Source organism: Thermothelomyces thermophilus, chromosome 5 (genome assembly GCF_000226095.1).
Source record: "Thermothelomyces thermophilus ATCC 42464 chromosome 5, complete sequence".
In the NCBI taxonomy this organism is placed as follows: domain Eukaryota; kingdom Fungi; phylum Ascomycota; class Sordariomycetes; order Sordariales; family Chaetomiaceae; genus Thermothelomyces; species Thermothelomyces thermophilus.
In genome coordinates this window covers 2,148,167-2,279,341 of record NC_016476.1, presented here as the reverse complement: position 1 = coordinate 2,279,341, position 131,175 = coordinate 2,148,167, and the positions used below count along the sequence as shown (strand labels likewise).

At 50.4% G+C, this 131,175-nt stretch overlaps 26 protein-coding genes across 26 annotated transcripts in view; 11 read left to right on the top strand and 15 right to left on the bottom strand.

The window, feature by feature from the left end:
* Positions 1-271, bottom strand: part of MYCTH_2315910 (uncharacterized protein) — a 2,091-nt gene extending 1,820 nt beyond the window's left edge. The window contains exons 1-2 of the mRNA XM_003665111.1: positions 164-271; positions 74-91 (exon numbers count right to left, since the gene is read on the bottom strand). The gene's annotated coding sequence lies outside the window, so the exon portion shown is untranslated. The remainder of the gene's footprint in view (positions 1-73; positions 92-163) is intronic.
* A 2,757-nt stretch (positions 272-3,028) lies between these two features.
* MYCTH_2308582 (uncharacterized protein) lies at positions 3,029-4,547 on the bottom strand. The gene is made up of 2 exons (XM_003665110.1): positions 3,992-4,547; positions 3,029-3,934 (listed from the first exon to the last, which is right to left on the bottom strand). The coding sequence occupies exons 1-2, from the start codon at positions 4,342-4,344 to the stop codon at positions 3,403-3,405; spliced, it is 885 nt and encodes a 294-aa protein (XP_003665158.1). The 5' UTR covers positions 4,345-4,547; the 3' UTR covers positions 3,029-3,402.
* Positions 4,548-4,746: 199 nt separating this feature from the next.
* Positions 4,747-5,423, bottom strand: MYCTH_2308580 (uncharacterized protein). The gene has a single exon (XM_003665109.1). The coding sequence runs from the start codon at positions 5,323-5,325 to the stop codon at positions 4,975-4,977; it is 351 nt and encodes a 116-aa protein (XP_003665157.1). The 5' UTR covers positions 5,326-5,423; the 3' UTR covers positions 4,747-4,974.
* A 559-nt stretch (positions 5,424-5,982) lies between these two features.
* Positions 5,983-7,565, bottom strand: MYCTH_2095162 (uncharacterized protein). The gene is made up of 4 exons (XM_003665108.1): positions 7,364-7,565; positions 7,226-7,313; positions 7,016-7,149; positions 5,983-6,959 (listed from the first exon to the last, which is right to left on the bottom strand). Exons 1-4 carry the CDS (start codon positions 7,533-7,535, stop codon positions 6,814-6,816), a joined length of 540 nt encoding a protein of 179 aa, XP_003665156.1. The 5' UTR covers positions 7,536-7,565; the 3' UTR covers positions 5,983-6,813.
* Positions 7,566-8,233: 668 nt separating this feature from the next.
* MYCTH_2308577 (uncharacterized protein) lies at positions 8,234-10,834 on the top strand. Its single transcript, XM_003665107.1, has 3 exons — positions 8,234-8,429; positions 8,490-8,637; positions 8,690-10,834. Exons 1-3 carry the CDS (start codon positions 8,417-8,419, stop codon positions 10,809-10,811), a joined length of 2,283 nt encoding a protein of 760 aa, XP_003665155.1. The 5' UTR covers positions 8,234-8,416; the 3' UTR covers positions 10,812-10,834.
* Positions 10,835-11,412: 578 nt separating this feature from the next.
* Positions 11,413-13,668, top strand: MYCTH_2135152 (uncharacterized protein). Its single transcript, XM_003665106.1, has 3 exons — positions 11,413-11,543; positions 11,615-11,698; positions 11,829-13,668. The coding sequence occupies exons 1-3, from the start codon at positions 11,523-11,525 to the stop codon at positions 13,410-13,412; spliced, it is 1,689 nt and encodes a 562-aa protein (XP_003665154.1). The 5' UTR covers positions 11,413-11,522; the 3' UTR covers positions 13,413-13,668.
* Positions 13,669-14,431: 763 nt separating this feature from the next.
* Positions 14,432-16,243, bottom strand: MYCTH_2308569 (uncharacterized protein). The gene is made up of 4 exons (XM_003665105.1): positions 15,779-16,243; positions 15,372-15,618; positions 14,850-15,301; positions 14,432-14,785 (listed from the first exon to the last, which is right to left on the bottom strand). Exons 1-4 carry the CDS (start codon positions 16,058-16,060, stop codon positions 14,696-14,698), a joined length of 1,071 nt encoding a protein of 356 aa, XP_003665153.1. The 5' UTR covers positions 16,061-16,243; the 3' UTR covers positions 14,432-14,695.
* An 846-nt stretch (positions 16,244-17,089) lies between these two features.
* Positions 17,090-19,321, bottom strand: MYCTH_2308567 (uncharacterized protein). Its single transcript, XM_003665104.1, has 4 exons — positions 19,000-19,321; positions 18,606-18,852; positions 17,815-18,513; positions 17,090-17,750 (listed from the first exon to the last, which is right to left on the bottom strand). Exons 1-4 carry the CDS (start codon positions 19,119-19,121, stop codon positions 17,394-17,396), a joined length of 1,425 nt encoding a protein of 474 aa, XP_003665152.1. The 5' UTR covers positions 19,122-19,321; the 3' UTR covers positions 17,090-17,393.
* A 6,867-nt stretch (positions 19,322-26,188) lies between these two features.
* Positions 26,189-29,750, top strand: MYCTH_2082522 (uncharacterized protein). Its single transcript, XM_003665103.1, has 3 exons — positions 26,189-26,535; positions 26,638-26,796; positions 26,965-29,750. Exons 1-3 carry the CDS (start codon positions 26,522-26,524, stop codon positions 29,279-29,281), a joined length of 2,490 nt encoding a protein of 829 aa, XP_003665151.1. The 5' UTR covers positions 26,189-26,521; the 3' UTR covers positions 29,282-29,750.
* Positions 29,751-51,976: 22,226 nt separating this feature from the next.
* On the bottom strand, positions 51,977-53,214 carry MYCTH_2308559 (uncharacterized protein; the record flags this gene model as incomplete). Its single annotated transcript, XM_003665102.1, has 1 exon — positions 51,977-53,214. Exon 1 carries the CDS (start codon positions 53,185-53,187, stop codon positions 51,979-51,981), a length of 1,209 nt encoding a protein of 402 aa, XP_003665150.1. The 5' UTR covers positions 53,188-53,214.
* Positions 53,215-57,690: 4,476 nt separating this feature from the next.
* Positions 57,691-60,024, top strand: MYCTH_2308558 (uncharacterized protein). Its single transcript, XM_003665101.1, has 2 exons — positions 57,691-58,386; positions 58,454-60,024. The coding sequence occupies exons 1-2, from the start codon at positions 57,802-57,804 to the stop codon at positions 59,954-59,956; spliced, it is 2,088 nt and encodes a 695-aa protein (XP_003665149.1). The 5' UTR covers positions 57,691-57,801; the 3' UTR covers positions 59,957-60,024.
* A 694-nt stretch (positions 60,025-60,718) lies between these two features.
* Positions 60,719-62,960, top strand: MYCTH_2308554 (uncharacterized protein). Its single transcript, XM_003665100.1, has 3 exons — positions 60,719-60,895; positions 60,982-61,300; positions 61,404-62,960. The coding sequence occupies exons 2-3, from the start codon at positions 61,038-61,040 to the stop codon at positions 62,851-62,853; spliced, it is 1,713 nt and encodes a 570-aa protein (XP_003665148.1). The 5' UTR covers positions 60,719-60,895; positions 60,982-61,037; the 3' UTR covers positions 62,854-62,960.
* Positions 62,961-64,602: 1,642 nt separating this feature from the next.
* On the bottom strand, positions 64,603-66,278 carry MYCTH_2308551 (uncharacterized protein). The gene has a single exon (XM_003665099.1). The coding sequence runs from the start codon at positions 66,006-66,008 to the stop codon at positions 64,908-64,910; it is 1,101 nt and encodes a 366-aa protein (XP_003665147.1). The 5' UTR covers positions 66,009-66,278; the 3' UTR covers positions 64,603-64,907.
* A 397-nt stretch (positions 66,279-66,675) lies between these two features.
* Positions 66,676-70,857, top strand: MYCTH_2308549 (uncharacterized protein). Its single transcript, XM_003665098.1, has 3 exons — positions 66,676-66,768; positions 66,830-70,508; positions 70,577-70,857. Exons 1-3 carry the CDS (start codon positions 66,742-66,744, stop codon positions 70,726-70,728), a joined length of 3,858 nt encoding a protein of 1,285 aa, XP_003665146.1. The 5' UTR covers positions 66,676-66,741; the 3' UTR covers positions 70,729-70,857.
* Positions 70,801-72,466, bottom strand: MYCTH_2308548 (uncharacterized protein). Its single transcript, XM_003665097.1, has one exon. The coding sequence runs from the start codon at positions 72,267-72,269 to the stop codon at positions 70,986-70,988; it is 1,284 nt and encodes a 427-aa protein (XP_003665145.1). The 5' UTR covers positions 72,270-72,466; the 3' UTR covers positions 70,801-70,985.
* Positions 72,467-72,643: 177 nt separating this feature from the next.
* On the top strand, positions 72,644-75,082 carry MYCTH_2308546 (uncharacterized protein). The gene is made up of 4 exons (XM_003665096.1): positions 72,644-73,473; positions 73,527-74,193; positions 74,260-74,747; positions 74,812-75,082. The coding sequence occupies exons 1-4, from the start codon at positions 72,925-72,927 to the stop codon at positions 75,016-75,018; spliced, it is 1,911 nt and encodes a 636-aa protein (XP_003665144.1). The 5' UTR covers positions 72,644-72,924; the 3' UTR covers positions 75,019-75,082.
* A 302-nt stretch (positions 75,083-75,384) lies between these two features.
* Positions 75,385-81,228, bottom strand: MYCTH_2308541 (uncharacterized protein). The gene is made up of 6 exons (XM_003665095.1): positions 80,981-81,228; positions 80,116-80,816; positions 79,781-80,030; positions 79,675-79,717; positions 78,417-79,481; positions 75,385-78,315 (listed from the first exon to the last, which is right to left on the bottom strand). Exons 1-6 carry the CDS (start codon positions 80,981-80,983, stop codon positions 75,644-75,646), a joined length of 4,734 nt encoding a protein of 1,577 aa, XP_003665143.1. The 5' UTR covers positions 80,984-81,228; the 3' UTR covers positions 75,385-75,643.
* Positions 81,229-82,573: 1,345 nt separating this feature from the next.
* On the bottom strand, positions 82,574-83,922 carry MYCTH_2308539 (uncharacterized protein). Its single transcript, XM_003665094.1, has one exon. It carries the CDS (start codon positions 83,762-83,764, stop codon positions 82,784-82,786), a length of 981 nt encoding a protein of 326 aa, XP_003665142.1. The 5' UTR covers positions 83,765-83,922; the 3' UTR covers positions 82,574-82,783.
* Positions 83,923-84,114: 192 nt separating this feature from the next.
* Positions 84,115-86,715, top strand: MYCTH_2308537 (uncharacterized protein). The gene is made up of 3 exons (XM_003665093.1): positions 84,115-84,806; positions 84,993-86,420; positions 86,478-86,715. The coding sequence occupies exons 1-3, from the start codon at positions 84,716-84,718 to the stop codon at positions 86,543-86,545; spliced, it is 1,587 nt and encodes a 528-aa protein (XP_003665141.1). The 5' UTR covers positions 84,115-84,715; the 3' UTR covers positions 86,546-86,715.
* A 903-nt stretch (positions 86,716-87,618) lies between these two features.
* MYCTH_2308533 (uncharacterized protein) lies at positions 87,619-89,842 on the top strand. The gene is made up of 2 exons (XM_003665092.1): positions 87,619-89,350; positions 89,478-89,842. Exons 1-2 carry the CDS (start codon positions 88,067-88,069, stop codon positions 89,607-89,609), a joined length of 1,416 nt encoding a protein of 471 aa, XP_003665140.1. The 5' UTR covers positions 87,619-88,066; the 3' UTR covers positions 89,610-89,842.
* Positions 89,843-90,114: 272 nt separating this feature from the next.
* MYCTH_2095122 (uncharacterized protein) lies at positions 90,115-92,460 on the bottom strand. The gene is made up of 5 exons (XM_003665091.1): positions 91,986-92,460; positions 91,800-91,900; positions 91,230-91,740; positions 90,644-91,135; positions 90,115-90,565 (listed from the first exon to the last, which is right to left on the bottom strand). The coding sequence occupies exons 1-5, from the start codon at positions 92,214-92,216 to the stop codon at positions 90,341-90,343; spliced, it is 1,560 nt and encodes a 519-aa protein (XP_003665139.1). The 5' UTR covers positions 92,217-92,460; the 3' UTR covers positions 90,115-90,340.
* Positions 92,461-92,791: 331 nt separating this feature from the next.
* On the bottom strand, positions 92,792-100,007 carry MYCTH_140260 (glycosyltransferase family 48 protein). The gene is made up of 4 exons (XM_003665090.1): positions 99,312-100,007; positions 99,002-99,194; positions 93,666-98,948; positions 92,792-93,602 (listed from the first exon to the last, which is right to left on the bottom strand). The coding sequence occupies exons 2-4, from the start codon at positions 99,178-99,180 to the stop codon at positions 93,263-93,265; spliced, it is 5,802 nt and encodes a 1,933-aa protein (XP_003665138.1). The 5' UTR covers positions 99,181-99,194; positions 99,312-100,007; the 3' UTR covers positions 92,792-93,262.
* Positions 100,008-102,595: 2,588 nt separating this feature from the next.
* On the top strand, positions 102,596-105,294 carry MYCTH_2308522 (uncharacterized protein). Its single transcript, XM_003665089.1, has 2 exons — positions 102,596-103,926; positions 103,992-105,294. The coding sequence occupies exons 1-2, from the start codon at positions 103,139-103,141 to the stop codon at positions 105,127-105,129; spliced, it is 1,926 nt and encodes a 641-aa protein (XP_003665137.1). The 5' UTR covers positions 102,596-103,138; the 3' UTR covers positions 105,130-105,294.
* Positions 105,295-105,324: 30 nt separating this feature from the next.
* MYCTH_2315892 (uncharacterized protein) lies at positions 105,325-106,329 on the bottom strand. The gene is made up of 3 exons (XM_003665088.1): positions 106,194-106,329; positions 105,878-106,093; positions 105,325-105,769 (listed from the first exon to the last, which is right to left on the bottom strand). Exons 1-3 carry the CDS (start codon positions 106,271-106,273, stop codon positions 105,460-105,462), a joined length of 606 nt encoding a protein of 201 aa, XP_003665136.1. The 5' UTR covers positions 106,274-106,329; the 3' UTR covers positions 105,325-105,459.
* Positions 106,330-106,845: 516 nt separating this feature from the next.
* Positions 106,846-107,849, top strand: MYCTH_2095112 (uncharacterized protein). Its single transcript, XM_003665087.1, has 6 exons — positions 106,846-106,983; positions 107,056-107,138; positions 107,212-107,280; positions 107,364-107,456; positions 107,516-107,530; positions 107,590-107,849. The coding sequence occupies exons 1-6, from the start codon at positions 106,938-106,940 to the stop codon at positions 107,695-107,697; spliced, it is 414 nt and encodes a 137-aa protein (XP_003665135.1). The 5' UTR covers positions 106,846-106,937; the 3' UTR covers positions 107,698-107,849.
* Positions 107,850-107,931: 82 nt separating this feature from the next.
* Positions 107,932-110,183, bottom strand: MYCTH_2308517 (uncharacterized protein). The gene is made up of 4 exons (XM_003665086.1): positions 108,878-110,183; positions 108,772-108,813; positions 108,618-108,717; positions 107,932-108,517 (listed from the first exon to the last, which is right to left on the bottom strand). The coding sequence occupies exons 1-4, from the start codon at positions 109,649-109,651 to the stop codon at positions 108,000-108,002; spliced, it is 1,434 nt and encodes a 477-aa protein (XP_003665134.1). The 5' UTR covers positions 109,652-110,183; the 3' UTR covers positions 107,932-107,999.
* Positions 110,184-131,175: the final 20,992 nt, after the last annotated feature.

Here is a 131,175-nt window from a genome sequence, read left to right as displayed (position 1 = left end):
GGATAAAACACCATTGAAAGGCCGCCATGGCTTCTTTGTCTCTGGAGCAGAACGGCATCATGTATGTATGTACCGGACGGGGTAGGTCAGACTGTGTTGTGGTTAGACAGTGATTCAGGGGGGAAGGGAGGGATGGAATAGGGGAGGAGGAGTGTGAGCGCACGCCACTTGTGAGCTGATTCCTTGCGGAGCTGGTGATAGAAGACGGTCTCGAGTCGCGGAATGGCGGCAGTTTTACAACGCTTTGAAGAGGAGAGGAGAGGAGAGGAGGGCACAGAGTGAACGTTGGTGGAGCAGCTCCTCTTAAACCCTCTCATATCGCGGTTCCAAGCGGCTAAAAGAAAGGCAGACGGTGAACCCCACGGCCCCCTCTCACTTGCGTCCAGATTGCTTCTATTGGATGATCAACCCCTCACGGAAGCCAAGAGATCGCTGCCAACGATGGCTTTAAACGAGGGAAAAGGAGGGGCTGACCACAACCCAATGACGACACCCAATTCTCACAGGCCGCTTATCTTCTTGATGCCACCACCCCAAGCAACGCGCTATTGCAATCTACTATAGCGACCACCCGTCTAGACTGCTCGTCGACTCAGAGCGCATCCGTGCTGTAGTACATACGTAGTAGACGGGAAGATTCGTGCGCCCCGGCTAATTACGGGTCTGTGTGATGTCACCTCGGCCAATGCGAAGCTGGTGTTTGTGGAAAACCGCTCACTCTGCTCCGGCATCCGCAACCCGCGTCCGGGACCCGACCTCGTCCACGCGAGCCCGAGATCGGAGCGAGATACAAGGTAAGCGAACTTGGCCCATGAGATCGCCCTAAGCAAACTTTTCGAGACCGACAAGAATCTTGTCGATAGAATCAAGAAGGGTCGTTCAGGTTCCGTGCTTTCCAGTCATCGAAATCGAACGGAGCACCCCCAAGACACTACGACAGAAGGAGATGTTGCAGCTGTGATTACATGCTCGGGCAGAGCACCAATCAAGGCCCACACCACTGCCAGAGCCGCACCATTACAGGAGGTGCTCCTGTTGGCTGCAGCAGCATGTTCAGCGCCGTTGACGTTTACGCAATCGACGAAAGCAAGCCGGGGTTCCTGGGAGGTGTGCCCGCCAGGCTCGGAACACTTCGAGGTACTGAAGTCGTAGAATTTAATGGTGTCGTGGTCGTGATGTTCGTCGTGGTTATGGCCAATACCAATGAGTTGCCCCTCTCTCAAGCACTGCTCCGTCAGCACACTACCGCCGTACAGACGCACCCCCCGACAAGCCTGACAGGGTGTAGCTGGGAACGTTGCCGATGTAGATGGTCATGGCGATTGTCTCCTTTTTTTGCGGTTAAGTAGGAGATTTCTCGATGGTGCGTTTGCCAGGCAAAAAAGATTGGCGAATCCATGATCAGCATGGCTGTCGCCGTTTTGACAGTGACAGTGTGGCCATTGCACAGGGGATAGAAGGGACGGTGCATCACGATTGCGCAGATAGAGCGAGTGAGCGTGTCGACACACTTCGTGAGGGTCTCGGTCACTGTAGGATTAATACTCGCTTCTTACCGGCAACAGTGTTCTCCAAGTGTTCCCTTTTATCCAGGCCTCCGGTCATTGTCGGAATCCCGAAGTAAACTCTTGCTCGATACGGTGGCCAGCACACTGACCTGCGCCAGTGGAGAGTCGAGGTGGCGCATACGTTGGAGCTGGAGATTTTAATAATTTGCCAGTGGCAAGTGGGTGCAATGTTTCAAATGCGAGAGGAATACATCGTCGTTACTCCTTCCTTGTTGCTTCGCAGAGTCTACGAGATGAGAAAGGACGACCGGGGTAGGGGGCTCCTGCTTGTGTTGGAGTAGGCTGCAGCTGTCACCAATTGTTCGCTGAAATGCTGTGGTAGCTGCAGGTATGTGTGTACATGTACAGTACAGCCAGATGCTCAGTTGAGAGGCTAAGTGCCTTGGCAGGACATCTTGTCCAGCTCAACAAAGAGATATGCAGAGTACTCCTCGTGATATAAGGGTTGGTGGCAGGAGAACAGCCCAGAGGACCATACTTTCTTTTTTCTCCATGCTTGGGCCCCATATATGCAGAGAACACTTGGCTCTGTAATGGCTGGACGAGAACCAAGAACAATACTTGACGGTCTGCTAGCAAAATCACACGTTCAACATGCCTTGGTCCAGTCCGACGGTCAATACAACGAACTTCCTTTTGTACGTGTGTGACGAACCAAACACTGCCCGACCGAACTAACACCTTCGGGTATCGGCCGAGCCTTGACTCTCCTCGCCGACGGCGTCGAGCTGCGGTCAGCCATCCTGGTAATGGAGTCTCTGACGCTTTCCGCCGTTGACCGGATGGAACTGAACCCATGAACGAGCTCTTGACGCACCCTCAGCTGGCTCTTCCGCCGGACAGTTACCTGTCTCCGGAGGACATCGCCACGATAGGGGCTCCCAGCACCGCCGCCAATGACCAGGGGGGCGGAAGTTGACGTCCTGGTTCCCGACGTGGCGCGGATTGAGCAGGCGGACGCTGGCGCAGTCGGCCGGGCAGCGAAGGGCGAACGAGGTGTTGGAGAAGGGCCGGCAGTCGACGCCGTCGAGGCCGCACTCATTGTCGCGCTTCCACAGGGTATCGATGCAGTCGACATGGCGGATGGCAGTTCCCGAGGCGTCGGTGGCAGCGCCTTTGCTGAGCGTCAGGAGGACGGCGAACGAGGCGACCCATGCGGGAATGAACGGGACCAGCAAAGCCAACCGCTGCCATAACCGCGGCAGAGCCCTTTCGAGCCATCTGACCGGCACTTCCTGCACCGAAGGGAGGAGGGGGGCGGGATAGCAAGGCTCCGTGCTGATCAGATGTGCATATTCCAGGTCATATAAAAGCTCAATGTATGTATACTTGCAGTACAAGGAAATTTTAAATAAACTGAGGCGTTAATAAGGATACCGTGCTTGAGAGTATCTTATCAACAGCGCTGGCAGCTGGAAAGAGTAATCCTGTAATCCGTAACTTGGTGGCCAATGGTGGTTCTCGACGAAGATGCAGTGGCATTAAGGCTGAGAGCCTATACACTAGACACACATCGGCTGGTCGAATCCGGCCATTATTACTGCAGTATGTATTTGTATTGATCCGTCCTCCGTTCAAGGCCCTGCCCGACCAATGACAGAGGGGCCCCCAAACACGAACTCTCCTGTCCCGTACTAAGTAATCCGAGTCTGCGTTCATTAAACTGTTTTCATACTTTTTCATTCGGACAAGAAATGCATGCAAACAGGAAGGAACCTTGTCCCTTTATATGTATCGTACATCAAGACATCCAGTAGAGTGGCAAAGCAGTAGTAATACAAATCATGTCGCACAGCGCTCCCCAGCTGCGTCCCCGTCCCCGTCTTCTCCGCGTTCAAGCATCAATGAAGTTCTTGACGTTCTTGAGCCAGGCGACGTACTCCCTCTGCTCCTTGTAGTCCATGTAGTCCGGCGCAAAGAGAGCCAGCGATTGCGTGATGCCGCGCTCTTCGAGGTAGCGCTCCATCAGAATCTGCAGATCCTCGTCCAGGCTGCCGAAGGGCGGGCCCGGGTAGGTGTCCTGGGCGGCGTGGACGGCGGCGGGGTCGGTGCTGTGGGCCAGCTTGGGGTCCGAGTAGTAGTACAGGTTCTCAACGATGATGGCGCCGTCCTGGGCGAGGGCCTCCACGTTGAGAGCGCCCTTGTTCGGCTTCTCGATGACGATGTTGAGGCGGCAGGGAACAGCAGCCTCGTCCGAGCCGGCCTCGAGGTCTTCGTTGGCTTCCTGGTCGAGGTCGGCGGCGCCACCGCGCTCCTGCGGGCTGCGGCCAGCCTCGATATCGTCCAACTCGTCCTCCATGGCCGGGTCCTCCATCATGTCGGGCTCGTAGTTGTGCAGGTCGGCAATGGAGAAGGAGACGGTGATCCTGAACGGTCAGCAACAACAGAACGCAACCCCATGTCAGAACTTAAGGGACGCCTACTTCTCATCACCAAACGTCCGAGTCAAAATGACATCCTCCTTTCCGGGAACGTCCTCAACCTTGAACGGGCTGTTGTCCAGGAAGTCCTTGATGCTGGCCGGCAGCGGCTCGTTCTGCTTCACATCCTGCTCGAACTCGATCTCGCTGGCCAGCTTGGCCGACACCTCCTCGTCCACCTCGCCGGCCATCGCCCTGCGGAAGAGTGATGTCGAGAAGGCAGAGACTTGCTGCGGGCGGATGAACGACGCCGGGCGCGCTCTGAACAAGCTGCTGGCTGTGCGGCTGGAGTAGGTGCTAGAAGCGCGAGCCAACGCCCTGGGCGCAGAGCGCGCAATGGTCCTGAGGGACATCATCTTGGCTGTATGTCTGTTGGACGGAGTGCCGTGACGGTGGAAGAGGGGAAGGGGGGAAGGAAATAATGAAGCAAGGGTTCTGCTTCGGCTACCGAAAATTGAATGCGATGATGGGGGAGTATGAGAGGACGGGACCCAAGTTCACAAGCGACTTCCAATGCTGCAGAAAAAAATCAGGTGCACGGACCATGCACCAACCTGCGGCCCAATCGAGCGTGTTGACTCCTGCGGCAGATAACGATAACGTTGGATACACTACTGTAATAAGCAGCCAATGCTCGTTGCTGGTAGCGAACGTATTAAGAAGAACCTTAGCGAGATACTAATAAGGTACTCCTGACTTAGCACGCTTGAAGAACAACCAACACTGACAACATTCTCGTAGACGATGCAAGTTGACCAAGAGAACTAGTCAGCCAGGGAGAACATGCTTAAAGTGATCGCACACGGGGTATTTCATTCATAACTTCGTCACGTTCGTAAGTGGTCCCCGGGGGGGGGGGGGATGCAAACACACAACTCAGAACGCCAAAACCACCAACACACAATCCTCCACTCTCTCATCTCCTTCCACCAACGTCCGAGCCAGCCAGAACAACACGATAATATATACATCCTCAACTCCATTTTCTACTGAAGCCAACCGGACCGGGCCTGGCCGGCATGCACCCCTTCGGCAACAGCTCCGCCTACCATTCTCCCAATCCTCCCCGTCGCCCTCCGCTTCCTTTCTCCCGCCACCCGTCCGCCCGCGACGGTGACCCCAGAGCGAACCACAGCCGCGGCGACGGCGACAGTCGCAGTATCTCTGCACTGCCAGCACCGGTACCCCGCGGTGTCGCGCTGGCAGAGCACGCCCTCGAGGCAGCTGCCGAAGATGCCCGACGCCTTGGCTGTTTGACAGAGCTGCTCCGAGATGAGAACCGTGTCCTCTCGAGCGCAGCGGGCGCACACGCGAATGTGTGTCGTGTAGGTGCACATGTTTTCCGAGACCTCTTCCTTTTTGCCCCAGGTCCTCTCCCTCTCTCTTGAGGGTTCTAGTTGATGCGCAGTGTATCCTAGAGTTGAAGCACGACTTTGTCGTGCTATGGTCGGGTGGCAGTGACCCTAACGAGGTCTGAGCTTCAACGTAAAATCTCCGTGATCTTCAATTGGCGGGCTGGGGGGTTTGTGCTGGTATTTGAGTGTGTGATAAGTGCACAATCTGGTGGCAACCTTCTCGGGAGTGTCAAGACCAAGTTGGATAACAATGACCACAAACCCCTGAAAGCCGAGAGATGGAAAGCGCGGGATGAAGAATGAAGACAGAATATATGCCGCAGAACTCGGCCTCGAGTCCATGGTGGTGAGCACAACCGCTGGACTCGATGCTCGATCCGACCCATTGCTATCTTGCAATCCGGATTCCGTCCAGTTGCGGAGGTCGAGTTCACCGCGGAACGTGACCCATCGTCCCGGCCGCGCGGATAGGTCCTCGGTGCGCTAGGTCCGTGAGGGGTTGCACCGCGGTGTTCGAGTACTGGGCGTAGAAAAGCATCTTCGAACGATGTCGCAGTCAACATGGAGGCTGTCTGTGGAGCACAGTGTCTCCTGGTGCACGTATCCGAGCATCGAGAGCAACGAGTGAACAGCGGAAGACGGAAAGGGGCACGAATACATATGTAACATGTCATACCCGGCCAAAGAGGCAAGGCAGGAAGGAGCAAACTGCTGACATAGTCTCTTCTCGTCTTATTGATGTGACGCCACTAAACTTCGCTGGTCGGACTCTGGAGGACTCGGGCGCACGCCTAGATTGATGCCGACGTTACCACGGCTCCGGTCTTAGAGAGGTGAAGATGGGCTCGGGCCGTGGCTGACGTCCGGATACCTGCCGCTGCCCCGTGTGTGTAACCGGCACCCGGGCCAATTGCGGTGCCGGAGCGCCCCGGCTTTAACTATCTGTCGAACCTTCCGCGGCGCCTGAGGCTGCGGAGGCCGCGTCATACGACAGCAGTTGACAGTCACTGTTGGCCGCCGAGGCAGACGCAAGCGCACTTAACCCGAGAACCCGAGTATGCCCCCCCCCCCCCCCTCCCGCGGATGGCGCTTTCCGGGAAGCCGCATGTCTGATCCACGCTTCTGCTCCGAGGTTGGTCGTGCGACGGGCCGAAGCGGGGGTTGTTCCAAGTGAGCTTCTGCTCCAGCTTGAGACGGCCGGCCGCAGTGAGGGGCGCATCGCGACCAAGAACGTGTTGCCGGGGCGCCGGGAGGAGGAAAGACGCCGGAAGTACGACAGAGAGGCGCGAATACCCGCCGTCGCAACGGTGGACGTCCGACTGTGCCTCAGAATGTCTCAGACAGTTTGCTCGCAGCGACATATCCGATCTGCACGTCAGAAAGACCAGCGGTCACCACAGGAGCATATTCGTGTCGTTCGTGTGGCGAGCACATGGACTGCATGGCTCCCTCCTAGTTGGCCCGGTCACCTCACAGACTTTGAGGGGGAAACTTTGAAGGCTTGATGGATCCTGCAGCCGAGATCTTCACCCAAGCAATACTAGTCAAGTACGACCAGGATCCTTCGAACTTGCTAAGCAGCTGTACGTTTGATTCCGAGGTGAGGTCCGGGAGATCTGAAGATTGTCAGATTAGGTTGGGCAATTCGGAAGAAGAAAACAGAGCAACTTACAGAATCCGTCGCGTTGTTCTTTCTGGAGCGCCGTTATTTTCATCTTTAACAGATCTTCTTTCGTACTTGGTGGCCGTCCGGGGCGGCGGACCTTCTTGACCTCCTCGTACTCCTCGTCATGTTGGTGGACAAACCTGGATCCTCGTTAACACACGATCCTGTGAAGCAGCGACAACCTGGAAGGTATCAATCAAAGTAAGTGACACTTACTCGTTGATTTTGGCCTGGATAGCCTCGAGCTCGAGAGGCTTGTTGCCGTTTTGTCGGACAGCCTCCTGGAAGAAGGCGGCGCGCGCAACTTCTGCAGTCAGAAATATATTCGAACGGAATGAGAACGGGGGCACCAACGAATCGGCTGGTCCTTCTTGCGCCTCGCCTCGGCAAGCTTTTCGAGGCGGTCATCGCGGACTTGAGCTCGGTGAAGCCGTTTCGAGTCCCGGCTCTTTTCATGAAGCGCCTCAATCTTCCCATGTCTCTTTTTCGCAATCTGCTTTCGCGTTTTCTCTAGCGTCCTCGCCATTGTCGGGAATCTGAACCGTGGTTGACCTGCTATCCTCCGTTTGTTGTCTGCTGGGCTCCGGATGACTGGCTGTGACTGGCTTGAGGCAGAGCCGTGGAATATTTTTTGATGGAGCAAAGTGATAACAGCAGGCTTGGCGGCTGATAAGCTTAAAGTGTGGGCAGGGGTTCGGAGGCTGTATGTATGTACGCAGTAAATTGGATGTCTTCGAACTCTCAAAAGTAAAGAAACTGGTGCGGTCTAAGTAAAGTGTCTAGCATCTATTACCAATTTAAGCGCAAAACCGCATAGTAACTCACATATTTGAACTTTGCAAACCAGAATTGCGGGTTTCGAGAACCTACTTGAGTAAGGTACTACGCAGACACCCCGCACAACCCCCGGGCAATCCAGTGTTGGTGGGGCCGTCGCGGGGGAAACGAAGCTTGGAACGACGCGGTCGCGCTTGCATACCAGTCGGTCGTGAATTTGGTGACTGTCCACCAGCACAGCTAAGATTGGCAATTGCCAACATCCACACCAGGCGACCGACTACCCGGCCCCAGCATCCAACTCTCTTGCCTTTCGCCAATTCGACTTGCTGTCTGCTTGTTCGGCCGGCTTTCCGTCAAGCATTGCTGTCTCGTATCATTCCGCCGCCCAGATCGTTTCGGCACGCGTCCCAAGCTCTGTCAAACACGTCGCGCACGGCCACGCGTCCCGAGATTTTCTCCAATCGCCCGGGTTGCAGGTCCACCTGGAAAGACATTAAACAACCTCTAGAAGTGATAATCCATGGTCTTCACATCCGCCTAGCAGCCATTCGCTGTCCTCGTGCCGAAGCCTTCTCCGACGGAAAAGTACGGTAGCATACTTCGCCGTCGTTTTCTCGGGTGCCCAGGATGGGCATCTCAGGTATTAATTACCCTTCCCATCGTCTTCGTCCGCTGACCCACCCGCTAAATCTCCCCAAAGGACTTCTCCCGCTCCTCAAATCCATCCATCGTCCCACCGAGCTCAAGAAGTACGCCGGTGAAACTTTGGGCGTTGACGGCTATGGCTGGCTCCACCGCGGCGCTGTGGCCTGCGCCATTGAGCTTGCCCAGGGCAAGCCAACTCGCAAGTGAGTCTGGTCCCCATTCCTCTCTCGTGTCACGGTTCTGACTCCCGTCCAGATATGTGGACTTCGCTATGCATCGTGTCAGAATGTTCAAGTATTTTGGCGTCACCCCGTATGTAGTTTTTGACGGCGACTTCCTCCCCAGCAAGGCCAAAACAGAGGCTGCCCGATCCAAGCGCCGAGAAGAGAGCAAGAGGATCGGTCTCGAGCTTCTCAGGGCTGGCAAGCCCTCACAGGCTTATTCTGAGCTTCAGAAGGCCATCGACGTCACCCCGGAAATGGCACGCCACCTGATTGAGGAGCTCAAGAAGGCTGACGTTCCGTATGTGGTCGCCCCATACGAAGCGGATGCTCAGCTTGTCTACCTCGAACGCCAAGGCCTAATCAGCGGCATCGTTTCCGAAGATTCCGACTTGCTGGTGTTTGGTGCCAAGCGCCTCTTGACGAAATTGGACCAGCACGGGCAGTGCGTTGAGATCAACCGGAGAGACTTCTGTGCTGTCCGCGAGATCTCCCTTACCGGTTGGACAGACCGCGAGTTTCGGCATATGGCCATCCTCAGCGGCTGTGACTACCTGGACGGCGTCAGCAACATCGGTTTGAAGACGGCATATCGTCTGGTTCGGAAGCACAAAACCCCGGAACGCATCATAAAAATGCTGCGCTTCGATGGAAAACACCAGATCCCCGACTCCTACCTCGAAGATTTCAAGCAAGCCGAGCTCACATTTCTCCACCAACGGGTATTCTGTCCCAAGAAACAAGACATTGTTTTCTTGACCGAGTTGGACCCTTCATCCAACCCAGACGAGATGCGCTTCATTGGTGCACCAGTCGAGACGGAGCTTGCTAGGTCCATTGCCATTGGCGATGTTAACCCCATTACCAAAGAGCGCATCGTTGTTCCGCGCTCGCCTGGTAAACGGAGGATCAGCCAAGCTCTCGCCCCAGCCAGTGGACCGCCGAGAACTCTTGGGAAGCCGATCAGCGAATACTTCAAAGACAGGAGTGACCGCCGGATTCCTCTCGGTGAAATGGATCCCAATTGCTTCGCCGTTGATCCCAACCACAACAGCAGTACAACCGCGGAGGAAAGGCCTCGCCCGATCGTGTTCCCGCTCCCTAGACCGTACGTTGAGGGGGCAGAGGAAGCCTTGGAGAGCACACCTCGGCCGTACACTAGCAATGCTCGGCCTCTTCGTCGCAAGACTGAACCCATCTCGAAGCTCCTCGGCCTGGACGTGTTCGAGTCTTCGGAAAATCGCCGTCGAACGACCGGCCCGGTCATTCAAGTCTACCAGGACCCAACCGCTTCGAGTCGGCCGCCAAAGAAAGCCCGTCTATGTGACGAACAGACGTTCGATGAAAGCGCCGATGGGACCCCGGAGAAGAGCAAATTCTTCTCCTCAACGAAGCCGAACAAATCGGCCAAGAAGAAGGCGGACAAATTGCTGATGTCGGACGACTCAATCGAGGAGGCCTTCCGAAGTCTTCCGGATCATTCTTGGCGGTCTGAGAAGCCGCCCAAACCCACCGACGACATTGTTATATTCCACGAGCCCTCCCCCAAGAAGCAGACGGACGAGGTTCCCGCCGCTGAATCGCCAATCGAGGGCTGCGAGGATCATGCCGAGCATGAAGTCGAAGTACCCGCTTCCTCTCCCACTCAACAAGGACCGGCGAAGGAGTGTAACGATGACAGCCGCTCGGCATCAATGACGCCTCTGGGGGAGCTTCTCAAAGAATTTTCGTATGGCACAGGACACGCGCGCACCCGGGTCATTCACGGGCTTCCTACGCCGGCGTCCAGCATACAACAGACAGCGACTCCGAAGTGTACCGGCCCGAGGAACACGCAAACCCCCATGCCGACCCCCTTGCAGCGTATCGGGGCCAGGGCGTTGCAGCGCGACAGATTCCAGTCGACGCCCCCAACCCCGGGGATTGTTTCGTCCGGCGACAGGTCGAACAAATTCGACTCGTTGCCTGTAAACCCAGCATTCGTCCCGTTGCCGAGAGTCGATGTTGAGGAGGTGGAGGCGCTAAACAAGCCCTTGGGCAGCGAGGACCAAATCATCCCTGATAGTGACGGCGAGGATGATGATGATGTGGGGGATGAACCAATGTCCTCGAGCGCTGTCAGACGGCTAAACTTGACGAAGTTTTTATATTCTTGATCCCTCTGTTATCTTGCTGGGGTAGTGGGATGGTTGAGCCGGGGTTTCACAACTGGTTGACAAGCGTGGGAACAGTGCATAGCGTTGGCGTTTTGGCCCGTTCTTTTACATACGGAGGGCGGCGGCGTTTTGGGGTCTGGAGGCTGTGTATCTTTAGTGTGCCGTTATATGTGCTGTCATGTCCGATCAGCTCGGTCTTCTTGGTCATGGCTGTTGTCGGTTGTTTAGTGGAGGCGCTCAGTCAGGTCGCTGGTATCGCGGAATCGATATATCCTTCAAACCCGGCCGAGGTGTGAGCAAGTCCTTGCCTCCTAGGCCACAGGCCTAAGCATTGAACAATAGGAATCATGAATATCATTGAGTCCATTGTCCGAATGGGTCGCTTTCAGATTTCAACCTTTTGTCTCGTTGCTGTTTGTCCTGTCATCCTCCCTCTCTACCCAATTGTGCTTAGTTATTGTCGCCTGCGCCTCAATCAAGCTCACCGCCCGGCAGTACCCCGAGCTGCAGCAATGAGTGGGGCAGCGCCAGAACTCCACATCAGCCCAAAATTTCGCCGGCGATAAAATCCAGCCGCCGTCGTCCCGCCTCGTTAAATCTCTTCGAGGCCAGCGCGCGTGTTCGACAAGGCTACCCACTGCATGGGAAGCTTATCGACACAACAATCTTGGAGGGCATCATTCTTGTCAATCCAAGCAAAAAAGGCACAGTATGGCGGACACAGCGCTGCAGGTAAGCGCCCAGTGCATCGCATTGTCGAAGCCCAAAGGGTTCGCAGACTGACCCTTGTCTACCCGCATCAGGAACGCCTGCGCGACCATGCAAAGGCCTTTGACGGCCTCCTCTCTCTGATTCCGGCCAAGATGTACTACGGGGAGGACACAAGTGTACGTTGTTTCGCTGTCTAGCTTCCCTCGTGCCCGCAGTGCTTCGGCTCTCCTCCATGTTCCCACCGGCCTTGTAATTGCAATGTTCCCGCGCAAGACGATTGCTGATATGCCCAATCCGTCATGACAGGATCAATGGAGGAAAAAAAAGCAGACTAAGGACCAAGCCAGGGCCGCAAAGAGGGGAAAGCTTGACCCAGACAGCGAACTCAACCGCAACGCGAAGGAGGTTCTGGATGAACGAGCACGGAACAAGCGCAAACTGCGCGAGATGGAATCTGAGGACGAGAGCGGATCTGGATCTGATCAAGACGATGATGACGACAGCGACATCCCTGGCATTGAAAAGGAGAAGCCCGGAGAGGGGCTGAAGAAGAAGAAGCTGAAATTAGACGAAGAGGAGAAAGATGATGAGAGTGTTAAAAAGGCAAATGGCGAGGTGCCAAACAGGGAGAAGGCTGTCGAGGAACCGGAGCAGCAAGCTGGCGAGTCGACTCTCAGTAAACGACAGAAGGCCAAGGAGGAGAAGAAGGTGGCAAAGAAGCAGAAACAGGAGGAAGCCAAGAGGGTGAAAGAGGAGGAAGCCAAAAAGATGAAAGAGGAGAACTCCAAGAAGGGAGCCAAGCCCGAGAAGGCGGAGAAAACCAGAAAAGCCGAGACCGAGCCTGCCGAAGAGGTCGAGCACAGCGAAAAGCCCGCAGGCGACCAAGACGAAGAACCCGCGCAAGACTCCGCTGAAGCCGCCAGCGATGACGTGGACATGGCACCCATCGACATATCTGGTCTCGGAAACGAGAATGAAGACACTTCGGCAGATTCTGCGCCGGATTCTCCTGTCTTTGATACACCCAAGAACGCTTCCGCCGAACCTGCCAGCACCACGACCTCAATATCCTCAGCAGTTCCGCCGTCAGAAAAACCCAAATACCTCAAGATCCCCGCCGACACCACGGCGCTTCGCGCTCGCCTAGAGGCCAAGTTGATCGCCCTGCGTGCTGCCCGCAAGGCCGCCGACTCCGAAGGCAAACCAATCCGGACAAGGCAAGACTTGATTGAAGCCCGGCGGCAGAAGCAGGCACAACGCAAGGCGCACAAGCAGGAGATGCGCCGGTTGGCCAAGGAGGAGGAAGAGCGGAAACGGGAGCAAGCCCTGAACAGCGCACGCAACTCCCCCGGCCTCAGCCCGCTCTTCGAACAAGAAGATGACCGCAACGCAAACCACTTTGCCTTCGGCCGCCTTGCTTTCTCCGATGGGACGCAGCTATCGCACGACTTGAGCTACGAGAAGACTCCTGGCAGCGCTAAGAAGAAGGGACCCTCCGACCCTAAGACGGCGCTGCTCAAGCTGGAGGCGCAGAAGAAGCGCATCGCGAACATGGACGAGAATAAGCGCAAGGAGGTGCTCGAGAAAGAGACGTGGCTGGCGGCGCGAAGGCGGGCCGAGGGCGAGAAGGTGCATGACAACGAGTCGCTGCTCAAGAAGGCGCTCAAGCGCAAGGAAAAGGCCAAGAAGAAGTCGGAGCGCGAGTGGAAGGAGCGCACCGAGAGCGTCAAGGCGGCCATCCAAGAGCGCCAGCGCAAGCGCGAGGAGAACATCCGCAAGCGCCGTGAAGAGAAACTTGCCCGCAAGGCTGGCAAGAAGAACAAAGGCGTGCAGACCAGGAAGAAGAATCGTCCTGGGTTCGAGGGTGGTTTTGGCGGGGGCAGGAAGTGAAGAGAGGAGTACTGAAAGGTAGCAGTTCGGGCGGTGGGTCTCTGCTTCGTATGTTACGGTGTTGTGGCGTTCTTTGTGCACGGGATGCATCGTAAGTAACTGTGCTTGGGCTTGATTCATGTACCTAGGTTTGTTGGGCGGCATATGCTATCCTTGGAGTCAAGGTAGTTAGGAAAATATCCCTCTGTGGGCTGATTATGAGCAGTAGTAGTCATTCACACAGAGATGCAGCATCCATATCACCATGTTTATTGAGGCCATCAGCACGTGGAAACATAAGGTGATCATCCAAGTATCGAGTCTATTTCCCGGTCAGTAAGTGACGACCTCTACGAATGAGCTACACATTGGAGTCATAACACACCATCAATTATTTTGTACGAAATGAAAATGAATCAAGGTAGAAGAAATCTGGAAATCATAGTAAAAGAGAAAACAAGAAACAGACTCCCTTTTGCTCCGTTTCCCAAGAAACACGCAAGAGCGGCCCCCTCCCAAAAGATAGAGAAAGTGAAAAACCAAAGAAAGATATCTGGGCATCTCAAGGATCCCTGCCAGATACACTCGCGGGGAAGAGTCCGGCATATAGCGGACTCGACCTCCCCTCCCTCCGCCCCCATCGTCGTGTCCCCTTCTTCCCAAAAATACGCGAGGCCATGGAGAACGCATTGCACAGACGCAAGCCGGACAAGTTTGTCCGATCTGATCAGGCATCCCGAGTCCCTTGTTCCCACCACCCACCCCTCTATACGCCATTGACTGCTTGATCAAGCCGAGCCGTCAGCGGCCCAAAGAAACAGTGATCCTTCCCCCTGCTGCACGAAAATTGGACCGACCCTTCGTCCGCTCAGTCCCTCCCCAGTCGCTCGCATCCGGTACCGCGTGCCGAGACCCAACTCCCTCTATTGCAAACCCTTGAATTCTCTCTGCCCCCGTTGTCCTCGCACCAATTTGATCCACGTACACCGTTGCCGTTTCCTCCGTCCCTGTTTTAGTCTTGCGCCCTGGTTTTCCTTGTAATATAGATCACCTTCCATCCGTCGCTCTGTCCCTGGACCAAGGATGTTGATTTGGAATGATCGGTACCGTTCGTTGACTAGATCCGTATTTTTTGCCAAAGGGGGGTTGCGAACGTCAAGAGGGACGGGTAGAGCGGGCTTTCCGGTGAAATGAAAAAAAGAAAGGAACGGCGGTACGTCTATCGCGTCCTGGAGTATAGTCGCGCAACAGGGAGACTCGTATCGACGGTGGAGGAGGCACCGGCAGCGGCAACCCGCGCAGTATTAGAGAAGAGAATCCAGTTGGGTGAAGACGCACAGACAGGCGGCGACGACTTCGAGCTGAAGCTCCTTGTCATGCGCCTTGCTGACTTCCTACCGAGGTGTTAGTAATTTGGAATGGCCCGGGCAGGCGGGGAAGTGGGTTGGGTCGTCGCACCTCGCCAATAACCTGGGGGAGGTTTTCCCCGATGTCATTACCGGTTGCCTTGCGCCCAAAAGGCCACTGGCTGTAGTCGGCAAGCAGCTCGTCGGTCTGGTTGAAGGCCTTCTCGCGGGCCTCGTGGCCGAGGGTCGATAGCGCGTTTTCGAGGACGTTAGCCGCGTAGGCGGCGCAGACCATGGCCACGGTGCGCAGATAGCGGAACTCGAGGCCTTCTGGGAGCCACTGCGAGCTGTTAAGCACGACGGTGCGCTGCGTCAGCACGTTGCGGACGCGCCGGCGGATCTCCTCTTTGGCGCCGCTATCGACCACTGGGTGCGTCGCCATGTCGAAGAGGAGGAAGTTGCGCTTCTCGGTCCGCAAGATGCCCTTGTCTACCAAGCCCTTGGCCAACCGCTCGCGCACCTGTTTGAGCTGGTAGCCGATCTTCATGAGGTTCCATGTCTCGCCTGTGCGTCCCAAGAAGCCGCATGTCAGTCACCTCCTAGCTCGTGGGATCACAGTTTGCACACGGCGTACCGCTCATCAGGTCGATCCAGCTGCTGACGCTCATCTTCTCGCTCGTCTTCATCATCTTGAGGGCCTCGTCCAGCAAGACCTCGCCAGTCAGGGTGTCGTCGATGACCTCGATGATGCGGTCGGGCAGCGGGAAGCTCCGCCTTGAGGGCGTCTTCTGCATGGCTATGCGGCCGCGGAAGGCGAGTTCAAGGACGATGCACCCGCGCAGTGCGTACGAGATGTTATCGTTCCAGAAGGACAGATAGCCCTGTTTGCGCGCACCGCCCCGTCAGTCATGCACATGTGCCTTTTCCTCTCCCCAACTGCTACCAATACCAACAAGACCCTGCTTTGAGGGCGGGGAGCGGGCCGAGACAAGGAGAGAAGAAAAACAAGACCGAAGAAGAAAAAGAGGGCGGGGGACAAACCTGCTTATCCTTCAGCCCCAGAAGCAACACTTCCTCCATGAGGGTGAGCTTGGGCTGCTTGCTGCGCTCGGCGCTCTCGCTGATGTCGCGCGGGTCGAAGGCGATCCGGTGGCCGTTCTCGCCGTTCTCGTAGCTCGTCTCGGGCCCGCCGCTCGTGTCCCGGACGTTGGCCGACGAATTGGTCCGCGAGCCGATGCCGCCGGTGGTTTCCCCGTCTCCGAAACCTCCTCCTCCGCCCCCTCCGCCTCTGCGCCGCGTCAGGCCCGACGTGGTGGTCGCCATGGCTATCGACTGGTTATGTGCTGTGTTCTTTCTTTGTTCCCCTTAATTTCCTTTCGCCCTTGTTGTTTTCTGTAGTTCCTGTCGCGGGACGTCGCTAGAGAAGAATAAAATAACCTGACACTTGTGGCAGCTTGTCCTGGCGCCCGCTCGTTTCGATGGATATAGGGCCCGGTTCGGAATGTGGATGAGGTCGCGCGAAGGTTGGCGAGATTCTTCGGCTTGGCTTGGCTTTCCCGGGATTGTATTGTACCGTACGTCCGTACAGTACAGGTTGAGTTTAGGGGTTCACTGAGCAAGGCGATTTGCTTGGCGGCCCGGTGGGTTCGGGCAGGGCCAAAGGCTCCAACTACGCGGTCCGACAAACTTGATGTATGTACAGTCCAGAATATGTTTCCGGGAAACCTTACAAGTTGGAGACAATCCTTGTGTCGTGTTTACCGCGCATGCTGTTCCTAATTTTCCTTACACTTCGTGTCCCGTTTTTTCCGCAGGTTTTTTTTTTTTTTTTTTTTTTTTTTTTTTTTTTTTTGGTTGCACTCGACGCAGCGTGTCGAAATGTGGCTTAGCGGCTCCGATAACGTTGATAAAGTACCCGCCTTACGAAGCAACCACCACTTGAGTGGGGGCCATCTTAGGCTGCCTAGTAGAAGCCGGGCTTCATCTCTCCAGAAAACTCCGAGAGTGCAGACAATACTCGTCTTTCGTCCACTGCTTATTGTCCACATATTTGGGAGCTGATCAATTCGAGTCAAAGCCTTCCTCCATAGTTAACTGGAATTCTCGGAATCATTCCTGAGCATGCCACCAGCGCCAGACTCACAAGTCTTCCGTTTGCCCTAACACAATGCCTCTCAGACTTTTTGAGACATCATGATGAAAGGACCCGTTGTCAGAGAGCAAAACCATGTTTCAAGGGCCTCTCCTCAAGACGCGTCGCAGTCCATCCGGCAATTCATTTGATGTCTTGTATGTTGGTATCAGATGATCTCGAAACATGCGTATCCTGGCACAGGGAGGTATCATCGAATACCCTAAAGGCTTGAACGCCTTTGCCAACTGATTGTGTTGTTGTCTGCCGACGGAACCCACTTCTCTTGATCCCAAGGTACAATCGACGCGTCGACGATTTGTGTCAACGATGTACTTCTCCGACCGCCATCCCAAGCCCCAAACAAATCATACCCACCCGATCCTGTCAAAGGCGAGACCTAACGAATCTACGACGCCAAAACCCAGCTCTATTATTGTCTATCCCGATCGGAATGAAACCAACCTGATATCTCATGCATCTTGCCATCTCCCGCAGCAGCCATTGACTAAAGTGACATCTTTGTTAGAGGATGCCGTCCATACTCCAGTCCCCTCTTTGCGCCCGGTTGAGCACCTCCCTGCCCTTATCTGTCAACGAGGGCTTGCCGGCCTTGTCCGTCGCCTGCTCAAAGAAGACGGGCTTCCAGGTCTCTCCTTTCCTTTCTCTTTCGCGCGCTTTCTCGCGCTGGGCTTCCTCCAGCTCTTGTTTTAACGTTGTCGCTCGCGAGAACTGCTTGGCGAGAATGGCCTTGGTGACTTCGCCCCAGAGCTGCAATGACTCATGGGGAAGCTGTTTCTCCGGTGGTGGGAGCACCTTGGGCGCTACGTTTAGCGGAGCGATGTCCACAATGGTGATCTGGTCCTCTGGCGGGTGAGAGTTCTGGAAAATTTCAGTTCTCGGTTAGCGTTGTGGCCCTGCCATGAGCTGGGGCGGAGGTGCTCACCAAAGGCTTGGGTCCAAGTGTGAAGACAATCTTCTCCTTCCATGGTCCACCCAACCTCACCAGGACCTCCTCCTCCGGGACGTCTTGGATCTGCCGCTTGTCATCATTTTCTGGATCATACCGGAAGATGATACCTTCCACCTTGTTCGTTGTGCGACCGAGCCAGCCGTCGTCGTAATAGCGCAGAATCGCCTTGAGCTTCGTCTCGGGGCAAGTGATGTACGCCATATCGCCAACACTCACACTCAGAGCGCCCCTGAGGATGCCGCCCAGATGCGCGGCCGGGTGTGTGAGCTGGTACGTCTCGTGGTCGCGCCGCTCCACGGTGATGAAAATGCCGAGGTTGTGCTCTCCCGGCATCACTTTGATCGAGGTGCCGGTAAACTTGGCCGTGATCTGATCAAAACCTTTTGCATGCAGTCCCTTTTCGGGACAGCTGATGTAGAATGCGCTGACCGGTGGATGATGCGAGGTCTGTTCCGTGAGATATGAAACTCGGACCGGCTTGGTCGGGTTTTTCGCCGACTGCGGAACCGACACGCTCGAGGCGCCGCGAGAATCACCGGACCCGAGCCCAGCAGGTACGGAGAGCTTTGCCGACTTCGTGCTAGACGCGCTGCTGCCGGGGGCGCTACCGTTGTTCCTCCGGAACGCGCTTGTGTCGATTCTGGGAGCATCATCCTCGGTTTCCCAATTGCACTGACCAGGTTATTCCATCAGCAACTTTCTTCCCCCGTCTCCTCCTTTCGCAATGAAGTCGAGCGGTCGCCCTCGTGCCGACCTCTACCTACCCTGAAGAACTCGCCGAGACAAGAGTTGTACGGTTTGCAAGGCTTCCCTTTTGCATATTTCAAATCCTTTGTGAACCAGAAACGCAGCACTTCTAGCATGCGGTCTACCGGATCGTCTGCCGTCCCAATGGCGACAAAGGCATTTGGGGAGTCAAGGTAGTTCCAGTATTCCAGGTTTGGTGTTGGCTCGAGGAGTTGTGATGGCAGGGAGAACCGAACAGAAGCGAGGTCGGACACTCCAACGAATCTGCAAAGGTTTGAACGTTAGCAAGCGAGACCATCACATGAAGGGGCGGTGATGCATGCTTGGCGGCCCGTGTCTCACTCGAGTATCACCGGCTTCCATTTGCTGCGTCTGGGATAGAGAACAGACACACCCAAGAACTATCCTTACTTTCTTAGAATTGAGATAAATGTTTTCAGCTTTGATCCTTCGTTCTGGGGCTCGTCTGTCGCGGGGCCATCCGGAGAGGGCGCCGCCGGAGCGGTGGAGGTGGATGATGAGAATGCCCACATGGCTGGAGCTCTCGGAGCCGTCGTCGGTGCTGATGAGTGCCAAGCAGAACAGGATACCGTCGATGGAGAATCCTTTCGTGTCTGATCTGGTCGATGTCCTAAGGTGGGACCTTCGCGGAACGGGGCAGGATGCTGCTTAGAAGACAAGTTCAGTCAAGATGGCGGTCGAGAGCCCATGACCGCCGCCGACTTAAACGACAGCGGACTCTCTGTGATGGGGCCGATCAGCGGGCCGGGCGCCACTACAAAGGCAGCTGATAAGGCGCAGCTATAGGCCGATAAGGGACGAATCGACGGGGCTCCACAAAAATATGGCGGCGAGGTTAGAGGCCGCCTTCGCAAGGACCTGCCTTCTTCGCTATTATGGGGGATATGTGAGCGGCTCTTTGTGTGCTTAAAAATGCGCTATTGGAGGGAAGACGACGGATCATCAACGGACCAGAAAAATATCGGGATGGTCACCTTGCCCCATGGGCGCGGCGTTGTTCCGTCAGCGACCTGGGGACGAATCACGAGCCAATCACCTGGCCACGAGCCCCGATCGCGAGTTTCAACCAGTTCGCCGCGTTTCAACAGAGAAAAGAGGGGCCTCGGGTCTCGATACCCTCCTTTTCGTCGCGTTCCGTGTCGCAAGCGAGGCCACTACTAGACCGCTAGCCCAAAGCTCGTTGGCGCAATGTTTTAGAAGTGGTCAAAGCAGCTAGCTCGGAGATCATGTGGGTTAATAAAGGCGTGTGCGAGGGAGACTCAGGCCCCGATTGTGGGACGTCATGCGCCATTGTTCGCGTTGACTTGGTGAACGGGACTAGAGCCATCATACATCGCTGAAATGCCCTCTATTACGCCTGTCGCCTATTCGGCTCTGCGCCGGGATGAGTTTTGGTTGTCGAATTCGAAGGGCGCTTCTGGAAATATAATGTTCTGCTTGAACGCAACGGCTTGCTCGTAATCGGCGTATAAACAGCTTATCGTGCAGATGGAACGATGATTCGGCACTGACCCATGCGCTACCCTGTGTGAAGTGCGTGCAAAAAACCTGAGTGGTTCCATCAAATTTCTTAAGGTAGAGATGCTGTGGTTTCTCCTTACCGAGAAACAACCGGGACTTAGGCAACCATCTCTCCAAAGGCAGAAGTTTTTTTTTTTTTTTTTTTTTTTTTTTTTTTTTTTTTTTTTCATCGCAATACCGGCCAAACAAGACTAGGAGTGGCCATCTCTGCCCTGGAAAAATGCGGTCAAATGTCTATTAGTTAGATCACTTAAAAGCGAAGCAGAAAACTACGGGTTCCAACGGTTCGATCCAATCCTAAAACGCTGCTAACTCCAGGAATTGCTTCCTCGTATTATCAGCAGACAACACAACACAGAAGAGTGAGAGGCCAAAGAGGGAGCATTGGATCTGTTTTCTATCATCACAGTCCTCTCATCTCAAGCACTGAAAGCAAATCATTACGTCTCCGGCGTTTCTCTCCTTGCTCGCTCGGTCTGCTGTTGAGAGATTAGCAACATCTGGTAGCTGGGGCACCACCGTCAATACGATACCACGGCTGACTTGCCAAGAGCCTAAGTCTAGCGTGCTAATAATAGGAAGGGCAACAACGCCGGCCCGGCATACTGACCATATTTTCCGGAAATAGCTCCAAATCTAATTGTTATCACGACGCGACCGGGATGTTGAGGAGGCCTCGCCACAGGAGTACCACCCCTCCGGGGCACAATGGGCCAGACAAACAAATAATACGAGCTGAGCGGAGCGCGTCGATGCATGAGCTTAGCAACAACATCAATATCTACAAGATCATCACCTCGGTTAGAACACGAGAAGAGGCTGGGCTATATCATGATACTTAAGCCACGTCCGTCCGCCAGCCCGCCCTTCCGCCTCCGGACGCGCCCCCAAGTTGAGAGATACGTACACCGCCGCACTGCTACACCCCGCTCTCCCGTCCGGCCCGGCGAAACTTTGTCGCTCAAGGACCGGCCGGCCGGATCGGCATGGCGGGGCTCCTCTTGAGATAGCGGAGAGGACGGCTCGGGAGAGGAACCGAATACGAAAAGCTTCTGGGCTGGCTCCATCCACGTGCTTGTTCTTGACATCGGCCGGGGGGAGAAATCGGGAAAGGCCGAGGCCACACATCCCTTCCGCTCTTCCTTCTTTCTTTCCTCCTCGCCCGCGATTTTACCCCGGCAAAGCGGAAGCCCCGGTAGCTGAAGGAATCACCGTCCCGTACGTCCTCCGTGCTGTCCCCGCCGATCGACGCCGCTCTTATTACAGGCCCCGTTGTAACGGTGGGGTGGAGGGACGGTGTGGACCGGTTGTTTTCGGCTAATCTAGGTTGACGGGAAAGAAGGTACAGTCTAGTAGTTGCATACATGTCTCGAAGTTGGTTCCCAACGGCAGTAAGGTGAAAGCTCGATGGCTGATCGCTCCCCTTACCCCCCCTCGCCCTTCTTTCCCTCCTCTTTCCTTTCCCAAAATGTACCGAAGATAATGATGTGCACTTATATGCAAGTGTGACACTTAGACACACGTACAGTGGCAATGGATGCTTTCGAACATGGTGCGCTGGTGTTCGGACTAGTGTAAGCGCGAGTCCAGAACGGTAAGGAAACGGATGTGCGTACAGAGACATCGTAGCGTCCACGAGGAAATCTCGACATAGTTGATGGGCTGCCGCGTAAGAGTGACATATATGTCTGTGATATTTCTCCAATGTTACGTGTACGCGTAAGCCCAGAGGTTCGAGATTGGACAAGGGGCTAAGGTGCTGTGCGTGTCATCTTGGGAACGACTGCGTTGTAAGGGACCTCACCCTAAGTACCCATGAGGTACCTGGGTATGTATGTACATACTTGACATACAACTTTACGCCCACCACGCTAGTCTATCCGTATTCCGTGGTGTATGTCAGGTACCTAGGCATGTACATACGCTAGGGCACTACTCAAGCGCAGCGATATCTGATCAGTCATTTTTCACTTTGGTGGGTTGTATGGATGTTCACAACCCATATTCCGTACACTTAACACTACAAAGTTTCGCCATGGAGTGATCCGACAAGTAACTGATGACTCGAAAAGCGGAAGAAAACCTCCGGGGCAAAACTGCGGGGGCTCAAAATTGGTGACCCCTCAATCTCAGACCCAAATTTACTTTGTATACCAGCGGAGGGATCCCAAACATGCTGAGAAACGAGACATGTTCAGCCCCGCTCAATGGCGCCCTCGCAGCAACCATGTGTGTGGCTGGGCGCTGAGACGCAGACTGGTCCATGAGGTGTTTATGTAAGTTATGACAGAGACCATCGATGGCGCCTGAGCTTTCCACCACCCGCCATTAGGATGCAATATCTCCCCTCCCATGGGACACCTTCCAGAGGGGCAAAACGGTACTGCTTGTGGTCCCACGTGCATGCCTATCTATCTATGTATGTGCATACATAAGCACACATACATACAGTTCATGGTCTAACCGCGTTTTCTCGCTGATGCGAACTTCGACCCCAGTAGCGGGTGTTCAAGCAAGCGGCACGTACGATTGACATGATGCTTGCCCTACTTTTTCGACCTCGGGGAGACGTGCAGGATGCGCTCCCAACTGCGGAAGCATCCAACCTCTCTTGACCCGCTGGCTGACATGGAGGCCTGCGGTCGGTCCAACGACGGCGAGCGGATCCGCTTCGGTGGTTGTGCCGAAAGAAGAAGGCTGCCGGAACGCACTCCAGCCTGGTTAGATCTCCGTCTCCTCTTTTTATTTTATGTTTGTATTTATTTTCATTTTGTTTATTTAGTTTACTTTTATTCCTTCCGTTTCTCTTTTTGTTCTCAGTTTAATATTTTCCTTCCTCTTACCGATCAGTCGTTCTGTGCGGAAAGCACGGTCGGATAGCATGGATGAAGAATACCCAATACTAATCGATATTTCTGGTGTGCTCAGCAGTCCCGTTGGTGTAGTGGCTACATCGGATTTTTGTTTTTGTTTTTTTTTTTTTTTTTTTTGGGGGGGGGGGAGTGGGGGGTGTTTTCAATCACTCGGTACATCGTATTCTTGTACTACATATTACTCGTACTACTCCGTATTGCTCACGGCTATGGAGGTATCCATCCGTATTGGCTGCCATTGTGGACGGAATGCAGCGGAACGGTGAGGCTGGGGAACAGGGGCATCGCATCTGTGCGCCTGCCGAACAATGCTGCGGTGACGTCATGGTAGCACGGGGGTTTTGGACATGTGTGGTTCGTTGCAGTGCCAAGCTGCGCTACTCCGTAAACAGCAAAGCAGCGGCACAGTCGTGGGAAGCTGCCGAGAAGGAACACGAAAAACACTCCTGTGTACACTAGGAGTGTAGATGTAGTGCAACGAAAAAAGACGGGAGCAGTTGGCTTAGATGGGAATCTGAGAGCAATTCCATCTTTCCAAAAGTGAGTCGAGACTGACGTAGCGCCCATGCACTACCTCGGCGGTTGCAGGAGGCGCTTCTGCAGACGGCGAATGAGCACGCGGTGCCCACGCGGCGAGAGGTGCCCCACTGAGACAAGCTGTCGCTCCTGTCTCGGCGTCTTTTGCGGCGCTCAATGCGGTGCAACGGGCTTTGCGGGGTGGACGGCGACGAAGCGGGTGAAATGAGGACCGGCAGACATGCCTACAAAGTGGTTTACAAAACTTACACCCATCCGCCGGTCTGGCCTTTCGGCGCTCGAGGCGGCGTCTGCATCCGTTTCAGACACACTGAAGCAATTGGAATTTGATTCACCTAATGCGTCCAATGCCTTTCCATGCCGAGGGCACGCCACGTAGCAGCGCACCTCGTCTGCGGGCCTGTTGCTCGCAAGCGCCCCCCTTTGCGGAGATTTGACCACACTGAATGCTCGAAACAATGACGTCACCTTGCCGAATGGGCTGGGCCGTTGTGGAGGGCGGGGGCTGCAAGTGGGCCACAACGCGCGACTACTCTGAATGTACAGCTGACCCCGGGCTTTGCATGTTAACAAATCCCTCCCGAATACAGATGTATGCTCGCTTGCGGACCGAGTGCTGAGCCCGTAATAATACACCGGTGTAATGCTCTTGATACACTTTATGGTCCTGCACGCATAAAGAGGGTTATTGAACATTATCGATTATCGATACACAGTGGAGTAATGTCAATTGGAGAGGATTCCTTGGCTGGGAATCTCCTGCATACCTCTGCAAGAAGGAAATGCTTGAACAATACAATGTAGATAGAGCGCTACCTCAAGGGTCCCCGGTGAGCTGATGATCTCCTTCCCGGCAGTTCAGCGGGAGATCGGATCCCATCCCTAGGTGAACCAATGCCCCTGCGGATCAAAGTTTTAGTGTACTAGTAGTCAATAGCCCCTTTCTTGGCAAACTGGTATGAATGGCTCAAGCTGACTACAATACATAGGAGCACAAATTTTTTGGGCTCGCGATTTTACACAGGCCAGCGATATCATAAAACTGAGCAACCTCAATGGAATGGACCCCCCAGTGCCTAGGGTTCATCTCGTCTGCCGGGCCCAGGACGCACCTAGGTATCCTCCTAGTCTGTATCGGCGGCTTCCGGCTTTGTTTTGGGTCCTGCGAGGCGAATCTGCGGCCTAGACAATCTCGGCCGTGCCAAGACTGGGGAAGAATTTACAGTGACGTCATTCTTATCCCCCCGTTCGGCGAGCGGGTCCTGGGGCAGAGACGCAGATCCCTGCACCGAATCGGGAACGCGAGCCGTTGACAGTCCATGCGCTTACTACGTACATACGCTAGGGCACACGAAAGCAAAAGAACATCTTTGCTAGGTGCATAACGTCTCATGCAGATACCTAGTTTAGCCTTATGCATAAATAGCGTTAGTGCAGGAATGCAGTGAGACCAGAGCAACACCGAGGACCTTACGATAGTCTGCAGCAACATGCGACAACAGGTCGCAGCAGGTGTGGCCCGAATTTTGAGTTTCCAGACTGCTAACAGACTGGTGTGGCCTGGACCCAAGCCACAACGCCATGTCGCAGTCGCCCGATGTCCGCGCCGGCTGCTTTCAGATCTGGGTAGGTAGATGGTTCCTGGTTGCTTGATTAGCGAGTATAATCCTCGTCCGCAGTCGTATGTTCTGGTTGGTTGCAGCCCATGATCCCCGGAAGGTACAGGGGCGACAATAGGCGGAGCACCGCCACTTTGACGTAGTGGTACTGCACGCTCCGGGGTATCGGTGCAGAGCGCCGCATTAAGCAAGTCACTCAGTCCACCTGCCAATTGTTCCTATCCTCACTCCTTGCCGCACTTGAGTTTGACCAACGAGTGCAGATTCGGTCACCGGTAATCTGCTCTTCTCGAGCCCTTTAGTATCTGCTAGGACTGCTATTGTCAACGTTTACATTTAAGCTACTGCCGATAGTTTTCTCTCGTTTCAAGCCTGACTACCTTACCTGGATAGGTACCTACCTAAATACCAAGGAATTCAACCTATCGGTACCTACCAGTGTGGTGGTAAGGCCTGGGAAAGCTGAAGATACCAGGGTGTGGCTACCTCGGGCTTGATCAGGATTGCTCTTCGGTTCAAGCCGCTGTACATAAACCCCGTTACAAGAATTCGTTACCAGAGAGTCTCGGGGGCTTCTCGGCACACCCCATCTGTTTCCGCAGTAAGACACCCACGGCTCGCCTTCCACCCACCCTCCATTTGGGTCCCCTCGGTCCCTTCGCAGCGGTTGACCAGGGCCCCATTCCATGCGCTCAATCGCACGGTATTACGGTACCTGCTTTCCCTCTCGATCTCTCCACTACTGTGTATACTTTTTTATCTGCCCTGCCGTTTTCTGTCTCGTAGTCTAGTCTCCCTCCGATTCCTCAAGTCGGCTCCACCCGTCCTCCACCCACTCAGACCCATTCAGGGATTGTTCGGAGTATCTGCCTGCATTCTTTGACGGTGGGGAGTACTCTACTAGCGGCTGCGTGGTTGTAGGTATATACCTCCGGCCCCGAAGCCCACCCGCACCTCCCCATCTCTTGACGCGGCTACGACGCTTCATGCAACTACAACCAAATTGCCCACCCCTCTCGTTAGTCCTCGGTCGCTCTCGCTTCAATGCTGTAAACTCAAGACTCGTCGCACGCATCCGCCGCCGTCCCAACAGCCTGGCGCACCCTTTACTCGTTTCTTGTTCAATTATTTCTTTCTTTCCTTTTTTTCCTGTGACACTCAAAGCCACAGAAACGAGGACAGAGCAAGCCAACATCCGTCGCTTACCTGCATGAGGAGTGTGCGCGTTTCGGAAGAATAAGCCGAAACCCGCGTTCGAGAGACCCACGGGCTTTCGCACGCCGACGAGGAGCGCGCCGACGCAATCACCAGCCTGCGCTGCCGTCGCCGACCCCCCCTGACCTAGACAACGTTGTCGCAATCATGTTCCGCCAACGGTGAGCCGGTTTTGATGCTCTCCCTGCCTGCGCGGTTGGCGCTCTGGCGTGCTCTCTATGCGGCGACCTCGAAACACGTTACTGACTACTGAGCGCTTTCAGAACAAGTTCACAAAAACCAGGGGACGACCTGCTTGCCAACTTCAGGCAGCAATTTCCTGAAGTGGCAGCGGTCGGCTCAACTGCCTCCACAGCCGGTCCGGCAAGGACCGCAACCGCTGGGCATGCGCATGCTGATGTTCCCGGCCCTGCGCCAGAAAGGTGTGTTTTCTCTGGCTTCCCAACCGATCCGTGCTTGGGTTCTCTGCGTCCCCTTTCTCTTTAGAAGGGGGGGTGGCCAGTTTACACGAAACCAAGTGCTCATACATCCCTTTGGCTCCGACCGTCCCAATGTTAAGCAGGGCTAACGTTTTCGCTTTCTTATCTCAGGTCCCACAGCATCAGCCATGAAGCCTTCCGGGACCAAGACCCGACCCCAAGGGGTTCGAACGACCCCTGGCGCTTCACTCCGTCATTGCTAGACCCGGCCTCCTTTTCGTTCGCCAACTTCGCCAACCAGGCGCCCGGCTACTATACGCCCACTTCGGGGGGGACAAATACCATCTACCATCCGCAGGCTGGCGATCTTCACACACCCACGCTGGGGTTGGGGATGGGCCTTGGAACCCCGTTGTCAATGCCGAACTCTGAGGGTGCGGCGCACGCAGGCGCTGGGCCAATGGACATGACCGGCTTCCACCAAGGCTTCCACCCCCAACAGTTCCAGCAGTTCACCACCCCCTTCATCCAGGCCCCTCCGCCGCAATCCTCGTTCGCTCCGTCGTCGTTCATGCACCACGATACTGGGTACGAGACGATGGACCAGGGGTCGCCAATAGACTCAGACCACGCCGAGGAGCGGATCGGATCCATCGATGGCAATCTTCAGAGCCAATCTCCCATGGTGTCTTTCCAAGCCAGGCAGTTTGGGATGCCCATGTCGGTACCCCTTCCGGCATCGGCTGAAAAGTTCCGTTTCCACGCGGCCCTCAACGCGCCGACCGCCATGATCAAGCATGCCGACGAGATTCCGGTTACCTATCTGAACAAGGGCCAGGCTTACTCGCTTTCCATCGTCGATACCACGCCTACGCTGCCCATTGCCCCGGGCACGCGATTCAGGACGTTCGTGAGGGTTTCGTTCGAGGACGAGCAGCAACGGCAGAAGCCAGGGGTATGCTGGAGCCTGTGGAAGGAAGGACGTGGAACCAACGAAGCCCATCAACGAGGAGGAAAACTGCAAGCGGTCGAGTATGTTGAGGCCGGGCAGCCTGCAGAAGGCGACGACAAGAAGACGCGCATCGAGCTCGAGACGTCGTCTTTTGACGGATTCTCGGTCATCTGGACTCCCGGTGTGAACGGCGCGGTCGAGTGCAACATTGCGGTCCGCTTCAACTTCCTCTCTACGGATTTCAGCCATTCCAAGGGCGTCAAGGGCATTCCGGTCAGGCTCTGCGCCAAGACACAGCAGCTGCCGGCTGATACCTCATCGCCCGGAGACAGCACCAACGCCCCCGAGATCTGTTACTGCAAGGTCAAGCTGTTCCGCGACCACGGCGCAGAGCGCAAGCTCTCTAATGACGTCGCGCACGTCCGCAAGACCATCGACAAGATCAAGCAGCAGATCGCCCAGGCAGAGAGCGGCATGAAGGACTTCGGCAAGCGGAAGCGAGCCGGCGGGTCACAGTTGAAGGGCCAAAACGGGCAACGGCCCGGCAAGGCGCACAAGCACAAACGCACATGGTCCATGTCGTCTGCCAGCTCCGGAGGCGGCGGCCCGCGCGTTACCCTTGAAGAAGACCTTCACTTCAAGCTCCAGACCCTTCAGGACATGTTCACCAGCACGCGTCCTGTGAGCGTGCTATACCTGCGCGGCGAGGAGCTCGACGACCCGGACCTCCACCCGGTCTCCCTTCCCGGCGAATCACTCGAGCTCGGCAAGGTCGAGTCCCGCGATAGCGTCGCCTGGCGCAGCGAGCGCGGCTCAATCACGGGCTCCTCCCTCGTGTCGCCCTCGCCGAGCTCCCTCTCACTACACTCGCAAAACTCGGCGGGCAACAAGCCCCAGTGGCAGGACTACCAGATCGGCGGCGGCAGTGGCAGCGGCGCAACCTCCTCCGAGCCGTCCTCACGCGACCTCCACAACGGCCGGCCGACCAAGGTCCGCCAGGTCGACGAGGCGGGCAACCTCACGGGCTGGATCGAAGCCCTGGGCGTCGACGCCAACTACCACCCGCCGGCCGACCGGCGTCCCAAGCCCGTGGCGTGCTTCTACGTCGCGCTCCGCCGCAGCTCGCCCGACCAGGCGGGCGGTCAGCCCTACCAAGAACTGCACCGCGCCGTCTACCTGATGCAGCGCACCGCGCGCGACCTGGTCGCCCGCCTGGCAGCCAAGTGGCGCTTTGACGCGTCCCGCGTCGTGCGCACTGTGCACGTCGTCGAACCCCGCGGGCTGGAGGTCGAGGTGGATGACGACGTGGTCAGGGAGCTGCCCGAGGGTCTGGACATGACCTTGGAGATCGTCGAGGTCCCTACCGCTGCCGCGGGTGGGGAAGTCGTCAAGAAGGAATGGGACGCCATGGCAGTGGATGACGCGCCCGGGGAGGCGGACCTGCCCTCTCCGGACAGTTCTGGTGCGCTAGGATATGTCCAGCACCAGCAGCTGCAGGGTAAGACGGGGGCGATAGAGTTGAAGCTGAGGTATTAAAGAGTTCTCAAATAGGTGCTGGAGGGTCTGTCACCTTTTACTTATTAATACCCTCTTCCCCCCCAACCCCCCCACCCCCTTCAAAACCAAACCAAATCAATAAAACACGCCCCCTTCTTCTCTCGGGTTAGTGGCCGAGACGAAGAAATGATGGTAGTACATGACCGTGGCGGTCGGTATCTTGAATGGGGGCGAGGATAGCATGCCTAGGCGCGTGCGTAGTGGATGAATATGAGTCTGGTGTAAGGCCTGGGGCCTTTCTGTTAAAGAGGAACGAGATAGATGAATGGATGGATGGATGGATGGAATGGGTCGATGGATGGCGCTTGCTTGAGAGGCACATGAACAAAAGAACGCGGCTTGGGTTTCACCCCGTCGGTAGGTGCGCGCGCGCGCGCACTTTGGGGCGTTCGGCTTATTATGAAAGGGGGACTTGACTTTTCTGGTCTGAAGCTTCTCTTTCTTGCTCTGTTTGAGATACCAGGTTCCTCGACGGGCGCATCGTCGTTGTTTCCCAATTCTTTCTTGTTTCTTTTCTTCTCTTTTCTTCTCTTCTGTTCTTTTATTCTTTCACCTCCCTTGGCCACCTCCCCATTTGAACATGATGAGGATGATGCATGGCCATGAGTGGTTATTATTTTCTTATTTTCTTATTTTTATTTTTATTTTCATTTAATTTTAATTTTTCTTCCCTTTTTTCCCATTATCTTTTCTTTCCTCTTTTTGGCGTCCTGAATGTACGAGACCTTTTCCACTTAATTACTCGGTGGCTGGATATGCAGCCATTTCCGTTTTCTCAGATTCTTCTGTCCCACATTATCGGATATCCCTCTTTATCCTTTTCTGGGTTATCCATGACAACACTAAATTTGCACGACGAACGTCTTCTCTAACTAGAACGGTACATTTGTCTGAAATTTTTGGGTTTATTTGGCCGTGATGGAACGGATGAGTGATACTTGGGATGGCTTCCTTTTTCTTTTTGGGCCTGTGGTGGTGCTACGGAGTAACTAATGCGTATGGAGAAACTCCGAATGATGACTTTGCTTTCTGGCAGCGTCCTTCTGCGTCGTTGCGTATCCATACTCCAGCGTAACAGTAAGTGCATGCCCAGCGAAGCTAGCGCGATCCACACTCTCCTCCCGCTGCGATCCAAAGGCTGTCCTTGTGAAAAATTCTTGGGATCGGGGGCCATTTTTCAAACCGGATCGGTATGAACTCATCGAAAGATGATGTATGTACTGATGATTTGCTGCGATTTTTTTTTTTTTTTTCGAAATTTCGATCTACGTTGCCCGCGCGTACTCTGGACATCGCGATGTTCTGATCAGAGGCGGTTCTGTAGTGGAGCCGGGGCTAGCATCTGTTTGGTACCGAGTCGAAGAGGTGCACACATACGGAGTACTCTCTAACTACTGGGCTGGGTGATGTGGCTTGCCAAAGGGGCAACCTCTTGTGTTCACCTTCTTGTGTTGTCTTGGAAACAGGTGCCGTGTGGTGCGGGGATGAAACCTGAGCTTGCACCGGGGGGAGTACGGAGCAAACGCTCCGGTATGCCTCAGGTTTCTCAGACGCTTTTCGGCCGGTGCCGGTCTGTTGCTCCCCGTTATTAGGCAGGCAAATTCTGCCTGGGATGGAGTTTGCTGCGTAGTGCCCCTATGCGTACAGTACGGAGGGAGCGCATGGATCAATTAATACCGTGTGGTTCGATGCGAACCATCAAACCTCGGTAACTAACTAACGTCGAGTGACTTGTTTCTCCTCCCTCACACTTCGTTGTTTGCGAATGCATCAACAATGCACCTCGTATTGGGAGCCGCAAACAAAAGGAAAACAGAATGCGATAAAACGTTAGTGCACTTCGCACGAAGCATACACTATTGTTTTCCGGCCAGTCAGCGACGGACGACAAGCACTTTGTCTCAGCGTCTTGTGGCCCACATAATTATCCCACCTGCGTGGGGAAAGGCCAGACCAAGGGGTTACGAAAAGCCAAGCACAGAAGAAAGGCATCTTAACGCTACACCACACTACACCAAACTTGCACCCTACGAGTTACACTAGCGTACGCCAGACCCACCCGTTCCCATGTCTGCCTTCAAGCGCGATTGGATTCCGCCCTCGGGGACCATCGAGAACGGCGAACGCCATTACACTGCTGTGTACTGAACAGCCTATTCGGAACTCGGCGGTAGCTACTGGCTTGGATGCTTTTCCACGGACGAGCTCTGAGCGATTCTGAAGGAAGGTCATCACGCGACTAGCTCCTCTTTAGGGGAGGCTGCGGATCGCGATCGTGATTGAGGATCCATTCACTCGGGCACGCCAAGACAGTCGCCATCAACTTAATGTGGGCTCCCACCGTACACTTACGAGGTTTGGCTTCCGAGAAGAGAGATATGCGAATACCCTTCTCGGAAATCAATAGTTATGTCGTGCTTCTGTGCGGAGGGGTTAGCCGAGACTTCTGCAGATCCTCGGGTCTCGTCGACACAAATCCGGACACCGAGTTAGAGACAAGAGAGGACACGCGTGAAAGAGTATGGTGGCTTCGATTCGGCCCCCATTCACAAAGATCGCCCCGTTGCTACTTGAAGGAATGCTCTCGATTCGGTTCTCGAGGCCCGCATGATTGCGTTCGAGGTGTGAATGGGAAGGAGAAGGCGTTCATCAAGCCGGCCCGTCACGGAGATCAGAGCCGCTTCTGACAACGGTGCGAGGAAGGCGAGGACGTAACATTACATTCGCCGCGATACGCAGTGTATGTACGGTACGGACGTACATACACGGAGTCGGTCGGTCCCTGGGAGACGGGAACCACTTGGCGGCCAGGCAATGGTGCGCACCTATACCGACCAGTAATACTACATACGGCTTTGTTTCAGATCAGCTCTGGGGCTGCACCTGGTGGCTCTCTGGGAACGACATGCGCCCAGAGGGCGAGGCAGTTCGACCAGACGCCTACTGGAGGCGACTCCTACGACATCCGTTTGGCGCAGCCGTGACCCCAGAGCCACCGTGCAAAGTGAGGGCCCGAGCTAGATTTGGCACCCGAGACTGGGAGTTTGGGACAATGCGTGTTGAGAATTGCTGTGCGACCGTTATGCTTCTTACGCTTCTACAGATTCAACTGCTAATTTGTATGCTGACCGTGTTCTATTCTGGCAGATCCTCAGTCCTGAACCGCGGAGTACAAGATGCGTTTCCGATCGTGACGTCCCCTTGAGTGCGAGAGTTATGGAAAGAGCGAGAACAGCGAGATGAGGAGCCAGCCTCCTCGAGGTGCCGGCTTTGTCTTTGGCAGGTGATCGAGGAATTAGGCAAGATACCTTCGCACACCATACCCAAACCTCCACAATGTTCTATCGACTTATCAACGCCGGCCAGCCAATGTTGCCAGTACCCTATGAGAGAGACACAAAGTGTGTGCAGCATGCGCGCGATTGCGATTTGCGTGTGGAGTACGCGTAGTACCGCAGCATTGTACTGACGGGCCGCGTTTCTTGGTAAGTCGCCCTCGGGATATTGTAGTGGGATGTGTGTACAATACATATGTACATTCATATGCATATCTACGAAATAGTTTCTCTTGCATCTAGGAAGCGCTCCAGTGCTCATGCGACGACAAAGACGTCCACTCATTCTCTCCAAGCCCCCGAGACGTGCGTCACAGCGAAGCAGCGGAGCGGTCTCATGCCTCGATATCATATCCTCGTGTGGGAACCGCCCCCCCCGGGGGCCCCGCCGGTATGAGAGATTTTGGGGGTGGGGGAGTGATCATGCGTTACAATCCGCCCTTTGTTACCACGGGATCAGATGTTTCACTTCACCCTGCAAGTCGTCCGCGAGTTGCGTATTTCCTAATCGGGAAATGTCGATGTCGATCATAGGGTCTTGCAGGTGGATGCGCGGATAGAACTGACGATCTTCGTATCTCTGCTACTCTGATGGTTGGCGATGGTTCTTGAGGAAGAAGGACGGAGGCGTCCAGAGCCAACCTGCAGGAAGATGTAGGTAGCTACAACCTCGGTAGGGCTGGAGCCCTGGTAGGCCCAGTCCACCACACCCCCCCATAGATAGCTACATCGCTGCCTGATCCTTCTACCTAAAGTAGTAGTCTAGATACAAATTGAGGTGGTTGTCCATCAGTTCCATCTGCCTACTACGGCTCAAACCGCCTAGGGTACGCGTCTTTCCGTTATCCCTAGCAACTATAAGAAGTGGGTATACTTCTCTTGTTCTAGTGGTTTGGTTAGTCTATCTATAGCTATCTTAGCGCTAGCTATATACTTTAGTATAAAGCGTCCCTCCTTATGCTTCTCGATAACCTATTTATACTAGATATTAATGGCCTATATACGTCTAGTGTTTAACAGGTTTATCACGTTTGTATACGTGTTTTTGCTATTAGTAAAGATAATTAGCGTAGTTAGCTATAGATAGCCGTATTCCTATAGGATTTGGCTAACCTACTATAAGAAATATATAGTTAGGGTAAGGTTAGTAAACTCTACTTTGGTAGTATTAAGTATAACGAACGTCTACTTCTTTATTTTCTATAGTACTAGTCTACTAGCTAGAAAGATAATATAGGTACTAGTAGAATATTAGTATAAGGGGTCGTCTACTTAGGAGGCGTCTATAAAAACAGTTAGTTTTGAGTTGTTAATCTTTATATTACTACTAAGTTTAATACTATAGGAATAGGTGCCGGCTAGGTAGCGATATAGATGCTAAAGAGCGTCTAGATACTCCTATAAGAGACCGTTATTAGCTTCGTAGAGATAGGAGATAGTATATATAATGTCGATTTAGATATTATAGGCTAGCTACTTTAGTTAGCTAGTCTAGGTAGAATACTAATCCTTCTTATCTTCTAATTTGTTCTAGATATATAATAGTTTAAACTTCGAACGCTAGGGAGTCTTAGCTAGATTAATGCCTTCTATTCTATATTTATATAGCAAAGTGGTAATATATATCTCCTACGATAAGAAGATCGTTCTATTTATACCTTATCCTATAAGATATCTAGTCCTAGGAATTATTTAACCTTGCTAAGCTCCTTAAGGTTATATCTATTCTTTAGATAGTTATAAATTCCATTGACGGTAGAGCTATCTTTTATGGTAATAAAAAGGTTATTAATATATAGGACAAGTAATATATTTATATCTTCATAATAAAAGAGATAGAGGTTAGAAGGGATTAATTCGAATCTAAGTTTTTTAAGTACTAGTTTAATTACTAGGAACTAGTATAGTAGACTTTGACGTAGTCCGTAGAGTACCTTTTTTAGCCTATAGACTTTGCTAGATAGCTTATCTAATCTAGGGGGTAGCTTAATATAATATTCTACCTTATCTAGAATTAGTACGTTAAGGAATGTAATTTTAAAGTTAAATTGTAAGCACTCTAGATCTTTAACTATAACGATAGTAAAGAAGATCTTAACTATTATACTATTGACAATTATAATATATATATCTTAAGATTTCCAAGATCCTTTGTTAAAGTTGCTATAGATGACCTATCTAGCCTAGGCAATCTTCTAGCTAGTAGATAGATTAGTCTTTTTATCGTATACCTACTTACTAGGTAAGATATCGATACTAGGGCGTTTATTAACAAGTTTATAGACTTCCTTCTCTTAGAGACTCTAGTCCTATTTAATTATTACTAGGAGCCACTAATCTTCGAAGTTAGCTCTATATCTAGCTTCGCGATAGTTCTTTGGAACTGACGGATTCTAGCTAACGGATATATCGTATTTAACGCTAACAGGGGTAGCCGTAAAGACGACGGATTTAGCCAGCCTCTGGTTATCTAAGTAATAGGTAAGGAACTAACTAGGAAGCTTCCCTTTGTTTAGTTTTACGTAGAAGCCGGACTAGGATATATCCTTAAAGCAGGATGTCCGTTGTCTCTATAATCTCCCCCCCCTATTAGCCTCCCCCCCCCCTATTGCTTCTTCTATCTATAGAGAGTAGGCAGTGTACGGTGCTAATAGATAATTATATAGTATAGGGGCTTCCTCTTATTAGATTTCTTAGATATCTTTATCTATAAAAGAGACGAATTTATTCTGATCTTTAGTCGTTAGTATAGGAGATAGAGCCGACTAGGTGGGTTTAGGGGTTAAAGTTATAGACGGTAGATAGTCCGTTAAAACTAGTAGTAGTAGCTATTAAACTATAATAGTTAGAGATAGAATTAACTAAGGTATCGGTATTTCTAGCTAGTTTACTAGTTAAACTAGCGTTTCTAGCTATTTCTATACTATAAGATCTTATTAAATAGATAGAGGTATCTCTGCCCTATAATTAGTATTTAATATACTAGTTAGACCTAAAGAAGATTAGGATGTTAGTTTTGAGCTAGTAGTTACTAACGAACTAGGTTAATCTGTTTAAAGATCTTTTGGTAGCCGGAAGGCAACTATATAGTGGAATTCTAGGGAGCTTTCATCTTCTTCGACAGTAGTATCTACAAATACTACTTTATACTTAGGAGGATTAACGATATTCTTATCCTTATAGTGGTCGTCTCCTTCGTTAAACTTGATAGCGCTAACCTTAACGATAGCTCTAATCTGTAGGTTCTAGACCTAGTAGATTTTGCTATAGATATCCGTATATCCGATAAGCCTTCCCTTCTCTACCTATAGGACGAACTTGTTAGCCTTGTTACGTTTGTCCGGCTTAATATAGTAATACGCGTAGTAGAAGTGGGTATATAGGTATTAGATATATAGCTTATAAGCCTCCTCTGGTATATTAAACGTAATTATAAATAGCTTATAAGGACTCTTATTACCTAGGTTAGCCCTAGTTAGAAGAAGATTAGCAATAATAACTATAATATCGATAATAAACGGCTAGAGGAATTCTAGGATTTAATATATAAGTATTATAGTTCTAGCCTTCTAAATGATATCTATAGTTACGCGTTTAGCTTTGCCGTTTTGCCAGGGACTTAAAGGAATAGTCTTTAAGATAGTAATGCCTTTAGCATCTATAAATATAGCTAGTTTACTATTATAGAAGTCCCTACTAGATTAGCTAAATTCTATACTACCGTCGAGTCTAAGCATCTAGATATATCTACTCGTTTGGTTATATATCCAGACGATCTAGTCCTTTAGCCTATCGAACATGTCTGACTTAGTACGGCCGAATTTGACCTAGTAATAGTTCGACTAAACATTAACGATATAAAGGCTATACTTATAATCTAGGTAGCTAAGAGTCTTATAGGTAACAACATCTATATAGACGAAGTAAAGTAGTCTCATTACCTAGATTAAGGCATGTTTGCCTAGTTTATTATCACAGATAATAGACGGCCTAGCAGGCTATAGCTAGGACACAGGACATTCCGATAGCTAATCACTTGACGGACCAATCAGAAGATTATCACCGCCAAGACTAAGGATTTCACTAGTAATAATAACATATCACCGTCAACAACGCGGAATCACAGAGTAAAAGGAGAAATAGTATTAGTAATAACTATTAAAGAGAGATAGATAATTGTATATATATAGCTAGCTAGTCACTTATTATAGTAGACTCTAGAAGTTTACTAGTAATAGTAATTATAATTATAATATTTATACTAGCATCGCTAATTACTATAAGAGATAACTCTAGTATTATTATAAACCCTTTAGCTTTACTAAATCCCTTAGACAACCTATATACTTGTCCTATTTTACCTACCTTTGTCTAAACCCTTTTAGAAGAAGTCTAAGTTAGGTTTATCATACATTACTATTACTCCCTTTGTTCTATTATAGTTTAGGATGAAGGTAACTTTGACCTTAATATCGATATAGCTACTAACGTTACGGCTAAATAGCTGCTCACTTAGCTTAGTTAACTCTAGTAGCGGATCTAGGAGTTAGACTAGAGAGATAAGGCTACTTAAGCTTAAATCAAGGAACTCGAGAACAATAAAAGACACTTATAGAAACTAGTTAATAAGGCCTATACTAAAATCAAGACGCTTAAGACCATTAAAGCGAGCCGTATTAAGATCAAACTACCTGGCAAATATAGAGGAACTAAGGAGGATCTAATAGGGTTCCTAATAAACCTCTAATCCTACTTCTAGCTTAATAATGACAAGTTTCCGGACGATAAAGCCAAAGTCCTCTATATAGCTATAAGACTAGAGGGCAAGGCACTTAAATAGTTTAAGCCTATATAGAACGACTACCTTATTAAGGAAGATAAAGATAACTAAGACATGTTTATATAGGTAGTCTTTTGATCCTACAACCATTTTAAAGAAGAGCTTCGGAAGGTCTTTAGCGATAAAGATAAGAAGATTTATATATAAGAAAGACTTGCTAATCTCTAATAGACTAAGTTAGTAGCCTCTTATATTATATAGTTTAGATAGAATATACTTAAGTCTTAGCTTAACGATAAGGCGTTAATGTAACTATTCTATAATGGCTTAAAGGAAAAGGTTAAAGACGAGCTATATAAGTATAACTAGCCTAAAACCCTAGACAAATATATTATATAGGCTATTAGAATCGACGATCGGCTCTATATACAAGAATAGTAAAAACGAGGTTAAATAAATAGAACTATAGTCAAGGCTAACGATAAGAAAAAGCAAGCGTACGTTAGTACCTTGTATAAGACGTACCTTAGAGCTATAGATATAGATATAGTATAGAAGTAAGATAAGAAAAAGACGATTAGAGATAAGTCTAACGTTATCTACTATAACTACAGAAAGAAAGGACATTATAAGCAAGAATATCAAAGCCCGAAGAAAGACTAGAAACTAGTCCCTAGAAAAGGAATTACAGTTATCGACAAAACTACTAAGGACGTCATCGAAGTAGCAGCCACGAACTACAAAGATAGGGATAGCGATATAGATAGTCTTAGATACGATAGCGATAGTAAAGATAAACAAGCACTATACTCTAAACTAGTCACTATAGACCTAGAGATAAGTCTTACTAAATAGGATATAGTAGGAGAGTATATACCACTAATTTCGATTCTTCTAGCCTTAAGGTAATAGGGTTTCACAGTTATATAGAGGCGGGATAGATTGTAGAGAACCAATACCTAAGGAATCAAAAGACCTAGACCTAATGTTCTATTTCTCCAGAAACAAATCGAATAGTACTATAATAAAGTTTTCCGGCTTAACATAGAACTACGCGAATAGGATAGATGCTTAACTCGACTTGCCTAGTAGAGTAATAAGATAAGGGACAAGATAAAGGAACTCCGACGTATTATAGAAACTATTAAAGGAGAATAGCCTATAATATATAATAGGCCTAATAGCTATATTAAATATTTTAACGACTAGTAACTTAGTTATAATGTATAGAACCTAGAGTACTAGTTTATATACGCAAACTGTAGAAAAGACGAACGTACGTAGGAAAACTACTAGAAGAAATATTTCTACCTTAGTGTTAGGGTATCTATGGTCTATATATAATAGGAAGAATTTAAGAAAGAGTTCTAATACCTCCTAGGTAATATTATACGACTATACCTTTGATATAAGGTATATATATAAGTGTCTTAGTTCCAATATATATTATATAAATGCTAATACTACTTTCGCGATAAATTCGAAAATAATTACTAGCTAACCTGACAAGGAAATAAGGATAGAAGCCTCTACCCTATAGAATAGGTCTACGATATAGGAAATAGAGCGGCCAAATTGCTCTAGAAGATTGAAGCCTGTAATCTAAAAGGCATTATAGTAGTTCCAAAACAAGCCTAGCCTAGGTACTACGGAATAGGACGAGATATATAGGACTCGTGCTAGAGTAACGATTGCCTCTACTATACGGACGAAAAGAAATCACGGATCCGGGAGCTTTAGATAAAGCTATAGTATATACGATAAAAAGTAAAACGGACTTAATAGTAGGAAGCTATAAGCACTTAATAGCTTATAGAAATGAGTATAATTGATAAAGCTACTATTAGCTAAATAACCAAAGAGGTTAATACTAACCTAGGAAATAGGTCAGGGCTCTTTAAGGGGCCTGAAAACCATTAACGCCTATATAGTAGTAAGTAGTAGCATAGTATAGAAGGAACTAGCGCGAGAGACTACTATATCAAGACCTCCTAGTAAAGATATAGGAAATCGCTATAGTTTTTAGGTAATAGTAGCGAGATAAGCGATTATAAATAATAATATAATAAAAATAGCACGAAATACTTATATTAGTAAATAGTAGAGCAGAGATAAACCTAATTTCGCTAACACTTATAAATTAGCTACAGATACCCTAGAGAATAAAGTAGAAGTATAATATAGTTAAGAGGCTATTTCTAACGTAATAGGTATATAAAGAGACCAAACCAATTAATATTACTATAGTAAGGAAGACTATAGTAGTTATATTTAATATTATAAATATAGGTAACAATAAAGATATAATATTAGGGTTACTATAGTATGAAGATTACGACCTAGATATTAGCTAGAAGAATAGTAGCTACCTATAACCCTAAATAGAGTTATATTCGACTAGTAAGATAGGGAGTATACAAAGATCACGAGAGGACGATACTTAGGGGAAGGCATATCCTATAGATCTACTATAAGAGACAGATAGTAGTAGGCAGACTACTATAGACTCTAGAAGAAGCGGTATAACAATACCGACATTACAATAGAAGGAACGAGCTAAACCACCGATAGCTATTCTCTCCGTTAACGAATATAAAGCACTACAATTAGAGTAGTAAGTTAAGATAGAAGAAATCGCCAGTATTACTACGGACGGAACCAAGTTTGTATACTATCAGAAAACCGAGAAACGAGACAAGACTAGGGAAGTACTAAAGAAATACAGAGGATACCTAGCATTTGAACCGAAGCATCTAGAAGGATTACCAGAGCACGGCCTATAGAATTACGAGATTAGGCTTAAGGAAGAAGTATAACTAAAGTTCTTCAAGATTTACTATACGAGCTAGATATAGAATAAAAACTTAAACGATATTTAGAGGAGAACCTTCGAAGAGGATATATCTACCTGTTGATATTACTAATAAAGTACCTAATCCTATTTATACCTAAGAAAGATAGAAAGCTATAGTTATACGTTAATTATTAGTAACTTAACAAATAGACCGTAAAAAATTGATACCTATTACTATTAATCTTATAGCTCTAAGATTAGTTAATAGGAGCTTAATATTTTATACGTCTTAACTTACTATCGGCCTATAACTATATATAGATCAAAGAAGGCGATAAGTAGAAAACGGCTTTTAGGATACCCTATAGCTACTACAAGTACCTTATCATGCCATTCGGACTTATAAACGTGCTAGTAACGTTCCAAGCCCTGATTGATTAAGCTATCTACCCCTTTCTTGATAAATTCGCGGTATATTATCTTAACGATATACTTATCTTCTCTAAGACGATAGACGAACACTAGAAGTATATAAAAGTAGTACTAGATACGTTATATACGTATAAGCTATTAGTTAACAAGGAAAAGAGCAAATTCTACGTTAAGAAAACGGTGTTTCTAGAATACGAGATATCTCTAGAACAAATTTAAATGGTTCTTTCAAAGGTCAAAGCTATTAAGGAGTAGCTATGACTAACGTTAGTTATAGAAGTACGAAGCTTTATCGGATTTACAAACTTCTACCGAATATTTATTAGGAACTTTAGAGCGATCGTACAACCTTTATACGAACTTACAAAGAAGAACGCTAAATTCTAATGAAAAGAATGGTATAAGTAAGCATTTATATAGATCTGTAATACCATTACTAAAGATCTAGTACTAGTATTACTAGACCCTAAGAAGTTATTCGAGGTAGAAACGGACGCTTTAGACTACGCCATCAGAGGACAATTAGGATAACGAGACAAATAAGAAAAGCTATATTCTATAGCCTTCTTTTTAAAGAAGCTCGATAGACTATATCTTAATTATCCAATCTATAATAAGGAACTACTTACGATTGTCAAAGCTTTTAAGGAATAGCGACTATACCTTAGCGATACGATTAAACCGATATAAGTATATATGGACTATAAGAATTTGCAATACTTTACGACGATAAAGGAGCTTAACAGACGATAAATACGATAGGTAGAATTCCTTGCGGAATTTAACTTCGAGATCCGCTATAAGAAGGGCAAAGAGAATATACAAGCAGATATCTTAAGCCGACGAACGGATTATATAGAAGGATAAACAGAAATAATACTACCGTTATTTAAGGAACGAATAAACGGAACGCTATATTACGAAATGTAGACACCTGTAGAAAATAATCTATTTGACTCGTTCCTAGAATGTTATATAATCTTTCGAGAAGAAAAGATTAACAAGGTATAGTATCAAGCAGTACCTAGACTACTAGTACCTAATGGAGTAGAAGAAAGAGATAGGAAACTCTGATATTAAGACAAAGTATATATCTATAACGGGGATCAATAGCTATAAATGATTCGAGAACTCTATAAGTCGAAACTCGAAGGATATAAAGGAGTTACGAAGACTATCGTATAAGTTAGGAAATACTATGACTTTCTATAGTTAACGGCACGAGTTAAGGAAGTCGTATAGAACTATAATATCTATAACCGAAGCAAAACGGCACGATATAAGCCGTATAGGCTACTTTAGCCACTACTAATAGCTAATAAACTATAGAGTTTAATCACGATAGACTTCATTATAAAGCTACTAAAATCTATGGACACGGCTATAAGAGTAATCTATAATGGTATTCTTACTATAGTAGATCGCCTAACTAAATAGGTATACTTCTTTCTCTATAAGGAGTCTTAGATAGCTAAATAACTAGTAGATATAATTTATTAACAAGTTACATTAGTATATGCTTAGCTATAGGAATAGATTACTAATAGAGACATTAAGTTTATATCAAAGTTCTAACAAGCGTTAATATAACGATTAGGCGTTAATAGTAAGCTATTAATAGCATATTACCTATAGACTAACGGACAAACGAAGCGACTAAACCAAGTTATTAAGTAGTACCTCCGCTCTTACGTTAACTACTAGCAAGACGACTAGGTTATACTATTACTAATAGTATAACTCGCTTACAATATAACGCTAACAGAGACGACTAAAGTCATACCATTCTTCGCGAACTATAGATATAAAGTAGACCTTAGGTAAAGACCAGAGGTTATAGTACTAAGAGTAGCAGTTAAAATAAGTCAGCCTGTACAGCCAGCACAGCCAGCACAGCCAGAGCCGGCCGTGAGTTCTCGTGAGCCAGTCGCTACCGCCAGTCAGGCTGTAGATGTGGCTCCATTGCTCGCCGGGCTGTATAAGGGAGGGGTCGGGGTCGCGGTCTAGGGTAGGTCGGGTGGGATGGGGTGTTCTCTATTGATGAATACGGAGCACTATAATTAGAATAGTAGGTTAAGATAGGAGAAATCGCTAGCATATACTAGAGTAATATCTTTATATATAGATGCTAGGTATATATCCTTTATAAGGATAGGAAAGCTAAAATGTATATACTATACGAGAAGCTTAAAAAGGAACTCGAGTTTATCAAGACCAGAATAAAAAATCACTACGACAAACATAGGCTCGAGGGACCTTGCCTAGAGAGGGGAGACAGAGTCTACCTAATTATACGAAACTTACGAACTAAACGACTAAGCACGAAGCTAGACTTTAGAAAGGTCAGACCCTTCGTTATTAAAGAACAAATTTCGACATCTAACTACTAACTATCGTTACTATTATCTATATAACTATAGACAGATGTTTTTTATATTTTACTTCTCGAACTAATACCGAAAAACGCTAAGGTTACTATATATATTAAAGCAAAAGACGAGGAAGAAGAATAGGATGTTAAAGAAATTCTAGATTTATGTATTATTAATAGAGAACTATAGTATCTAGTTAAATAGCTTGATTTTAGACTAGAGAATAACTTATAGAAACTAGTTAAGAACTTGAACTACCCTAAGAAACTGGAACAGTTCTACCGGCAGAACCTAGATCGACTGTAAGCACTAGCTCGGACAAAACGGCCAAGTCAGCCTCTAATAAATCTAGGCCTAAAGAAGACTAGTTAAATAGAACATTAGCACCCTAGGACTATACGTTACTAATAATGTATACCTTAGAATCCTATACCCTCCGTTCTTTTGCTTCTATTTCCTCTAGAGACTATATACCTTGACGAAACAGCTCGGAACCCCGCTCCTTTAAGAAACGTTTCTAGTAACGAAGACAAGCTAATCGGCCGATAGCTATCTAAAGTTAAGTCTAAAGAATAAAAAGGGCCCCTTTAGTATTAGCCTCTTCTTATTCTACATGTTTTTATTTAAATATAATCTTCATTACTATAAAAGGTTAGCTATAAACATTAAGATAACAAACTAGGTCACAAATAAGCAAACGCTACATCAGGACCATTATAAGAACGACCCTAATATACATACTCGCTATAGTAAAAAGAGCCTAACGCTATACAATAAGCTAAGTTCCGCTTAAAATACCACAAACATAGCATGACGTCCACGCTAGAAGAATTAATAAAAGAAGCAAGTGCGGCGTGCTATTAGGATTTCGAAGATCGGCGTTTAGAGATACGATCTACTATCTTGTCAGCCACTAGTAGTATAGAAAAAGGGAAAAATTACAAGGTATATATGAAAAAGGATATTAACGCTATTTAAAACGACCTAAAGAGGGCTTTCGGGTCGAAAGCCTTAGAGGGAAGGCATCGTATCACAGAAATATATATATAGATGCTGCCTAAGCTACTAGCATAAACGGGCTAATTAAGCCGAAGGAATGATAGACTAATTAGGACAGGATTACACTTGGTAAGAAATGATCCTAGCAGAGGATCACTAGCTTATAATATAAGCCAGGTAAGCTAGTATAGAAGATTACTACAATTGCTAGTAATCCTTGGATTATATATATATATAGATAGTCACTCGTTATAGAGGACTCTAAGAGTTTACTAGTGATAGTAACCTACAATCACAGTACTTATACCAAGCATTGCTAATTACTATAAGAGACAACTCTAGTGTTATTATAAAACCTTTGGCTTCACCGAATCCCTTAGACGACCTGCCTATTTGTCCCGTTTAATCTACCTTCGTCTAAACCCTTTTAGAAGAAGTCTAAGTTAGATTCGTCACACAAGACTGCTATAAATATCAAAGCAAAGAACAAAGAGAAAGAATAGAATGTTAAAGAAATTCTAGATTTATATATCGTCAATAGGGAACTATAATATCTAGTCAAATAGCTTGATTTTAGACTAGAAGATAACTTATAGAAACTAGTTAAGAATTTAAACTGCCCTAAGAAACTAGAATAGTTCTACTAGCAGAACCCGGATTGACTAAAGGAAAACCTAGGACAGAACTAAAGACAGCGCCTTAGTCAATAGCATCGATAGTATTATTAATCTATAATAAGGGTATAGTAGGCGTCTCTTACCGCTCTTGCTACTTAACCTCCTCTAACTCGTCTAAGGTTAACAGACTATATGCTATTATATTGGCACCTTTCTTTACTAAAAACTCCTTCTACTAACGAAGATACTAGAGCTATATAAGCTTTTTAGATAACTTGTACTAGGCTTCTTCTAGATAGCGTTAAGATTTATCTAGCTTAAGTTCGGCACGACGTTTAGCATCCTTGATACGACACTACTCCTAGAGAATACGATCTACTAGAACAAATATTAGGAATTATACTTAAAAAAAAAAGGAGATATGCTTATAAGAAGAAAGCGGTATACTAGAGCTATCGTAAGAACAACCTTGACGAATGTAGGCTTTGTAACGCTTTATACGCGCGATTATTTTACAGACAAGGCCTTATAACGCGTACTAGAAGCAAAGTATAATGATAAAACCATTCTTAGCAATGTTCTAAGCAAGGGAAGCACGGTAACGTGTAGAATGCGACTTCTATTTCTCTATTAGCATTTTGTCAATATAGCGACTATAACGTAGAAACAGGGAGAATATAGTACTTATAAGCGAAAGGTTATTAGCACGGCTTAAGAGGGCTTTCAGGTCGAAAGCCTTAAAGGAAGGGTATCGTATTACAGATAATAGACAGCCTAGTAGGCTATAGCCAGGACACGGGATATTCCGACAGCTAATCACTTAACGGACTAATTAGAAAATTATTACCGCCAAGACTAAGGACTTTACTAGTAATAATAACATATTACCGTCGATAACGCGGAATTACGGAGTAAAAGAAGAAATGGTACTAGTGATAACTATTAAAGAGAGACAGATAATTGTATATATATAGCTAGCTAGTCACTCGTTATAGTAGACTCTAAGAGTTTACTAATGATAGTAATTACAATTATAGTACTTATACCGGTATCGCCGATTACTGTAAGAGATAACTCTAGTGTTGTTATGAACCCTTTAGCTTTACCAAATCCCTTAGACGACCTGTATACTTGTCTTGTTTTACCTACCTTCGTTTGAACCCTTTTAGAAGAAGTCTAAGTTGGGTTTGTTATATTTATCCGTTGCCTTCCCTATAATATAGGGCTTATAGAAGCTATTGGTATCCTTGTTGGTTAGGTCGATGCTAGTATCCTTATAGATAGCTTTAATGGTAGTCTTGCTTACGTACATTAGACGGTAATATATAATATAGTAGTTAATGGAAGTAAAGATAGCTCTAGTAGGTATAGGTACCTTGGTAATAATAGTAGCTAATATAGTCGGTTTAGTATTATAGACGACAAAGATATCGCTAAGTCGTTTAAGTTTAGTGATAACCTGGCTAGATTTACCTATATATAGAGTGTGATTTGCCTGGTTCTGGAAGATGTTATCGTCGATTAGTTTTCTAGCACTGATCAAATTGGCCGGAAAAGCAGGGTTATAGAGTGCCTCTTGGATTTTAACTGTTATAGTCGTACCATTTTAGAGAACTATCTAGTAGGTAACGACGCCTATCTCCTTGGCTTTAGTAATATCGCTAGATAAAGAAAGATATACCCTCGGTCTAGGTAGACGGTAGAGCTTAGTAAACTACTTAATGTTGTTAAAAACTATATTAGCTATAGCCGAGTTATAGTAGATAATGTCCCTTATAATGTTAATAGCTTGCTACCGGGTACTAGAGGTTAATAGAAAAGACAATACCATCGGTTATAGTGATAAGGACGGTTAAACGGACGTAAAGTTAGTAGAATGGAAGATACTATATATAGTAGATGTTATTAGATTTACAACCCCTGAATTTAGGTATAGTACTGCTATAGATAACAGCGTATTCTTTCTAGCTAGATAATAAGCTTTCTTTAGCTAGGTATCTAATGCCTTCTCTGGGTTATAACCTTAATAGATATTCTTAGGATTATAATATAAGCTATACTTATAATACTTAACTTCGTTATAGAAACGTTTATTATAGTCTTAGCATTTAATCCTAGGGTAAGATAATTTCTTCCTATCGGATAGTAGGGTAGAGTGATTATCTATCTTCTTACTATTATTATTATCAGCGCTAGTAATATTAATATTAATTAGGTTCTTCCTTATATCCTAGTCGATATAGGTCTTAGTTATATCCCTAATAAGGTCTTCCTAAGTAAGGGACTTATCTTCTATCTTCCGGATATTCTATTAAAATAGGTCAGAATAGATCTCCTTAATAGATAATAGGATATAGTAGACTCTCTACTACCAGTAGGAAGACGATACCTATATTATATAGTTACCAATAGATAATATAGAGTCGATCAATATACTAGTCCATAGTGTCGAATTTAGACAGACTAATCCCTATATACTCCTTGACTAATATCTAAGTTATATAGATAGTACTATATTATAGTGCTTAGAAGACCTTTAGATATATAATATAGAGATTAACGACTTCCAGGTTCTAGCTAATATATATTATATATAATCAGACGTCTAACTTTATTAAGGATATGGTAATAAGTTAAAAGATATTAGACCGGTCTGCCTTCTATATACTATAGGCGATAATATTATCCTTATCTAGCTTAGGGATATCGGTTTCGAGATAATAGAAGAGGTCATATGGTACTAGCGATAACTATAGTTAGCCATCCTATATTTCTAAATTATTTTTATTATAAAGGGTAGGAAGCGGTATAAATGACCTCTTTTCTAGAAGGATAGGAGTGCTATTATTATTAGAAGTAGTCTATAGGTACCTTATAAAGATTATATCTTACTCTCCCTAATGGCGGTTAGCTACTTCCTATAGGGTAATTATCCGTTATAAGAGGTCTTGGTTATTAGTTTAGGTATTATTCTCTTTAAGGTATTCCTCCTCTTAATCTTATTACTAGAGTATCTCTACCTTATCTTCTTCCTTATCCCTAAGAACAGGGTTATTGAATAGAGCTAATGATATCTTAAGAGTATTATATATATAGTTAAGGTTATAGGTTAAAGTTCCGAAGAATCTTTTCTTTGGGGTCTTATTACCTTACCTATTTCTCTTAGACAGTAGATACCATTTACCCTTAGGTAGTAGGCCTATTTATATAAGGAAACGTCTTTAAGGGCTTATAGGTCTTATGTTTAATGACTTCTATAGGTTAGAGTAGTTAGAACTGCTAAATCTTGATAGATTTGGTAGGTTCCTTGATAGAATTACTAGTTCTAATGATTTCCTTAATAGAAGGAAGGAAATCTTGATAGAATCTTGACTCGGTTATCGCTCTTATAGATAGAAATGACTAGGACCTTCAGAATCTGGTTATCGAAGGCCGAAGTCTATAGATTTGAGCGATTAGTAGAGTTCTAAAGAAGGAGAGTAATCCACGAAGAAATGAGCAGCGGAAGGAAGCTTGATTTGCTAATGAATTTACTGATAGGTTTGCTAGTTCTATTGCCGTAAATCTGGCTGGCAATTGAACCGCTTTGGATTTAGGTTTTGGTAGTTAAGTTAGAGGTAGCTATAGTCTAATGGATTCGAATGACTATAGGAGCCTCTAGAGCCAAATAGTTATTATTATTGTTATTAAGGTAGCTATAGTTAGAAGGAAGAAGAAGAAGCTAACTATAGGAGCCTCTAGTAGAGGGCTTATAACCTCTTGCAGGTAGATGCGTGGATAGAACTGACGATCTTTGTATCTCTGCTACTCTGATGGTTGGCGATGGTTCTTGAGGAAGAAGGACGGAGGCGTCCAGAGCCAACCTGTAGGAAGATGTGGGTGGCTGCAACCTCGGTAGGGCTGGAGCCCTGGTGGGCCCAGTCCACCACATAGGGTTACACTAGAGTACTCCGGGGAGGGCCAAGTGCCGTGCGTCTGGAAAGGAAGCCCTGGCAATGGAATCTGTGAATATGAGAGCTTGTTGAAGAACTGGAGGTTGCTATGCTACACCGTACATACCTTGCTGTTTCGTCTCGTTACCAGTCGAGTCCTGTATCAGGCGAAGGAGGAAGAGGCCACGCATGTCTGGCTATGCGCGGCCTCATTCATCAGATGTGAACCCGATCGTCGAGGGAAAGAGTGCCGTGTTAGACACGTTCCACTTCAAATGTCCCCGAGCGTATATAACGACGCCCCCCTCGGATGGTGAGCCCTAGCTCTGAGACATTATAAAGCCGAGGTAAAAACCGTTGTTCACTGAGACACCATCTCCAGCCGGACGCCTCCCGTCCAGCTGTGAAATCTCTGACATTTGCTAGTGTATGTATGTACATACACACGACGGTCAGCATGATCAACACGCTAGCCCCGTTCATGGGAGGAGGTTCTATCCCCCGGACGCCACAAGTCGGCCCGACCTTTGTGGCTCAACCACGGGCCACCATGCACTCGCCACGTTGACGACGGGCCCGGATGCGGAGGCAACTTTTGCTTCTCGTCACAACCGAGCACAATTATACAGACCAATAACTCCCTACGCTCTGGCACCTGACGCTGCTCGACATCCTCGTGCGCTGTCCGAACGCGCCTGAACGCGCACCACGCACACACGCGCACAGCCATTGTGGCACACTACCGTAGGGATTACTATGTACGGATTACATACATTACGAGGTAGTGGAGAAAAGGAGGAAAGGGGGTGGTGGTGGGGGGGGGGGTGGATGTGTAAGGTATCTCCCTACCCTAAAGGGGAAGGGAAGATGTTTTTAGACGCAAACACCGTTTAACTGACTATATGTAGTGTAACTCAGATCTTAGCGGGCTGGCAACTTCTTCTGGATCGCCCATGCCGCAGAGGTATTGCATGTACATACATACACACTCGAGTACATACTTTTAGAGCATGAAGTGCGGGTACATATGAACTGTCGCCCGTCCCCCCCCCCCCCCCGCCTCTTACCCCTACCCCATTCCTCCCCTTCCCTCCCCGTTAAACGCACATTCGTCTCGAAAGAGGGGTTCCAGCCACAGCAACGGGGGTTAAGATGCCACATGATCGACGAGGGAAATACCGTTATGGGTTATGGATAAGAAGGGGTGTGTGCGGGAAGGGGGTGTGCGCGTGCCCTGGGAGTGTGACTTACCGGTACGTAACTAGCTAATATCCGAGTAGTTGCATTAGCGTACGGACTACTTGGTTATATATACCGCGGTGCAATACGGAGTACCCTAATGAATAAGGAATCGGGAAGGGAAGAAAAAAACGAAAGGAAGCATGCCGTGTTGCTACACAAACCCCAAGTGTATCAGGCCGTTAACGGTATGTGTATGGGGGTACCGATGTTACTTTCCCATCCCGGGCCTCATCGGCTTCGATCTGGTGGCGAACGTCTGCTCTCCGAGCTCCCATGCTCATATGTGATTTCTCCCGAGCTCTCGTCGTCCGTCACTAACGTGTGCCGCGATGCTACCGGGTGCTCCGCATGCTCGACCGTTTTGTGCTCACCGTCCATCCCCGGGGGAGGGGGAGGGAGCTGCAGCCTGCAGGATTAGGTATGCAATCCGTAGATTTGTAACTATGTATGTATGTATGTACATACATACTCGGTACATACATATACGCTAGCATAAGTGCAATGCCGTTCTCCGCTTCTCGGTTCAAGCGGGGGAGAGGAGTTGTACTCGGTAATCCGTACCAACTCAACCAAGTACTTTGCAATATGCTATGCTCCCATCAAGATGAGCTCAAGGTCGGAGACAGCGGGCGCAGGAGGGAGATGAAACCCCTCTCGTCACCGTGGGCCGGCGGGTGATCGACGCGGCGGCAGATACAACGACGTCACCTTGCATGTTCTAGCCTCTCCCACAAGAAAACTCCGCGGCCCGGCGGGATCGGCCACGGAACCGCGCGCTTCGGGGCTGCAATTGCCGGTCTACTCCCGGAGTCGCGGCTTGCCTGTGTGCTGGTTGCGTGTTGGAATGATTGGTGCACGAACCGTTTCATTTCGCATTTCACAACTAAGGAAAATGAGATATCACCGAAACATATGCTTAGCCGACTCCAGTAGGTTATCGACCATCTGCCATCATCATCATCATCATTATCATCATCGTCATATCATCATGAGAATGAATCAGATCAGACCAGACCTAGTGTATCATCATCATGCACCTCCCAAGCACCAAACCCGTCAAACTCCCAGAAACAACAACCCGAGATAGAGCCCCCCAATCCCCATTTCCTAACGCCAATTGCAGGAGAATCCGAGCAAGTTGTATGACTGTAAGCGCGAGAGCGTATGTGTGTGAAGAGGGCGTGAAGGAAACCGGAAATGGCCCAGCCTAGACAGAACCAACGGAGCCAACGCACCATCCAATACTGGACAGAGAGAGAAGCAGCGGAAAGGATTGTGAAGCCGAGAAGGGGCTCCCCAACCCCCAAGTCGGCTCCGATCCGTTGCTCCGATCGGCAGATGAAGAAAATGCATGAAGGCAGAAGAGGAAGGCGGGTCGACAGAATCGAACGAGGGAGGGAAAAAGGGGCTCCCCAACCCGATCTCCCCGTCTCGATCGATCTGCGCCCCTGCCGTCCTTGTAAAGAAACCCGATGACTGGTGTCAAAATGGGGCCCGTCGGTTCTATTAGGATGGACAGGCCGGTCCTCGCGATGATGAATCCGTTGGCTTTGGCCGGCACAATGGCGAGGCAGGCGAGCACGCGCTAGAGAAACTTCCCGTTGTCATCTTGGACGACCGACTCCGAGGAGCATTGCCGGCGGCGATGCTCGGCTCCGGACTCTCCCCCTCATCCAAGCTAGAAGGGGAGCAGCGGGAGGTGCGTGTCGGTCACTCGGCGACGACTAAGGTAGACCGACGGGGTCGAGTCGAGTAGAGAGAAAGGACCAACACAAGAAAGGAAAGAAGAAAATAAAAACCATCTGTGATTGCTGCTGCACTGTTGTGGTGTCGTGTTGATGTTGATGCCGCGCAAGACCGGATAATCCCGTGTAAGAAAAGAAACCTCTCACTCGGCGCGGGACCTGTTCAAACAAGTCTGCTCTCGCTTCCGGCGCAGCTGACTGCCGTGCAAGGACAAGGGGCACCGGCTTGATTGCGCAGACGACACACACAGGCGCGTAGAGAGAGAAAGTGTGCGCGAGAAAGAGTAATAACAGCGCGAGAGAAAAAAAAACCGGCGGGAAAAAAAGCGTTATATACTCCGACATGCCGACAGTTGATCATCAACTACTCGGACCAGAGGAGCGAATTGCCGGCGGCGCTGCTCTGTCCTTTTTGTTTTTTTGGCGGCTTACTTATGCTCCTTGCCACGCGGATAAGAGGCCGAGTGGTACAGAGCCTCGGTCGACGGGCTCTTGAACGGGTTCTGGTTCAGGAGGGCGACGTCGCCGGTGGCGTGGGGGCGGGCCTTTCCGAAGCCGGTGCCGGGCTGGAAGCCGAGGAACTGCTTCCCGGCCAGCAGCTGCCAGACCATCCAGTAGACATCCTCCAGGCACGGGTCGCACGTCTCGCGCCAGATCGGGGCCGCCGGGCCGTAGTAGCGCGGCTCCGTGCCGCCGGACCAGTCGAACCTGACGGGCATCGCCCGCTGCACCTGCGGATAGGGGAGGCCCTCGTACCTGCCCGGCTTGGCGCCCTTGTTGCGGTACGCCCGCTTGCGCTCCTCGCGCCACCTGACGCGCTCCTCGAGCGGCGGGACCACCCAGCCGCCCTGCGCGACGTGCGTGCCGTAGCGGTCCTCGACGCGCGGGCCCGTGAACTCGTTGACCACCCTGCCGCTGTCGGGGATGGCGACCACGCGGACGGCGTAGATGAAGGACTCTTTTCTGCGCTTGGCGAAGGCCGGTTCCTTCATGAACGCGAACGTGCGGCCGAGCTCCTCGCGTTTGGCGTACGCGACCCGGTCGTACTCCTGCCGGTGGCGGTGAAGGTCGGCCGCGCTGACGGCCGGGGTGGCGTGCGCGGGGATGAGCGCGTCAAAGGGGTCGACCCCCTCTGCTAGGTAGATGGGGCCTTCGTCCTCGTACGTCTCGTCGATCGGGTCGGTTGGGTCGGTCGGCTCGGGCGGCGGAGGGTCCCCAGACTCGAGCCTGCCGGAAGCGGGGAGTGGCTGGCTACGAGGAATGCCGGTAGTGCGAGGGGTGCTGGGGCCGGCAGCAGAGGCGGGCGACGCGTCGGCCGTGGCTTGCTGCCCGAGCGCGAGACTGCCAATGTTGGGCAGAGGAGTCCGCTTCTTGGGGGACTGGGCAGAGTCGGAGGAGACGATGACCGGAGCAGCGGGATGATGGATGCCGCTAGCTTGGGCTTGGGGAGCGACGGCCGTGGCCTTGCCCTTGCCCTTGTCGGCGGAAGAGGTAGGGCTCTGCAGCGAGGACGGGGTGACGGGGGCGGCATACTCCCGGTGCTCGACCTTCGGCCGAGGCTGGCCGGCAACCTGGCCCGGGATGGGGAGCGCCCGGGCAGGGATCGGGTTGCGGGGAGCGGGCGGTGGGACGACCATGGGCGTGATGGCGGGAGCCTTTTCGTCGTGGAGTGGCAGCCAGACGAAGGCCGGGCTGATGCCGCATTCCTCGAGCAACTTCTCGTCGGCGCCAGAGATCCGCTTGATCTGGATCTCGAAGAAGAACTGGCGGAGGCCCCTCTGGTCGTTCAGCCAGTCGCCAAAGAACATCGACTTGTTCCACTGATGAGAGAGATCGAGAATCAGGTTAGCGCGCTCTTCATGTTTTGAGAAGCAAGGCCGGTCAACGGCGATGTGCAGCTAGGTTGGTCGATGGAACACATACCGTAGCTCTCGGATCCCACTCCTTGACGCCGTGGGTAACCTTCATGACCATTTCGGCCACTTTGTCGCTCATGCGCCGGTCCGCAGCGCTCATGCCACCGTAGGCGGCGGCAGCTTCTTCCTTTTTGACGGGATCGTCGGGGTTCCCGGCGATCCTGAGGGCAAAGGAATTCGCAGTCAGCAATCGTACTGTTATTCTTCTTGGGAGTTCTTTTCTCTTTTCCTTCTCGTTGTTTCTCGCCCGCCTCGTTGCCCGCTCACTTCTGCTGGTTGAGAGGGGGGATGGAATTGTATACTATACTTGTATACTTACCAGTCGAGGTGAAGAATCTTTCGATTCTTCGTCTTGTCGTAGTCCAGGAGGTCCTGGAACTTCTTGTGCATCAAGGCCACCACCTGGTCGTGGTGGTGGCTGAGGAACCAAGCGTTGGTGTCCTCCATCTTCTCTCGGTCGCTGTAGAGGCTCGACACCTCCGGGAGGGTCGAGCGGCCAGAAGTCGGCGAGGAGGCCGACGGGAGGGGAGAGTCCGGCGAGTCGCGCGCCGGCGGCAAGGGAAAAAGCCCCGAGGCTGGGGCAGGCGAAGAAGTCGTCGAGGAGGGCTGCTCCTCGCTGCTGGTGGGTGCTGGTGGTGCAAAACAAAGTCAGCTTTTCTCGGTGTTTTGCGAGCGTGAGAAAGAGAGAAAGAGAGAATGGAAAAAGCAATTTCGCAGAAAAACACAACGGGGATTTATGATAATCTTGTGGGCAGACGCGGGTCCAGGGCTGGCCGATGTGCTTCGCGTGAGTGGCCGCCTTCCCCATGCCGTGAAGTGACTGTCGAGCCGCGATTCTTCAGCCGCAAGTGGTGGTGAGCACAGATGTTAAGCCGCAAGCACCGTCGCCCCCCGGGGCAGGGAAGAGGGGGGAGGTGAGTCGCAGTGGCCTCGTCAGCCACAGTGTTCTCCAACCGCATGCTGTTGCTGGCACCCGTGAGGTTGTTTCCAACTTCACTTGCTTCACGAAGCCACACCAGCAATCCACTCGATGGCCTCTTGGGACTCGGAATCTCTTGAGCCCATCGGGGATTTCCCCATGGCACACCCACTGGACTCATGGCACAAAACTTACCGAACCCCGGAGGGGGACGCAGGGTCGGAGAGTCAGCACCGTGGTGCTGCTCCATCTCTCTAGCGATTCTACTGTTAGCTCACTGTCCTGCTAACGATCAAAGTTGACTGGGGACGGAAGAGGGGGCAGAGATAAAACGGGAAGAAGTGGTGAAGTAATGAGTTGCGCCTGTCCGACCAGAAAACGAAGGTGTCCGCGAACAAAAAGACCAGCTTCACGCCAGACTTGATGTACGCTGACCTCTCGCTAAGCCTAAGCCTAAGCCCCCCGGTCGCTGTCGCCCGCCGACCGGCCACCGATCAGCTATTAGGGTCGACCGTCTTGGTGTTTCGCACCGCCGAGAGCGCGCCGAGGCCAAAGGGGACCCGCGCGGGCCTAAGATGGATGCCCGCGTGGTATTAGAAGATAGAATGGTTAGAGATGATGTACTTACTCTTCCTTGTCGCTAGTTTTTGTAAAAAGAACAAAACAAAAAAAAGGCGGGTGGGCGAGAAAACAAGCAAGCCAGCGATGAGGTTGGCGATAGTTAGCAGAAGAAAGAACACGGAAATCAGCAAGCGGTGCGAAGATATATATACCAGACGCCGCACGGTCCAAGCGCCTCTGCTTCTGGCCCGGCCCGAGAAAACGCGTTCATAATGTTCGAGTTCTTTCCTATCCGGCTGGTCACTACCGCGTTACCACGTAGTTCGGACGGAGGTTATCCCCAGAGCTCTCTCGCTTAACTGCTTGACACTCTTTCGTCTTCCTGAGCTGCGGGCAGCAATGCCTACGGACAGTTGCCCCTGAGGGATAAAAGAGTGCGTTGTCCATGTTGATCATTCTCACTCTTCATGCTTCACATCTGACACACCGAGAGTAGAACAAGTGCGAATCACGGATCACCAAAATTAAAATTGATACGGGCATTAGCGCTCCACCACTTCTCTGATGGTGGCTCGTCAAGCCAGCTAATTCTGTTGTTGTTGTGTTTGTATACTCTTTGCTGAAAGCGCTTTGTTTTCTTTCGAGGACAGAGGGAAGAGACAGGTAGAATATAGCAGCGACTATGCGAAGGAAACACAACTTGGGGAAGGTAATGAAACAGTAGGCTGATTGTCATCGCGATTCAGCAATCATCGTTGCTGAAGGACTGGAGAAACTCCGGACAAATTTGTTGGTTGATATGCGAGCAGGCAGGTACACTTATCCTTCCAAAGATCGAAAGGACCAGCAAATTCAGTCCGGCTTGGACCGAGTGTCCATCGGCAATGACATGTTTCCCACGCCCAAGAAGACAACCATGACGTTACAACTTTGTGAATTTAGAAGATATATTTGAGTTCTGATCAGAGAAAGTCCGGATATCGAGGAGGAACAAAAGAAAAGGAATTGGCCCGAGAAAACGATTACAGTGAAAGAGGCTTCTGGTTCGGTCGAAACGTTCAAGAGCTACATGCGAACAGAGCGTGGAAGTGACTCGAGCTGCCTTGCAGTCTAGCAGTCCTTTAAATATGCACGTAGGGAGCTGTTCACTGGGGGGGTTCTCACCGTCAGCTGTAATATTTCTTTCCTTCTTTTACAGCATATCGACAGAACTAGCTCGGTTGAGGTTGAAGTTAAGTTGGAGGATGTTGATGCGGCTGAAGTGGGCTGATTAGCGCGTAGCCTTATACTAGCTGGTCCGTGCCGCAGCCCAATTTTTACCGCTCCCGCAGCGGGTTTCTCCGGATAGCGGCCCCGCCGGGCTGTTCCAGCCATGGGGCCTTCCACGTCCTCTCCAGTTCCTCCTCCCGTTCAGCGCAGCTTCCCTGGTACCCGACTTATGATACTACGCAGTGCTGCACGTCATCTCGGTCACTGCCACTACTATAGTGAACGACAAGGGGATCACATAGAGTGACCGTGGTTACATCGCTGCGAAAGCATACGCGCCTAGCGCCTCGATCGCTGAGCATTTTTTCTGGAACCTGATAGTCATTTGAAAGGACGGTGAATTTGTGACGAGCTGTTGAATAGCTGTTTGGCCCGTCCTTCCAGGGTGTTGAAGGGGGATTGAAAACAAGACACCTATTGCACTACGCATTCTTTTCAATCTTGGTTGCTGCATGTTGCTTCTATCACAATACCCCTCAAGCACTGCCGCACCGTGACTTGCTCAAGTATAGAGAGGACCTGAAAGGAAGCGCACAAATGTGAGCTCCAAATTTGATGCCCAACTCAGCATGCCAGGCGAATGAATCTCTTCCGCTTACCATCCACGTCAGCCCCGGCTCAAATTAGATTTGGTGTACGTCGTGGTACAGAAGCATAATAAATAAGAAAATAAGTAAATAAATGAATAAATAAATAGAAACAAGGGTTCATCCGCCTTAGCTTTGCACAGAAAGTTTAAACTGGACTGTTAACAAGTCAAGGTCTGGCGCGGCCGCGATCTAGATTTAGAGAAGGCGAAACCTCGACGCCAAGGATATGTCGCCCAGCAGGAGGGCTTGGCAACCGCTAACTCTGGGCATCCCACCCTCCCGACCAACCAGCCCTGCGCTGCCACACAGATGGCCCCGCCGTGATCCAGCACCTGCGGAAAAGTTAAAAAAAGTCGCGAGAATGTGGGACCGCCTTTCGTTCCTTATCCCCTTCCTCCCTCCCTCCGTCCTCTTTCCTCCCCTTGTTCCCCAGCCCATCCGGTCCAACACGCACCGCCTTCGTCAATCTTCCCCAAGGGCCGTCCCCTTCTTTACTGTTCACCCCTCTTCCTGTCGATCGGGCTTTCCATCGCATCTCCATCGCGGCCTCTCTGTCAAGTTTCCAAAAGGCCCACCCCGTCGCCTGCGCCCGTCGCCTCGTCATCGCCTCTCTGCCCCCTGTCGCGCGGTCGAAGTTGCGTCGTCGTCGCAACCGAGTTCCCGGGCTTGCCTCGCTGCTCTCGTCAACCAACTTCCCGTTTTTTTTCCATCGATTAGAGGTCACGTTTTTGTGCGCTACCGCATACTCTGCGAGCTTTGCCGCCCCCCGATAGCCCAGGAATCATCTTTGAACCCTGAGCTCCTCCGACGTGCGATTGGAGGCTTGAGGCAGCCTCTTTACCGTCTTTGTTCTCGCACAAAACGCTTGTCTTGGCTCGACACCCGTCCTCCTATCGAACGGCGCGGTCATCCCCCGGAGACAGCAAGAGGAATCAAGAACATAACAGTAAAACAAACCATACCTGCTATCGCGATCACCTGTGGCTTTGACTAGTCATGGCGAGTCCGTTGCAGTTTGCCTACCGGACCCAGAAGGCCATCGGCGTCTTCGATGCGGCGCCTGTCTACGAAGCGCTTCCTGGGTTCGCCAAGCCCGAAGGGAACCTCCGGTGCTGTGTCTACTCACCCTGCGGCCGCTACTTCGCATACGCCTCTAACGAGGGTGTCGTTGTCGTCGATGCCTCGGTTGGCCATGTGTTGACCTCACTCCCCATTGCCAACGTATACGAGCTCGGCTTTTCTCCCCGAGGTACTTACCTGAGCACCTGGGAGCGCCCTTCCAAGGACGAAAATGGCGACGCCACCAAGAACCTCAAGATCTGGCGCACCATTGAGGACGTTGCCGAGGGCGCCGAGCGGCAGCCACTTGGCAAGTTCGTCCAAAAGTCACAGTCGGGCTGGAACCTCCAATACACGGCCGATGAGAAATACTGCGCCCGCATGGTCACCAACGAGGTGCAGTTCTACAGCAGCAGCGACCTGTCGACCGTCTGGAACAAGCTGCGAGTTGAGGGCGTGGCTGATTTTGCCATCGCCCCCGGTCTCAACCACAACGTCGCAGTCTTTATTCCGGAGCGCAAGGCAAGTTCCCCCCTTCTCCCTCCCTTCGTTCGGGTCTTCCTATACCAAGGTGCTAACCCCTCGACAGGGCCAACCCGCTGCCGTCAGGGTCTACAACGTGCCCTTGTTCAACAGTCCGATTTCGCAGAAGACTTTCTTCAAGGGCGACAAAGTACAGCTCAAGTGGAATGCTCTAGGCACGAGCCTGATTGTGCTGGCACAAACAGACGTGGACAAGTCGAACAAGAGCTACTACGGCGAGACGACCATGTATCTGCTGAGCGCCAACGGGGCGTTCGACGCCCGCATCACTCTGGACAAGGATGGGCCGATCCACGACGTTGCCTGGTCCCCCAATTCGACCGAGTTTGGTGTAATCTACGGTTTCATGCCCGCCAAGACGACCATCTTCAACCATCGCGGCGTGGCCATACACTCCTTCCCCATTGGTCCCCGCAACACCATCATCTTCTCGCCCACCGGCCGTTTTGTCTTGGTCGCCGGGTTTGGCAACTTGGCTGGCCAGATCGACGTCTACGACTTGGAGAAGGATTACCGCAAGATTTGCACCATTGAGAGCGGCAACCCCAGCGTTTGTGCCTGGAGTCCTGACAGCCGTTACATCATGACGGCGACGACATCCCCGCGTCTGCGCGTGGATAATGGCATCAAGTTGTGGCATGTCAGCGGCGCCATCATGTACAATGAGGACATGGTCGAGCTGTACAACGTCATGTGGCGCCCCCTTCCCGCCAGCAGCCTCCCCGGGGGGGACCCCTTACACCCGGTGCCGACCCCGCACGCCTCGGCCGTGGCGTATCTCGGAACGGTCAAGACTCCGTCCAAACCCGTGGGCGCTTACCGGCCACCAGGCGCTCGCGGCGCCATGACTCCTCTGCACTTCAAGCGCGAAGACGAGGGTGGTGCGGCCCACACGGTCAGCAACGGCACGCCCTCTATCGGCCCCAACGGATTTGGCCGGCCGCGGCACCTGGTTCCGGGAGCTGAGCCGGCGAGTCGGCCGCCCGTTCCCGGTGCGGTGCCTGCCGATGAGGGCAACGCGTCCAAGACCGGGTCCAAGAAGAAGAAGCGGAACAAGAAGGCAAAGGAAGGAGATGCTGCGAATGCTGCGGCTGCGGGTGGGACCGCTACCGAGGGCGGTTTGGCGCCCTCCCCTCGCGAGTACGGCAACGCCTCGGGCAACGAGGGTCGCAGCCCTGACCGGCGCGGTCACCACTCCCGCAGCCGCTCGCGTCAGAACAACGGCAACCGCAACAGCAGCCGCCCGGCTAGCCGCCCGGCTCCAGCGGCAGCTCAAGGCGGATCGCCAGTTCCGCCTGCTGTTGGCGGTGATGCCAACGGTGCCGACGCTGCTGGTGCTGCTGCCTCCGCCGCGCCGGCTGCGGCGGCGGCGGCGGCGGCGAACCCCAACGCCAAGAAGATCCGAGCTCTGCAGAAGAAGATCCGCGCGATCGAGGATCTCGAAATGAGGCTCGCAGGCGGTGAGAAGCTGGAGGACACGCAGATCAAGAAGATCAACACCAAGAAACAAGTGCTAGCGGAGCTGGCGGCGCTGGGAGAGCATCCTTAGGCTGTGTGTCGTTGCTCTTGTTAACGAGCGACGTGAATGGATCCTGGAAGGGTAAAGTATCGCAGGGCGTGAAAACCCTCGGTTGCTTGGCTCTTCCCAGCGGACTCTGCCGAGCCATTATTGTTGCCGGTGTTGATCACTCGTTTGCGGTGTGCTTTTTGCAGACCTGACCGGCATCCTGTGGTTGGGAACTAGGACCAACCGGTCCCAGAGTAGAGGAAGGATGGTTGCTGTTTTTGAAGGAAAGGAGGGAAAGCGTCGTGACGTTTACTGTGGACGGCTCTCGTGCCTGCGGTAGGCTTGGTGATTGCGGCGTCCCAAGCGAAGAGTCGTTCTGTGGCTGAAGCATCCTGGACAAGAATGCTAAGGAGTAGAAGAATAATAAGATCACATCAAATTGATGTGAATGCCCTCTTGTCTCCCTGGCATGCGAGATCCTTCTCTGGTGCGGTCTGAAGAACCAAAGACGGGTATGACAACCTCAAGTTTCGTCAGCTGCCATTGTGACATACGTGCCGGGGTTTCCATATCCGTCCCGTTACACTCGTTCCCTAATTATTCTCTCTTGGTTACTTAGGCCCAGCCCCTCCCCTATTTAGATCCTCTTAAAACCCTTGGAACGTCGCAAGCATTTGGGTACATTTCGGAAGTTTGAAACCAAAAAAAGTAGCGTGTCTCTGGTGTCTAAACCGCCAAACAGTGATGGAGAGTTCTACTCGGTCATCAACCGCGGTGTGATTCCTTACCTTTCATGTCAGGAAAGTCCCATCCTGATTGGCCCAACATTATCTCCCAGGCCCCTCTCTTGTCAATCATCTTTGACTTGCGGGTTCCTCGCCAGAACTAATATCATAAATAACGCGGGAAGGACGGTAAACAAGCAAGACGCGACCGTCTGATTGTTTGTTTTCATACTTCTGATCCGCCGGGTTGCCTCAGGTGCGTCGACGTCGAACCTCGACAGATGGTGTTGTTTTCTTCCAATCCATCGTCGCGAGGTTTAATTAATACTAATTAATCAGTAGATATCTGGCACTAAATACCTCGATCAAAGCAAGATGTCGTCAGACATTTGCGTTGAATGATGGGCGACTCGGTTGGGTTTAGGAAGTCGCTCGCCTCTTTGTCCGCGCCCTATCAGAGCGGCAGCGATTGGGCACGCGTCCGCGAGGATGCCATCGCTCTGCCACTGGCCGCGGGCAGGAAGGGTGTCAAAGGGCCGCGATCGCTCGTTGCCATGTGCTGCCGCGTGTTGGCGGATAACTTGGGCGCTGTGTCTAAGAGTTCGATCGAGCATCTCCCGGATCATCTGCTGTGGAAACTGTGGAAGACCTTGGGCCCACGGTGAGTCGGGGTGGACTGCAAGAACGTGTCTGGTGACTACCCTCCCGTCACTCAGTGACACATCAGTTTCCGCTCTTTTGTGACTGACACGTCGGGATTCTAGAAATAGGTCTCTGCACGCATGGAAAATTCTTTCCTGCGTCTTGCTGGAAGGAAGCCAGCAGCGTTGCGTTTCCGAGGGCGGGATGAAGAGGGATCAATCTCCGATGCCTATGGCTCTGTTCCGCTACCGTCAGGAGATCATTGATCCACCCTGCGACCTGGCCGTTTATGTCTCTCCGCTAGCCAGGCTTGAGAAGGGCAGTCTCGCATACCTCTGCCTCGACAACGTCGCTCGTTTCCAGACGCATGAACTCATCCCTCTCGCTACGTTACAACCACTAGCCGTGCTAGAGATCATCGAACGAGATGACGCGGACAGCAAGATTAGCGATGCGCTTATCCGGGGATGGAGCGAGGCCGGAAAGGATCCATTCTCGCGACTGCGCGTCCTGAAGATCGCCTCAAAGACGCACCGAATATCGGAGAGTGGGCTCCAGTACCTATTGGAACTTCCGTGCTTGGAGATAATCGATATAACGGCACTTCCAACGACGAAATTACGTCTGTCTCGCAGGATGAAAGACAGCTTAGACACCAGTGGTTGGAGAGTGGCCAGGCCAAGGGGCTCACTCTTTGTATCATACGCGGACGCATTCCTTGACGGACGGATGGCCGTGCATCCCGCCGGTGTTGAGGCCTTGAAGATGGTTTTCGAAGATGACAGACACCCGGTGATCTGGGTTGACAATGCCCGGGCCGCGGTATACAAACAATGGGAGAGAGGTGCCGGAAGAGGGACCGGGGAGTGGAAGGGCCAGCCAGTACGAACATCATACGGCGACGAGTCCTATGATGGGCCTGATCCCGCGTCTGACTGCGGGCAACCTCGACCGGCCGATTTCAGCGACGTGCAATACCTCGACGACGGCTGGCGGGCTGTGCTGCAAGGGTTTCGCTCTTCAACAACAAAAGATACCCAGGAGCATTCTAGCACGCGCGATGAGGAGAGACTCGACGATCAAATCTTTTGGTTCCTCGCGCTTATGGACCAGAGCAGATACGACGGCAGCAATGCGGTTCGAGGGTGCGCATCAGGCGTGACCTTACCGTTGGAGCGGTTGGTGTGTCTCAGGTTGCGCAACCCGTGCAATACCGCGGAGCAGACCAGACTGCTCTTGAACTCGGAACGTCTCATCTTCTCCCGACGCCGGATGCATGCAGTGTTAGGCTCACGGAGCGAGGTCGCACGGTGCCAACTAGAATTGGAGGACGGGCAGTCTTGCGATCTCTCACCCTCGGGGGCCTCTCGAACCGATGACAGAAGGCAGGGGGGTTTGGAACCACGTAAACGGCAGAATTCGGAGGCGGAGCGACTAAGCAACCCTCTGCCTACATGGGCACCCGGTCCGGATGGCAGGAGGGAAAAGGGCTTGCAACCGCGTAAGCGCCTGAAGAAACCGTTGTTTGAAATCCTAAACCCGTTCATGGAGCCGCAGGTCCGGCCAGGATGAACTCGCGGCATTGTTTTCTTTCTCATAAGCATATCATTGAGTAGATTCATCACTTATCAGCTACATGGGACCCCGAAGGGGACATGGTTGGCGCGGAGTCCAACGGTGCAGACACGAAGCAGGTCAAGGCATGGATGAATGTCTCGAGCGAAAAATTTCTCTGCTCCCCGAGAGTGCAGCGAGCTGCCGGAGACAGAGGGTAAGTGCAAGATATTAGTCTATCCTCCAGTTTCCCCTCCAGAATGCCATGGCGTACGACTCGAACCGGAGTGAATATGAAGGAAGAGGTTTTATGAATGATGGGGAGAAAAGAAGGAAACGCCAACGGGGAGACGAAACTCGAGAATATTTAAGCAGCTTGAGGAGGGTGGGGCAGCCTGCACCAATCAGACGTAGCCTACGGAGCACACCGATTAACAAAGGCACAGGTAATTGCAAGTACCGGATTACATACATACCAAGTATGTGTACTAGATACCGGTTTTTGCGGCCCATGAATTCAATTGAAGGATAGAAATTGTTGTGGTCCTAGTTCACAATCGGTCCTAAAGAGTCTAAACCAAGAACTTATTTGTATGTTGGGAGCTGTCTGCCTGCAGCTCCAGTGACATTGGCCGTTGCAGGAACACGGCGATGGGCTCAATACCTGGACCTTGCATTCAATGGTTAGCCAATCATAGCTTTGGGATATCGGGCCCGTGAGTCAACAGGCCCGCAAAGTGGGATGCCTGCGTCGAATAGAGGGGTCAGTTGTTCTGCGTCGCGGGAGCTCAGAGCTATCCAGTTTGAACAGGTAGCTGCTCCTGTGCTGTCAGTGAGGTACGGCGAGCTGTGTTGTGTGTCCCAACGTCTCGAGTCTTCTCGCAAAAGCCTTATCGCATTCGCCAAGTCTTCGCACCAGTTTCAGCACCCTTGCCACAGCTCGCGCCTTCCTCAATACATACGATCATACCCCGCGTTTTGTAGCCCCTCGGTCGTCAGCACTCAGCACTTAACACCGAACGATCGCGGCGATGGCAGGCGGTATTCCAGGAGGAAACTCCCGCGGTCGCGGTGGCAAATTCAAGAAACCCACGCGCGGAGGTCAGTCGCGCCTACCCGTACACAACCTATATATTGATGCTGACAGCATTCCAGGCGGCAAGCACTTCTCGCGTGATCTTCGACCGGTCGATGCCGATGGCAATGAAATCAGCATGTGGGCTCTGGATGCCCAGGCACAACGGCCCGAGGATGATGATGATGATGATGAGGGAAGCTCAGAGGAGGAGTCCTCCGAAGAGGAGTCCGACGATGGGGCCGGTCCATCTACCCAAAGCCAACCCGTCACCCAGCTGAGCCGGGAGGAGCGGAGGAGGGAGAAGAAGGCTCGCAAGGAGGCTGCAATTGCCAAGGCCAGGAAGACGGTCGAGGTTGGCGACCTGCCGCCGAGTGAGTCGGAAGAGGAAGAGGACGACGTGATGCCTGCCAATCCGAACCACACGCGCCAGGCCCGCAACCAGACCAAGATCTCGAGCGTTGACGAGGCCGCCGAGGGCGTGGAGAAACTGCGGGTAGCGCCCAGCAGGCGCGAGCGCGAGGCGATGGAGGCTGCGGCCGCCAAGGAGCGGTATCGCAAGCTGCATGAGGCGGGCAAGACGGAGCAGGCGAAGGAGGATCTGGCTCGCCTGAAGATTATCCGGGAGAAACGGGAGGCCGAGGCGGCCCGGAAGCAGGTACGGCTTCGGACATGGCCATGCACCATCGTGATAGCAACAACTGACCCCGCATCCAGGCCGAGAGGGAGGAGAAGGAAGCCCAGATCAAGGCGAAGCGGGCGGAGCTTGAGGCGAGGGAAGCCAAGAGGCGCGAGGCAGCTCTTGGCCTCAAGAAAGGTGGCGGCAAGAAGAAATGATATCTGTCTGTCTTTTGGGATAGGTATCCAAGTTGATTTCCAGGATCGTTTTGTCTATTCCTGTGTTCCTCGGTGATGCGGCCATTGAAACCAATCCAAAGTCTAATAGGGTCCATACAACTACCCTCGTACAAATACACATGCAATAGCACAGGGACCTTTATGGCATCCCTGCTAGCCCATCTGTACCAACCGCCTCCTTCCAGAGCCCGTCGAAATCCACCCCGTTGGACTTGAACATGTCCCGAATCTTCTGCGCTGCCGCGACCTGCTTCTCCGGCGTGAAGCCGCCGGGCTGCGTGGTCTCGAACTGGATCATCTCCACCCACCTAAAGAACAGATCCTCCTTCCCAAGCTTGGCGAGGGCGTCCCGGAAAGCCATCACCTGGCGCCGCCTCTCTTCCTGCTCCGCACTCGCGCCGTTGCCCAGGTCCACAGTCACCCAGCCGAACTTGGCATGGTGCAGCAGCACCACCGTGCCGAACGCCTCGAGCGAGATCTCGCCCTTATCCGCCAGCCGCGTCGCATCCACCATGCCCTTCCAGTCCAGATCCCACGCCCCGTCCATGGTCAGGTACCCCGTCTTCTGCTGCATGAACATGGGCGCCGTCGCCGCCCTGACGCGCGCCATGATCGCCTCCCTTCCCTCGCGCGCCTCCTTCGAGTCGGGATCGAACAGGTCCACCCCTTTCTCCCTCAGCACGCCGTCCCAGCCGTCCCTGCTGCGCCGCACGTACACCTCCCTCCCGCGGAACCCGACCGCCCACCGCCAGGCGATGGGACTGCCCCGGCCGGTGGAGCCGACGAAGAACTCGTACGGCCACGGCCAGACGAAGACGGCCAGGACGAAGTCCAGCAGGAAGGTGGCGGCGCGCCGGACGACGACGCGCACCAGCTCGCCGTACGCCAGGTCGGCCGCGCGCACCGTCGTCTCGTTGGCCTGCCCGAGCGTCGACAGCAGCAGCGCGAGGTACCACGGCCCCACGCTGGCGACGCGCCAGGCGAAGAGCGCGATCACGGCCAGGTTGATCGCGATGGGCACCAGGAAGAGGTTGCGCTTGAAGGACGCCGGCCGCGGGTCGACGTGCGCGATGTAGACGTGGCCCGGCGGGAGGGTCGCGGCGAAGGGCTGGAGGGCCGCAGGGGCCGGTTTGAAGGGGTGCGGTGGTGCGGATGGGGTGCCGTTGCTGTTCTTGCTGTTGCTTGATTTGACAGAGGAAGAGAGGAGGGCTTTGCCTCTGGATGTTTTTGATGGTGGCATGGCGATGATGTAATGTACCAAGTACTTGATTGATGTTGTTTTTTGACGCTGGAAATTGTTTGAAAAGTTTCGACGAGCGTGACAATTTCTTGCGCTTGTGATCGGGTGATTGGCGGATGATGGATCTTGAATATTATAAATACTAGAATATAATGATTTGAAGTGCAATTTGGGCCGGGTTGAACTGTAGGGAAAGGTGCTGATGCAGAAGAGTCGTTTGGAGTGAGCTTCGTCTACAGTGACGATGGTTAATTATGTGTTAAGCTTCAGCGGCGTGCTGACACGAGTTGCGAAAAGGGGAAAGATTCTGAGCGCCACCCTAACCCTTGATCGCTGTCGCCAAGTTATCGGCCAACGTGTACGGAGTACCTTGTATATATACATACCAAAAGTGTATATTACTATATATCTCATCTCGGAAATATCCAGCTCCTTTCAAACAACACCCTGGGGCTTGCTCTGTAGTTCGATGACCGTGGTACGCACATTGTGTCTTATTTCCGACTTCGTCGCCATGGTATACAGCTTAAGCATTCCCACCATCCGTAGGTATGGTACCTACCTAAAGTGCCTAGAGTACCTCGGTATGTAAATGTGGGGCCAATACACCCCTGCGAATGCGCCAGGGACAATCACTGGCCGAATTTTTGGTGTTTGAAGACGAGCGACAGCCTAAGGAAAGTTGCTCGCCCATTCTTTCCCCGGAGAGCGCCATGCCCCCCCAGACTCAACGATGATGCGACGTGGACTATGGCAGCAAGTACGTGCCAGATCTCTGTTATTATGGCGGATTGGAGCGAAAAACTAATGTTCTTGTGCAGAAGCAGAGGCAACCCTCTGCGTGCTTGCTCTGCCGCTTCAGCTACAGCCATGGGCCCTATGCTCGCACCGCGCCTCTCCCGCCTTCGAATTACAATGATAGGGTGATTGACGACAAACCAATCTCGGCGGCTCCATCACCCGCTCTTGCACGTTTGACGAGATGCTACTCCGTGGCAGCGGATACGAGGAAGACCGGTGGGCTCGCCAACGCGGCAAGCCCTCGGAGACCGGTTGGGTTAAAGCCGTTGTCAGCCTTGAGTGATGGGAATGACGGGAACATTTCCCAGAGGTTCTTCACGACGAGCGGCTTGCCCAGCTGGGCAACGCTGCCGGTACAACCGGCCACAAGCAACGACGGCTTACTGCCGCACGAACGCGCCGCACGGGAAAGGGCCATGAGTCGAGTAAAGCCAGCTCCAGCCCCGCCAGCCGAGACCACGAACCCTATTCCTAATAATGATGGACTACTGCCCCACGAGCGAGTCGCAAGAGAAAAGGCTTTGGGTCGGACACGGCCGCCTCCTCCCCAGCCCTCAGCAGCGGAGGATGCTCGCCCCGCCACAGGTAACAACAAGCTGCTTCCTCATGAACGAGCTGCAAGGCAAAGGGTCACGGGCCGGGCGCGGCCACCTCCGTCACAGCGCGCTTCAAAGGATGACGCGAGGTCGGCTGCTAGCAGTAGCTCGCCCCTTCCACAGAATCGAGCCGCCAGGGAGAAGGCTGTGGGCCGCACGCAGTCACCTAGAACCCAACCGACAGGCGATGTACCACTGGCCAGTGTCAGCAAAGATAGCCCGCGAGAAACAAGTATCGGTGAGGGCGGCCAACAGCATCAGGAAAAACCACTGCCGTCACAAACTCGATCCGCTCCAGCACCTAGGAACTCTGGGATATCTTGGGCATCCGCCGCACCGTCATGGTCGGCGCCGGCTCTACAGCCTGCTGCGGGTGATTCGGGTGCGGGACAATCGACACGACCAGCAGACTCCATGGCGTATCTACTTCCACACGAACGGGCAGCGAGAGACAGGGCCACGTCTGCTCGCAAGCAGGGAGAGTCGCCAAACTCACCGCCGCAACCTGAGCATCCGACACCGCCTAGCAGCCCCATTCCCGAAGATAAGATGTCACAAGAGTACCTTGCTCTCCAAAGTCGTCGGCGGCGGCCGTTTGGGGGTACGGGCGCGCCTAAGGATGCCCGAGAAAGTGAAGACTCCGATCCTTTCGTACCCACCACGCAAGAGCCGCGCAGCAGGATGCCTCGTTATGACCTTCCTCGGCCTAGCAGTCTGACGCAGACCCCGGCAGACCAGGATGACTGGAAGAAGTTGACTCGAAGGGAACGCAATCTGCCCCCGGGTCTTAACATGGCACTTCCCTCCTCAGCACTCAATCCCGCCTCCAACGGACTGGGCAAAGATTCGCAAAGAAGTGCTTCGAACTCTGCTGCGGACCCGTTCAGCTCGCTGCAACAAACTGCTCCTAGCCAGTCTACGCAACCGAAGACCAGTCTCGATTCAGGATTTGACCAATTCAATGTTCTGGAAACAAAATCTGAGGAGCTGAGTAAGTCGCAGAAGAAAAGAAAAGCAACGGAGAACAGTGATACTTGGGCTTGGGCCGAGGAGTATACGGAGGAAGCAAGGCAAGCAAAGGCCCAGCGTATCGCGCGCGAGCTGCGTCAGGAAACAGAACAGGTCTCGGAGGAAACCAGTCCGAATACCGCAACGCCTACTGCTCGTGTCGAACGGGATGACCGACATGGACGAGCCGATAAGCAGGGTCGCGAGGACGGATCGGAGCGACGGGAGAAGCCGAAGAAGCCCAAGAATCGACGAAGGCAGGAAGAAGAAGAAGATGATGATTGGGATGAAGACTACTATGAGCAAAGGCGTCGGAAGAAGGCCGAAAAGGCAGAGAGGGAAAGGCAGAGGAAGGCTGCCCTTGAGGCGGCCGGCCCGACGCCCATCTTCCTCCCCGAGTTCATCAGCGTCTCTAACTTGGCCATTGCCCTGGGCCAGAAAGTCGACGTTTTTGTGAGGCAGTTGGAGGAGCTCGGCTTTGAGGAAGTGAGCAAGGACAACATCCTTACGGGCGAGACGGCTGCCTTGGTGGCGCAGGAATACGGCTTCGAGCCCACCGTTGATTCCGGTGAAGACGAAGACCTCAAGCCTGCTCCTGCTCCAGAGGACCCCTCCTCGTTGCCGCTCCGGCCGCCCGTCGTCACCATCATGGGACATGTCGATCATGGCAAGACCACACTGCTGGACTACCTGCGCAAGTCGTCCATCGTGTCTCAGGAGCACGGTGGCATCACGCAGCACATTGGTGCCTTCTCAGTAACCTTGTCCTCTGGAAAGCAGATCACGTTCCTTGACACCCCCGGCCATGCCGCCTTCCTGTCGATGCGCCAACGTGGCGCCAACGTGACTGACATGGTCGTTCTAGTCGTTGCTGCCGACGACAGCGTCATGCCTCAAACTCTTGAAGCCTTGAAGCACGCCCGCGCCGCGAAAGTGCCTATCATCGTCGCCATCAACAAGATAGACAAGCCCGAAGCCAACATCGACCGGGTGAAATCAGATCTTGCCGCCAATGGCGTTGAGATCGAGGACTACGGCGGCGATGTTCAAGTCGTCTGCGTCAGCGGCAAGACTGGCCAGGGCATGGAAGACTTGGAAGAGAACATTATCTTGCTCTCGGAGATGCTCGACATCCGCGCCGATCCAGGTGGCATGGCCGAGGGCTGGGTGCTCGAATCGACCATCAAGCCAATTGGGCGCGTCGCCACCGTTCTCATCAAGCGTGGCACGCTCCGCCCCGGCGATTTCATTGTCGCTGGGCGCGTCCACGCCAAGGTCCGCTCTCTCCGCAATGAAGCTGGCGTTGAAGTTCGCGAGGCACCTCCTGGCACGGCGGTCGAAGTTCTCGGCTGGAAAGAGCCCCCAGACGCAGGTGATCAGGTCCTCCAGGCCCCTGACGAGGCCAAAGCGAAAGCGGCAGTTCGTTACCGTCAGGAACTCAAGGAGCGCTCCGAGGTTATTGCGCAAATGGCGCAACAAGAAGCCGACCGCCGCGAGCGGGAGCGCGAGCGAGAGCGCGAAAAAGCCCTTGCCGAGGCTGCTGACCCCCGCAAGAACAAACGACAACAGGCGACACCTGCCGAGGCCCTCGACAAAGATGAACAAGACCCAGCCGACAAGACTCAGTACGTCACTTTTATCGTCAAGGGCGACGTGCACGGCTCAGTAGAAGCCGTCACGGCGGCGCTGCTGGAGCAGGGCAATAACGAGATCCGCGCAAAGGTGTTGGTCTCGGGACCCGGGCAGATCACCGAGTCGGACGTTGAGCACGCAGCCATATCCAAGAGCACTATCGTCAACTTTAACAATACCATCCCGAACCACATCAAGCGGATGGCTCACGATGCTGGCGTCAAGATTCTCGACCACAACGTCATTTACCATCTGATCGAGGAGGTGAAACAGCGGCTTGCGGATGCGTTGCCGCCGCTGATCATCAAGAAGGTGGTTGGTGAAGCAGATGTGCTACAGGTGTTCCCAATCAACATTAAGAGAAGGATATACAAGAATATTGCCGGGTGTAGAATTGGGAATGGCTATGTCAAGAAGGGCAGCAAAGCTAGGGTGATCAGAAACGGGGAACAGATCTTTGAGGGTAAGCCCAAGTCCTTGACGGAACCGGCGCCGTTGTCGAGGCCAAGATTGACTGACATTTTGAAACAGGTGTCATTGAGACGCTCAAGCACGTCAAAAAGGATGTGACGGAAATGAGGAAAGGCAGTGAATGCGGCATGTCGTTTGCCGATTGGGACGAGCTTAAGGAGGGTGACCGCATCCAGATTATTGAAGAGACTACGGAGAAGCGGAAGCTGTAGGATTGGGGGTGTATGTCTTGGAACTGTACAAGTACTGTAGATACTTTTTTTGGACGACGAGGGGAGGATAGATCTAGGGCACCATTACATTCATGCCTGGGGAATGATTTAGACGGCGTAGACGGCTGGACCGGGGAGGGAAAAAAAAACAAACTGCTCCTGTACAATATCCTGTGTAATATGTACTTTATCGACTTCTCCCCACCAACACCTGGAGAGGAGCTGTCCTTCACAGATGTCAGCCAATCTACGCTGGCTCACCATCTTGACGGCGCAGATACCCCGCCAGACGAAAAGTTCCTGGTTGTCGTCGTGATGCGCGCCCTCTCCTTTTCCAGCTTGACGAGGCCTATTCGGTCTGTCACGGGCGTGGCATTGATGATGTTGTCAAACTCGTCATTATCCGACCCGTTGTCCGAGTCCGGCTCGGCGTCTGAGTCCGGCTTGTATTGTTGCGGTGGCCGCGGCACCGTCTGGAGAGACTTCTTCTCGTCCGGTTCGGGGTTGGCGAACGGCTTGGAAGCGAGGATCTTGCGCCGGATGGCTTCCATCTCGGCATCGTCGTCCTCTTCTTCGCTCTCGGAGGGGAGGGCGAAGCGGTCCTTTTCTCCAGTCTGCGCACTTTGCGTCTTGGGTGGTGGTTTGGTGCCGAGATAGATTCCATCTACGCTCTCGTCATCAGCACCATCGCCTTTCCCACCGTCTCCGCCTTCGTCGTCTTCATCTTCATCCCCAGAGCCCTCTTCATCTTCGTCCTCGTCATCCGAGTCGACCGGCATCCTCCTGTTGACGTTCCCGCCAGCCCAAAGGTCATCTGGACCTCCCTCTTCCCGGCTCTCGATGTATTCCCGATCCAACCGGTCCATCCATTCCTGCTCCACCTGTTTCACCCCGGCCTCGTCCTCGCAGGCGGCGTACTTCTTCAGCAGGCTCGAGTTGATCTCCAGGAACGCGGAGCCGTACGAGAAGGGCGCCAGGACCTGCTCGGCCCAGTCCGGGTGGCCACAGATGGCAAAGGCGGCGGCCAGGGCCTCGACGCAGTTCAGCCGCCAGGGCTTGCCGTAGTTGACCGTGTTGGCGGCGACCAGGTACGGCAGCAGGCGCTCGCACCGGCCGCCCACCTTGCCCCACTGGACCTCCTTCGTGCGCGCCCACGAGCACTCGACCACGGCGGCGCCGTACTGGTCCAGCAGGGGCCGGTCGGCGGGCGAGAGCGTGCGCTTGCCGTTGGGCGTGATGACGACGCCCGAGTGCCGCTGGCCCAGGTGCAGCTCGCGCATCAGGCCCAGCTTCATGAGCCGCTTGCCCGAGCACCGCTTGGGGTCGCAGTGGCCCAGGTCCCAGCAGGCGGCCTTGAAGACGGGTCGGGAGGAGGTGGTGGAAGAGGAGGAGGAGGAGCCATTGTTGTTGGCCGAGGCGCTGCCGTCGCCCTGCTTTTCGGATTCGATGATCTGGCGGGCGCTTCGAGGGCAGCCACCGCCGCCGCCGCGGCCGTGGTGTTTGCCGCGCGATGAGAAGTTATCCTTCTTGTGGCGAACCATGACAGGCGGCGGTGCTGGTGGATTGGGTGTTGTAAGTAATGTTTGGATGATTTGGGATGGGAGATACACCCGACCAGTCGAGCCTTGGGAATTTTTTTTTTCCTTTTTTGAAAGGTCGATTAAAGTAGTTCCTGGTTCACGGTCCGTTAATTTGTTGTAAAAAGTGACCCTTTCATATGGACTCGAGCGCAGATTACTCTTGCCCCACGAGAAGCTAACCTCGAAATGGTGGGGTTCACCGTTTTCACTGCAAGCAGCACGGAGAGTACCTCCGTATGCGCAGAGTGAAGTGCTGGACCCCGCCCCCCACTTACGCAAACCGCTTGCGTTCGTTGCTCTCGCGAGCCCCACACAAGCAACCCGGCAGGGATCTACGGCGGCTCCCCTGGGATTAGTTATTCAGGCAACGGGGCTCTCTCCCTCTTGTGTTGCATCAACCGCAACGATCCGATCGACAAAGAGCCCAAGCTCCGACGGAGTGCCACGACAGTTACGTGCGCGCAGTCCTGTGAGCTTATGTGGTGGTATGTATAATCTCCGAATGTCGGCAGCGACTTGACAGCTTGGCTTCTCGCATTCGCTAGCACTCGACACGGGCCATCGTGCTTCGCGAGACGGAGCGCGAAGGGAGCGGCATACCCAGTCTTTCATCGGAATGGAGGCTGCTTCGGCGCGGTACGCCGCTAGAGATCGTTGGGGGGACATGGGCGGTGCTCCGGCACAGTCACAGCTCCAGCGGTTCATCCAGGCCGCTTGCAGCCCCGAGAACTACGAACCGAACCTCGCGCTGAACCTCGAGATCGCCGACCTCATCAATGCCAAGAAGGGTTCGGCCCCGCGCGAGGCCGCCGTCGCGATCGTCAACTACATCAACCACCGCAACCCCAATGTCTCTTTGCTCGCCCTCAACCTGCTCGACATCTGCGTCAAGAACTGCGGCTACCCCTTCCACCTGCAAATCAGCACCAAGGAGTTTCTCAACGAGCTGGTGCGCCGCTTCCCCGAACGGCCCCCGGTCCGCCCCTCGCGCGTCCAGCTCAAGATCCTCGAGGCCATTGAAGAATGGCGCCGCACAATATGCGAGACGAGCCGGTACAAGGAGGACCTGGGCTTCATCCGAGACATGCACCGCCTGCTCAGTTACAAGGGCTACACCTTCCCGGAGATTAGGAGAGAGGATGCTGCGGTGCTGAATCCCAGCGATGTAGGTGGCGGTGCTCGACCCGGTTGCCGCGCATCGTGCTGACCATTGTGCAGAACCTGAAATCTGCCGAGGAGATGGAGGAGGAGGAGCGCGAGGCGCAGTCGGCGAAGCTGCAAGAGCTCATCCGGAGAGGCACGCCCGAGGACCTGCGGCAAGCAAACCAGTTGATGAAAGTGATGGCCGGGTATGACACCAGGTCAAAGGTTGACTACCGCGCCAAGGCTGCCGAGGAGGTCGCAAAGATTCAGCAGAAAGCTAGGTTACTAGAGGAGAGGCTAGAGGCCTTCAAGCCCGGCGACAAGATCGTGGACGGTGATGTCTTCTCGGAGCTCGCGTCAGCTCTCGCGAGCGCCCAGCCCAAGATCCAGAAGATGTGCGAGGAAGAGTCGGACGATCATGAAGCGGTCGCCAAGCTGCTCGAGATCAACGACAGCATACACCGAACAGTGGAGCGGTACAAGTTGCTCAAGAAGGGCGATATCCAGGGAGCGCAGCAGCTGGCTAAGGGCGCCCCGACCTCGACAAGCAGCGGAAAGAGTGCGGCAAATGAGCTTTCCTTGATTGATTTTGACGAGGGGGATGCGAACGGCGGCGCAGCTGCTTCCCAAGCGACCCAGAAACCGACCGGGGTCGAGGACGACCTGCTCGGGCTGTCAATCAATGACACGAGTAGTTATGGCCAAGCAGGCGGAATTGCCCTGGGCTTCGGTGCCAATACTAGTATGCTGTCCACCTCGCAGTCATTTCCTTTTCTTCGTGTGCCATAGCTAACGGCTTCTTTTATAGATGTTCCTGGCCCGGCCTTGCTCTCGTCGGTCACACAAGGAAACAGCGCGAGGGGGCAACTTCCGACATCCTCACCGTCGCCTGTTCCCTTTTCAAACTACTCCTCCTTCACTTCCGCACCAGGATCCCAGTCGGGCACCCCTCACCCACCCCAGAGGTCGGCCTTTTCGCCACCAAGCCAGTCTACGGCGACGACAGATCCGTTTGCGGCCCTCTCGTCGCTGTCCCCTCAGCCACCATCCGCTCCTGCTCCGACGGCCGCCGCAGCGAACGACGATGACGAATGGAACTTCTCCTCAGCGCTGCCTCCAGAGACGCCACAGGCACCGAAAGAACATACGGCGGTGGTCAGCAACACGAGCTTGAAGCTCGACATGATCGCGAACCGGACCGTCGACACCGACCCGTCGATCAGCCTGCTGTTTGCATTTACAAACAATACGGCACAGCAGGTTACGGAGCTTCATTTTCAGTTGGCAGTGACAAAGGTACGCGCGCCACTTTGAAATCCCCGCGTGATCACCACGCTCCCGAGCTAACAGATCACAACAGGGCTACGAGTTGTTGCTGGACCCGCAGAGCGGGAGGACACTGGCACCTAAACAAAGCCGAGGCATCACGCAGTCCATCAAAGTGCGCCATGCCGGCAACCCATTTCAAAAGGTCGAGTCCATCAAGCTCAGGTGGCGGGTGTCATACAAGGTTGGGGGTGAGCTGAAGCAGGAGATGGGAGAGATTCCAGAGTTTACTGTCGCATAGGAGCCGGTGGTTCTAAACGAAATCGCCAAAGTGAAGTACCTAGAGTGTATGTCATTCGATAGCGTTTTGCACCATGTGAGAGCGGGGAACGTGGTATATCTTGTCATCCCGGCCAAGTTCAGAGCAGTTCAAAAAGCTGGGGGGAGACGAAGGGAGAGGGTGACTCTTCCAGACCACTGGTACTGATTGAAGCTGAAGTGCATTTTTTTTTTTTTTTTTTTTGGCCAATGCCCTTCCAGAAAAAAAAATGATGAGAATGCCCAAACCATGCTGCTCAGCGATGTGATGCTGCCGATTATCAATCCCATGCCCATCCGTCCGCTATGCATTGTATTCTACATTACATGTATGTGCATCCCACCATTACTCCCTCCAGAAATGCTAAACTAAACAAGAAAGAAAAGAAAAGATCCGCTCTAGTCGCTTTCGACCATACATTAAATACTTAACCATGCCAATTTGAATTCGTGAACCAAACCCGGACACACATTTACTTTAGAAAACCCTTTCCTCCTCGGCCTTCCTTGTTCAGGCTGTTAACAAGCCGCAGCAGCACCATCGCCGCCACTTCGCATACCAAGGACCGGCACCAGATCCACTCGGGCCCGACCCGTCCTAAGTCATCTTAGGGCTGGTCGGAGCCCAAAACGGGCGACCCGAACTCGACCACGGTCCCGTCGTCCATCCTGATGCCGCCCGCGGCGCTGGTGTCGGCCCCGGCGGGCGGCACGGCCCACTCGGCCAGCGGGTGATGCTGGTGCTGGTGCTGGTGCTGGTGCTGCCTCGAGAGGTACTGCTGCGGGGGCGGCGTGCCGAACCCCCTTGCGGCCGGGGCGCGGGCCTGGCTGTGGCCGCGGCTGTGGCTGCGGGCCCGGCCGGTCGACGACGATGGCAAGGACGAGGACGACGAGGGGGTGGGGGAGGACGCGAGAGGAGGAGGGGGAGCAGCAGCAGCAGCAGCAGCAGCAGCAGCAGCAGCAGTACGGGGAATAGGCCGGGAGGAGAGCGCCTGATCGTCGAAGCAGGCCTCCAGCAGCTCGGCACTGGGCGAACCCGGCGGCGAGTGCGAGTGCGCCCTTCTGCTACTGCTCCCCCCCTTGGCCTTTCCGCTCCCGCGGCCCGGCCTCGCGCCCCGGATAGGCAGGAAGCGCGTGCGCCTGCTGCTGGGCCGCCAGCGCGAGCCTCTGCTCTCCTTCCCCGTCCTGCTGCTGGCGGCGCTGCTGCTCGCCGCCGCCGGTGAGCTCACGGTACTCATGGCAGGGGAGGTCCCGGCGCGATTTTGAAACTGGTAATGGTGCTGCTCCCACCGGTGGTAGGAGGTGTCGATGTCGGAGAAAGCCGTGTCCATTCTGGGCGAGGGCTCCGTCTCGGTGAAGGAGGGCGGGCGCTGTTGGCCGGTGTACGCAAAGCGCGAGGAGCGCGACACCGGAGACTGGATTGCTGCTGCCGCCGCGGGAATGTGGACGCCAATGCCGAGGTTGGACTGCTGCGAGCCGTCGCGCGACATGGGCTGGGAGGAGTATCCCGTGGGCGGGCCGCCGCCGTTTCCGCGAAGGAGAACCTGAGGGCGAGCGTTGAGCTGCTGGTGCCGACTCGGGAGAATGCTCGGGTACGAGAGAGACATCGGGTCCGCACTGCTGGACCATTCGACGCCGGCCGAGGTGACCGGTGTGCCGTCGGGGGGATAGACAACTGTATCCCAGCGGCGGACGACAAGGGGGACGCCCGGTTCCGGTCGTGCGAGAAGATCGGCTGTGGGGATGCCGGAGAAAGACGGCGGCGGGAAGGGAGAGGCAATCCCTGCCGGACTCGAATTGGCCGAGCGGCTGCCACGGAAGATGGCGGTCGGGGGAATCATGTCTTCTTCTTCAGGCGGAACCTCGGGGTGCTGGGGCTGCTGTTGTTGCTGAGCCTGAGGCCCTTTCTCGGTTCGTTTGTTTGAGGGAAGGACTGTCTTCTTGAGCAACTTGAGGGTTGCCTCGGTCCAGCTCCTGGGCGACGACGACGATGACGACGAGGTCTGCTTGCTGCCGCCTGAGAAGTCCTTGGGCGGAACTTGCGCGACCTCCGAATCGGATGCCTTCTGAGCCTGCGGCAACGACCAACTGTTCCTTCCCAAGAGTGTATTGGGTCGGAACATTGTCTGAGAGCTGAAACTTCCTCTCTGCTTGGGCGACGGGGGTGCTCCCTTCTTGATCTCGTTCAGCTTCATCTCCGCTTCGCTCCGGTTTGTCAAGCGAGCCCTCGACGGTGGACTCGAAGCATCCCTCGTGCCCGAGATGGAGCCGAGGGCGACCTCCCAGCTGAGCCCGACCCGGGGATCGCTAATGGTCTCGTCTCTCCATGAACCGGCACGGTCACGATACCGCCGGGCTTCCTGGCGCGTAATGACCCTGTCGTGCGGGATGGCGTCTCTCCAGTCATCGAAGGACGAGCCCGGGTGATGGGCATCGTGGGGATCGGGCGGAAGCGGAGCGACTTCGTCGGTTGCGCCAACATGCACCTGCGTCCCAGCCACAGACAGAACGACGGTGTCATGGTCATCATCCTCGTACATCTCGGGCACCATCGGCATCCGTGGCGTGGTCGGGTACGGAGCGACAAGCTGGGCCTCCTGCTCGAGCAGCTCCGACACCGGGGACTGGACCAGGCTGCTTTCTCCAGACGCCATGCCGCTGAGCTGACTGCCGTGAGACTGCATCGTTGCGACGTCGGACTGCGAGGAGGCGCTGATCCGGTCAAAGACGGATGCCGGGTACTCCTCCGCGGAGCCGTCCACGATGTTCTTTTGGATAGCATGCGACAAGTCGTCAATCTGCCCCTGGATTTTTTTCAGTCGCTCTTCCAGGGGCGACCGGACCACTGAGAGCTTTGGGTATCGCTTCTCGAACCGGTTCAGGTTCTTCAGCAGCTTTTCGCCGTGGATGCAGAACCGGCGATAGTCATCCGGGAGGCCAACCCGAGGGTCCTCCTGGATCCTCCTGTCCGCTTCGTCATACGACCTCGCCCACACGGCCACTGCCCGCTCCAGCCAGAAAGGAATCTGGCGCTGCTCGTACAGCGAGTCAATAAAGAAAGCTTGGACAACGCTGTGGATGCGTAGCAGATCGAGATAGTCCGCATGTCTGTCAAAGCTGCGCTTGGAGCTGCGCGAGCTCGTAGGCGAGATATCATCGCTCTCGGACCGCTCGATAAGGGCGAAAGCAATGAGGACCTTGAGGGTGTTGTTGAGACTTGCTTTTCGGTGCATGGCGTCGAGAGTCTTGACGGGAGTCACCTTATCGAGAGCGGAGAGTCCTGCAAGTCGTTAGCCCCATCCCAGTTCACCAAACCCCCCCCCCCCCCCCCTTTTTTTTTTTAAAAAAAAAGCATCGAGCGAGACCAAAGGGGGCTCGTACCTAGCGCAAGCATCTCGACCGGGATGTGCTGGTCAAAGAAGACCAACAACGACATCAGGTTCAGCGCCGCATATTCGCCCCGGTTTTCCAGCTGCTCGCGCACCGCTTTGTAAGCCGGCAGGTCTCCCGCCTTGGGCCGGCTCCGATACGACCTCAGGTACCTCGCCAGCGGCTCCCTGGTAGCCTTGAGATGCTGCGCAGCCACGTGGATCATCAGCGGCAGCCTGCCCATCAAGCCGACAAGCTCCAGCGCCATGGCCTGGTCCTCGGCACTCCAGGGCCGCTTTCTCTCCAGTTCCAGCAACAACAGATCCTGCGCTTGCTGCGCCGTCAGCAGCCCCAGCTCCATGACCTGCGGGTTATCGAACCGCGGATCTCCCGTCACGGCCCGCTCCGTCGACGTGTAGATCAGGCTGGTGTTCCTCGCGTCCGGTATGAACTCGTGCAGGCCCGGCGTGTCGAACTGCACGCCATCGAGCACCATCAGCCAGTCCGACTGCGAATTCAGCCACCGCCTCACGATCTGCACAATCTTCTTCGGATCCCGCAGCTCGTCTACGTCCTTCCGGTCGACCAGGCCCCTCAGCGCCTCGTTCCGCGCGATGCGCCAGAACCAATACTCGAGCTCTTGGCGCGAATCGGCGCGCACCCAGTACACGCCGCCGGGGTAATCGCTCCGGTGCTGAAAGACATATTGCCGCGCGAGGTGCGTCTTGCCGCCGCCGGGGAGACACTGGATTAGCACGGCCGAGGTGCCCTCGGAGCGCCGCTTGCGGTCCATGAGCATCTCGTGCAGCCCGCGGAGCTCGTCCTCGCGGCCGACGAAATACGAATTGGGGCGGAAGGTTTCCGGGTGGATAAACAGCGGTTCGTGGTCGGGATCCGGAAGGCCGCCCGGAGCGTCGGGTATGGCGGGGAGGAGCTTGGGGGAGTGAGACGATGGCCGGAGCGAGGACGGAGCTTCTTTGGTGGCTTCGGTGAGGAGGGGCGCCGAGACAGAGCGCCCTTCGTCAAGAGGAGGCGGCTGCTGGAGATGAGAAGAAACCGTTTCACTACCGCCATGGGCTGCATATAACAATACAAGTCAGTCCAGGTGCCTCTCCAACCTCAAACAACTATCTCAAGTTGTGCGTAGTTCCTTGTGGTGCGACTCCTGTTCGACACCAGAGCACACGGACAACCTGCCCTCGAGAAGGGAGATTGTGGCAGGCCACCCCCGCTTCCCCCTTTCTCGCACATCTAGGGGATGGTGACTTACCTATTATTTGCGGGCGGTCGACAGGAACAAGGGCAGGACTATGCTGTAACAAGGGTCAGTTAAAGATGCGGGAGGGATGGATCCAATGCCCCGAGAAAGAACTTACATACTGACGAGAACGCTCAAAGTTCTCGAGGTTCGCCCTCACACGACGCTGATCCTCTTCAACCTCCCAACGGATCGGAATGACGTTTGGGGCGTCGGCGACCCATTCCCGGATCGCCGTGGAGACGGTGCGGTAGCCCGGCGCATTTTCGCTGTCGAACTTGCACATGCGGGAATGCGTAGCCTCGATGCCGTAGTACGTGACACCGACGAGCTGGGGGCTCGCAGATGAAGCATCTACTACCAGCATTCTGGGAATGTCAGCACTTGGACAGAATATATGAAGCGAGTAGGACCAATACCCGCCGTGACACCGTCATAACGGACAAGACTCACTTTGACCCCTTAACATCTGTCTTCTGATTCTCATGCGCCATATGGATCTTGAACTTTTGGTAGATGTCCAGGAAGTGGTTCGATATTTCCTGCAGCGTCTCGTTGTCCTTCTTTAGCGACTTGAGCAGCACCGACTCGGTGTCAAATATCTTCCTCGGGACGACGGCGTCAGCCATTCTTTGTATGATGCCGCCCCAAGTGGCCGCGTCCGATCCATTGTGCGGGGTGCCCAAGAAGATGATGCCAAAGGTCGAGACGTAGATGGACCGGAGGTCCTCCTGATTCGGATCCCGTACATCGTTCGAGTACAGCAGCGCCCGCTTGGTGACGATTCCGCCGAGGCTGTGGGCCACCCAGATGATCGGGTTCCGCTCGGTGCCCACGCTCTTACGGTAGTGTGTGAGGGTGGCAACGAGGGTCTGGGCATGATGGTGGATGAAGTTGTCGCTCGGGTTCTTTGCGTGCCGCTCCCAGAAGGCCCCATATACGTCGGCGTTGTACCCGTACACCAGCACGTTGGCATGCTGATCCTTCAAGGAGGCCGGGAGCAGGTCGGTGGGCCAGTAGACGCCGTTCGGGGCCGTCCATGTCTTATCCGGGGCCCCGTTGAGGCCGTGGACGAGAACAATGTCGGCCTTGGCTTGCGGGTGTTGGTAAACGGCGGTCAGTTCGAACCGGCTCGGGTGCTTGTTGATGGACGCCTGGCATAAGACATTAGTCACAATACGCATGCCGTCGGGGGTGTTGGCACACTACGATACTTCGCAGACGGCGCGGCCCGCGCCTGCAGGTGCTAGGCATACGCTGCCGGGTACATCTGCGAAGCAACTCGCGGCACTTGGTACGAGGCCCGGAGCACACTTGCCATGCTGTATTAGCTGCCGGCGTCCCAGTAGGCGAGACTAAATGTGCTGCAAACCATTCGTGGTGGTCTCGTCCCACACGCAACGAGGTGACAGCCGAACGCGCATAAGCTCACCGGGGGTTCTTGTGTCTATAAGGCGAGTCAACTCGTAATGTTGCCTGGTTGCTCAGCCACAGCTGACCAGGCGAAGCTACGGAAAATAAGAACAGAAACAGGAGTGTCTCGGGAAGGTATTCGGGGGGCAGGCGTGCGACCCGAGCAGTCCTTCTCTAGAAGGCTTGATTAGCCCTTTTTCATGGGGTATAAGCGCCGCCGCTTGCCCATCAGCGGACTGCGATCGGCATTTGCGCTCTGCTGAGACCTCCCGGGCAAGACAGCCGCAGCAGGCACTCTACCAATGCAAAGACGCAGCCAGGCGTGGGCAGCCTCTTGATCACGCGGCGGCTCGGGAAGTGACCAACTGTGGGCAGCTGAGCGGCCCTCGGGGGCGTTGCTCCATCATGATGGAGGGGTAGCATTAAGCTGTCTCAAATAGCGTCGGGCATAGGATCTTTTGACGAACTGAACAAGAAAAGAACCAAGAAGCAAGGAGGTTTTTTTTTTTTTTTTTTAAAAAAAATCGACTTCCGCGATCTCCCCGCGATCTCCCCGCGCATCGCTGGTTGCTGTCTCTCACGGAGCGGCGCGCTGCTGCAAGACGGAGGCGATGCATGCACTGTCCCCTCCAGCGCGCGAATAGGACGTCGCAATCCTTGGAGGGCGCGTCGGTTCGGTGTGCACCGAATGTGTCATCGCCCCCTGGCCGCCGCCTTGTGCGACCGCGCGGACGGCATTCTGGCCAAGACTGCCCTGCAAGGGTGCCAAAGAGCGCGGCCACTAACGCTTCTGAGTGACCGACTAGCGTAAATGAGATGCGGCACATGGTGCCCGTGCCCCATCAACGAGCCTCACAGGGTTGACAAAAGGTTCTGAAACTCGGGACTTCGGCGGGATTCCAACGTCAAGCTGCCATTAGCGGAACTTTGGGTGTCTAGTAAACTGCTCCTCCGCATCTTCCGTCGTCCAGGAAAATGCTGGCCCAGGCTAGAAAACAGTGTCTCAGCCCGGCATCCTTTGTTCAAGAACCAAACTGCAGGGTCACTTGGGCTTAGTCTTCTCATCTTTCTTTGCCATGGCAAGGACAAGAGGTGTTCCATATACTACCAATCCGCATCTAGCCTCAGACAGAGTTGTGCAACCTATGACGACAAGGCAGGTTTCCCAAATGATCACCGAACCCAGGTCTCGGCCGTTCGTTTTCCGGAGGATGTTTGGTCGAGATGCCACTCATCTCATCTCATTTCATCCATCCTGGAAGAGCCGAATAACCCGAGTCGGCCGTAACCTTGCTGTGACGCGGGAAGGACCGGAGCGATGCTCATCGAGCACACACATCCTGAAAGTACGAAGTGCGAAGGGAACAGAGCTGTCTGAAGGGATGCGGACGGTAGCGGGTGGTAATAACAGCACTAGATCTGTGTGCTCTGCTCGTCGGGCGAGACGGCTATGAGGTGGATGTTCGGTTTTCCCCAAACAGCGACAGTTCCGCGGAATCCAGTCGAGCTTCTGTGCGACGGTATCCATGTGATCCGGACATACGCCGCAATACCATGGCGATGCGATGGCCTGTCTCACCACGAGCCCTTCAAGGATTGCTGACATGGCTTCGTGGATGCATGAACCAGTGAGAGAGCGGCAGTCATTGCCATGACAAGCTCACAATTTTGGTGGATATCGCGCTTAGCGTTTCGCTGACTCGTTCGATCAATCCCTGGGCGCCAGCATGAGCACGTATTCCCGCGTGCTCGAGCCGAACTGCAACATATCCTTGTTCCGCAGTTCCAAGTATCTGCTCTCGGGGACTTTCTCGCCATTGAGCATTGTGCCGTTTGCGCTCTCAAGGTCGATCAGGTAGGGTTTCACTCGCCCAATTTTATCCCCATACTCGTTGCGCTTCTCCGTGTAGCGGAACTGGATGACGGCGTGCTGCTTGCTGATGCTCGGATGCTCAGCAGGAAGATCGACGACCGCGAGATCTCTGCCAATTAGCCAACAACTCCGCGTGCTGAGCTCGATTGTATCAATGATGTCTTGGCCCTTGAATATAAACAACTTCCACAAGTCGCGTGGAGGCGGCTTCCTAGCTTCCGGCGGCTCATGGTACTTGAGGGTGACGGCGGTGCCGTCAGCTTGCGTGATAGTATTGGAGGCTGCCGCAAGCAGCCCCGAGTTTGCAAAGTTGGGCTTCTCTTTTGGCTTCTCTGGTTCTTCGCCCTTGCTGATGGCAAATGAGTCACTCTGTGATGGTAACGGACCAGCCCGCCGAATAAGACTTCGCCCATGCTCGGATCTGGAACGCTCATCCGCATCATGCGGGGCTGGTAATCGTCGGGATCTGTTGTCGGGGCTGCGTCCACTTCGGCGCTCTTTCCAGTCGTCATCATGTTCCCTATTCCGTCTGTCGCGTCGCTCCTCACTTCTCTGCCTTCGGCTGTCGCGGTGGCGGTCACGATCTCTCTCCCTTCTCCGTTCCCGATCCCTTGATCGCGACCTGCGGTCCCTTGACTCTGGTGTTCTCGACCGGCGTCGGTGATCCCGTTCTCGTGACCTAGACCGATCAACGCGTTTACCAGACTCATCATCCCGATACCTCCTTCTCTGTTCATTCCTAGATCCCTCGTGCTCATCCAGCTCTTCCCAGCGACTTGACCGACGGCCGCCGCGTTCGGCAAAACCATCGTCCATGTTGGGCACCACGCGACTCGCCGCCCACAGCTTTCCTCTGAGCGAGGGATCCGCTCCCTTTGACAACTTAGGCGGCCGGTTTTGGTCTCGTCGGCTCCTGAGGCAGCGCGTTTGGCCACTGGGAGAGTCTCTATGGCGAAAGCATTGTGTTGCTTGGCTGTGGTGGCCAAAATGCGTGAGCTGATGCAGCGCTAGGCAAGTCGAGGCTTGGCGTTCCTCGGCTCAGCGGGGCGGGCATAGCGCCGGGTTTGATTGTCAAAGTGGGGCCGGCTACCGAGGGGGCTCAGGTGGCGCTCGTGAGGGAAGGCGGAAGTGACGGGGCCAAATGACTTCCCTGTTACATAATCCATTGGCGCCGCAGGCGTATGCCTTGGCTCGGGCTTGCCCGCTCTTCAGCTTGGGCCCTGTTTTCCCCCCTCCAGCAACGTTCGCTCGAGAAATCCCAGATCTGCACCTTCCATCATCGACCTACAAGCTCGTCTTGACGGCATTCCTTTTGCCGACTTCGGGGTTGCTTTAGCTCTCCAATCCTGCCACCTCCTGGACTATTCTCTTCCTCAGCCTCATCGGCCGTCACCCCCACCGCGGAGGCCACTTACGGCAACCCCCCAGTCAACGCTCTGTCCTGCTTCGTTTCCAGACCTCTCTCTTTCTAAGCACGTCGTTCACCGACGTCGACCGTCGCTTGTGCTGAGCTGCCAGACATCACTTTCGCTGCTTGAGTCAGGCCGTTCTGCGCTCCGTCACCCCTCGTTGCCGAATCGGGTGACGCCAGAACTACGTTCCAAGCGACACGCACAAGCCGGCACGATTCCCCCGACTACTCGCAAGCGGAAAGCCGCTGAGGCGACGATATCCTCTGCCGCTACCGCTCCAAATAAGAGGATTCTCGCCTCAGCCGGCCCTGACACCGCCCCACCAACTCCCGTGACGACGGCTTCCAACGGCGGCATGGATACCGACGATGATTTCATGTCCAACGTCTCTAGTGAAGACGATATACTACCTGACGAGAGTGATAATGACATGTCTGGAGATGAAGGTGTGTTTTACCACAATGTTTGACTGAGTGCTCACTTCCTGGTTCCACTCCGAGAGTGCCGGATTCTTCATCCCGACATCACACCACCCCCCTTCCACAACCCAAGCAAAGCCTCTACTCGCTCATCTTTTTCCCCTCGCTTGGTTGCAATCGTCAACTAAGATGCTAACGAAACCGGCCCATTAGACTTTGGCTTCGACGACGAGCCTGACACCCACCTTGATTCGCAAAAAGAGAACGGATTTAAGAAGAAGGCCGCGTATGACATCAGCTTCAAGGTCTATCAACCAAGTGACATCCAGAAGCAGCAAGATGAATTGATTGACGAGGTCAACATGATTCTGAACATTTCCAAAGAGGAGGCGGCTATTCTTCTTCGCCATTTTAGGTGGAACAAGGAGAGATTGATCGAGGACTACATGGACAGGCCAAACCAGGTTCTCGATGCTGCCGGACTTGCCCCAACATCGGCCGGGCCGCCCAGAATGCAGGTTGTACCGGGATTTGTCTGCGACATCTGTTGCGAGGATGAGCCGGGGCTTCAGACTTTTGCGCTGAAGTGTGGCCACAGATATTGCGTGGACTGTTACCGCCACTATCTGTCGCAGAAGATCCGAGGGGAAGGGGAAGCGGCACGCATCCAGTGCCCTTCAGAAGGCTGCAACGTCATCATCGACGCTCGTTCCTTGGACATTCTTGTCACCCCAGACTTGATGGCGCGGTACCACGAGCTGCTCCACCGGACGTATGTGGAAGACAAGGAAACACTTAAGTGGTGCCCGGCGCCGGACTGCGAGAATGCCATCGAGTGTGCCGTCAAGAAGAAGGACCTCGACAAGGTAGTGCCCACCGTCTCCTGTCTTTGCGGCCATCGGTTTTGCTTTGGTTGTATCTTGAACGACCATCAGCCGGCGCCGTGTGAGCTGGTGAAGAAGTGGTTGAAAAAGTGCGCCGACGATTCGGAGACAGCCAACTGGATCTCGGCGAATACCAAGGAGTGCCCCAAGTGCAATAGCACAATTGAGAAGAACGGCGGCTGCAACCACATGACCTGCCGCAAGTGCAAGCACGAGTTCTGCTGGATGTGCATGGGACTGTGGTCCGAACACGGCACGAGCTGGTACAACTGCAACCGGTATGAAGAGAAGAGTGGCACAGAGGCCAGGGATGCACAAGCCAGATCCCGGGTTTCGCTTGAGCGATATTTGCATTACTACAACCGCTACGCAAACCACGAACAGTCGGCACGCCTCGACAAGGACATTTACCATAAGACGGAAAAGAAGATGGTGCAGCTGCAGAAGGAGTCGGGCATGTCATGGATCGAGGTGCAGTACCTGAACTCAGCCTCGCAAGCGCTCCAGACGTGCCGTCAGACCCTGATGTGGACGTACGCCTTTGCCTTTTACCTCGCCCGCAACAACTTGACCGAGATCTTTGAGGACAATCAGAAGGACCTAGAAATGGCTGTTGAGGCTCTGTCTGAAATGTTCGAGAAGCCGATTGCGGAGCTTGCGGATTCGAAGCTCAAAGTGGAGATCATGGACAAGACGTCGTACTGCAACAAGCGCAGGGTGATTCTGCTGGAAGACACTGCCCAGAATCTTGCAGAAGGTATGAGACCCGCATACGTCTACGTTTTCCATGGTTAGGGCGGCTGACATGCATTAGGACGATGGACCTTCAACACCGAGTTGCTCGGATCAGGCGCTAACAGCGGGCTGATCCTTCGGCGCTAGGGGCCAGAGCACAGGTGAACGGCTATATAACAGTGCCTCACGGAATCGCTGGTAGCATGTGGGTTTGGTCGTTGATTTTTCATGGAAGCGGGTGCATTGGACTCTGCTGGAACCCGTCAGACAGGACATGGTCGAGCCAACTAGCGTGTGTAAGTCGGCGTAGATCGGATGCACGTCTTCGGAGTTTGGCCATTTGATGGGTGCCTGCTAGATAGCATGAGCTTGTACATACTAGAAGGGTTAGGAAGCGGAATGGGTCTGGGGTACGGCGATGGGATCAGGTTTTGGGATGCAAGTCAATGACAATAGCAGTCTTCAAGTGCAAGCAAGCAGCGCCATCTAGTCACTAGATGGACATACCATAGTCGAAGTTGTTGGCACCCTCTGGCATCCGCATCTGGTGCGTGTGCCACTCACCTGCAAGGCCTGCGCCGAAAGGCAGAAGTAACATATGCCCGCAGAGCGCGCATTGCCTCGTGAGCATGGCCCCCAGTGCGTTCCCGAGTACTCCGTAATGGTATCCCCAATCCAAGCCCCACTTCGCCTGTCGAGTTCTCGCTTGGCACGCCGAGTTCTCGCTCGCTTCTTGTGGGGGAAGATTCCTTTACCGGGCGACACAGTCGACATAATAGGGCCCTATTTAATGGAATGATATACATATATGTACCTTGAATGGCATAGTTTGACTCTATTTCGCGGAATCATAGTCCTTCCTTTCTCTTCTTTTTCTTTCTTTTTTCATATATATATATTGATCCAGCGCCTGCTTTACCTGTGACGTCTGATGATTACATCAAGAGCCGCGTAGTAACCCCGAAGTGGTCGCTCTACAGTTGACTGGCAAGTGCCCCGCTGTTTTCCGAGCACAAGTTTCCCCGCAAAAGGCGGAATGGGTCAATTCTCACCCGCTGCCGAGCAGCCTTTCCGAAGAGCGGAGACTTGCCGGAGGACCAGGGACCACGGCACTGGCGTCGGCCATTACCGGATATGGAACCCATCTCGGGCATCTCGTTGCAAGTGGGAGGGGCGCTTAGTTTAACTGGGGGAAGCTGCCATGGATTTAGCCCGCGTGACGGGTTCTTTTCCTTCTATTCTAAACTTCGTTCTCTCTCTCTCTCTCTCTCTCGTTTCTTCCCCGTTTGCCAAACTTTTTTTCCTGTTCCTTGTAACACGGCGTTGCTTCTCAATTTTGCCATAGCTTGCCGGCTCTTAATCTAGCCCCCGTCTGTTAGCGTTGCTTTCGCCCTCGGATACCCGAACCGTGCCATAACCGCATTCAAGATGCCGTCGGCGGCCATGTGCATGAGGACGCTGCGGGCGTACGCCAAGTACGGCCAGAATGTGAGTGGTCTCCAAACACTGCGACAGGTCTTACTTGGTGCCCTGTTTTTTTTCGCTGTAACTGACCGCGACTCGCAATGAGTGTAGCATGCGGCCCTCTTCGCGCGGGCCTTCTCGGCCACAGCCCGCCGCCGCGAGATCAACAAGATCTACCCCTCGGCGGCCGAGGCGATCAAGGACATGAAGCCCAACTCGACGCTCCTGTGCGGCGGGTTCGGCCTCTGTGGCGTGCCAGACACGCTCATCGACGAGGTGCTCAAGCGGCCCGATCTTACCGGTCTCACGGCTGTCTCCAACAATGCCGGCACAGACAACAGCGGTCTCGGCAAACTGCTGCGGACCAAGCAGATCAAGAAGATGATCGCCTCGTACATTGGCGAGAACAAGACGTTCGAGAGCATGTACCTCACGGGCGAGGTCGAGCTGGAGCTGACCCCACAGGGCACGCTGGCCGAGCGCTGCGCCGCGGGCGGCAAGGGCATCCCGGCCTTCTACACTCCCGCTGCCTTCGGCACCGTCGTCCAGACGGGCGAGCTGCCGCTGCGCAACAAGCCCGACGGCACGCCCGACCAATTCTCGTACCCCAAGGATGTCAAGGTATTCAATGGCAAGAGCTACCTGCTGGAGCACGCGATCGAGGGCGACTACGCCTTTGTCAAGGCCTACAAGGCCGACCGCCTCGGTAACTGCCAATTCCGCCTGGCCGCCAACAACTTCAACGGCGCCATGGGCCGGAATGCCAAGATGACCATTGTCGAGGCCGAGCACATCGTCGAGCCCGGCGAGATCCCGCCCGAGGCGGTCCACCTGCCCGGCATCTACGTCAAGCGCGTGATCCAGAGCACGGCCCCGAAGAACATTGAGAAGTACACATGGAGCAAGGATCCCTCCGAGGCTGAGGACCCGAAGGCGGCCGCCGCACTCGGCACGGGCGACACCAAGGCCAAGCGCGAGCGCATCGTGCGGCGCGCGGCCAAGGAGTTCCAGAACGGCATGTACGCCAACCTGGGCATCGGCATGCCCATGCTCGCGCCCGGGTTCGTCGGCGACGACGTCGAGGTGATGCTGCAGAGCGAGAACGGCATCCTCGGGCTCGGCCCCTACCCGCGCAAGGGCGAGGAGGACGCCGACCTGATCAACGCGGGCAAGGAGACGGTCACGCTCAAGCCGGGCGCCTCCGTCTTCGGGTCCGAGGAGAGCTTCGGCATGATCCGCAGCGGCCGCATCAACCTGACCATCCTGGGCGCCATGCAGGTCAGCGCCAACGGCGACCTGGCCAACTGGATGCTGCCCGGCAAGGTCAAGGGCTTCGGCGGCGCCATGGACCTTGTCAGCAACCCCAGCGAGACCAAGGTGGTTGTCACGATGGAGCACACGGATAAGAAGGGGAACCCCAAGATCGTCAAGCAATGCGCCTTCCCGCTGACGGGCAAGGCATGCGTGTCGAGGATCATCACCGAACTGGTACGTCGTTCTCTGCTCCTGAACCTTTTCCTTTTCCCCTCTTATGTTCCCTTTCTCTTTCTGTTTTTCCCCCTCTACGTCAGTGTCTAGGATGAAGCGGTACTGACTCAGCTCGTTCCATCAACAGGGTGTCTTTGATGTCGACTTTGCAAAAGGGCTCACGCTGGTCGAGATCGCGGATGGTGTGACAGTGGAGGAGATCAAGGCCAAGACGGAGGCGCCTTTCCGGGTGGCCGATGACTTGAAGCCCATGCTCTAAAAAGTTTGTCAGAGTACCCATTGGGGGAGACGTCCAAATGGATGGGATGGAGAGGTTGTGCTGCTCTTAAAACGGACCTGTACATATTTAGATACCTTGGGTATAGAGGATTTAGTGATGGGAATACGGCAATGGCGCGTTAGGTATGCAGTTCAATTGCCGTCTCCCAAGGCAGTTTATTCTTGGACATGTGTGACAATGTTTATCACAAAACCGGATCAGTCGAAAGACACGGCAGGGTGATTGATGGTTGCCTCAAAACGTTTCTTGCTAGGTCTCCAACCTCCCTCTCGTGCACCTGCTGGATCGTACCCAATGCCCCCGTTCTATGGCACGTAAGGCCGAATAAGCACTTGGGAAGGAATAACAGCCGCAATGTGCAGTTGGGAAGATCCTGGTCGTGATAACGGGAAGGCCCTTCATCTTCAAGTCCACACAGGGAATCATTCGCGAATTGGTGAGAAGCAAAGAACTATGCAGCCCAAGGTGCTAAAGGTAAACCATTGGTGCTATCTCCAGTTTGCTTAATTAGTCTATGTATTGCATTACATATTATCACTTGCGGCCTCGTCCATTACCCACGTTTCGCATTCGAAAGCGTCATATCCATCCACATGCCCCCCAGAGGGTCGCGCTGCACCTGCAATTAACAAATATATCTATCCAGGCAACGCCAGCCTTCATTAATACCTCATTCCCAATTGGACAACAACAACTCATCCGCCGCAATTCTACGCTGCCGGCACCCCCAGCTTATTGTTTGTCTTACGGGTCATAACCTTAGTGATGGCGTGCCTAATGGTCACGCCCGCCTTCTCGATGTCCTTTTTGGACAGGCCCGAGGTGAGACACACCTTGAGTGCGGGCGTGACGGTGTAGATATTAGTCTTGAAGCTGGTGTGCTGCGAAATGGGCATGGTCTTCAGGCGGGTAATGAGCACGCCGTTTGCGAGCGCCTATTGGTTGATTTTTGTCAGATTCTTTTCGAGTATCATAAATGGGAAAACTTTCCGGACGAGGAAAGGCAGGCATACCTCATCAACACATTCTTGCAGCAGCCGCTCCTGGTCGTCGATGCTCAGCCGGCGGGCCTTGACGACCTCGGGCTTGATGATCAGGATCATGATGGGGTTTTCAGGCGCGCTGGTGCACACGACCCAGTCGCTGCGCGGGTCAAGCTGGGCGCGCATGAGGCGAATGTTCTCGCGGCACTGTAGCAGAATCTCCGGGTTCGATTGCAGCAAATTGATGCTCTCGCTGGCCGTGACTGCGAGCATGGCTGGCAGGGCCGCTGAGAAAGTGTAGGCTGTTGACGTGATCCGCTGGTGCTCAACTACGTCCTTGGTGCCCGCGCAGAAGCCACCACCCGCACAGAGCGGGCCCGCGAGCGAGCCGATGATCATATCCACCTGCGAGGGGTCCACGTTTTGCGCCTCCGTCAGGCCACGGCCGGTGCGACCCAGCACACCGAACGACCAGGTCTCGTCGAGAATGAGGCGGAACTTGTACTTCTCCTTGAGTTCAATCTGCAGTGTGTCAGCGGCACCAATTCATTCGGAACCCCCCCCCCCCCCCCCGCGGGAGAGGGGAGTATCGGTAAAACAAGGGAAACAAACTGACCAGCTTGGGTAGGTCGTTCATGTCTCCCGTTGTCTCGAACAGCGCCTCGGTGACGATAAACCGCCGCGTGAGCTTCTTGCCAGCCTGCTCCTTTACCACTTTGCGCATGACCTCTTCGAGGTCATCCAGGTCGCCGTGGTTATACCACTTGACGTTGCTGCGCGAAATCTCGAGGCCGCGCCGGATCGAGTAGTTGGCACCCCTGTCCGCGACGATGATGTCTCCTCTCTTGCAGAAGGCCGGGATGACGCTCGTGATGGTGGAGAACGCATGCGCGTAAACAATGCACCCTTCGGTACCCAGGTACGAGGCAATGTCGGCTTCTAGCTTCATGTGCACGTCTTGGGTGGCGTAGAACTGGGGCGGGCCACAGGGGCCGACACCGTAGGTGCGAAGGGTCTGAATGGCCTTCTCCTTGATCTGGTCGTTGGCGTTGAAGTTGTAGAAGTTGTACGACGCGAGGTTCATGACCGTCTTGCCATTGGTGAGCTTCGATTTCGGGCCCGTCGGTCTAGGCGGTGTCAGCTCTCCATTCCCTTCTTCCCTTCGGGATGCGCCGAGGTTGCTTACCCGACAATTACGGGGAGCTTCTCCAGTTCGGCCTCCTGCTGGGGAGTAACTGGTGCCACCAGCGGCTCAGGCGTCCATTCCTCGACAAGCTCGTCGATTTCCTAGTTGCGCCCATTGGCATCATCAGCACACGCGAATTCCAGGTCCCCAGCGTGCGCGAAACTGGCGCAGGCACTGATGACTCACATCCTCAGTCAACTTGACATAATTCTGCTTCGATGTCGAGTAGCTCGGCGAAAGCAGGTATCGAATAAAAAATATAACCAGCACGAGCTCGATGGCCGAGCGTACCGGGTCGTTCTGGTAGCTGGAGCGAACGTAGCGGATGAGGACGGCCGAGCCGGGCACCTTCTGGAAGGCGGCCGAGGCCTCTTGGAGCCACTCGTTCAGGTGCGTCTGCACCTCGTGCAGGTCCATCTTTGTCGTCTCGTCGTCGCACAGCGTCAATTCCAGCTTTCAAAATCGGAGCCAGAGATCGAAGAGCTGTGCCTATTCGAGTTGTCGGGCCGGGATGCGATCTTGGGCGGGAAAAAATGTGCCTGCTCAATCGTGATGCTGTGGTGCTTGTGTCTATCCCATCCAATAACAACGGCAAAGGTTGGGTGCCCCTGAATCGAAACAGATAAGCCGAACGGAAGTCTCGGAAACGGGGTCGCGCGCGTGGCTGTCGCGACAGGCCCAACAAGGAATGAATTATGGGGGCCGTTGTGTGTGTTCTTTTTGCCAGTTTCCAGGGGATGGAGACGACAGCAAGTTGCATGCTAATGCGGTTCTAATGTGGGTCATCTTGCGGCGCAAGGTACCCGTAACTCCAGTCCACTCGGCTGTGGAGCCCCGCCCGGTCCGCCATGGCTTGGCAACACTGTCAGGCCTCCAACCCAAGTTGGGGGGCCACTTAGTACCGTATGCACACAGTACCTCCGTACTGAGCGACCCGAGGGCTGCGGTTGCAGATGAGACGACATGGGAGGAGAGCGCAGTCTACAAAAATTCGAACAAAAGGAATGCTACAATCATTATAGACACACAGAGATGAGATGACCTGTGACTTCGGCTCACATCAACCACATCCCAGTGATGCTCATGGAGGTTGGTGGGCTCCGGTTCTCACAAGTTCCAAACCATTCCTCAACCACGATGAACTACCTAGGTGGACAAACGAGACAGGGATGACGAGAGCAAAGAACGAGCATATGTGATACCCGACAAATACAATACTACAAGCTGACCGCACCTGAACACGTCCCATGTCCGTTTCCCCTCCCCCCCCCCAAAAAAAAAAAGAGAAGAGAAGAGAGACCCCGCGATGTTCGTGCAAAACTGAAGACTCTCTCCCTCAAGTAGCCCGTCTTGATGACTGACTGGCCGCAGCATTAAACAACCGTACAGAATGGCATCCCTTCTATAACTCTCCTTGTCCCACGAATGCCATGAATGAATGAATACCCAGCCTGTTGACGTTCTCAGATGAATAGAGCCCGCTTGTCAGAACCACTCGTCGCCGTAGCGCGTGCTGTTGTCCTTGTCGATGTTCCGACACCCGAGTAGTTAGGGGCACCGGTACCAGTAGGCGTCTTGCCGCGCGTGTCATCATGATTCAGGCCCGTCGGCTGCAATAGGTTCTGGTCCTTCAACATGCTCAGCATACTCTCTGTCGGAATATACTTGCCAGCCACCGCCGGCCCGACGATGAGCGCAAGGAAGACAACGAGCAGGACAAAGTAGAGGATGGAATAGCGGATGACGCGCCTCCTCCGAAGTTTGGTTTGCTTCATCGAGTAGATAGGCGGGCGGATTTGTCGGCTAAACCACACCCCATCAGTCACATGGTTCATCAGTTGCTCATAATGGGCGGGGGAAACGTACCTTGGACGAAGCCAGAAGAGCATCATCGAGTGCAACTTGTCAATCTGGGGGATCAGAATGATCGGAACCATGAGGAAGAGAACGATATGGCCGAGGATGAAGTCGCCGGCAAACAAGCACAGTTCCGTGATCTTGCAGAGGTACTCACGAGCTGGCTGCGACACCGAATGCCAACCCATCGAGTACCATTTACCGGTCCAGAACGCAATGTTGGACTGGTCCGTCTTGAACTCTCTGGTAAGGCCTAGAGTGATGATAAGCTTGAAGACGAAACGCTGGATGGCCACAACGGTGATCATGCCCAGGAGTGTTCTCGAGAAATCGAAGCCCTGCAGGACAAACATGACTTCGAAGAATACTAGGAGCACAATGACCGCAATAGCGTGTGCAATGGCGGCGAGCACAGAGCCGAACTTCTTGCAGCACATGCTCAACAGAGGACCCATGAAGCAAGCCATGGCGAAAAAGATGGCGAGGGCGCCCGCGTTGATGGCAATGGGTGCAAAGGCGACGATGGCGACCCGGAGAAGAGCGGCAGTCGGCTTCGTCTCGGATTTTTTCACGCCTGTCTGTGCATTGATGAACAGGTACGGGATCAGAGTGACGATGACAAGGCAGAGCGGCGTAATGATCTCGGCCCAGAAGATATTGGTGATGGCGGCCCGCGGCACGTCGCCCGACAACTTGGCAGACGGGTCGCCCACGACCTTGCGCTTGTAACCCGTGATCCTCGTCCGGGAAAGACGGCAGAAGGCGATCCAAGACGACGCATGCGAGCGAGAGTTTCCGCGCGACAGCCAGCGGAGATAGTCGCGGTAGTCGATGAAGAAGTCGTTCCAGGCAAACTGGTGAGGGTTGTAGAGGAACGGCGAGATAACCAGGGCCAACAAAGAAATCCAGAAGTAAACTAGGGCCGCCTGCCAGATCGTGACGGTGGCGAACAGAAGCATCATCAGCATGCGAGCGCCGAAGTACATGGATGGACCGGCAAATCGAGAGTAGAGCACGCCGAACGGGATGCGAGCGGTGGCGAAACCACGTCCCGTGCCGATGTACCGGGCGCCTCCGAAGGTGATATCCTGCTGCACAGAGTTGGCATAAATCTGGCAGACGAACACCTCGAAGAAGGGCGAGAGCGAACAGAACTGCTTGGCGAAACGGGTCGCGGCACGCCAGAGACCCCGCTCCGACACTTCTTGGACGAACAGAGGAACGAACGAGATGAAGAAGACGAAGACGATGGACAGAACGGAGCGGTAGACCCAATCCATGAGGGCGTCCGTATTCGCGCAGCCCGTGGGATACAGGGGATCCGTGATGGGCACATCGCGGTTGTAGTCGCAAGGGATCGTCTCCTTCCGAAGCGCACCGATCTGGAGTAGGCAGATCATGAACATCTGCACCGACAGCATGATGAACATGTTGTTGACGTGGAAACCGGGATGGGCGTAGTAGAAGGAAAGGAAGCGATCGATGGGAAGCTGCGTCCCCAGGTAATAGTACTCTCGAGACAGCATCTGCTCACCCATACCGGTTCCGATCTTGGTGGTGAAGTTGAGAATCGATCCAAAACCAAGATCACGACCTTTGCCACATTGGTAGTATTCGCAGTGCTTAATGCGTCCACCACGGAGGAGCGCGTTCATGCCGGCGTAGATATCTTCGTTCAGATGGAGGCCCTTTTGTGCTTTGGAGACACCGCCACGAGTCGTCATGAAAATGCCGTTGAGGAAATCAGGGTGACCGTAGTGGAGCTTGCCACCAACCTGTGCCAGAGTTCTCGCGAATAGGGTACCGAATGTCTGTTCCTTGCCAGCGGCGACGTCACCCAGGATACCAATGTTCTCCGAGAAGATATATTCACGAGCACCCAAGATAGCGACAGGAGCAGGAGCGTTGGTCTTTACTCCAGGAGTGTACGGAGACACCTCGTCCGTGTGCATCTCCTCGAACTCCGCAAGGACGCTGCGAATCTTGAGGCACTCCTCAAGGTAGTTGTCCTGGTTGGCGTCGATGAGCTGAATGTACTCGCCGCGGTAGAAGATGATCGAGTGGTTCTGGTTGTCGGATTTTCCGTCACCGAGAATTGGGTTGCCCGAGAGCTGGATGCGGAACTTGGGCCGGCGCATACCGTTCTCCATGAACTCGGAATGGCCGTCGATTAGCGCGGAATAGAGACGCGGTTCCTCGCCTTCGGCCAAGGGCGGTTCCTCATCGAGATACGCAATCTGGAGATCCGGGTAGGCGCGGAGCAAGAACTCGGCGTTCTCCATCTCCTCCTTCTTGAACTTGGAAAACCGCTGCATCGAAACCACCAGCTTGAACTTGCGACGGGCCATCCGCTCCAGCTCGCGTTCCAGCTTGTCAGAATTGCCGCCAAACATCTGGACCACCTCAGGGTTCTCGACGCGGTAGAGCAGCTTGATTGCGCGGCTGTAGTTCATGAAACCGGAGATGGTGCGGTAGAGTGTCTGGAAGCGCAGCGAGGCCCAAATGCGAGTTCGAAGCGTGTACTCGGGAGCCGAGGACTTGAAACCGATGCAGTAGAAGGGCAGGTCATCGATCTTGCTCTTCGCCGTGTCCTTCTCCTTCTCTTCTTCGTCGCCGTTGAATTGGGATGTCTCGTCCGCTAGGATCTTGGTGTCCTTGACGAAGCAATCCCATTCGTGAGGATGGAGCTGTTTGAGATACTCGAGAAGCGTGACGCGCGAGTAAGGTTCGTCCTCGCGAATGATTTCCCTGAGTGACAGAAGGATCTTCTCGCTATAGTGAGGAATCATGACAGTGAAGGTAGGCATGTTGTCCACCGGGAGCGGTTCCGGAATGGGCGTCGAGAGCGACTGGGCAAAGAACGAAATTCTCCGCTCGGCCTCACTGTGACTGGGGAAGTACTCCGTCTTGAAGGAGTGGTCCTCCTGGGAGACGAAAAACGTCGGGGCCCGAAGCGTGCGCTTGCCCTCCTGCTCGGACGGCACCTGGTGGTAGAGAAGCTTCTGAACGTGGTCGATGGCCAGCAAATGTTCGCGATACATGGAGATGACGATGGCGTTCCAGATCTGCGAGATCAGGACCTTTGGTTTATACTTGATCGCCATGTCCGTAGTGGCCAAGATCTTCGAGTACATGCGCTTCGGGAGACGCGAGAAGACGTTTCTCCAGGGAGTCAAGATTGACGAACCGAGGTAGAACGATCGAGCGACCGAGATGCACGTGTTGACGACAACGTACATGAGGTACGTATCGAGGAAGAAGAAGAGCAGATCGCAAAAGAGCATGAGAGCCAGGGTGATCTCCGGTTGGTACGGGCATAGATACCTCTGCAGGATCGTATCGCCGATGCAGCTGTCGACATTCATGATGTTGAGATAGCGAATAGGGTCTCGAATCGAGAGGGTCAGGAAGGCGTAAGACTCTCCCAGCTTGAGACCGAAGATGACAGCCCACATGCCGAAGGAAAGAGCCACGTCGTTGCCCTTAAGTCGCGGGTAGCTAGCGGTGAACGTCTGACTAGCAACGTACCTCCGCGAGTTCTTGGTGAGGTAGCTCCCAAACAGACCGCCCAGGGGCATGACGGAAAAAAATAAGAACGTGACCAGACCGAAAAAGAACTGGAAGATGCCGAGGATAAGCGCAGGCTTGCTGTTTTGCTTCTCAAGGTAGGCATCCAGGTTGGCTGCGGGCATGAAGACATAGACTCCAGGACCAACGTTGATGACGAGGACCACGAGCAAGAACAGCAGGCGCTTTGTCAGATGCTGCGCACCAGCCCATTTGCGCGGGACATAGAGCCACTCCGCAAGTGTCGCGAAGACCTGAATGGCCGCGGCGATCGTGCCACCGAAACCCACCAGAGACCACTGTGCCGCGCGCGGAGGAGGATTGTCGACCTCTTGCTCATAGTTGGGCGTGATGAGCGTCGGCGCGTTGAAGGACGTGAAATACCAGAACATGGTCAAATGGATGATCCAGATGCGGTTGAAATTAACCAGCATGTGGAACCACGAACGCGTCTCCTTGTAGGTCTTGAAGAAGACCTTCTTCCATTCCACATCCTTAAGCTTGAGATAGCGCTCGGCAGGGGGCACATCGACCAGCTTGCTCTTGTCTTTGAGCACAATGCGCTCAATACCTTCGGGATACCAGAAGAGCTGGTTGCAGTCGTCATAACCAATGATCTGGTTGTGATCCCTCTCACGACGGACGTAGACGCCATTGACAATCTCGTATCCCTGATCCCGGATGTACTGGTAGAGAGGCGTGATGACGTTGTTGAGGAACGTAAACTCCTCGACAGGCTCCACCATGTTTTGGCAAGCGGGCGAGTTAAGGTAATCATCGGCACACTTGAAGATGAAGCAGAGACACTCGGGCATGAAGCGGACCTGGTTGGCCTCACCCCAGCAGAGGAGGTAGAGAGCAAGCTGGCGGACGCGGTCGTGCTGGGACATGCGGTTCATTCTCGTCTTCCAGCGGTACTCAGCGGCTTCGAGGGAATCGTCGCCTTCCAAGTCCTCAAGTGCCTCGGCCTCGTTCTCGGGTGTAGCCTTCTTCTTCTTGTTCTTACGCTTCCCACTCCTGCCTTTGATGTTGGCGAAACCAACAGCATCGTCAAGATCTAGGTGAGCGGCAAAGTACCACTTGCGGTAGTTCGCGTTCTCACCACCGATGTAATCGGCGTGGAGGGAGAGAAGGGCCTGGTTCGGCGTCATGCGCGAGGCGCGGGAATCGAGCAGAGTCATCAAGTGGTCGTACATGTTGCGCATGCTGTCACGCTGAAAGCCGAACTTGGCCGTCAGATCAAGGAAAATGTCCTCGATCTCCTCCTTCGAGAGCGGGATCTGGGCGTCAGAGGTCCAGGCAGGGTAAGGCTCCCGTGAGCGCTGACCGGCCGGCAGGACATTGCCGTAGTCCATGCCGTAGTTCGGAGTCGACGCGCCAGAGGAGCGGTTGCCGCCGTATGAAATTTGCGACGAGGGAGGGCGGTATCCCCGGGCGCCGCCTGGACCATCATTGTAGCTGTTGTGGCGCTCATCACCACGGCCGTAGTAATCCATCTCGGCAGCCCGGGCCATGTCGGAGCGCATGGTGAAGTCGCTAAACGTCTCAGAATCCTCCTCCGAGCCGTTCCGGTGGCCGTGACCGTTCCCATAGCCACCCCGGTCGTAGCCCTGATCGTAGTAACCATCATTGTGGCCGTAGTAGTCGTCATTATACTGGTCGTGGTTGTCATAGTATCCGCCATCTTGGTGGTACGGGTTGTTCGGGTCGGCGTTGTAATAGCCACTGCAGTCTGTCAGCACGCGGTTTGAGACGCACACGAAGGTGAGGCAACATACGACTCATCATAGTAGCCATCGCCCTGCTGGTATCCGCCACGGTTGTGGCCATTGTTGTCATAGTAATGCTGGTCGTCTTGATAATAAGAGTCCGTGTTGCCATGGTGACCGTAGCCATCATCGTAGCCATGATGGCCCTGGCCTTGGCCATGGCCCTGGCCTGATTGGTATCCCGACATGCTGGGCGCAGTGTCTATGATGGGAATGGCTGGTTAGATATTGTCCGTTGTGCGCCAAGGTTGGAGGGATACGCGGTCAGACAGGCGATGCAACCGCGACTGCCGTTTCCAGCAATTTTCGCGTTGCTTACCAGATCAACAACTCATGGAGACGAGTTTCGTGCCAGATATGTGTTTGCAGACAAGCGACGGAGAACTTGTCGACTGTAGTGTTGCAGTGCCGTGAGCTTGCGACGGCGAGTGCAAAAAGATTAAGCTCGATTGTGGCCCGCCACAGCGTGGAAATTTGACGAAGAACCAGGGACTAGTTGTTGAGTGCTGAAGAGCAGGAGTGTTGTTGATGCACAACACGCAGGCTGAGCGAGCGAATGGCGGCGCGGTGGGGCGCAGAGTGCAACTTGTTGGCTTGGAAATGACGGGTCGAAGTGCGTGCAAGCGGGAGCCGAAGATCGACGAGTAGAAACTCCCGTACGAGGACACTAAATCAAAATCCAGGAGCAAAAAAGAGGCCGGTGCCAGTTGCTTCTGCGCAAACACCTCCTTCCTCCTCTTTTCGTATTAGCGATTGACGATGTCGGTTATGTCTCGGCCACGCCGCCCTTGTTTGCCGCCGGCGCTATATTCTCGATTACCGAATGGCTGGCTGCGATTGAAGGCGAGGTGGTCGAGTGCCGCTGCACAACCGGAATCAAGACCTTCAAAGAAGGAGAATTAAAACGAGAGATGAGAAGGTGGCAGGTTTGAGCGAGTGTTGAGGCGAGAGAGAGGAAAAAAGAGGACTCCGGCCAAGGGGAAGATTAGGGGGGCAGGAACAGGGAAGGAGAAGGAAAAAAGGGAGGCATTCCAGGATTAGGTGCGTTTCGTCTGGACGGAAAGAGACAGCCCAGCCAGGACGGGGCGTTTGCGAGCCACGGCAGGGTTATTGGCAGTCTCGCCAGGGGTACGTGCTGGAAAGGGGGAGGGCGGCTTGGCAGACGCGTGTACCGTATTGATTCACCTTTCGGCACCGTGTGCAGCAGGACAGTCTTCACTGCCCAACTTGGGCAAGAGAAAGCTCTAGTGCGTTCCGTATGAGCGCCGTCCTACATCAAGTTATCGTGTCTCTTTTGCTCTGATAACCTCGCACCACTTGGCAAGCCCATGCTTCGTCCGTGTTCCCACTTCGCAATCGTCTCCCATCGCCTTCTCTCCGAAGGAACTTCGCCAAATTCAGGGGCTGGCTCCTGCGGTCGAGTCTTGCCACCTGCGCTGGGTTTTCCCGAGAGCTGAGAGCTGGTGAGTCTCCAGTTCTGACGCCGTTTATTAACCAGGCATTGGACGTGGGCAGCTGTGTGGGAGGCTGCAGGGCCCGCCAACAGCCCCTAGCTGCAACGCTACGGAGTACGTACTTCTCGGGACTTCCGTCGAAACCAGCGCACAATGGAGATGATTGATTACGTAATACGGATGCATCCAATCAAGTGGGAGATGTCAAGGTTGTATTGGCGGTCTGTATCGGTCTGCCAAACCGAGATTGTGCTTGCGGCAGATTCGGACTGCTCCGCCACATCTCGTCCCTTGCACCCCTGAACACAATGCAGCCGAAGTTTCGACAAGATACAGTAGTGTACAGCACCCCAAGACGTAGCATCTCCCGCGGCTTGCAGCCTCGCGCCTCCAAAAGCTTGGTTGGGGGTTGAGCGATGACGACACTGGTGAAGTCGGGAAACAGTGCAGCCGCGAACTTGTCGAAAATAGGTAACATCAGCCAGGGTTAGGCAACTTACAACAGAGCAGGAGAACAGAAGAAGGAGAGGTGCACTAAGGTAAGGCTAGGAACCCTGGGCATCTGAAGAGGATGAGCAATCGCGGAGGAAATTGTGCGAACCTTAACGTTATACGTTGTGGTCTTCACGCACGTACTGTGTAAGGTATGTACATACAGTATACGACTGTCACGAGGTCGGTGGTGTACAGTGCTAATGGTGGAATCGTATGTGAGGTCCTCCGAAGAATCCTCGAAGTTCGCCCGCGCCAACATCCCGTGAAAGAATGCCAAAGAAATGTTGGCATGGGGAAAAAGTACATACGGAGGGGTAGGTTGAAGTGTAAGTTGTACCGCCACAACGACCACGCGATGGATGAATACTCCGTAGGTCATGAGACAGTCGTAAAAAGATAGGCATTTGCAACGCAGAATGCAATCCATAACGAATATAGAAGCCGGCGCCATTAAGCTCGCTTTGACAACCTAACACCGAGTTTTTTCGTACTTGACCGTTTACTTGTAGTGTCTCAGTTCTTCTGATCGTAGTGTTGCTTAGGATTCAGGGTCTTCATACGGGCACCCGCACTTATTGACGAGACGACCCTCGCGTACTGCATGACCATGCATGCGCTGCGCGATTCGAGTTGCGATTCTTGCTTTGCTGGGGCCCACTGGGAAACTTGCCAATACTGCGTACACTACTATGATCTCGTGTTCTATTTCCAGCACCTTCGCACCGTTGCGCTGTGCATCCATTCCAGCGCGGCAGTTGGTCAGTCCCATTCGGGCATAGCCTGCAACTGGTCTAGAATCGATGACGATATGTTCAATATACCGTGCGCTGCCTAGCAATAGACCCGCCTTGCTTTGACCGCGCACACGTGCGGATTACACGACGGATACTTGGTAGTTATAGATTTGTGAGGTCGGTTTTATTCTCGATGCACTACGCAGTAAAGCCCACAGCTGATGAGCGAAACAACATAGTGGTTCACTCGAGTTGAGAACAGATGAGGTTGGGACTTGGATCTGCTGGCCAGAAAAAATAATCAGTCGAGAGGCTCGGACCACTGATCTACTCTGCTTATCTTGCATGGAAGAAAGCTAACTGAAAAAGGAGTCGGCCGAGAGATGCCGCTACGCAAAGCGGCCCGACAAGACACGATGAATAGTCGCCGTACGCTTGCAATGCACAGCTCGCACGAACTGTACATACATACATACGCACACAAGCTGCAATAACCGCCAACGCTAAACAAAGCGAAGCGCCCATTTGTCCTTGATGTCCATCCTCGCAGATCTGGATCTACATAACGTGATTACGAGAACGGAAGCCTGGGTGGATGAGACTAGAACCCGCCCAACAAGACGATTCTTGCAGTATTAGGTTTGCAGAAGTTGGTTTACAGCTGCGTAACGGTCAAGTTGTGCAACTCCTCGATGCGAATCCCCCATTGAATTTGATCAGGTCCCAGTTATTCTGTGCTTCAAAAACTGGTGGTAATTATGGAGTACGGATTAATGCGCGCTACCCACCGAAGGTATGTTCCGAGCGTTGTACGGAGTACGGTATGGAATAAGTTACTGTATGTACCAGGTCTTCACCGGTCAGGCCGGATACTCCTCGGTATCCAGGGATGCTGTGTTGAGGCGCAGGCTGCCGCGTCCTCGAGCTCAACCTGACTCGCAAACTATCGATACGAAAGACTGCTGGGATGTTGATGTCTGACTATTAGATCCATTTGTGCGGATCCATTTGTGCGGATTCAAGTGTGTCCAGAAACTCCGTAGTTGGGATTGTGGAGTGCACCGAATGAGGTTTTGAAGGTAGTTTGGGCTGGTCTAGCATCTGGCGCAGAGATACTAGTTCGCACCTTAGTAAGAACCGGGATGAAGATGTCACGCTTCTGGGGGCGAGTAAGCTGGCTCTGAGGTATGTATCTTTGCACAAGGTAATATATGCAGATTTTGGAGTTCCTCGTCGGTGGGGTTAGCAAATGCTTGCTGCGGAGCCGAAAGCAAGCATGACAAAGCTCCTAGTTGCCCCTAGCAACCACTACTACTTCAACCCGCATATCATATCCACACGGACATTCCCACAAGCGGAACTACTGAAAGGTTACGAGCAGCGATGAACCGATTTGGAAAGCTTTTATTTTGTGGTTTTTCCCCATAAGCTAAACTGCTGAAGCCTTGCATTCCATTATCAAAATGGCTAGACTGACGAGACCACGCACGATATGGAGCGACGACGAGGACGAGGAGTTTCCCGACCTTGATGCTCTGGTATCTAGGAAAAAATATCAGCCACAAGAAAACGATCTGACGATACAAGAGAATTTGAAGGCTACCCCAAAAACAGGACTGGTGGCAAAGACAGCGTCAACAATAAGGCGGAGAAAACTGGGGCCAATAACGGACAATCTCCTGCTGAAGGCATGGGCTCCAGACAGCGCAGAAGCTGACAGGGAACGCAATGGCGCGGGTCAAGGAAAGGGGAGCTCCCGACCAAAACGCGCGGGAGTCGAGTTGAGGACGAGGAACACAAGACCTGCGGTCGCTCCGCCGCCGTCATCTCCACACGACGAAGACCAGGAATACGTTTCAGCACAAGAGGAGATCACCATCATCGAGGACGTGTCTATGTTTGACGACACCTTTCACTCGTGCAACTCGGAGGATTCGGACTTCGTGAACGGTGAAGCCAGTGAGGACGAAGACGAAGACGTGTTTGCAGATTCGCCGCCGAGGAGACCGCGCTCAAGGCCGAGGTTGGGGCTGATGGACAAGAAGCCACGGGCACGTGCTGGCGAGAATGCTGCCGGCAGTACGTGCTCGAACCCTAAAACAAAGCCAGGAACTAGTCGTGGGCCGGCAGCAAAGGGAGGCATCTCCTTGCAGCAGGATCATACGTCGAAGCTCAGAGGAACGTTGAGAATGGGGGAGACAAGCACGGAAGGGGACAGGGATCTGGCTGATTCCATGTCCAAACTCCGACTGTAGGTTGGCCACCATTGGAAGAGGCAACACCGAGTCAGATTCCGGACAAACTGACCCATCCCAGGAACCAAACAGAAGGAGAGACGGGAAAGTCCAGGACGTCAGCCACCAGCGACCGAGAGATCACGCCTCCCTCAACACCACCAAGGTCCCGGCCCGGCCTTGTGTCGCCCAAGAAGCTACCCCGGATCCCCATCACGCCGCACCGCCCCAGTTCTGATCTGTTCTGGAGCCAGGAGTTTGTCGACGACTGGAACGACGAGCACTCGCCTCGAAAACAGCTGTTTCCGGATGCCGTCGCTGCTCGGCGAAACAGCCCAGCGAAGACGAGCGCGGAAAAACCATCCCAGAAGACGGCGGGGGCGAAGAAACCATCTGACCGCGAGGCGAAGAGGGCCTTCGAGGCGACGAAGCGCGAACTAGCCGAGAAGTTCCTCCAGGAACTCGACACGGTCATCACCCAGGGCAGACTCGCCGAACTGGCCGAGTCGACGGGCGGCATCAGGGTCATCTGGACAAACAAGCTCAACACCACAGCAGGCCGCGCCAACTGGAAGCGCGAGACCATCCGGACCTGTCAGCCAGACGGCACGACGACGACCAGACACAAGCACCACGCCTCCATCGAGCTCGCCGAGAAGGTGATCGACGACGCCCACCGGCTGCTCAACGTGCTCGCGCACGAGTTCTGCCACCTCGCCAACTTCATGGTCAGCGGCGTGACGACCAATCCGCACGGGCGCGAGTTCAAGGCCTGGGCGGCGCAGTGCTCGCGCGCCTTCGCGGACCGCGGCGTGCAGGTGACCACCAAGCACTCGTACGACATCGACTTCAAGTACGTGTGGGCGTGCGTCGAGTGCTGTACCGAGTTCAAGCGCCACTCGCGCAGCATCGACCCCGCCAGGCACCGCTGCGGGCGCTGCCGGGGCGAGTTGAGACAGATCAAGCCCGCCCCGAGGGGTTCCGGCAAGAAGGCCGGCGGCGACGGGGAGGCCAGCAAGGGGAAGGTGGTGAGCGAGTACCAGGCCTTCGTGAAGGAACAGATGCGGTTGGTCAAGGAGGAGAACCCGAAGAGCCCGCAGAAGGAGATCATGAAGATTGTGGCTAGCCGCTGGGCGGCGAAGAAAGGGGCGGCATCCGCGATGACGCCTGATCAGCAGGTCAAGAAGCTGGAGGAGGGCCTGGAGGAGCTTACTGTGTAGCGGAAGTCACGGTGTGGCGAGTGGTTTGGGGGGCGCGCGAGAAAAGCGGACGTGAGTGCGGAAAACATGAACCGTCCCCGTTGTATAAGCGTGTAAATGTTACGTTGCGTAGGCTTTTTTAAAGCCGTCATTACGGTCGTCACCATCGTGAAGCCCGTCCAAAGAATCTGGCCATGTACTCATCATCATCATCATCAAGTGCCAGTCCTAGCCTGCTCTTCCGCACCTCCCCTTTGCAATCGAGACAACCAAAACGATGAGAGACAAACTTCTTCTGGCCGGCCGTGCGTGTCCCGGCCAGATCAACACATAATACCACACCCTTTCTCTCTACACTTCGTTAAACAGCCGCCAATCGTTAACCTTGAACGTCGCCCAGATACGCGCCGCGTACTCGACAGCGTCCCCGATCAGCTCGCCCTGCTTGCCCAGCGCCAGGTCTACCTCCTCCTCATCATACTCCCCCTTGATGTGAGGCACGTTGATAGTGATCAGGATATCGCTATCCTGCTTCTCGAAGCGCAGCAGTGTCAGAATCAGCGCGGTGAAATCCGGCGCGGCTGCTCGCCGCGACTCGTCCGGGTTCGATGGAGCTTTGGGGGTCTGGGTCGCTATGAGCGTGTAGGCCGGCGTTCCTTCACTGTCGGTTGTTTTCGCGAACAACTTGTTAGCATCCAGGGGCCGGGTGGGGGAAGGTGCCTTGCGGCGAAGCAAAGGCAAACCAAAGACAAAAGAGGGAGAGACTCACTCGAGGTGGGTGAACTGCGTCTCGGTCGTGTTCCAGACCTTGACGGTGTCGACGTCCTCGCCGACCAGATCTTCGAGGTGGATCGTCAGCGCGCGACCGTCACGCTCGAGTCCCGTACCGGGCGCCTCGACGCGCTGGGTGATGTCGAAAATGATGGAGGTGAAGCCGTCCTTGTCGATGTAGACCTCTTGGTTGTCCGGGACTTGACGAATTTTGCTGCAGCAGTGGAATCAGTATCTCTAGTCCCCCCCCCCCCCCCCGGAGCTGGACACAGCCTTTCTGCGACTGTGCTCTGCGATGGAGGTCTTTCCGTTACCTGACGTCGGCAAAGTTGTCCGGGAGCTCGCATTCAAGCGCGCCACCAAACAGGGGCACTCTTTTGAAACTGTGAGGCATGGTGGTGTCGCGAAATCGTGTTGCTGGTTGTGGACAGTGAAAATTGCCAATTCCTGGTGTTCGGGTCAACGAGGGGCGCAGCTGTGTCGAGCGCAAGTTGGTTTGCGACTGAACCCGGGCTGTGACATCAGGCTCGAGCTAGGTAGAAGGCGGCGCAGCTGCAGGTGTGATGGCGGGGTTCGTTCGAAGCTTCGATGTGGACTGTGGCGGGGTATCAGCTCTGTATATGACTATGCAAGGTACTTGGTATGTATGGTGTCGCGGTATGTACTTGGCTGAACCAAATATCCTCTATCAGAACAATCCAAAAGTGTCATGGCAATCCATATCTGGTTAGATATCTGTCTTGACTCTGGATTTGCGACTGGTCTTGTCACTTGTCATTCAGGGTCCAGGCAATCTCGGTGCTCTTGTCCGTTTGTCCCGTCGCTGAGGGGTGACGCCTGTTAGCCGAGAGTTACCCCGCTCAAAGTGCTTGCAACCCGCCCAGTGCGGGCCGGAATGCGGGCCTGCTGCTGTGAATTATCGGAGATGTCAGCAGAAGTCAAACTTGGAATAGCTGACATTCCATTACCGACGTCAACGTAATATATAGGGACCCCTCTCTCTGCAAAGTGCCAGCTTCGCCACTGTTATCTTTGTTCAGGTCCGTTCCCTAAAATCAATGGCAAGCAAGATGGCCTCCTGTATCTTCTGCAAGATCATCAAGGGCACGTCGGCCTGCTCTCAGCCCAAGCTCCCAGTGGGTTGCTCAAGCTCCAGTGGCTAACCCCGTCCTACAGGCGAGATCCCGTGCTTCAAGCTCGTTGAGACCGAGAAGTCACTCGCGTTCCTCGACATCAACCCGCTCAGTCGGGGGCATGCCGTACGATTCACCCTTCCCGAACCACGATCTCATTTTCGATTGAGGAGAGCTCACACGCGTCTTCACCCTATAGCTTGTCATCCCCAAATTCCACGGCGAGAAGCTGACCGACATCCCCGATGACCACCTGACCGATATCCTGGTACGCCCGATCGAAGCTCCACCCCCCGTGCCCCATGCCACACACAAGAACCGGAAAGACTGATCTGTGACACCCGATGGCAGCCCATCGCGAAGAAGCTCGTCAAGGCGACGGGCGCGGAGGAGTACAACATCCTGCAGAACAATGGACCGGGGGCGCATCAGGTGGTTGGGCATGTAAGTGGCTTCCCATACTCGCTGTGTCAGGATGTTCAGCTAACGAGTGTCTCAAACAGGTGCACTTCCACATGGTCTGTTATCTCCCGATGCTCAATAGCCGCGAACCGTCACTGACTAAAGTTGTCTCTAGATTCCCAAGCCCAACCCGCAGGAAGGCCTTGGTATCGGCTGGCCTCAGCAAAAGACGGATATGGACCAGCTCAAGGCGCTGTTTGAGGAGATTAAGTCGAAGGTGTAAATATTGTGTGCTTCTGCTAATCGGTCGTGAGCCGGATGAGTGGCCATGCCTCCCGGGGTGCCTAGGTAATCTAGGCAACTGGTCATCGAACAGCATCCTGTTTGCGGCTCGAGCCGTCAGAGTAGCAATGCAACAAGCTTTGGTCGCTCGCCCAAGTGTCTATTGACAGTGTCCGGTACAGCCCCTTATGTGAGCTTTGAAGTGTCAGCCCTATCAGGGCCTGCGTGTTCGATCTCCCCAAGCCCGGACTCGGCTTGATGGGCATCTATATGTACTAGATTTACATCTCTCTAAAATCATATCTAATCAACATCGTCGCTCGTCGTCTCGACGGCAGGCGCCGGAGCGGCGGCAGCATCCTTTACCTCGTCAGCTTTCGCATCAGGATACCAATTTAGCTTTCCGCCCGGCAACAGAACGCCGGTTCGGTCGTAGTACGACCTCGCGCGCAAGTAGGGATCGACGTTCCAGTAATCCACGCGGAGCTTCTCGGCAATCGCGTTGCGCCTCGCCTTGATCTCGGCCGCGTTGCCGTCGCCGCTCTCGCCGCTGCGGATCCACTCGAGCGTGGCCTCCTCGTACTCCCTGTACAGCTTCTCGCGCGCCGCCAGCAGCCGGTCGCGCGTCTCGCTGTCGGCGAGCTTGGCGTTCTCGCCCTCGGTAGGCTCGACGTACTGGTACGTCCAATCCTCCTCACCCTCGAGGTCCTTGGGAATGTGCTTAATTGGGATGAACTCTTCCATCTCCTTGGCGCTGTTGGTGAAGTGCACCTTGTTGGCGACGACGGGGTCGAGCCAGCTGCGGATGACTTTCCAGATTCCTGCGGTTTGTTTAGCGGGTGGTGTTTGTGTTTTACTAAAGGTGGCAAACGGAAGAAGGAAGGGAAGAAAGCTTGGGGAGGGAGCGGGCCGCCAGCGTACCTTGAAAGATCCAAGGAGCCTTGTGGACGAGGACCGCGCCCAGGCACTCTGGGTAGTTGGCTTCGAAGCACTTGATCATGAACTTGACCGGAGCATAGTCCTATAGACCGTCAGTTACGGAACTTTGTGAAGGCAGAGTCGAGGATTAACTTACCATATTGGCCATGGAGAAGTCGGTCATGTTGAATACAATTGTCTAAAAAAAAAAAAAAAAGTTAGTATGGTGCTGTACGCTCGAGAAGATGATTGAGAAGACTCACAGCAGTGTCAACCGGGGGCTGCAGCAGCATGCGGCATGTCTCGATAAGATACACCGTGTACCTTTCCAGGGCCTCCTCGGCCTCCTCGCCTTGTCTGTGGAGCCTGACATTGACGAAACAGAGCGGCCTGCCCTGCTTGTCCTGGCCATGCACATAGCTGATGCCCTTCCTGATCTGGGCCATGAAGTCGTGCGCAAGCTTTTTCTCGGCCGGATCGCTGGATGTCTCGGCGGTAGCCAGCGCAGCAGCCTCGCCGTTGCGCATGATGTCGTCGTCAACCTTCATTTCCTGCGCCCGCCAGCGCATGGTGGAGACGAACATGATGAGCGCCCTCTCGACGTCCCACTTGCGCGCCCTGAGAAAGCGAAGGACAAGCGCGTCCGGGTGATCATGCTTCACCATGCTCCAGATGGTGTTGCGTATCGACTGCGGCGACTGGCTGGCGAGAGTCTCGTAGAAAGCCTTGGTTTGGCCGTACTTATCCGCCTCGCCGTCTTTCCCCAGGTTAAGGACGGGTGCGTTTGCCGGAGTCCCGGGTGTCGAGTCTGCCCCCGAGTCCTTCTTGCTCTTCCGGGAGAAGAACGACATGCGGCCTTTCTTCTCCTTCTTGCCATCCTCATCCTGGGCCTTCTCGTTCGCGGCAGTCGAGTTGTTCTCGTCGTTTTCCTGGCCGACAGCACATACTTGCAAGATGAGCTGCCATAACCGCCGGAGCTTCTCCTCCTGCTCAGGAGTCAGGTTGCCGGGGCGACCGGGAGCTACGTCTGCCGTCATGTCTTGGACGAGTCCAGATTGTACCCGAGGGCGCTCAGGCACAGCGTTGCGTGGGTATAAGGAATAATAGGCAGATAGTGCTACTGCTGCAGCGACAATAAGGTAAAGTCCCGACGAGGAGGCCTTGAGATATCCGCTGCGAGGGTGTTGTGCTCTTGCAGAACAATCGATCCGCTGGCGATCCAGATGCCTGCGAGTTCTACTGCCGGGTGAGAGCCTTAGCGTGAAGAGTGAAGCGCGTGAATGAAACGCCCGGGCGGAGGCCAGAACAGGATCGCCACAGACCCGAGCTAGATTGAAACCTGAACGCCTGCTTAAGAGAGGGGTCGAAGGAGCAAAGTGGGCGGACTGAAGCGAGAACTTCAGGCCCGATGGCATGCGCATGAGAAAAGGATCACCGAAACTGTTTTGAAAACGCGGTGGCGGCTGGTGTGCAGAGGCTGAAACTTTGAGACCAGTACGGATTAGTTAGTTATTCGTGCAGGGCTGCTGTTGCACGGCAGGCAATCCCGGGATGGCTTGTCAGCTCGGAATACAGAATGCCTCCTCAATGGATCAGGATAGAGCTGCTCGGAGTTTGGCTGGCATGGACGGAGCAGCTCCACTCCGTTTGGATCGACGGACGTGGGAAAGGATGGGTTATAAGAGTAGGAGGCCGCCGGGACGAGGAAACGGGATGGGATGCGTGCGAAGTCGTCAAAATTTAGGTTCTTTTCCATTCACGAATTGGTCGGAAGGATCCACAAGACCGAACCACCGATGATGGGTAGGACCAACTGAACCACGAATAATTTGCAGCAAGAGCTGTACGCGTGTCTTGGTTTTCGGATGAATGCGCTAAAAGTCAAGCCCTCCAGTCCTGATCCTTTTTTTCCCCTTCTCTGCGCTGGGTGTTTCCCCTGCGTGCTGTGTTGCGCTGTTCCGGCTGCTCCGCGAGAACTGCATGAAGACCAGGAGTAAGTTACCAAGCACTAGCTCCGTAGTCCAGTAGGTATCTGTAGCCACCTTACAATAACCGCCGCAGCTAGAGGACTGCTGTGGCGCCTTATTAGAGGCCCAGGTCGATAATCTCGCGCTTACTGAAGGGCTTACCGCGTGGGTGCTGTTGCTTGTCGCCTCCAATACTAGTAGCGTACCTTTGGTACCTATGGTAATGTATATACCGTATTACAGTACTGTACAGTCACATCCAAAAAGTGATTAGTCACATCAGGATTAGTAGGTCTTTTACACACCACCCTACCATCTTATAAGATATACAGCAATGGCAACACTAGGCATTTGAATACAGAAATAGGTCTCCTAATTCCTTGGAAAGTATAGAAAGAGCTTAGATACATAGGAAATTTAGTAGTATATAGCTCCTCCCTTGTTATAAATACATTCCTTACACCTATTTATAAATGATAGGACTATCCTCTCCTGATCCTAGCACGTCAATCTGTTCTACTCTTTATATAAGACCTCTTCTATATACCTAAGGTTATAAATTCTATAGTGCCGCTAGCTAATCCAAATCTTTATAATACGCTAGAGGTTCTTAATAGGGTTTAAATCTAGGCTCTAAGCTAGCTACTCTAGAGTAACTATTTATAATATAGCCTTATAGTTCTAAGTAGCCTTTAAAGTATAGTAAGTAGCCCTATCTTCCTACTAAACTACCTAGCCTTAAGCTTTAAAGACCTCTTTATAAAATAGGTAGGTATATTTGTTAAGGATAAGCTAGATATATTAGCTAGAGTTTATCTAAGTCCCTTTAGGTAAGATAACTAACTTAGACTTATAATTTAAGAAAATAGCCCCCTAAACGTTAAGTAAGGACCTCTTAGATTTAAAGCTTAGCTTTAGATTCTTACTCTTATATACTATACTAGTCTTTCTTTATACCTAGAAAGGTATTATATTAATGCTAAGCTTAAATATAGCTTTGTTAGAGAAGTAAATATAAGCTATATCTTCTAGCTTTAAATATTATATCTAACGTACAAATTAGAGCTAGCTTTTCTTATAGGCTAAGGTTAGGTATAGCTTCTTATATAGCTAATGTTAAGGCGGCCTACCACTAGGCTAGTTATCAAGAGAGGTAGCACTATCACGAAGGCCTTTCTAAGCAAGTTCGCACTAATCGTAGGGGTAAGGGGAGTCGATTGTTCTAGGGCCGGCAGGCTTCCTATTCGTATCTCTCCCTAATCGTAGTTATACAGACTAATCCTTAGGGAGGAGAACCTCCCTTTCGGATCCGTAGGCTAATAGGTATATCTTATACTACGGATCGGCCATTCCCCTTTTCCCGGCCGTACCCCGATCATGCCTATTATAGTAGGGTCATACCCGTTAGTGCCTAGGTATAGGCCCTCCGGCTGCCGTAGGCTGGCCATAGGCATAGGTTAGCTTATATTTGTAATAACTTACTCTCTCCCTTAGTAGGCCTGTCCATAGGCCTATAGGCTCTATTAGAATAGCTTTATCCTAGATGCCTATTCCATAGTAATGTCACGGAAATATATATACAGATGCCGCCTAAGCCACTAGCATAAACGGGCCAATTAAGCCAAAGAAATGATAGACTAATTAGGATAGGATCATACTTAGTAAAAAATGATCCCAGTAGAGGATCACTAGCTTACAACATAAGCCAGGTAAGCCAGTATAGAGGATCACCACGACTACTAGTAATCCTAGGATTATATATATATATAGATAATCACTCGTTACGGTAAACTTTAAGAGTTTACTAGTAATAGCAACCTATAATTATAGTACTTATACCAAGTATCGTTAACTACTATAAGAGATAACTCTAGTATTATTATAAACCCTTTAGCTTTACCAAATCCCTTAGACGACCTATACGCTTGTCCCGCTTTACCTACCTTTGTCTAAACCCTTTTAGAAGAAGTCTGAGTTAGGTTTGTTATATATTACTATTACTCTCTTTATTCTATTATAGTTTAGAACAGAGGTAACTTCGACTTTGATATTAATATAGCTACTAACATTACGGCCGAATAGCTGCTTACCTAGTTTGGTTAACTCTATTAGCAAATTTAGGAGTTAGACTAGAGAGATAAGGCTACTTAAGCTCAAATCAAGGAACTCGAGAACGGCGAAAAGCACTTATAGAAACTAGTTAATAAGGCCTATACTAAAATTAAGGCACTCGAGGGTATTAAAGCGAGCTATATTAAGATCAAACTACCTAGCAAATACGGAGGAACTAAGGAGGATCTTATAGGATTCCTAACAAACCTCTGATTTTACTTCTAGCTTAATAATAACAAGTTTCTAGATGATAAAGCTAAAGTCTTCTATATAGCTATAAGACTAGAGGGTAAGGTACTTAGATAGTTCGAGCTTATATAGAATGACTATCTTATTAAGAAAGACGAAGATGACTAAGACGCGTTTATATAAGTAGTCTTTTGATTTTATAACCGTTTTAAAGAAGAGCTTTAGAAGGTTTTTAACGATAAAGATAAGAAGATTTATATATAAGAAAGACTTGCTAATCTCTAATAGACTAAGTTAGTAGCCTCCCATATTATATAGTTTAGATAGGATATACTTAAGTCTTAGCTTAATAATAAGGTATTAATATAACTATTTTATAATAGCTTAAAGGAAAAGGTTAAAGACGAGCTATATAAGTATAATTGGCCTAAGACTCTAGACAAATATATTATATAGGTTATTAGAATCAATAATTGACTCTATATATAAGAGTAGTAGAAACGAGGCCGAATGAATGGAACTATAGTTAAGGCTAATAACAAGAAAAAGCGAGCATACGTTAGTACCTTATATAGGACGTACCTCGGAGCTATAGATATAGATATAGTGTAGAAGCAGGACCGGAAGAAGATAACTAAAGATAAGTCTAATGTTACCTACTATAACTATAGAAAGAAAGGGCACTACAAGCGAGAATGTCAAAGCTTAAAGAAAGAGTAGAAGATAGTTCTTAGAAAGGAAATTATAGTTATTAATAAAACTACCAAGGATGTTATTAAAGTAGCGGCTACAAGCTACGAAAATAGGGGCAATGATATAGATAGTCTCGGATACGATAGTAATAGTAAAGACGAATAAGCACCGTACTCCAAACTAGTTACTATAGACCTAGAGATAGGTCTTGCCGAATAGGATATGGTAGGAGAGTATATACCGCTAATTTCGATTCTCCTAGCCTTAAGGTAGTAAGGTTTTATAGTTATATAGAGGTAGGACAGATCGTAGATAACTAATACCTAAGGAATTAAAAGACCTAGACCTAATATTCTATTCCTCTAGGAACGAATCGAATAGTACTATAATAAAGTTTTCTAACTTAATATAGAACTATACAAACGGGATAGGCGCTTAACTTAACTTACTTAGTAGAGCGATAAGATAAGGGACGAGATAAGGGAACTCTAATATATTATAGAAACTATTAAAGGAAAATAGCCTATGATATATAATAGGCCTAATGGTTATACCAAGTATTTTGACGACTAGTAACTTAGTAACGATATATAGAACCTAGAATACTAGTTTATATATATAAACCGTAGAAAAGACAAATATATGTAGGAAAGCTACTAGAAGAAACATTCCTACCTTAGCGTTAGGGTACCTATAGTTTATATATAGTAGGAAGGATTTAGGAAAAAATTCTAATACCTCCTAAGTAACACTACACGACTACACCCTCGACACGAGGTATATACGTAAGTGCCCTAGTTCTAGTATATAGTATATAAATGTCGATATTACTTCCGTGACAAATTCAAAAACAATCACTGGCCGACCTGACAAGGAAATGAGGACAGAAGCCTTTACCCTGTAGAATAGGTCTACGATATAGGAAATAGAGCGGCCGAATTGCTCTAGAAGATCGAAGCCCGCGATTTAGAAGATATTACGATAGTTCTAAGACGAGCCTAGCCTAGGTACTATAGAACGGGACGAGATATATGGGACTTATGCTAGAGTAATGACTGTCTCTATTACGCGGACGAAAAGAAATCGCGAATTCGAGAGCTTTAGATAAAGCTATAGTATATACGATAAGAAGTAGAATAGACTTAATAGTAGGAAGCCGTAAGCACTTAATAGCTTACGGAAATAAGCATGATTAATAAAGCTATTATTAGCTAAATAACTAAGGAGGTTAGCACTAATCTAGGAAATAGGTCAGGGCCCTTTAAGGGGCCTAGGAACTATTAACGCCTGTATAGTAGCAAGTAGTAGCATAGTATAGGAGGAACTAGTATAAGAGACCATTATATTAAGACCTCCTAGTGGAAATATAGGAAATCGCTATAATCTTTAGACGACGGCGGCAAGATAAGTAATTATAGATAATAGCATAATAGAAATAGCACGAAATGCTTATACTAGTGGATAGTAGAGTAGAGATAAACCTAATTTCGCCGATACTTGTAAATTAGCTATAGATGCCCTAGAGAATAAAGCAAAAGTATAATATAGTTAAAGGGCTATTTCTAATATAATAGGTATATAGGTAGATTAAACCGATCGATATTATTATAGTAAGAAAGACTATAGTAGTTATATTTAGTATTATAAATATAGGTAACGACAAAGATATAATATTAAAGTTACTATAGTATGAAGATTACGACCTAGACATTAGCTAGAAGAATAGTAGCTACCTATAACCCTAAACAGAGTCATATTCGACTAGTAAGATAAAGAGCGTACAAGTATTATAAGCAGATAATACTTAGGGGAAGGCATGTCCTATAGATCTATTATAAGAGACAAGCAGTAGTAGGCAGACTACTATAGACTCTAGAAGAAGCGGTATAACAATACCGACATTATAATAGGGGGAACGAGCTAAACCGCCAATAGCTATTCTCTCCGTTAACGAATATAGAGCACTACAATTAGAGTAGTAGGTTGAGATAGGAGAAATCGCTAGCATTGCTATAGATGGAACTAAGTTCGTATACTATTAGAAAACCGAGAAACGAGACAAGACTAGGGAAGTACCAAAGGAATACAAAGGACACCTAGCATTCGAACTAAAATATCTAGAAGGATTACTAGAACACGGCCTATAGGATTATAAGATCAAGCTTAAGGAAAGAGCATAACTAAAGTTCTTTAAGATTTATTATACAAGCTAGATATAGAATAAAGAACTTAAGCGATATTTAGAGGAGAACCTTCGAAGAGGATATATCTGCCTATCGATATCGCTAATAGGCTATCTAATTCTATTTATACCTAAGAAAGACGGAAAGCTATAGTTATATGTTAACTATCGGCAACTTAATAAATAGACTATAAAGAATCGATACCTATTACTGCTAATCTTATGGCTCTAAGATTAGTTAGTAGGAGCCTAATATTTTATATATCTTGACTTGCTATTGGCCCATAACTATATATAGATTAAAGAAGGCAATAAGTAGAAAACGGCCTTTAGGACACCCTATAGCTATTATAAGTACCTTGTCATGCTATTCAGACTTACGAACGCGCTAGTAACGTTCTAAGCCCTAATTAATCAAGCGATCTAACCCTTTCTCGATAAATTTATAGTATATTATCTCGACAATATACTTATCTTCTCTAAGACGATAGACAAACACCGGAAGCATGTAAAAGTAGTGCTAGATACGCTATATACGTACAAATTATTAGTTAATAAGGAAAAGAGCGAATTCCACGTTAGGAAAACGGTGTTTCTAGGATATAAAATATCCTTAGGACAAATTCGGATAGAACCTTCAAAGGTTAAAGCTATTAAGGAGTAGCTATAACTAATGTTAGTAACGGAAATATAAAGCTTTATTAGATTTATAAATTTCTACTAAATGTTCATTAGAAACTTTGGAGCGATCGTACGACCTTTATACGAACTTACTAAGAAGAGCGCTAAATTCTAATAGAAGGAGTAATACGAGTAAGCATTTATATAGATCTATAACGCTATTACTAAAGATTTAGTACTAGTATTACTAGACCCTAAGAAGCTATTTAAGGTAGAAATGGACGCTTTAGACTATACTATTAGAGGACAATTAGGATAACAAGATAGACAAGGGAAGCTATATCCTATAGCCTTCTTTTCAAAGAAGCTTGATAGACTATATCTTAATTATCTAATCTATAATAAGGAACTACTTACGATTGTCAAAGCTTTTAAGAAATAGCGACTATACCTTAGTAGTACGATTAAACTGGTATAAGTATGTATAGATTATAAGAATCTACGATACTTTATGACGATAAAGGAGCTTAATAGACGATAAATATAATAGGTAGAATTCCTTATAGAATTTAATTTGAGATCCGCTATAAGAAAGGCAAAGAGAACGTACAAGTAGATACTTTAAGCCGACAAACGGATTATATAGAAGGACGAATGGAAACGATACTACTATTATTTAAGGAATAGATAGACAGAACGCTATATCACGAAATGCAGACACCTATAGAAGATAATCTACTTGACTCGTTCCTAGAGTATTATATAATCTTTTAAGAAGAAAGGACTAACGAGGTATAGTATCAAGTAGCACCTAGACTACTAGTACCTAATGGAATGGAAGAAAGAGATAGGAAACTCTAGTACCGAGGCAAAGTATATATCTATAACTAGGATCAATAGCTACAGATAATTCGAGAACTCTACAAGTCGAAACTCGGAAGATATAAATGTAACGAACCTAACTTAAACTCCTTCTAAAAGGGTTTAGACGGAGGTAAATTAAGCGGGACAAGCGTACAGGTCGTCTAAGGGATTCGGTAAAGCCAAAGGGTTCATAACAACACTAGAGTTGTCTCTCACAGTAGTTAGCGATACTTGGTATAAGTACTGTAATTATAGGTTGCTATCACTAGTAAACTCCCAGAGTCTACTATAACGAGTGACTATCTACATGTATATATAATCCTAGGATCACCAATAGTTATAGTGATCCTCCGTACTAGTTTACCTGGCTCACATCGTAAGCTAGTGATCCTCTGCTAGGATCATTTCTTACTAAGTGTAATCCTATCCTGATTAGCCTATTATTCCTGCTGTCCTATTGGCCTGTTAGAGAGGCGGCTCTAGCGGCATCCTATATATATATTTCCGTAACACGATGCCCTTCCTTTAAGGCTTTTGATCTGAAAGCCTATCTTAGGCCGTTTCAAATAGCGCTAATATCCTTTTCTACGTATACCTCGTAATTTTTTTCCTTTTTTCTGTACTACTAATGACTAACAAGATAGCAGATCGTATCTCTAAGTATCGATCTTCGAAATCCTAATAGTATACTATACTTGCTTCTTTTATTAATTTTTCTAGTATAGATATTATACCGTATTTATAGTGTTTTAAGCGAAACTTAGCTTATTATATAGCATTAGGCTCTTCTCGCTATAGCAAGTATATATATTAGGGTCGTTCTTATAATAGTTCTAATATAGCGTCTACTTATTTATAGCCTTACTTATCGCCTTAATATTTATAGCTAATCTTTTATAATGACGAAGATTATATCTAAGCAGAAACACATAGAACAAGAAGAGGCTAATGCTAAAGAGGCCCTTTTCGTTCTTTAGACTTAACTTTAGATAGCTATTAGTCGATTAGCTTGTCTTTGTCGCCAGAAACGTTTCTTGAAGGAGCGGGGTTCCAAGCTGTTTCGTCGAGGTATATAGTCTATAGAGGAAATAGAGGCAGAAGAACGGAGGGTATAGGATTCCGAGGCACGTGTTATTAGTGACGTATGGTCCTAGGGTGCTAACGTCCTATTTAATTAGTCTTCTTTAGGCCTAGATTTGTCAGAGGCTGACTTAGCCGTTTTGTCCGAGCTAGTGCCTACGGTCGATCCGGGTTCTAGTAGTAGAACTATTCTAGTTTCTTAAGGCAGTTTAAATTCTTGACTAGTTCCTATAAGTTGTCCTCTAGTCCAAAATCGAGCTATTTAACTAGATACTATAGTTCCCCGTTGATAATACGTAAATCTAGAATTTCTTTGACGTCCTATTCTTCCTCTTCGTCCTTTACTTCGATATTTATAGTAATTTTAGCGTTCTTCGGCGCTAGTTCGAGAAGTAAAATATAAAAAATGTCTATCTGTAGTCGTATAGATGATAGTAATAATAGTCGATAGTTAGATGTCGAGATTCGTTCTTTAATAATGAAGGGTCTAACCTTCTTAAAGTCTAGCTTTATGCTTAGTCGTTTAGTTTGTAAGTTTCGTATAATTAGGTAGATTTTGTCTCCCCTCTCTAGGCAAGGTCCCTTGAGCCTATGTTTATTATAGTAGTTCTTTATTCTAGTTCTAATAAACTCGAGTTCCTTTTTAAGCTTCTTATATAGTACGTACATTTGTTTTACTTTGACTATTACTCTTGGCACTATAACCTCTAGTCCTTGCCTAAGGTCTGCTTTATATCTATAGTTTACGAAGAATGGTATAACTTTAATCGTTTCTATTAGCATTATATTGTAAGCAAGTTATACTATTGGTAATAGTATGACCTAGTTATCTTGCTAGTAGTTAACGTAAGAACAGAGGTACTACTTAATAACTTAGTTTAGTCGCTCCATTTGTCCGTCAGTCTATAGGTAGTATACCGTTAACAGCTTACTATTAATGCCTAATCGTTACATTAATACTTACCAAAACTTTGATACAAACTTAGTATCTCTATTGGTAATCCATTCCTATAGCTAAGCGTATACTAATACGACTTGCCGATAGATCATGTCTACTAACTGTTTTACTATCTAGGACTCCTTATAAGGAAAGAAGTATACCTATTTAGTCAGGCGGTCTACTATAGTGAGAATACTATCATAGATTACTCCTATGGCCGTGTCCTTAGATTCTAGCAGTTTCGTAATAAAGTCCATTATAACTAAACTCTATAGTTTATTAGCTATTAGCAGTGGCTAAAGTAGCCTATATAGCTTATATCGTACCGTTTTACTTCAATTACAGATGTCGTAGTTCCGTATAACTTTCTTAACTTATACCGTTAACTATAGAAAGTCGTAATGTTTCTTAACTTATATAATAGTCTTTATAATTCCTTTGTATCCTCCGAGTTTTAACTTATAGAGTTCTTGAATTATTCGTAGCTATTAGTCTTTGTTATAGATATACGCTTTGCCTCGGTACTAAAGTTTCCTATCTTTTTCTTCCACTCCATTAGGTACTACTAGTCTAGGTGCTACTTAATACTATACCTTGTTAATCCTTTCTTCTCAAAAGATTATATAACATTCTAGGAACGAGTCGAGTAGATTATCTTTTATAGGTGTCTACATTTCGTAATATAGCGTTCTATCTATTTGTTCCTTGAATAACGGTGGCGTTATTTCCGTTTGTCCTTCTATATAATCCGTTTGTCGGCTTAAGGCATCCGCTTATACGTTCTCTTTGTCCTTCTTATAGCAGATCTTAAAATTAAATTCTATAAGGAATTCTACCTATTGTATTTGTCGTCTGTTAAGCTTCTTTATTATTATAAAGTATCGTAAATTCTTATAATCTATATATACTTATACTAGTTTAATCGTACTACTAAGATATAGTTACTATTCCTTAAAAGCTTCGACAATTATAAGTAGTTCCTTATTATAGATTAGATAATTAAGACATAGTCTATTGAGCTTCTTTAAAAGGAAGGCTATAGGATGTAGCTTCCCTTGTTCGTTTTGTTATCCTAACTATCCTCTGATAGCGTAGTCTAAAGCGTCTGTTTCTACCTTAAATGGCTTCTTAAGGTCTAGTAGCACTAGTATTAGATCTTTAGTAGTAGCATCGCGGATCTATATAAATGCTTACTTATGTTACTCTTCCCATTAGAATTTAGCGTTCTTCTTAGTAAGTTTGTATAAAGGTCGTACGATCGCTCCGAAGTTCCTAATAAATATCCGATAGAAGTTCGTAAACCTGATAAAACTTCGTACTTCCGTAACTGACGTTAGTCGTGGCTAATTCTTAATAGCTTTAACCTTCGAAGGTTCTATCCGAATTTGTCCTAGGGATATCTCGTATCTTAAAAATACCGTCTTCCTAACGTGGAATTTGCTCTTTTCCTTATTAATTAATAGCTTATATACGTATAATGCGTCTAGTACTACTCTTATATACTTCCGGTGTTCGTCTATCGTTTTAGAGAAGATAAGTATATCGTCAAGATAATATACCGTAAATTTATTAAGAAAGGGTTAGATAGCTTAATTAATTAGGGCTTAGAACATTACTAGCGCGTTTATAAGTCTAAATAGTATAACTAGGTACTTATAATAACTATAAGGTATCCTAAAGGCCGTTTTCTACTTGTCGCCTTCTTTAATCCGTATATAGTTATAGGCCGATAGCAAGTCAAGACGCGTAAAATATTAGGCTCCTACTAACTAATCTTAGAGCTATAAGATTAGTAGTAACAGGTATCGGTTTTTCACGGTCTATTCATTAAGTTACTAATAGTTAACGTATAACTATAGCTTTCTATCTTTCTTAGGCACAAACAGAATTAGGTAGTCTACTAGTAATATCGATAGGTAGATATATCCTCTTTAAAGATTCTCCTCTAAATATCGCTTAAGTTCTTTATTCTATATCTAGCTTATATAATAAATCTTAAAGAACTTTAGTCATACTCCTTCCTTAAGCTTAATCTTGTAATCCTATAGGCTATATTCTAGTAATCCTTCTAGATGCTTTGGTTCGAATACTAGGTATCCTTCGTATTCCTTCGGTACTTCCCTAGTCTTGTCTTATCTCTCGGCTTTCTAATAGTATATAAACTTAGTTCCGTCTATAGCGATGCTAGCGATTTCTTCTATCTTAACCTACTACTCTAGTTATAGTGCTTTATATTTGTCAACAGAGAGAACAGCTATCAGCGGTTTAGCTCGTTCTTCCTATTATAACGTTAATGTCGTTATACCGCTTCTTCTAGAGTCTATAGTAGTCTGCCTACTACTATCTGTCTCTTACGGTAGATCTATAGGATATGCCTTTCCTTAAGCATCGTCTGCTTATGATCCTTATACGCTCCCTATCTTGCTAGTCAAATACAACTCTATTTAGGGTTATAGGTAGCTACTATTCTTTCAGCTAATATCTAAGTCATAATCTTTATACTATAGTAACCCTAATATTATATCTTTATTGTTACCTATATCTACGATACTAAATATAACTACTATAGTCTTCCTTACCATAGTAATATCGATCGGTTTAGTCTCCTTATATACCTATTACGTCAGAAATAGCCCTTTAACTATGCTATACTTCCGCTTCATTCTCTAGGGTATCTATAGCTAATTTACAAGTGTCAGCGAAATCAGGTTCATCTCTGCTCTACTATCTACTAGTACAAGCATTTCGTACTATTTCCATTATGCTATTATCTATAATCGCTTATCTTGCCGCTGTCGCCCAAAGATTATAGCGATTTCCTATATTTCTGCTAAGAGGTCTCGATATAATAGTCTCTTATACTAGTTCCTCCTATACTATGCTACTACTCGCCGCTATACAGGCATTAATAGTTTTTAGGCCCCTCGGAGGGCCCTAACCTGTTTCCTAGGTTAGTACTAACCTCTTTGGTTATTTAGCTAATAGCGGCTTTGTCAATCGTGCTCATTTCTATAAGCCATTAAGTGCTAGTAGCTTCCTACCGTTAGGTCCGTTCTGCTTTCTATTGTATATGCTATAGCTTCATCTAAAGCTCCTAGATCCGCAATTTCTTTTCGTCCGCGTAATAGAGGTAGTCGTTACTCTAACACGAGTCCTATATATCTCGTCCTATTCCGTAGTACCTAGGCTAGGCTCGTTTTAGTACTACTATAATGTCTTCTAGATCGCGGTCTTTGATCTTCTAGAGCAATTCGACCGCTCTATTCCCTATATTATAGACCTATTCTATAGGGCGGAGGCTTCTGTCCTCATTTCCTTGTCAGGTCGGCTAGTAATTATTTTTAAATTTATTATGAAAGTAGTATTGGCATTTATATAACATATACTAGAACTAGGGCACTTATATATATACCTCGTATTATAGGTATAGTTATATAACATTACCTAGAAGATATTAGAATTCTTTTCCAAATCTTTCCTACTATATATAGACTATAGGTACTCTAATGCTAAGGTAAGAGTATTTCTTCTAGTAGTTTTCCTATATACGTTTATCTTTTCTATAGTTCGTATATATAAACTAGTACTCTAGGTTCTATACGTCGTAGCTAAGTTACTAATCATTAAAATACTCGGTATAGCTATCAAGCCTATCGTATATCATAGGCTATTTCCCTTTAATAGTTTCTACGATACGTCGGAGTTCCCTTATCTTGTCCCTTATCTTATCGCTCTACTAGGCAAGTCAAATCAAGCGTCTATCCTGTTTACGCAGTTCTATATTAAGCCGGAAAACTTTGTTATAGTACTATTCGATTTGTTCCTAGAGGAATAGAACATTAGGTCTAGGTCTTTCGATTCCTTAGGTATCGGTTATCTATAATCTATCCTACCTCTAGGTAACTATAAAACCCTATTACCTTAAGGCTAGGAGAATCAAAATTGGTAGTACATATTCTCTTGCTATATCCTATTCGGCAAGACCTGTTTCTAGGTCTATAGTAACCAGTTCGGAGTATAGTACTTGTTCGTCTTTACTATTACTATTGCGTCCGAGACTGTCCGTGTCGCTATCCCCGTTTTCGTAGCTTGTAGCCGCTACTTCGATGACATCCTTAGCGGTTTCGTTAATAGCCGTAATTTTCTTTCTAGGGACTAGTTTCTAGTCTTTCTTTAGGTTTTAACATTCTTATTTATAGTATCCTTTCTTTCTATAGTTATAGTAGGTAACATTAGACTTATCTTTAGTCGTCTTCTTCTTATCTTACTTCTATACTACGTCTATATCTATAGCTTTAGGATACGTCCTATACGAGGTACTAACGTATACTTGTTTTTTCTTATTATTAGCCTTAACTACGGTTCCGTTTATCTAACCTCGTTTCCACTACTCTTATATATAAAGTCGATTATCAATTCTAATGGCCTATATAATATATTTATCTAGGGTCTTAGGCCAATCGTACTTATATAGCTTGTCTTTAACCTTTTCCTTTAAGCCATTATAAAATAGTTATATTAATGCCTCATCGTTAAGCTAAGACTTAAGTATATCCTATCTAAACTATATAGTATAGGAGGCTACTAACTTAGTCTATTAGAGATTAGTAAGTCTTTCTTATATATAAATCTTCTCGTCTTTGTCACTAAAAACCTTCTAAAGCTCTTCTTCAAACCGGTCATAGGATCGAAAGACTACCTATATAAATATATCTTAGTTATCTTTATCTTCCTTAGTAAGATAGTCATTCTATATAGGCTCGAACCATCTAAGTACCTTGCCCTCTAGTCTTATAACTATATAGAGGACTTTAGCTTTATCGTCTAGAAACTTATCGTCATTAAGCCGGAAGTAAGATCAGAGGTTCGTTAGAAATCCTACAAGATCCTCCTTAGTTCCTCTATATTTGCTAGGTAGTTCGATCTTAATATAGCTTGCTTTAGCGCCCTCAAGTGCCTTGATTTTGGTATAGGCCTTGTTAACTAGCTTCTACAAGTGCTTTTCGCTGTTCTCGAGTTCCTTAATCCGAGCTTAAGTAACCTTGTCTCTCTAGTCTAACTCCTAGATCTGCTGCTAAAGTTAACCAAGCTAGGCAAGTAACTATTTGGCTATAACGTTAGTAGCTATATCGATATCGAGGTCAAAATCACCTCCGTTTTGAGCTATAATAGAACAAAGGGAGTGATAATAACGTATGACGAACCTAACTTAGACTCCTTCTAAAAGGGTTTAGACAGAGGTAAATTAAGCAGGATAAGTGTATAGGTCGTCTGAGGGATTTAGTAAAGCTAAAGAGTTTATAATAATACTAGAGTTATCTCTTATAGTAGTTAGCGATACTTGGTATAAGTACTATAATTGTAGGTTGCTATTACTAGTAAACTCCTAGAGTCTACTATAATAAGTGACTATTTATATATATATATAATCCTAGGATTACTAATAGTTGTGGTGATCTTTTGTACTAGTTTACCTAGCTTATATCGTGAGCTAGTGATCCTCTGTTAGGATTATTTCTTGCTAAGTGTGATCCTATCCTAATTAGCCTATCATTCCTACTGTCCTATTGGCCTATTAGAGAGGCGGCTCTAGCGGCATCCTATATACATATTTCCATGACAATGAAGGAGTTATAAAGACTATCGTATAAGTTAAGAAACACTATAACTTTCTATAGTTAACGGTATAAGTTAAGGAAGTCGTATAGAACTACGACATCTATAACCGAAGTAAAATAGCACGATACAAGCTATATAGGCTACTTTAGCCACTGCTAATAGCTAACAAACTATAGAGCTTAATTACGATAGACTTTATTATAAAGCTACTAGAATCTAAGGATATAGCTATAGGAGTAACCTATAATAGTATTCTTACTATAGTAGATCGCCTGACTAAATAGGTATACTTCTTTCTCTATAAGGAGTCCTAGATAGCTAAATAGCTAATAGACGTAATCTATTAGCAAGTTATATTAATATATGCTTAGCTATAAGAATAGATTACTAATAGAGATACCAAGTTCGTATCGAAGTTCTAGTAAGCATTAATATAACAATTAGACGTTAATAGTAAGCTATTAACAGCATATTACCTATAGACTAATAGACAAACGGAGCGACTAAACTAAGTTATTAAGCAATACCTCTACTCTTACGTTAACTACTAGCAAGATAACTAGGTTATACTATTGCTAATAGTATAACTTGCTTACAATATAACGCTAATGGAAACGACTAAAGTCACACCATTCTTCGCAAACTACAGATATAAAGCAGACCTTAGGCAAGGACTAGAGGTCATAGTGCCGAGAGCAGTAATCAAAGTAGAACAAATATACGCACTATATAAGAAGCTTAAAAAGGAACTCGAGTTTGTTAGGACCAGAATAAAAAATTACTACGACAAATACAGGCTCGAGGGACCTTGCCTAGAGAGGGGAGACAAAGTCTACTTAATTATACAAAACCTATAAACTAAATAATTAAGTACAAAGCTAGACTTTAAAAAGGTCGGACCTTTCGTTATTAAAGAACGAATTTCAATATCTAACTACCGACTATTATTACCGTCATCTATATAACTACAGACGGATGTTTTTTATATTTCGCTTTTTAAACTAGTACCGAAAAACGCTAAAGTTGCTATATATATCGAAGCAGAAGATAAGGAAGAAGAATAGAACGTCGAAGAAATTCTAGATTTATATATTATTAATAGGGAACTGTAGTATCTGGTTAAATGGCTTGATTTTAGACCAGAGAACAACTTATAGGAACTAGTTAAGAACTTAAACTGCCCTAAGAAACTAAAACAGTTCCACTAGCAGAACCCAGATTGACTATAGGCACTAGCTCGGACAAAACGGCTAAGTCGGCCTCTGACAAATCTAGGCCTAAAGAAGACTAGTCAAACGGGACGTTAGCACCTTAGGACTATTACAAATAAGCAGACGCTACGTCGGAACTATCGTAAGAACGACCCTAACATACGTACTTGCTATAGCAAGAAGAGCCTAACGCCATACGACAAGCCAAGTTCTGCTTAAAATACTATAAATATAGTATAACGTCCACGCTAGAAGAATTAATGAAAGAAGCAAGCGCGGCGCGCTGTTAGGATTTCGAAGATCGGCGCTTAGGAATATAATCTACCATTTTGTTAGCTACTAGTAGTATAGAAAAGGGGAAAAATTACGAGGTATATATAGAAAAGAATGTTAACGCTATTTAAAATAACCTAAAGAGGGCTTTCAGGTCAAAAGCCTTAGAAGGAAGGTATTATATCACAGAAATATATATATAGATACCGCCTAAGCTACTAGCACAAACAGGCTAATCAAGCCAAAGAAATAATGGACTAATCAAGACAGGATCACACTTAGTAAGAAATGATCCTAGCAGAGGATCACTAGCTTACGACATAAGCTAGGTAAGCTAGTATAGAGGATCACCACGACTACTAGTAATCCTAGGATTATATATACATGTAGATAGTTACTCGTTACGGTAGACTCTGAGAGTTTACTAGTAATAGTAACCTATAATTATGGTACTTATACTAAGCATCGTTAACTACTGTGAGAGATAACTCTAGTGTTGTTATAAACCCTTTGGCTTTACTAAATCCCTTAGACAACCTACGCGCTTGTCCTGCTTTACCTACCTTTGTCTGAACCCTTTTAGAAGAAGTCTGAGTTAGGTTCGTTATAGGTGGTAGATTGCTATTGTTTCGGCGCTTTATTATTACGGCTTTATTTACGATTATATGTAGAATAGGTAGGTGCTAGGCACCTTTATTTTCGTATATGTATTGCTATTATTATAGTTATTATTCGAGTATTTTTATCTAAAGATTCGCTTTATTATGAATATATTAGGTAGTTACTATAGCGTTAGGAAGGTCTCTACTACGGCGACAGAAATAATATTTGACTTTCTTAGAGGGCCGCTTTTCGCTCTCGAATTCCCTTTAATCTTTAACCTTATCTTCCTTATATCGTTCGCTCTTCGGCCGCCTATAATTCAAATTTTCAATTTTCAAATCTTTATTCTTACGTCTATAGTAATATTATAGAGATTTAGTAGCTTAGTATGGCCGACTTGCTACTATATATACGGTGCTTATATAATGCTATTAAAGATGTTAAGGTAAACGATGAGGTTCCCCTTGACGTTTAGTGTACATTTCCTACTACTAGCTTGTTCAAGTGTTTTTAGTGCTATTAGGGCCATTAGACGAGCTACCTCCTAGTAAGTATACGTTTCGGGAGCGATTCCTTAGGTATTGATGACTATTTAGGCTACTAGTGCTATAACTGGTGATATAGTTGACCTTATAATTATTATTTGGTCTACCTATAAGGTTGTTTCGGCCCTAAAGCCGGATACGGCCGATTCTAAGGACTTGCTTATACTTAGTAAGCGCCGTCGCTACTATATTACTATACTTATAAACGATACGGTTATTACTTTTAAGGTAGTTAAGAAATACTACTAGTCTAATATAGGCCTTATTAATAACGGTAGTAAGAAGATTACTTTTATAGGAACCTATTTATTTTCACTTACGATTTGGTATAGATACTAATATATTTATAAAAGTAATAGCTAATATATAATAAGTTTATAACCGATCGTAAGTATACGATCGTAGCTACTAACCTATAGCCTAAGTTTAGCACTAGTACGGTAGGTTCGGTCGTGTTTCGATTTACCTAATTATTTACTAATATAATATAGGTGCTATATAACCTTGTAATCTAGCGGCATTTGCTACTACCTTGTCTAGAGCCTATTAACGAGAGTTATATCGCTTAGCAGATAGCCAAGTATAAGTTTATTACTAAACTAGGTATACTTATAATAGGAGCCCTAGGTAGTAAAGGCGAGGCAGCCCGATTTTTAGGTAAATACGTAGCGGACTTAGAGTTTATCTCCTATAATAGCTTTTAGCAGGGTCTTTAGGGTAGTGAAATTTTATCTTATTTTCATTTTTTTTTTGATTATATGGAGTAGATACCCTTTCGGCCCTAAATCGGTATTATAGATTCGCTCCACCGGTTTATAGTACTACAATACAAATGTTTTTCTACTAATTTTAGTAAGGCCTTCTTTATTATAGTTTTAATGTAATATTAATTTGAAATATAGTTCTCTATAATATAACTTAGGGCCCCTCCTAGGGCGCCCTTCTCTAGGCCTTTTCTATAGTATTTCGATCGTAGTCTTAGGGCGTATTACTATAGTAACACGCTACCCTACCTAGCGTACTTTTCCTTAGGATATATATCTAGGCGTTTTCCGTAGGCGCCCTCTTCCTAGCCTCTTCTCGTGCTTTTCCGCATCATGTCGTAGGCGCTCCGTAGTCATAGCACGCTTCCTAAACTTGCGTACTTTACTCTATATATTAGCGATGTCTTCTTCGTCTACCTACTAGTTAAATTTAGAGGGCCATCCCTTCTACTTCACTAGGAACTAACAGGTCCTACTGTCGGTCTACTCTACCAAAACTTCCTTAACCTCCTATTCTTTATCGTCCTCGAGTTCCGGCATCGGCATTTATTCTGCCTCGCTTTGACTACATAGGTGCTAAGGTTTAAGCAGGGAAATAGGGAAGATATTATATAGCCGGGTGTACTATATAGGCAATACTAGCTAATATACTAACGAACCGACTAGGTCGAGTACCTAAAATAGGCTAATAAATTTAGAGGTTAATTTTTTTCTTTAGCTTGAGATTCTAGGTCAAGAGTAGGACGAAATCGCCTCTCCTAAATACCCTTTTCTAATATTTTCGGTTATAATAAATTTTGTAATCTTAGATAGCTTCCTTCTAGTATACTTCTAGTTATTTTCGTAGTACTTGTAATTTTCTAATTTATTCTACTACGTTAGGGTGGTACCTCCCTTTTAGCGAATTGTCCCTAATTTGTGATGAAATTGTAAGGTCGTAGCCTATTAATACTTAAAAAGGGGGTAGCCTAGTAGTTATATTAATAGCGTTATTATATACGAACTTTACTTCTAGGAAGATTCGTACCTAAATTATAGGGTTTACTATAGTAAAATAGTAGAGGTATTATATAAGTGTTTGGTTGCTTCGCTTGGTTTGGCTATCGGTTTAGAGGTAAAATGCTATAGAAAGCCTTCTATTAACGTAGTTTAGGTAGCAGAGGTCTACCTAGAATTATAAAGTAAATATAGAGCTATAATTACTTATATAGCCCTCTAATACACCATATTTAAGTTTAATCTCCTTATAAATTAGCTTAGTAAGCCGCTGACTTATAATATCTAAATTCATAGTAAAGAATCGGTTTATCTTAATATGGTAGTCTATAACTACAAGTACTATATTCTTCTCTTTTATTTAGAAATTTACTATAGGAAAACCTACGATCATATCTATATTAATCTCTTACTAGGGTTAGTTAGAGATCGGTAAGGATTCTAAGCTACTATAATCTTAATACCGTCTTAGTTTATTTGTCTAGTAGATATAGCAGGTTTAGTACTAATGCCTAACGTCTCTTACTAGGCCTTACTAGTTAAACTTTCCCTAAATAAGTTCACTAGTTCTTTTAGGGCTAAAGTGCCCGGCTCTAGCATTATTATAATATAACTAGAGGATTTCTTACCTTATAGTTTCTTCTATAGGAATATAAAATGCTCTCTTATAGAGTAGCTTGCTACCGTATCCTAAGGACTATAGTTCGGCTTCGCTAGTACTTGTTACGGAAATATATATACAGATGCCGCCTAGACCACCGGCACAAACGGGCTAATCAAGCCAAAGGAACAAAAGGACTAATTACAATATAGGAAGCATAGTAATCACTACGCTTACTAGCGATCAGGGTAATTACCACCATATAATCACTTATAATCACCGTAATTAGGAGTAATCACTAGGATTATATATATATATAGATAGTCACTTATTAGGTAGACTCTAAGAGTTTACCAATAATAGTAACCTACAATTACAGTACTTATACCAAGCATCGCTAACTACTATAAGAGATAACTCTAGTATTATTATAAACCCTTTAGCTTTACCAAATCCCTTAGACAACCTGCCCGCTTGTCCCGCTCAAACCACCTTTGTCTAAACCCTTTTAGAAGAAATCTAAGTTAGGTTTGTCATACGTTGCTATTACTCCCTTTATTCTATTATAGTTTAGAACAGAGGTGACTTTGACCTCGATATCGACATAGCTACTAACGTTATAGCCGAACAGCTGCTTGCTTAGCTTAGTTAACTCTATTAGCGGATCTAGGAGTTAGACTAGAGAGATAAGGCTACTTAAGCCTAAATTAAGAAACTTAAGAACGGCAAAAAGTACTTATAGAAGTTAGTTAACGAGGCCTATACCAAAATCAAGGCACTTGAGACCGCTAAAGTAAGCTATATTAAGATCGAACTACCTAGCAAATACAGAGAAATCAAGGAAGACCTCGTAGGATTCCTAATAAACCTCTGATCCTACTTCTAGCTTAATAACGACAAGTTTCCGAACGATGAAGCCAAAGTTCTCTATATAGCTATAAGACTAGAGGGTAAGGTACTTAGATAGTTTAAGCCTATATAGAATGACTACCTTACTAAGGAAGATAAAGACGACCGAGACACGTTTATATAGGTAGTCTTTTGATCTTATAACCGTTTCGAAGAAGAGCTTTAGAAGGTTTTTAGCGATAAAGATAAGAAGATTTATATATAGGAAAGACCTGCTAATCTCTAATAGACTAAGTTAGTAGCCTCCTATACTATATAGTTTAAATAGGATATATTTAAGTCTTAGCTTAATAATAAGGCATTAATATAATTATTCTATAATAGCTTAAAGGAAAAGGTTAAAGACGAGCTATATAAGTATAATTAGCCTAAGACTCTAGACAAATATATTA

Excerpts from the sequence above, each read along its gene's own strand:
- MYCTH_2308567 (XM_003665104.1), bottom strand. The coding sequence starts at position 19,121 with ATGTGGGCATTCTCATCATCCACCTCCACCGCTCCGGCGGCGCCCTCT. Across the intron at positions 18,853-18,999 it reads TTTATCTCAATTCTAAGAAA|ATTCGTTGGAGTGTCCGACC; the intron begins GTAAGGATAGTT and ends AAACCTTTGCAG. Across the intron at positions 18,514-18,605 it reads GTCTCGGCGAGTTCTTCAGG|TGCAATTGGGAAACCGAGGA; the intron begins GTAGGTAGAGGT and ends TAACCTGGTCAG.
- MYCTH_2308522 (XM_003665089.1), top strand. The coding sequence starts at position 103,139 with ATGGCTAGACTGACGAGACCACGCACGATATGGAGCGACGACGAGGAC. Across the intron at positions 103,927-103,991 it reads TCCATGTCCAAACTCCGACT|GAACCAAACAGAAGGAGAGA; the intron begins GTAGGTTGGCCA and ends GACCCATCCCAG.
- MYCTH_2082522 (XM_003665103.1), top strand. Across the intron at positions 26,797-26,964 it reads CCCGGCCCTGCGCCAGAAAG|GTCCCACAGCATCAGCCATG; the intron begins GTGTGTTTTCTC and ends TTCTTATCTCAG.
- MYCTH_2308569 (XM_003665105.1), bottom strand. The coding sequence starts at position 16,060 with ATGGCGACCACCACGTCGGGCCTGACGCGGCGCAGAGGCGGAGGGGGC. Across the intron at positions 15,619-15,778 it reads TGGGGCTGAAGGATAAGCAG|GGCTATCTGTCCTTCTGGAA; the intron begins GTTTGTCCCCCG and ends GCGCGCAAACAG. Across the intron at positions 15,302-15,371 it reads CTGGATCGACCTGATGAGCG|GCGAGACATGGAACCTCATG; the intron begins GTACGCCGTGTG and ends TGGGACGCACAG.
- MYCTH_2135152 (XM_003665106.1), top strand. The coding sequence starts at position 11,523 with ATGGCGGACACAGCGCTGCAG. Across the intron at positions 11,544-11,614 it reads TGGCGGACACAGCGCTGCAG|GAACGCCTGCGCGACCATGC; the intron begins GTAAGCGCCCAG and ends TACCCGCATCAG. Across the intron at positions 11,699-11,828 it reads ACTACGGGGAGGACACAAGT|GATCAATGGAGGAAAAAAAA; the intron begins GTACGTTGTTTC and ends CCGTCATGACAG.
- MYCTH_2308577 (XM_003665107.1), top strand. Across the intron at positions 8,638-8,689 it reads CAGGGCAAGCCAACTCGCAA|ATATGTGGACTTCGCTATGC; the intron begins GTGAGTCTGGTC and ends ACTCCCGTCCAG.
- MYCTH_2308517 (XM_003665086.1), bottom strand. The coding sequence starts at position 109,651 with ATGACGGCAGACGTAGCTCCCGGTCGCCCCGGCAACCTGACTCCTGAG. Across the intron at positions 108,814-108,877 it reads AGCCCCCGGTTGACACTGCT|ACAATTGTATTCAACATGAC; the intron begins GTGAGTCTTCTC and ends TTTTTTTTTTAG. Across the intron at positions 108,518-108,617 it reads GGCTCCTTGGATCTTTCAAG|GAATCTGGAAAGTCATCCGC; the intron begins GTACGCTGGCGG and ends AACAAACCGCAG.
- MYCTH_2308546 (XM_003665096.1), top strand. The coding sequence starts at position 72,925 with ATGGAGGCTGCTTCGGCGCGGTACGCCGCTAGAGATCGTTGGGGGGAC. Across the intron at positions 74,194-74,259 it reads GGGCTTCGGTGCCAATACTA|ATGTTCCTGGCCCGGCCTTG; the intron begins GTATGCTGTCCA and ends CTTCTTTTATAG. Across the intron at positions 74,748-74,811 it reads TTCAGTTGGCAGTGACAAAG|GGCTACGAGTTGTTGCTGGA; the intron begins GTACGCGCGCCA and ends AGATCACAACAG.
- MYCTH_140260 (XM_003665090.1), bottom strand. The coding sequence starts at position 99,180 with ATGTCGGGATACCAATCAGGCCAGGGCCATGGCCAAGGCCAGGGCCAT. Across the intron at positions 98,949-99,001 it reads GATGGCTACTATGATGAGTC|TGGCTATTACAACGCCGACC; the intron begins GTATGTTGCCTC and ends GACAGACTGCAG. Across the intron at positions 93,603-93,665 it reads CTCTTCTGGCTTCGTCCAAG|CCGACAAATCCGCCCGCCTA; the intron begins GTACGTTTCCCC and ends GGTGTGGTTTAG.
- MYCTH_2308541 (XM_003665095.1), bottom strand. Across the intron at positions 80,031-80,115 it reads ACAGATGTTAAGGGGTCAAA|AATGCTGGTAGTAGATGCTT; the intron begins GTGAGTCTTGTC and ends TGACATTCCCAG. Across the intron at positions 79,718-79,780 it reads TTGAGCGTTCTCGTCAGTAT|CATAGTCCTGCCCTTGTTCC; the intron begins GTAAGTTCTTTC and ends CCCTTGTTACAG.
- MYCTH_2315892 (XM_003665088.1), bottom strand. The coding sequence starts at position 106,273 with ATGCCTCACAGTTTCAAAAGAGTGCCCCTGTTTGGTGGCGCGCTTGAA. Across the intron at positions 106,094-106,193 it reads GACAACTTTGCCGACGTCAG|CAAAATTCGTCAAGTCCCGG; the intron begins GTAACGGAAAGA and ends CCACTGCTGCAG. Across the intron at positions 105,770-105,877 it reads ACGCAGTTCACCCACCTCGA|TGAAGGAACGCCGGCCTACA; the intron begins GTGAGTCTCTCC and ends AACAACCGACAG.
- MYCTH_2308558 (XM_003665101.1), top strand. The coding sequence starts at position 57,802 with ATGGCGAGTCCGTTGCAGTTTGCCTACCGGACCCAGAAGGCCATCGGC. Across the intron at positions 58,387-58,453 it reads TCTTTATTCCGGAGCGCAAG|GGCCAACCCGCTGCCGTCAG; the intron begins GCAAGTTCCCCC and ends ACCCCTCGACAG.
- MYCTH_2308537 (XM_003665093.1), top strand. The coding sequence starts at position 84,716 with ATGGATACCGACGATGATTTCATGTCCAACGTCTCTAGTGAAGACGAT. Across the intron at positions 84,807-84,992 it reads TGACATGTCTGGAGATGAAG|ACTTTGGCTTCGACGACGAG; the intron begins GTGTGTTTTACC and ends CCGGCCCATTAG. Across the intron at positions 86,421-86,477 it reads TGCCCAGAATCTTGCAGAAG|GACGATGGACCTTCAACACC; the intron begins GTATGAGACCCG and ends GACATGCATTAG.
- MYCTH_2308551 (XM_003665099.1), bottom strand. The coding sequence starts at position 66,008 with ATGCCACCATCAAAAACATCCAGAGGCAAAGCCCTCCTCTCTTCCTCT.
- MYCTH_2095122 (XM_003665091.1), bottom strand. The coding sequence starts at position 92,216 with ATGGACCTGCACGAGGTGCAGACGCACCTGAACGAGTGGCTCCAAGAG. Across the intron at positions 91,901-91,985 it reads ATGTCAAGTTGACTGAGGAT|GAAATCGACGAGCTTGTCGA; the intron begins GTGAGTCATCAG and ends GGGCGCAACTAG. Across the intron at positions 91,136-91,229 it reads TGAACGACCTACCCAAGCTG|ATTGAACTCAAGGAGAAGTA; the intron begins GTCAGTTTGTTT and ends GACACACTGCAG.
- MYCTH_2308548 (XM_003665097.1), bottom strand. The coding sequence starts at position 72,269 with ATGGTTCGCCACAAGAAGGATAACTTCTCATCGCGCGGCAAACACCAC.
- MYCTH_2308582 (XM_003665110.1), bottom strand. The coding sequence starts at position 4,344 with ATGATGTCCCTCAGGACCATTGCGCGCTCTGCGCCCAGGGCGTTGGCT. Across the intron at positions 3,935-3,991 it reads CGGACGTTTGGTGATGAGAA|GATCACCGTCTCCTTCTCCA; the intron begins GTAGGCGTCCCT and ends CTGACCGTTCAG.
- MYCTH_2308554 (XM_003665100.1), top strand. The coding sequence starts at position 61,038 with ATGATGGGCGACTCGGTTGGGTTTAGGAAGTCGCTCGCCTCTTTGTCC. Across the intron at positions 61,301-61,403 it reads TGGAAGACCTTGGGCCCACG|AAATAGGTCTCTGCACGCAT; the intron begins GTGAGTCGGGGT and ends TCGGGATTCTAG.
- MYCTH_2308549 (XM_003665098.1), top strand. The coding sequence starts at position 66,742 with ATGATGCGACGTGGACTATGGCAGCAA. Across the intron at positions 66,769-66,829 it reads GACGTGGACTATGGCAGCAA|AAGCAGAGGCAACCCTCTGC; the intron begins GTACGTGCCAGA and ends GTTCTTGTGCAG. Across the intron at positions 70,509-70,576 it reads CGGGGAACAGATCTTTGAGG|GTGTCATTGAGACGCTCAAG; the intron begins GTAAGCCCAAGT and ends ATTTTGAAACAG.
- MYCTH_2308580 (XM_003665109.1), bottom strand. The coding sequence starts at position 5,325 with ATGTGCACCTACACGACACACATTCGCGTGTGCGCCCGCTGCGCTCGA.
- MYCTH_2308539 (XM_003665094.1), bottom strand. The coding sequence starts at position 83,764 with ATGGACGATGGTTTTGCCGAACGCGGCGGCCGTCGGTCAAGTCGCTGG.
- MYCTH_2095162 (XM_003665108.1), bottom strand. The coding sequence starts at position 7,535 with ATGGCGAGGACGCTAGAGAAAACGCGAAAGCAGATTGCGAAAAAGAGA. Across the intron at positions 7,150-7,225 it reads ATCCAGGCCAAAATCAACGA|GTTTGTCCACCAACATGACG; the intron begins GTAAGTGTCACT and ends ACGAGGATCCAG. Across the intron at positions 6,960-7,015 it reads AGAACAACGCGACGGATTCT|ATCTCCCGGACCTCACCTCG; the intron begins GTAAGTTGCTCT and ends GACAATCTTCAG.
- MYCTH_2095112 (XM_003665087.1), top strand. The coding sequence starts at position 106,938 with ATGGCAAGCAAGATGGCCTCCTGTATCTTCTGCAAGATCATCAAGG. Across the intron at positions 106,984-107,055 it reads CTTCTGCAAGATCATCAAGG|GCGAGATCCCGTGCTTCAAG; the intron begins GCACGTCGGCCT and ends CCCGTCCTACAG. Across the intron at positions 107,139-107,211 it reads CGCTCAGTCGGGGGCATGCC|CTTGTCATCCCCAAATTCCA; the intron begins GTACGATTCACC and ends TTCACCCTATAG.
- MYCTH_2308533 (XM_003665092.1), top strand. The coding sequence starts at position 88,067 with ATGAAGCCCAACTCGACGCTCCTGTGCGGCGGGTTCGGCCTCTGTGGC. Across the intron at positions 89,351-89,477 it reads CGAGGATCATCACCGAACTG|GGTGTCTTTGATGTCGACTT; the intron begins GTACGTCGTTCT and ends TTCCATCAACAG.